The sequence below is a fragment of the Ovis canadensis genome, chromosome 13 (genome assembly GCF_042477335.2).
Source record: "Ovis canadensis isolate MfBH-ARS-UI-01 breed Bighorn chromosome 13, ARS-UI_OviCan_v2, whole genome shotgun sequence".
Lineage (NCBI taxonomy): Eukaryota > Metazoa > Chordata > Mammalia > Artiodactyla > Bovidae > Ovis > Ovis canadensis.
This window is the reverse complement of record NC_091257.1, coordinates 92,040,405-92,162,300: the sequence shown is the minus strand read 5'-3', so window position 1 is coordinate 92,162,300 and position 121,896 is coordinate 92,040,405. Positions and strand designations below refer to the sequence as shown.

The 121,896-nt window shown below is 49.3% G+C and overlaps 1 long non-coding RNA gene across 1 annotated transcript; it reads left to right on the top strand.

The window, feature by feature from the left end:
• The first annotated feature begins 423 nt into the window (after positions 1–423).
• Positions 424–56,017, top strand: LOC138416838 (uncharacterized). Its single transcript, XR_011247867.1, has 3 exons — positions 424–481; positions 1,233–1,280; positions 53,752–56,017. It is a non-coding gene; the product is annotated as an uncharacterized lncRNA (long non-coding RNA).
• The last annotated feature ends 65,879 nt before the right edge of the window (positions 56,018–121,896 follow it).

Sequence of the window (121,896 nt, the reverse complement as noted above, 5' to 3'; positions counted from 1 at the left end):
GGTGACACCTGTCGCTTTCTTCTGGGCGCCTCAGTTCCCTGTAGACACCCTGTCTTTGATCGATGGTTCTGGGACTTGGCATTTATACCAGTCACCTCTCCAGTTAACCCTGACCCTGACAAGGGGCTTTCTGTCTGCTCAGGACTCAGGGGATTCACCCATTTGATAGACTTTTTTTGTAGTACTTGCTGATTTTCTTACCCACCCCATTCCCCAGGCCAGAATGGAGCTCCACCAGGCAGTGTTTTTGTCTGTCTTGTTTATTGCTGTATCCACAAGGGCTAGAATGTGACTGGTGCTCATGTTCCATGGATCTTTGTGGACTGAGTGAATGTGAAGGAGATAAACAGCAGTGACATTAACCTGCAGGGTGTGGGTGGGGCTGTCACATTTGAGCTGAGACAGGAAAGACAAGAAAAGACCACAGGAAAAGGTGTGGGGAAACAGCAGGTGCAAAGAGCCTGGGCTAGGATTGAGCTTGGTGAGTTGGCGGAACAGTAAAGAGGTTAGCATGGCTGCCCTGCCATGAGCCGGGGGAGACGGGAGGGGGATGTGTTGGAGAGGTGGCCAGACCATGCAGGGCCTTGGAGGCCATGATCTGGAGTTTAGATTTTATTCTAAGAGCAGTGGGGTGCCATTGAAGGTTTCAGAGTGGAGGGTGACATGATTTAATTTACATTTCTAAAGCTTGCTCTGGACTGTAATATGTGTTGAATGACCAGAGCTTTGGATTGAAGGGTATTGAATGGAAGCCAAGGAGGCTGTTATAATCCAGGAAGGCCACAATGGGTGATGGAATTCAGCCCAGGGAGGCAATGGCCATGAAGAAATGTGGGTGAACAGAGGACACGCTTTGGAGATAGACTCAGCATTCCAGCTTGGCTGAGCTGAAATTTGGGAACAGTGAGGTATGACTTTGCCTGGAAATTCTCTTGATTCCTGGACGTGTTTACCTTGGCACATGGTGGATGATGGGATGAGATGCAATTTTAATAGCACCTTCAAATCCCTGCTTTCTCCACGAGGCTCCAGAGGCCCTAATTCCTAGGCTTCCCTGCTGGGCTTCATGCTTCTGAGGTTGTTCTTTATTTTGAGTTTCCACAAAGCTCATGTTTATTTTTGCTAATTGATATAAATGACTTGCCTTCGCTGTTGTACTTCAGGGCTATGCACTTTCATATTAATTGGTTTGAAGGAGGAAAATTAAGTGCTTCAATTTGCCATCTTTCCAGATGACAGAATGGGAAAGAAGAAAATCACTGGGCTGAAAGAGAGGAGCCGTGAGTACCTGAAATTCATTCTGGAGGAGGGGGCAGTGGCTGCCCTGGGGAGGGGTCTGGACTCCTGAAAGGGGCAACCTGGTGGGGAGAGGAGGGCTGGTGGGGATGAGGTCGCAGTCTGCCAGCACCTTCAGGAGCCCTTCCTATATGAAGTGCTTAAAAAAGACTTTTCAAGGACTGGGCCTCCTCTAGCTGCACAGTTGCCCTGCAGGGTGTCTTTGCCCCTCCTCCTGCATCAGACGGATAGGTCTCCAGCAGATGTCAGGGACAGGAAATCCAGTGCCGAGAGATGTGAACAAAAGAGGAATATATGATTGTGCTTATAGAACTGAAAAGGCTGGAGGATAGTTCTGGCCTCAGGTAGGGCTGGATCCAGGGGCTCTTGCAGTTTCTCCCTCCTCTTCCCTCTCTGGGGGAAGAAATCACTCCCAGTGCAGCAACCCTGGTTCTCTTCCTTCTACCCCTGTGTCCATTCTGAGCAAGGGTCCTCATGCCTGGTTTTGTTTAAGCCAATAGAGGGAGACAGAATTCAGTCCAGAAGCAAAGGAAAGCTTTATTTTTTGATTAAAGAATGGAGGGGTGTGCAGTCCCACTCTAAAGCCCATGCCCCACCCCTCATAGGCCATGGGCAAGGCTGCTTTATAGGGTCTTATTAGTGGGGAAGACAGAGGTCCCTCTAGTCAAAGCCATGGTTTTTCCAGTAGTCATGTACAGATGTGAGAGTTGGTCTATAAAGAAGGCTGAGGACCGAAGTATTGATGCTTTGCATTGTGGTGTCAGAGAAGACTCTTTAGAGGCCGTTGGCCTGCATGGAGATCAAACCAATCAATCCTAAAGGAGGTCAACCCTGAATGTTCATTGGAAAGACTATTCCTGAAGCTGAAACTCTAATACTTTGGCCACCTGATGCAAAGAGCCGACTCATTGGAAAAGATGCTTTTGCTGGGAGAGATTGAAGGCAAAAGGAGAAGATGGAGGTGGAAGATAAGATGGTTAGATAGCATCACCGACTCAATGGACAAGAATTTGAGCAAACTCCAGGAGATAGTGGATGACAGAGGAGCCTGGCATGCTGCAGTCCATGGGGTGGCAAAGAGTCGGAGCATCTCTGCACACGGCCCACTGCCGCCATCTTGGATTGAGTATCGTGGGTGGTGCTCCTGCACACCATGGGGCTGGGGTGCCCACGCAGCCCTTTCCGACCAGGAACTCTGGTCTGAAGGGCGAGTTGTGAGACATCTGCGTGAGGCACCCTGTGAGCAAGCAAAACCAGACGCAGCACCAAGGAAAAGAAAAAGATTAGACTTCATTACTCAGATTTCTATTTCTAGTTTTATTTCCCAAGAATTGTTAATAGGCTTTGCCAGTAACAGTGGCACCTGCGGATTTCTAGGATTCACCTGGTTGGACCTGTCTGGTTACATGCCCGTCTCTGACTCAAACACTGGGGTCAAGGTGACGAGATTTGCTCCTGGCCAGGGCTGCCCCCTGAGGTGCTCTTGTCAGTTAGGAAGGGTGCCCCTTTCTCTTGGGAGAAGAAAGTCTTGTGCCAGGACTCGGGCTTGAGAAGCAGGGATTTCAGCCCCTTGTGTGGGTGCCACCTGCCCAGGTGTGGCCAGCGGTCTTGGATATGCGGACTGCCAAGCCTGAGTAATGGGCCCCGGTGCAGTGGGCATGGGGCTTCCCTCATTCATAGCCGGTGAGTAGAGAGTGCAGGACGGAGGTTCTCCAAAGGACAATTGGGGCTGCTGTGCCAGAAGGGAGACTTTGTTCCTTCAGTGAACGTATTTGTAGAAAGCATCCACTATGTGCCAGGGCTGGGCAGTGAGGACCATGGATGAAAATCCCTGCCCTCATGGAACGTCCAGCCTAGTCTGGGGGCAGAGACAAAACTGAAATGCATGAATTTATTAGTTACCTGCACTCATGACTGCAGAGCTGTGGAGAAAAGGATGCAGGACACAGGACGGTGTGCAGCGTCAGATGGGGCAGCTGTTCATTGTTCAAGCAGGCATGGGTCCTGTGGACCTCTTCTCCTTCCTCCCACTCAGATTCTGTCCTCCAGGAAGCCGCCTGTCTTTGCCCAGTGCCACCCGACTGGGCCTGGCGCAGCCAACTTGGCAGGACCAATGTGGCCCATGGAAAGAGGGCTGTGAGCTGGGTGCTCGGCTCCCTGTGGTCCCCTGGGCCCTGGGGCCATCCTGGGGTGGGTGAGGGGACTCAGCACCACCCTGTCCTAAGCCCACCTGGTCCTCAGACACCAAGCACACAGCCTTCCTGAAGCAGTCCCCCTTCTGCGTGTCTGCCTGTTCCCACTGCTTAGATGTCCCCAGGGCCGACTCTGGGCTCTAATATTAGGGATTCTTCTGGTTGCAAGTGGCAGAACTCAATCCAAGCAGGCTTAAGTGAAAAGAGAAAATTTATTGTCTCAGGGAATTAAAGTCAGGTGTACTGGGTTTCTGACCCAGCTGCATCCAGGGACTCCAACAACCCAATCGTGACTTGGTCTCTCTCCATGTCTGGGCTTCACTCTCAGGCAGGTTGTCTCCACTGGGGGGTGGCCAGCTTCCTTCCCACCAGCCCAGCAGACTCCCCCATAGCACAGAGTCCCTTCCCACCAGATCCAGCAAAAACCCCAACACAGGCCCCCATTGGCCCATTCTGGGTCACATGTCCATCCCACAGCCAATTATAGCATGCAAGAGGATGGGTGGGTCTGCTTGGCCACACCCAGGTCCCACCCCCGCCTCAGTGGGATCAGCCCCGCTCAGTCCACTCAACAGCTCAGCGTGAGGGAGGCCTGGTCCTGAGGGAAATCAAAGGCGGACATAGACACGGAAATCATGATGTCAGTGAGGTTCCTTAGCTCAGAGCAGAATGAGTCTGCGAGGTGGGACATGCCTCAGCCAAGGTCAAGATGCTCCAGCCATCCAGAGAAGGGTTTTCAGCCTCGGTTCTCACGTGCAGTGGTGCCTGGGGGAGTGGCGTCCTCATACTCTTCCATCCATGACCCCTGTGAACTTCCCAGGAGACACTCGGTCGTGGGTGGAAGCCTCTCTCGAACCACATCCCTTGATTATGAGGGCAAGCCTCATATGTGCACCCCCAAAGCACCCTGTGACATAGGAGCAACTCCAGGAAGCCTGCCCTCCTCCCCAGGGGCTGCTGGCTACCTGCTGGTGCTCCACCCACAGCCTGGGGAACACAAAGCAGCAGCCTCTAATGCAGACTCAGCCGTCAGGCTGCCTTCCTCCTCCCCAGCTGAGAGGACCCACAGGGACACAGCGGGAGGAGGAGGAGAAGCCTCTGGGTGAGGAGTGTGGGGAGGAGGGAGAGGGGAGAGGGAAGAAGGAAGGCCGTCAGTTTCCCTCAGAGCGCCTCCAGGGCCCTCAGATGCCTCCACAACGCCTGAGTGCAAATCCACACCTCTTCTCCAAATGAGTGTGTCTGCCTGAACAGGCACCCACAGGCATGCTGTGGATACATACGAGCGAGTGTGTATCCACGTTTGTACAAAGCTTGTCTGTAGCACAGGCATGTGTTTGCACACATGCACACTCCCCTGTATGTGCACATTCATGGAACCATGCATGTGCATGTGTAGAGCGTTTTCTCACCGTCTTACGCACACTTGTGGACACAGTGCTTGTAATAGTGGTATGCACAGTGCCCTGCTGTGGATATACACCTCACATATAGGGGAGTGAATTACTGAGTCTGAGGCCAGACTGCGTCCAGATCCCAGCACCAAACTGTGATCTGGGTCGCATGATTAAACCCTTCTGTGCCTCGGTTTCCTTACACCTAAGAACGTATCTCAGTGAAGCTGTTGTGAGGCTTCCATGAGTCTATGCATGGGAAGTGCTTAGAAGCATGTCTGGCGAACAATGGGGGCTCTTAACAGAGGCCAGTTGTAATCACAGCCCCACGCACGTGTCCACACACTTCTGCATGTGCGCCCACAATGAGCACCCACCTGCAGGCACCTGCACCTCCCGCAGCTGCACTGACACGGGTCTGGGAAGCACATCCATGGAGATGCATGTTCACATGTACAGAAACATAGCAAGTCTGGGCTGCATGCTTGCCTGTTACTCCTGAAAACCAGCACCCACACACAGACCCTGTGCACCACGCTATGTTCATATGCATTCATATACCCATGCACACTGTGTAGACATGCATCTCCGTGCATGCATGCATACCATAATCTGTGTCCCCCGTGCAAAAGATACGTACTCGTGCGTGCTTATCACTCGCCACGCACACATGTATCCCTCTTCCCTGCTGCAGGGCAAGGCCCTCCACCCCCTCCCTCTTGGGCTCAACACAATGCCCTGCAGGCCAGTGTCTCACCAGGAGCCCCAGGCTGAGGGAGGTCGTCATCGCTGAGAACGTCAGCTGTGTGTACCCCACGACCTGCTAGTCCAACCTCAGTCACCGTCCGTCCTGGGGAAGTCTTACCCACGTGGGCCTGGAGATGCGTCTGAGGATGCTCATTGCAGTAGTGCTCGTAATAGCAAAAAAATTACAATTGACCTAAATGTCCCGCAACAGAAGAACAGCCAATAAACTTTATGATTTTCTCCAATCTAAATAACACAGAGACCTGACAGAACTTGTAGATCTTTATTACTGTCATCTTCAAGACGTACTGTTGAGTGAAAACGAGTTGAAGAGTGAAAACACAGTTTCATACCACTCACATGACGTAAGGGGCTTCCCTGGTGGCTCAGAGGTTAAAGCATCTGCCTGCAATGCAGGAGACCCGGGTTCGATCCCTGGGTCAGAAGATCCCCTGGAGAAGGAAATGGCAACCCGCTCCAGTATTCTTGCCTGGAGAATCCCATGGCCAGAGGAGCCTGGTGGGCTACAGTCCACTAGGGTCGCAAAGAGTCGGACATGACTGAGCAACTTCACTTTCACTTCCTTTTCACATGAGATAAGATAAAAATATTATGTCCTTTGTGTGGGCCCATATGTATATGGGGAAAATATATGGAAAAAGGATCCAGAAAAATGCATTAACACATCACAGAGGTTACTCTGAAGGAGGGGATGAAGGCTGGACTACAGAGACATTTGTTCTAAAGAGTCAGCAAAATAACTGACAAGAAGGAATAAGTAAATTTAGAAAGATCACAGGGTAGAAGATCAATAAAAAAATCAATTTAAATTCTATATACCAGTAATGAACAATTGGGAAATGAAATTTTTAAATGCCATTTGCAATACCATCAGAAAAGGTTAAAAGACCTCGGGATATATTTAACCAAATATACACAAGACCTGTGTTCTAAAAATTACACACACACACAAAACACTGAAAGAAATGCAAAGATATACCTAGTTCCTGGATTTAGAAGACTTACTATTATTGTTAAGATGGTAATTCTCTTCAAATTGATGTATAGATTTAATGGCATCCCAACTGAAATTCCAGGAGACATTTTGTGAAATTGATGAGCTGATTATAAGATTTAAATGAAAACACAAAGGATCTGAAATCGTTAAAAATAAATAAATATAACTAAGTTTGGAAACTTACACTATCTGATTTCAAGACCTATTATAAAGCTACAGTAATCAAGATAGGGTGATATTGGCATAAGGAAAAACACAGAGGCCAGTGGAGCAGAAGAGGAAGTCCACAAATACACGACTCAAATATATTCAAATAATACTCAACAGACATGCCCAAGTAATTCAATGGGGAAAAGAAAGTCTTTTTGACAAATGGTTCAGAAATAAATGAATATTTAGAGAAAAATGAACTTCAACCCCTTACTCATACCCTACAAAAATGAACTTCAAATGGATTCAAATGGACTGTAGACTTCAGCGTAACAGCTGAAACTCTTGAAGAAAACATAGGTGGAAATCTTTGATATATTGATTAAATCAAATATTCCTTAGGCAGGACATACCTAGTAATAACAATTACAAAGAAAGGTAAATTGGATTTCATAAAAACTCCACCCCCCGAAATATACCGGGGAAAGGACTTGCAGTGCAGAGTTTGGCAAAGGCCAAGCTTCTCTTCTTGCCTTGCTTGGCCCAACCACATTCTCTGGCAACCACAGCCCTCCCTGGGCTCTGCGTCAGCTACTTCCTTTGTCTTCAGGCCTACTGAGGTCATTGCTTTCCTCTGATGCTAATCCTCAGGGCCCTCACTGTCCCTTCTTGGTTTTCTTTTTTTAAAAATATAAGTTTTAGGTCTTTGTTGCTGCGCTCGCGCTTTCTCTAGCTGCAGAGAGCAGGGGCTACTCTCTGGCTGCGCTGTGTGGACTTCACCCTGCAGCGACTTCTCTCGTAGAGCATGAGCTCCAGGGTGCATGGGCTTCATCAGTCGAAGCAGGTGGGCTCAGTAGTTGCGGCTTGCCGACTTTAGAGGGCGGCCTTCAGTGGTTGTGGTGCATAGGCTCAGTTGCCCCGCGGCACTTGGGATCTTCCCGGACCAGGGATCAAACCCGCGTCCCTCACATTGGCAGGCAGATTCTTAAACACTGGACCACCAGGGAAAGCCCCTTTTTTGGTTTCCTTAACCTGTAGTCATCTTGTGAACACTTCTTCCATCACACCCTCCTCAGTTTCCCTCTTGAGATTTGCCATCTGTTTCCTTTGGACCCAGGCTGGGATAGGAACTGCTGCAGCTGCTGGTATGAGATCTGTCTGGAGACACAAGCACAGGTGAGCCAGCAGAGGAAATTCAGCTTCATACATGGTGGACATGGAGCAAGGGTCAAGGGAAAGGTTACCTCTGGAAGTATTGCCCTGTCCAGCTCCAATCCATCCAGGGTTAATCACTTGGCATAATAATACTGAGAAACCTCAGATAATTGGAATGGACAGACATGGGAGAGTCTCGATTATATGGGCTTCTGTAGGTCAACCCTCTGTGCTCTGCATTATGTTGATAGAACAAGAATGTCCTAAGTTTGTTTTCTGCCTTCTATCTCAAGGGGAGGTCATCTAGTCCTTGGACTATCACAGATGGACATCTCCCTATCAGGGGCTAACTACTCCATGTCTAGGTTGGCAGCTTGCTGTGTAGGACAGTTCTTTGTCTGATCTGTGGCTCACAGGCTGCAGCTTGATAACTTACCACTTATTCAGCCTTTGAGAGACTTGAAATGAGCTTTTCCAGAGTGAATCGAAAAATTCAGTCCTTATGACAGTTTTTGAGAAAACAGGATTTTACTTACTGAGTATCATCTTTTCTTTCTTCCTATTTGTGGTTTTAACATCCATGATGAATTCAGAGCCAAACTCATACATTTTTGGAAATGCTAGGTTAACTGCACATGCGTCTTGACTACAGGGCTTTTCAGAGCCTCTATCCAATGCACTAATGTTCTAAAGAGGAAGCCAGAGGGTGCAGCTTTTCCTGGACCTATTGACCATGGAACCTTTCCTGAGCAGAGCTTTATAAGGTGCTAACACCACAGGGAACATCCTTGGGGATAAGCTGATAGAACCCTGCTCAGTTATTGCATGGATAAAGAACTGAGGCTTGGAATGATATGACTTGCAATGTCTCACTGTGAGGTAGCGTCACACATACTAGGGTTTGCAATCCAGCCTCATATTATTAAAAAGCAATGGGAGAGTGGACTGCAAGTAGCAAATAGTAACTATCAGTTCCCTCCCTTGTCTTCTGCTTGAAGCCTCAGTTTTATTACCTGTCAAATGGGAGCACTAATGCTTTTCCTACAATATCTGTCATGACACTTTTGGTTGCAAGTGATGGAAAAGCCAACAAGATGGCTTAAGCCCAAAGAGGATTTATTGGATCACATAAAATTCAGCTTAATCCGAACATTGACAATGTCGTCTGGACTCTATCTCCATAGTGGCTTTATGCTAAGGCAGGCCTTCTCTTGGAAGCATCAGGGATGACGCCCAGCAGCTTTGGGTTGATATCCTCCTAGCTTACTCACCCCAGCAGATGAAGATGCCTCTTTCCCAACATCACCGAAAAGTCCCAGGCTCACTGCCTCTGGAGCAACTCTGGGACTCACATCCAGAGCCAGCCGCCACAGTCTGGAGAATGGGGTGCTCTGATTGGTCAGATCTTGATCACCTGATAACATTGACCCCGCTCTCAGGAGCTGCTCATTGACAAGTGGCTTGCTTAGCAGTTGGTTCCTGTCTGTTTTTTGTCATACGGTCTTGGCAGAATCCTTCCAGGGTCCTGATTATTAAATTTTGTTGTTATTTAGTCATTAAGTCGTGTCTGACTCTTTGCGACCCCATGGACGGTAGCCCGTCAGTCTCCTCTGCCCATGGGATTTCCCAGGCAAGAATACTGGAGTGAGTTGCCATTTCCTTCTCCAGGGGATCTTCCATACCCAGGAATCAAACTCGTGTCTCCTGCTTGGCAGGCTGATTCTTTACCACTGAGCCAGGTGGGAAGCCCTGTTGAATGTCAGGGCTCAGCATCTGTTTTTTAGCCATTGCATTTCCTTGAAGAAGTGGCATCATGGCAGAGTGGTGAAAATAGATTGTGAAACTCACTGAACTATGGTTCAAATTCTAACTGTGCCATTTATCCACTAGAGTAAATTACTTAATGCCTATGTGCCTCAGTTCCCTTGCCTGTAAAATGAAGCTAGTAATGGTCTGCACCTCTTGGGCTGTGAGGGGTAAATAACGTGATTCACATAGGTGGATGGCTTAGAACCACACCTCACCTACAGTGGGGGACAGGACTCCGCAAAAGTGAACTAAACGTTAGTTACTTGTTGGAGGAGGCAGCAGTCATAGCAACCACCAGACCCACCTCATCACATCCACTCTACCCCTCTGTCTCCCAGGGACCACCCCGCAGCCAGGGTGGGGATTTCAGTCCATGTTATCTCTCCACTAAAAGCCTGGTCAAGCGCAGTGCCTGGCACATAGTAGATGCTCAATAAGTACTTGTTGAATGTAGAATCCAGGGCACCTTGGGCAGAATCAACCTTTCGCTTGCTCTTCATGAATCATAGTGAAGCAGTTTGTGCTGAGGACGCTTCCTCTGTGAGTCTCTAGAGACAACGTGAGAAGCAAAAAGAGCAAAACCTGGCTGCCATCCACTGGTTAGACCTGTCTCCCCAAGCGCAGGAAGAGCTACCACCTGGTGAATAATTCACGTGCTGCGGTCAGCAGCTCTAAGTGCCATGTGGGCAAAGAGCAAGCGGCCTGCAGAACCATTTCTAATTTCTACCAGACATAAAACCAGGGTCTTGGGTGCTTATGTTTCCAGCCTACTCATTTAAGAGGCAATTAACTGTTGGGTGTCTTTGTCTGTAAGTGCCTTTGCACACTTGTTAGATGCTCTCACCCCTGTCCACACAGGTGGGTGGAAGGTTTATGTCAGCTCACTATTAAAATACAGTTTTAGCGATCCTTTTAAATGACAGCAGCGTCTACACACAAGTCACACTGGATGTTAAGTCTCCCCTTGGGGACGGTAATCTGCTTAAAATTAAAACAGTGGTTAATGGAGAGGCTTTATAAGTCAGCATCTCTTCCACAAAAACATTTGAGCTAAACTCTTTCTGCAGCCCTGCCCTGCTGCAGACAGGTTAGAAGGGAGGTAAAGCATCTGGAAGCCGTCACCACGAAGGGCAGAGGAAGCCAGTTTTACATATTATAAGTGAAGCCAGACCAGTCAACCCAAATTCATTTTCTCCACTATTAGCCTGGGGACATGTGCAGAAAAACAGACCCAATTTTGTTCCATGAGCAAACCTTCCTATTTCACTGGGCCAGGGGTGAGGTCACCCTGACACCTTTCTCTGTGACTTTAATGGGCTGGGGTGGGGCCTCCCCAGACCAATGGGACTTGAATTCCAGGGATCAAACGCCAGCCTGCCAGAAGCTCAGCATTTCCCATCCAGCCCACAGTTGTTCTGGACCATCTCAATGGACTACTACCTGTACTATTATTTAACATTCCTCTTTAAATGGAAACATTAAAAAAAAATTAAACCTCAGCCCATGCAGTTATGGATGTGAAATCATGGAGCTCATGTTCACATTTTCTATTTCTTCTAATAGACTTTGAAATAAATCCATCCCTTGAAAAGAAATAACGTTTATGGACTTGGCGTGTAAAATTACCTTATGTGCTGCAGTGTCCCTGCAGGTCACCTACTTGTGGAAATGCTGAATTAACTCAGGATTCGAAAGGACTGAGTCCAGACAGCCATCGTGTATCGGGATTTGGCATCTGCTGCATGTTTTGACCTGTTTCCCTTGGGTAGTTGATGTGCACATGGGGAAAACCCGAGTGACAACTGAGCAGTTCTTGTCTTGCTCTCCCGAGGGATTCCTGCTTGCTTTCGTCACAGACCACCCCTGCCCTTGCAGGCTAGGTTCGTGGGCACCCCAGGGAAGGGGGTACAGGGTACTGCACGTCAGCAAGCAGTTCTTAGATGTCACTGGCATGCTGCAAAGTCAGGAGGTCGGAGACGGATGGCTGGTGTTGGTAGGACCAGAGACGGATAATTCGTTCCTCAAGGTGAAGGCCATGCTCACCTGAGTTTCCCCTGGGCCTGCGAGAGCCGTGCACCCAGGGAGACTCAACGCAGCTTTTCCTGGAGTGAATTAAGCCAGTAACACCTGGACAGTGTCCAGCAAAGGCCGCAGCATCCACACTTCCCTCTCTTAAGTTCCGGGTGACAAAACCCTAAGGTCTCCAAGTATCACCGAAACATAAGGATTTTTGTAATCAGTTCAAAGACTTGGCGACACTTAGGCCACATATGGACCAATAAGCTCATGGACTGGTTCCTCTGAGCTTTCAGTACATGACCACTCAGGGAGGCGTGACCGCTCCATGGAGGGAGAGGCAGAGACATTCGTGGAGTACAGTCCCCAGACCACCACCTTGCAAACGGGAAACAGGACAAGTTCCTCTTCTTGCTGTGTCCTGGCAGCAGTCCCCTCAAGCAGACCCTCATTAAGATGGACGGCTGTTCTTCACCCTGGGACTGGAAGGGAGCCTGGGATTATCTCAGCCAAGAAATCTCCAGCCCAGAGAAATGTCAGAGCTGCCACATGGATGCGCAGAAAAGAAATGGCACTTTTTTCAGGGGCCCCTTTTTGCAGTGGTGTAACCAAATCTGAGATCATGTGCTGGGCTTTGGGGGTGGGCAGTGCTGATCTGGCGCTGTTCAGGTGCTCAGCCTCTTCTGGGGCTGGTTCAGCCACTGGGAGGAAGTGCCAGTTCCTTCATATTAATAGTGGGAAAGACTTTCAGGCCCTGATCTAACAATGGAGAGTCATCAGGTGGGAACTGACCGATGCCACAGAATGTGTGGGACCTCAAGACCACTGCCCCTACTCTCTGGAACTCATCTCCAGAGACTCCTGCTCAAGGATGCAGAGAAACGATTATATAGGTGTTGTCAGCAACGTTATTTATAACAATGGAAAATAACCTTTCAAATTGGAACAACTCAATATCCTCTACCAGGAGACTGGATAAATACTGCAGTGATTAAACTTTTATTAATTTTTTAGCCATGCCCCATGGCATGTGGTATCTTAGTTCCCCGACTGGGGGTAGAACCCATCCCCTCTGCCTTGAAAGTGTGGAATCTTAACGACTGGACCAGCAGGGAAGTCCCTGAAAACTTTGTTGTTGTTGTTGTTGAAGGCAGTGGTTAAGAACATGGGCTCTGGGGTCAAATCGTGGCTTTACTACTCACTGGCTGTGTGACCTCGAACACGTTTCTTTGCCTTACTGTGCCGCAGTTTCTCCACTTTTATAAGGAGAGAAAAAATATTAATGTATTTTGAGGCTCTCATAGCTTTCTTTGTTTAGCTCTCCCCACTGTCCCCATTACACTTTCTTAAGCCAGGATATTCTGTTGGTTTTCACGAAGAGTCACGGACGCAAAATTACAATCAGAGCCACATACTAGCTTATTGGAATCACGGATCCTACAGCAAATGTTTATTGCTTCCAAGAGAGAAGAGCTGGTGCTCAGCCATCAACCTAGGGATTCAGGTTGAAAGATGGGTGTTACCCTTGTTCTTCTCTCTGCCTCAAGCCACACCTCCTGTCCCGCAAGTACAGATGGAGCCTGTACAGTGCCGCTTCTCACCAACTGCCCTGCACACCCTAGTCCAGGCTTCATTAGCTCCTGCCTGACAAGGACACCAGCTTCTCCCTTGTCTCCCTGCTTCTACCCTTGTCCCTGCAGTTCCCTCTTCACATGCAGCCAGGGAACCTGGTGGAAACCGTGAGAGCTCACGTCCCTTCCCCTTTGAAGTCTCTATCCCTGTTTTCATTCATTTAGAATAAAATCTAAGTGCATCAAAATCTAAATAAGTAAAAACTAAGTCTCTAAATAGAATAAAATCCCCACCGTGGCCTTGCTCAGTCTTTCTAGATTGCCCCTCTGTGGCAGCCTCTCCCACCTTTGCTGTCTGACATCCCTCCCTCCTTTTGTGCCAGATTTAGCCGTTTTTTTCTCTTTGAAATGATTGCATGCATTCATTTTCTAATGTGATGACTCTCCCTGACTCTTTGACAGTAGGACTGGGCGGTGGGTGCTGGGAAGAGCCGAGTCCTGCCCAGATGACCACTGTCACTTCTTTCCCTTGAAATCCTTTGCTCCGTCCAACAGCAAAGGTGAGCCAGTTAAAACCCTGCCTGACCTCAGGGCCTTTGCACTTGCTGTTCCCTGCGCCTGGACTGCTCTTCACACAGTTATCTGAGCGGCTCTCTCCTTTACCTCCTTCAGGCCTCTCCTCGGATGTCACCTTCTCAGTAAGGCCCTCCTTGGCTGCTCTGTTTAAAATTGTCACCTCTTCCCATCCCTGCCCATGCCCTGTCCTCCCTGCTGGCCCTTACCAGTCTCTGATGTGATATATGTTTTATGTGTTTGCTGATCTGACCCCATGAGAATGTGTGTCTCAGAAGCACTGTATGGGCTTTGTTCATGGCTATATCCAGGTAATAAAATAGTGCCTGGCACACAGTAGGTGCTCATGTATATTTATGGATGAGAGAGAGAAAAAAAAAAACCCTCTTCCCCTCTGTTTTATATTATAGTGCGTTAACAGAGAATTTGAGGTATGGGAAGGCCAACAGATCAGAAAAGCGCTGCCATTAAAGAAGTAATTTTAAAATTTTATTTATTTATTTTTGGCTGTGCAGGGTCTTCGCCGCTGCTGCATGCGGGCTTTCCCTCGTTGTGGCAAGCGGGGGCGACTCCCTACTTGCAGGGTGCGGGCTTCTCCCTGCAGTGGCTTCTCTTGTTCCAGGGCGCGGGGTTAGTAGCTGTGCTCACGAGCTTAGCTGCTCCATGACGTGAGGAACCTTCCTGGATCAGGGATTGAACTTGTTTCCCCTGTGTTTGGCAGGCAGATTCCTAATCACTGCACCACCAGAGAAGCCTGAAGAGATAGTTTTTTTTTTTTTTTTAAACAGTTTCCAAGGAAGCTTGCCACCCACTGGGGGCCGTAGTGGGAAGTGCCTGGTGGGGCAGAGGCACACGAAGGGGGCACTGTGGACAGGAGCCTGTGGTTTCCGTGGGAAGGAGTAGAAGAAGCAGGGCAAGCAGGCTTTGGATTGGCAAGCGGATTTGGGGGCAGAGGAGCTGTCTCTGGTTGTTTGATGCTGTCCCTGGGGTGACGAGGGCAGGTGGATAGTGGCCTAGAGTGTGAAGGCCTGAAAAAGACGGTTGGGATGTAGGCTCTGCACTGGTTGGCACGTAGCTGAAAAGTACACTCACAGGCAAGTTGTTATTATCTCAAGGAATTGGCCATCCCTGGGAGGGGCAGTCCCTCCAGGGTTAGCAAGGCCCCAGAATATAGAAAATAAAAGACAGGGTTAGTTCACCCTTCTCCTGCTGACAGCACTCCCAGCCATGCTTTGAGGGCACGGCTTCTCCCTATTCCCTGTGAAGGGTGCAGTATGTGACCCAAGCAGAGCCAGTCAGCACATTCCATTCCACTAAGCCCAGCAATTGACTCGGAGACAGACATGTGACCCAGATCTGACCAAAGAGAGAGAAGTACTCAGGCTGAGAAAAAGATGTAGGGATGGGTCACTTGGGGGTGCTGGAGGCTCAGCTAAATGTGATACTCCTATTTCCTTTTGTCAGTGATTGGTTAATGGCTGGGTGCGTGCTTAGAGCCAGGTAAAATACTGGGTGTCCTCCTATACTGATATTTGAATTTCAGATAAGCAATGAATAGTTTTTTAGTATAAGTATGTCACAATTTAAATTCAGGACAGACTATGTTTATTTGCTAAATCTGGCAACCTTATTAGAACCCTCTCTGGGAATTAAAAAAAAAAAACCATAATGAGATGTCTAAGGGGGAATGGGTGGGGCAGCTGGCGGCTGGGTTCTGTAAGAGACTTTAATCCCCGCTTAAGAGAAAGATAGCAAAGAGTCTACTGTTCATTTCTCCTCTGTGTTAGGATGTGATGTCTGGAACTGTGCAGCCATCTTGAAACCATTAGGCATCAAGTTTGAGAACAGATGAGGATGCTTGAGCTCCTTAATTACAACATTGTACTTCCAAACCCAACCCCAGGAATGCTTCTCTCTGTACTTATTTTTATGTGAGATAATTAAATGTCTGTCTTGCTTAAGCAAGCAGTTCTTAATCTTTGCTACATATTAGAAGCACTTGGGGAGAATTTAAATACATGGATGCCCATGCTGTACTCAATAGTAGTCATAATTTCTGAGGTTAGGACTCAGGCATTGGTGGGTTTTTAAAGCTCCCCAGGTGATTGTAGTGTGCAACCGCTTGCTACTCAGAGTGTGGTCCCTGGACTCGAAGCTTGGGCTTCTCCTGGGAGGCTCTTACAGCCATGAACCCAGACCTAATCAATTAGAAGCTGCTGTTTAACAGGGAACCCAGGAGATTTGTCTGCACATTAAAATTTGGAAAGCACTGGCTTAAACCACTGTTAATTATTTACTGCCTTGCAGCTGAACAAATCCTGATTCCTGTTCAAATAGTCAGGACTCCAAGGCACTAAGAATCCCCACCCGACAAGGGTTCCCTGTGCCCTGAAACAGCCAGATGCACAGCATTCAGAGGTTTGGTGTCCTCTGGACAGTCTCCACCTCTAACGCAGGCTACACACAGCTTTTTGGCTGATGTGATTTTCACCAGAGCATGAACCTCTCCTGAACTTCTGTGCAACATTTTAGCCAAAAAGCTCCCTTCCTGCGGCCACCAAAGTGGGTCAGGTCACCCGCGAGGCACGTACTGGGATCCAATGAGGAAGGCTGTTGGCCACCCTAACACATCTGGCTTCCGCCTGGCCAAACACGACTTGGGTACTTTTTCTTGGTCCCCAGGGGTATGGCCCCGCCAATCAACTCACACGCATGGGAGCTGCTTATAAGGCGATTCTAGGGCTGGGATAGAATGCAGCTGAGTCACAAGCAGGGTCACGGTAGGCAAAGCTATGACCAGGGTTTTCATTAGATGAAGCTGTGGGTCAGAAGGCAGGGCCACTGAGAGATGTCCACTTGTGTTTCAAAGTCAGCAAGAGAGCATGAAACATCCAAAACAGAGTGGTCTCTGGGTGGAAAGAAGGCCCTGCTTCCCTGAGAAATGAGGCCTAAGAACAGGTAATGTCTGTCCTTGGACAGGATGGGCTGGGAATATTCCCCATTCAGTCCATCCTTGTAATGCACTTACCTTTTCAGTGGAGAGAGGAGTTATCCTCAGATCAAGGCGAGTGACCTCTGTATATCAGTGGAAGTCCTCGTTATTTATTTGCCTTTATAAACACATGTTAGAACCGGACATACATACACATATCAATACATGTTAGAACTGGACATATAAATTCATGTTACAACAGTTAGAACAGGACATGGAACAACGGATTGGTTCCAAATTGGGAAAGGAGTACATCAAGGCTGTATATTGTCACCCTGCTTATTTAACTTACATGCACAGTATATCATGTGAAATGCTGGACTGGATGAAGCACAAGCTGGAATCAAGATTGCTGGGAGAAATATCAATAACCTCAGATATGCAGATGACACCACCCTTATGGCAGAAAGTGAAGAACTAAAGAGCCTCTTGATGAAAGTGAAAGAGAAGAGTAAAAAAGTTGGCTTAAAACTTAACGTTCAAAAAACTAAAATCATGACATCCGGTCCCATCACTTCATGGCAAATAGGGGAAACAATGGAAACAGTGACAGACTTTATTTTCTTGGGCTCCAAAATCACTGCAGATGGTGACCGCAGCCATGAAATTAAAAGACAGTTGCTCCTTGGAAGAAAAGCTATGACCAACCTAGACAGCATATTAATAAGTAGAGACATTACTTTGCCAACAAAGGTCCGTCTAGTCAAAGCTGTGGTTTTTCCAGTGGTCATGTACGATGTGAGAGTTGGTTCTATAAAGAAAGCTGAGCACTGAAGAATAGATGCTTTTGAACTATGGTGTTGGAGAAGACTCTTGAGAATTCCTTGGGCTGCAAGGAGATCAAACCAGTCAATCTTAAAGGAAATCAGTCCTGAATATTCATTGAAAGGACTGATGTTGAAGCTGAAACTCCAAAACTTTGGCCACCTGATGTGAAGAACTGACTCATTTGAAGACGCTGATACTGGGAAAGACTGAAGGCAGGAGGAGAAGGGGACAACAGAGAAAGAGGTGGTTGGAAGGCATCACCGATTCGATGGACATGAGTTTGAGCAAGCTCCGGGAGTTGGTGATGGACAGGGAAGCCTGGCGTGCTGCAGTCCATGGGGGTGCAAAGAGTCAGACACGACTGAGCAACTGAACTGAACCGAACCGATAAATACATGAATTGGACCTGCAACATCACTGAATGTGAACCACATTCTGTGCAGACACACAAAGGCTTATTTGGATAAACACACACAAATACACTCATCCTCTAAGCTAGACTTTTTCTAGTTAATTCTTCACTCAACCGGTAAGTTTGGACGCTTAACAAGTCTTGGCCTTTTTAATTTATTTTTTGTTGATGTAACACTGGATTATAACATGATATGAGTTTCATGTGTACAGTATTATATTTCTACTTCTGTATATCCTACAATGTGAAAAAGTGAAAGTGAGAGTCACTCAGTTGTGTCTGACTCTTTGCAACCCCATGAATTCTCCAGGCCAGAATACTGGAGTGGATCTCCAGGGGATCTCCCCAACCCAGGGATTGAACCCAGGTCTCCCACATTGCAGGTGGATTCTTTACCAGCTGAGCCACAAATGTGCCGACCATCAAAACTTTAGGTTCCATCCATCACCATACAGTTGATCTCCTTTACCCATTTCATCCCCCTCCCATCTCTTCCTCTCTGGTAATCACTATTCTCTGTGTCCATGTGTTTGTTTTTATTTGGTTATTCATTCATTTATTTTTTTATTTTTTAAATATCCCACATATGAGTGAAGTCACACAGTATTTGTCTTTATCCTGACTTACTTCAACTACCATGATGCCCTCAAAGTCCATCCATGTTGTAGCAAATGGCAAGAGTTTATCTTTTTTTTAATGTCTGAGTAGTACTCCATTGTATATATTTTGTATTCTTCTTTATCCATTCATCTATTATGGGCACTTAGGTTGCTTCCATATCTTGGCTATTGTAAATAATGCCGTGATGAACATAGAGGTGGCTATGCCTTTCCAAATTGCTATTGTTGTATTCTTTGGATAAACACCCAGAAGTGGCATAGCTGGACATGAGTCTGAGCAAACTCCGGGAGATGGTGATAGACAGGGAAGCCTGGTGTGCTGCAGTCCTTGAGGTCACAAAGGGTCAGAAACAGCTTAGCAACTGAACAACAACAGCAAATGGTAGTGCTATCCCTAATTTTTTGAGGAACCTCCATGTTGTTTTCCATAGTGGCTGTACCGATTTACATTCCCACCAGCAGTGTATGACAATTTCATTTTCTCCACCCTCACCAACATGTGTTATTTCCTGCCTTTTTGATAGCAGCTCTTCTACCAGGCATGAGGTGATGTCTCATTGTGGTTTTGATCTGCGTTTCCCTGGTGATGAGTGATGCTGTGCATGTTTCCATGTGCCTGTTGGCCATCTGTATGTCTTCTTTGGAAATGTGTCTATTCAGCCTTTCTGCCTGTTTTTAAATTGGGTTTGTTTTTTGTTGCTGTTGCTTGTATGAGTTCTTTATATATCTTGGATATGAACCCCTTATTGGATATACTATTTGTAAGCATCTTCTCCCATTCAGTAAGTCGTCTTTCACTTTTCTGATGGTTTCCTTTCCTGTGCAGAAGTTTGTAGCTTGATTTAGTCCCATTTGTTTATTTTTGCTCTTGTTTTCCTTGCCTGAGGAGACATGTCTGGAAAGATATTGTTAAGACTTATGTCCAAGAGCATACTACCTATGTTTTCTTCTAGGAGTTGAATGGTTTCACGTCTTATCTTCAAGTCTAAACCATTTTGAACTGACTTTTGTGTGTGGTAGTGGTCATTTTGCCTTTTTGAACGTAGCTGCCTGGTTTTCGAAACATCGTATGTTGGAGAGACTGTCCGTTCTCCATTGTTCTTCACTCCCTTCTTGTAAATTAACTGTTCATATGTGTGTGAGTCTATTTCTGGGCTCTTAAGTCTATTCCATTGCTCTATGTAGCTGTTTTTCTACTAATACCATGCTGTTTTTTTAAATTGAGTTATTTATTGGCTGTGGTGGGTCTGTGTTGCTGTACACAGGATTTCTCTAACTGCAGTGCATGGACTCATTGCGGTGGCTTCTCTTGTGGGCAGTATGGGCTCCAGATGCTTGGGCATCAGTACCTGCAACATGTGGGCTCAGTACTTGTGGCACATGGGCTTAGTTGCTCTCTGGCATTTCAGATCTTCCCTGACCAGGGGTCAAACTGTTGTCTCTGGCATCAAAAGGTGGTTTAACCACTGACTCACCAGGGAAGCCCTTGCCATGTTGCTTTGATTGCTGTGACTAGTATAGTTAGACTAACGGTGATGGACAGGGAAACCTGGTGTGCTGCAGTCCATGGGGTCGCGAAGAGGTGGACATGACTGAGCGACTGAACTGAACTCAACTGAATACCGTTTGAAAGCAGGAGTATGATACTGCCAGCTTTGCTCTTTTTTTCTCAGGATTGCTTTGGCTATTTGGGGTCTTATGGTGCCATACAAATTTTAGATTTTTTTCCTATTTCTATGAAAAATGACCTTGGGATTTTGGTAAGAATTGCACGGAATCTGTAGATTGCTTTAGGTGATATGCACATTTTCACAATATTCTCTCTTCCAATCCACGGGCTTGTGATATCTTTCCTCTGATTTGTGTCTTCTTTAGTTTCTTTCAAAAATGTCTTACAGTTTTCAGTGTACAGATCTTTCACCTCCTTGGTTAAATCTATTCCTAGGTATTTTATTCTTTTTGTTGTGATTGTAAATAGGATTGTTTTCTTAATTTATCTTTCTGATAGTTAATTACTAGTGTATAGAACAGCAACAGATCTCTGCATGTTTTAATCTTCATTCTGCAACTTCACTGTCCTCATTTATTATTTATTATTTACAATAGTGTCTTTTTCCTTTGGTGGAGTCTTTGGTGTTTTCTATATACAGAATCATGTCGTCTGTAAAGGGTGACAGTTTCACTTTTTCCTTTCTAATGTGGATGTCTTTATTTCTTTTCAGTGCCCAGTTGCTCTTACTAGGACTTCTAATACGATACCGTGTTGGATTAGTGTCATGTAAATGAACAGCTTTGTCTTGTTCCTGATTTGAAAGGGGTAGTTTTCAGTTTTTCACCGTTAAGTACGATGTTAGCTGCGGGTTTGTCAGATATGTCCTTTATTACATCGGAATACATTCCTTTTGTACCTACTTTATTGAGAGGTTTTATCATAAATGGGTGTTGAATCTTGCCAAATGCTTTCCTGCATTTATTGAGATGACTATATGGTTTTTATCTTTCATTTAAAAAAATGTGTTGATTCACGTTGATTGATTAGTGGATGTTAAACCATCACTAAATCTCTGGAATAAATCCCTTTTGATTGTGGCATATGATTCTTTTACTGTATTGTTGTATTTGGTTTGCTAATATTTTGTTAAGGGTTTTTGCGTCTATGCTAATCCGAGATATTGGCCTATAACTTTCTTTTTTGCATGTTCTTTTTGTTTGGTTTCAGAAGCAGGGTGATGTTGGCCTCATAAAATGAATTAAAAAGTATTCCTTCCTCTTCAGTTATTTGCAGCAACATGAGAAGGTAGGGATTAAATCTTTTTGGAATGTTTGGTAGAATTCACCTGTGAAGCATCTAGTTCTGTACTTTTGTTTTTGGGGAGTTTTTATTTGTTTGCTTTTACTGTTTCAATCTCTATATTAGTGATCCAGTCTAGTCAGATTTTCTATTATTTCATGATTCAGTCATAGAAGGTTATATGATTCTAAGAACTTGTCCATTTATTCTAGGTTGTTCAACTTGTTAGTATATAGCTGTTCATGGTATTCTCTTAAAATACATTGTGTTTCTGTGGTATCTGTTTTTGTTCCTTATCTTTCACGTATGATTTTATTTATCAGAGCCTTCTCTCTTGTTTCTTAGCAAGTTTAGCTAAGGGTTTGTAAATTTTATCTTCTCAGAGAATGAGCTCTTGTTTTCATTGATCCTTCTTATTGTCTTTTTAGTCTCTGTTCCATTTATTTCCTCTCTAATCTTTATTATTTCCTTCCTCCTAGTGACTTTGGGATTTCTTTCTTTTTCTAGCTCCTTCAGGTGTAAGGTTAGATTGTTCAGGACTTTCCTTGTTTCTCTAGGTTCTCCTGTATTGCTAGAAACTTCCCTCTTAGGACCACTTTTGCTGTGTCCTGTAGACTTTGTATGTTGTATTTTCATTTTTCGTTGACTAATCTTCAATTTCTCCTTTGATTTCTTAGTTCACCCAATAGCTTGTTCAATAGCGTGATGTTTAGTCTTCACAGATCTGTGACTTTTCCAGCTTTCCTCTTGGAGTTGATTTCGAGTTTCACACCATTGCATTTAGAAAAGATTCTTGATATGACGTCAACCTTCTTAATCTACTGAGATTTGTTTTGTGTTCCAACATATGATCTATCATTGAGAAAGTTCTGTGTGCACTTAGGAAGAATGTGTATTTTTCTGCATTTGGATGGAATGTTCTATACAAGTGTATCAAATCCATCTGGTCTAATATTTCAGTTAAGGACATTCTTTTCCTTGTTAACTTTTTGTCTGAATGACCTATCCACTGATGTAAGTGAGGTAGGTTTTAAGGTCCTCTTGTATATCTGTCAGTTTCTCCCTTTAGATCCGATAATAACTATTTTATATAAGTCGATGCACCTCTATTATGTATTATATATTAATAACCAAATTGCCAGGAGAAATGTCAATAACCTCAAATATGCAGATGACACCACCCTTAAGGCAGAAAGTGAAGAGGAACTAAAAAGCCTCTTGATGAAAGTGAAAGAGGAGAGTGAAAAAGTTGGCTTAAAGCTCAACATTCAGAAATCGAAGATCATGGTATCTGGTCCCATCACTTCATGGCGAATAGATGGGGAAACAGTGGAAACAGTGTCAGACTTTATTTTTTGGGGCTCCAAAATCACTGTAGATGGTGATTGCAGCCATGAGATTAAAAGACGCTTACTCCTTGGAAGAAAAGTTATGACCACCCTAGATAGCATATTCAAAAGCAGAGACATTACTTTGCCAACAAAGGTCTGTCTAGTCAAGGCTATGGTTTTTCCAGTGGTCATGTATGGATGTGAGAGTTGGACTGTGAAGAAAGCTGAGTGATGAAGAATTGATGCTTTTGAACTGTGGTGTTGGAGAAGACTCTTGAGAGTCCCTTGGACTGCAAGGAGATCCAACCAGTCCATTCTGAAGGAGATCAGCCCTGGGTGTTCTTTGGAAGGACTGATGCTAAAGCTGAAACTCCAGTACTTTGGCCACCTCATGCGAGAGTTGACTCATTGGAAAAGACTCTGATGCTAGGAGGGATTGGGGGCAGGAGGAGAGGGGGATGACAGAGGATGAGATGGCTGGATGGCATCACTGACTCGATGGATGTGAGTCCGAGTGAACTCCGGGGGTTGGTGATGGACAGGGAGGCCTGGTGTGCTGCAATTCATGGGGTTGCAAAGAGTTGGACACAACTGAGCAACTGAACTGAACTGATGTCTTCTTGATGAATTGTTCCCTTTGTAAACTCTCTATTTTTGTCTCTTGTTACCTTTTTTGGCTTGAAGTCTATTGTGTCTGAGGTGAGTATAACTACACACACTTCCTTCTGGATGCTATTTGCTTTAAGTAGCATTTTCCATCCCTTCACTTTGAACCTTTATTTGTTTTTAGAACTGATACGAGTCTCTTGGAGGCAGCATTTAGTTGAATCTTGTGTTTTCTTATTCATCCAGCCATTCTTTGTCTTTTGATTGGTGAATTCAATCCGTTTTCATTTAGGATGATTAATGATTTGTCTGGGAAAGTATTTCTCCTTCATATCTGAATGATAACTTTGCTGGATAGAGTATTCTTGGGTGACAGTTTTTACCTTGCCATATTTTGAGAATGTCATTCCACTTCCTCCTGGCCTGTAGAGTTTCTGGTGAAAATCTGCTAATAACAACAAATATAAAGGTTTTTGTTGTTGTAGTTTTGGTAGGTTACCATTCCTTTTTCCCTGGCTACCTTTGAAATTATTATTATTATTTTGGCTGCGCTCGGTCCTTGTTGCTTTGCATGGGGCTTTCTCTAGTTGCGGCAAGTGGGGGCTACTCTTGTTGCGGTGCTTGGGCTTCTTATTGCTGTGGCGTCTTTTGTTGTAGAGCACAGACTCTAGGCATGCAGGCTTCAGCAGTTGCAGCAGGCGGGATCAGTAGTTGTGGCGCATGGGCTTGGGTGCCCTGTGGCCATATGGGATCTTCCAGGATCAGGGATTGAACCCATGTCCCCTGCATTGGCAGGCAGGTTCTTATCCACTGTGCCACCAGGACAGTCTTAAAATTCTTTGTCATTGGGTTATCATTTTAATATCATGTGTGTTTAAGATCTTTTTGCATTGAGGCAATTAGGTGTTCTCTTAGCTTCAAGGACGTATGTATCCAGTTCTTTTACCAGGTTTTGGAGGTTCTTAGCTATTATTTTTTTAAACAAGCCCTCTGCTTCTTTCTCCCCTTCTTCCTCTTCTGGGATACACACTACCCTAATGTCATCCTTCCTAAAGGAGTCAGATAGCTCTCAAATACTTTCCTTTTTTGTTTCTGCATGCTCCCTGTCTTCCGGCCTCAGGCTCCTTCCCCGGGCTGAGCCCTGCCCACAATTTTCTGCTCTGTCTCTTTCTCTCTGTCCAGGAAACCTGACAATGGAGGCAGGGCAGATAGACTCACAGCAGTAGTGGGGGCCGCGGGCTGGGCTGAGCTGGTGTCACTTGATGACTTTTCCCACTGTTGTCATTCAAAGACCAGACATGGTGATGTCTGTGTTTAGCTTCTTTTCTTTTATCAGGGTGGAGGGGGGGATTTCTTTTTTGAGTGATGCCGCATGTTCCTGTGTGTATGCTCGTGTACATGTGTGTGTTTGCATGTGAGTACCTGTGTGTAGGCATGTACTTGTGTGTATGTATATTCTCACGTGTAAGCACATGTGTGTGTCTGCTGCAGGCAGATGCAGTGGATCAGGCCTCAGGTCAGGACCTAACTCACCAGCTCAGACACTCGCAGGATCAGAGGATCTGCACAGTGTCCTCTGGTCATGTTCTTCCCCGCAGCTCACTTCCCAGTTCTCTCGGCCCAAGGCCTTGGCCTGTTTCCCAGGTTCTCTGCAGGCAGGTGGGGACTCTTGGCCCCATTCGGGAGCGCAGGTTCCTCCTGGGAAACATGAGGGGCTGCAGGGGCTCAGATGCCCCCCAGACTGGGAAGTCACTCAGCCATGACTGGGCAGGGACCTGGGTGGGGGCTCAGGATAATTCTCAGACCCTCCCAGCTCCTGATTCTATAGCCCCTGCTGTCTTCAGCCCCGTTCTCTAGGATGGCCTTTCTCCTCTGTGTCCCTGCTCACCCTGATGGCTTCTCTCTGCGATCGTCCTGATCCTGGCTGGATAATTGGGCTTTTCAGGCTCCACATACTACTCCCCACCTCCTTGTTGGTTTAACCTCAAGGGGACCTTTCCTTCGTCATTTCTCCCTCTGTGTCCTTCTTGGAGGCATTTTTGTGGCGAAAACCTGACTTACACCCAGTGCTGTGTGTGTGTCTTTCCATCAAGAGGCTGAAATACAATCTGAGCCATTTTTGTCCGAGCACTTTCTGGCTAAGTGTGGGTCTGAGCTTGGATCATAGGGGATTTTATGAGGGTTGTAAAAGTCGAGCTTTTAATGTGTCTCAAACAAATCGATGTATGAAGGAGAAATGTTGAAAGTAGGAAAAATATGGCCTGGGATGCATTTGGGGGCTCTGGAGCACGAGGGCATAGAACTCGAGCACGGGGCTTTAATGGTTCACAGAATTGGGCCTGAACATGTTTCCAGGAGAACAGAAGAGGCTGCAGGGTCTCCCGCTGGGGGTTGTGATGAGTTTTTCAGCTCCTGAATAGGGGCAGTCCTGCCTGGGTTTTGTAACAAAATTCTAGTATCATCCGTAGAATATGCCCAAACTCTCAGTTAAACCCAAGCTGTCTTTTTGGTAGAAATGCAATTACATTGGAGAAAAACTGTTTATATGTCTCGAGATATTACGATTATGAAAAACAGCAACATAAACTTCCATTAAGTCAGATGAAAGTTAATCGTGTTTCATGCTGCCTCCCTGGGTCAGTGCTCTGGCACAGACGTGACTAACTACAGCCAAACAGGGCTCATCTTTGCAGCACGGTACACATTTTCTCCCTTAATTACAAATAATTGTATAGTGTAATTTATACTACTGCCTGATGCCTAAAAATGCATCAGGTTAGTTTGGGAGGTGGAAAATCATAAACAGGAATAATTGCAGCCTCCTGAGGGCTGGAGACCAATGAGATTTAATCAAACTTCTTATCAGTGAAAGACAGAGGGGCAGCCTCCAGTTAGGACACTGTTTAAGAATACAGATACCCATGACGATTTGTCAGCTGCTTGACTGTCCACCAAGGGTTCGCGTTTGGAAGTGGATGTGCGTGGCAGAACACGTGAATTTTCCTATGTGATGAAGGAGACACCAAACAGTTTTGGTCCCCGTATAGCATTTAGTAAAATAATTTTAGTTGCTTATCTTTGGCTGTGCTGGGTCTCTGTCGCAGAGTGGGCCTTTCTGTCGTCGTGGTGAGTAGGGGCTGCTCTGTAGTTGTGGTGCATGGGATTCTTGCTGCGGTGGCTTCTCTTGTTGCGGGCCATGGGCTCTAGGTCACGAGGACGTCAGTAATTATGGCTTCCGAGCTCTAGAGCGCAGGCTCAATCGTTGTGGTGCATGGGCTTAGTTACTCCAGGGCGTGTGGGATCCTCTTGGACCGGGGATCAAACCTGGGTCTCCTGCCCTGGCTGGCGGATGCTTAACCACCTGACCCCCAGGGAAGCCCTAGCTGAGTGTTAACATGAGTACTGCGATATTAACATGAGCACAGCTGCAGGTCTCTGTGGATAAGGCAGAGCTGGTGGGTCGATAGTTTTCTGAAGGGGAAAAGCAGGGTCCATTTGACCATAAGGGCAATTCAATTTAGTCTCTCTTGATAGCACACTTCTTTTTCCAATCACCTTTCAGAAAATGCACTTGTGAGATGATTAATGGTGGTGGTGTTTAATGAAAGCAGAGCAGCTCCAGCACTGAGGTTCTAACCCACCTGAACCCTGATCCCATTGGCTGGCAATGCCTTAGCTGACCTCCCTGGGCCTCACTTTCCTTATCTTGAAAACAGGGATGATACTGAGGACACTGCAGGTTGGCGTGTGAACTAGGTGAGATTAACAAGGATAAAAAGCACGCACAATGCCTGGGTCATGGACAGTGCACCACGAGTGTTCACTGAATCAGAATCGGAAATGGATTGTTATAGGCCCTGAGAGACTACCTGATAGTCTGCAAAACTGGACTGAAAATCCAGGGCTGTTGGTCCACATGAATCTAATTTCTCACTATCTGCCTTTTAAAAGTTTCCCCTGTGGATAAGGAATCAGTATGGCCTGAGCACAGCTGCATTCACTCAGGCTCGTAAGGAATCACAAGCCAGGCCACAGGGGCTCTGGCTATCGTCTGTTTAGACAGTAAGTGGGTTGAGGGCTTGTTTGTTTTCTCTGGACAGGGACCACACCCCCAGGGTCCACAAACTTTGTCTTGAACCAAAGGCCATAGGCTGTCTGCCTCAGCCTGGATGTAGGCAACCCTCAAACAGCCATTGCTCCTGGGGTTACCCACTGGCTGAGTCCTAATCACACAGTGCATTTCAGAGCAGGAAGCCAGGCCTCCTTCCCTGGAGGAGATTTTTAGAGGGAAGACATGTGAGCTGCTTTGCAGGGAGCCTCATCACTGAGCCTGGTGGGGAGGGGCTGGGCCCTGTGCTTTGGAGCTGCTGAGGAAAATGCTTTGATAGCAACATCTCTCTAGCTGTGATAACCAGATATGACCCAGAGATTGTCAATGTTTTTTAGAGGATAGAGTCGTCCTTGGCTGAACCCTACTGGATTAAAGTCTAGTAGGTGAAATGGAGGCTTCCCAAGTGGCATTAGTGGTTAAGAACCCACCTGCCAGTGCAGGAGATGTAAGAGACTCGGGTTCGATCCCTGGGTCAGGAAGATTTCCAGGAGGAGGGCATGGCAACCCACTCCACTATTCTTGCTTGGACACTCCCATGGACAGAGGAGCCTGCCGAGCTACAGTCCATAGGGTCACAAAGAGTCGGACACAACTGAAGCAACTTAGCACACACAGTGGTAAAATGAATGTAATAAGTGAGCACTACAAAGAGTTTGTGGCAGCAACTACTGGTCACTTTCCCAATATCCAGTTTCCCCTTTTCCTTCTAATAAAAATCTGCTTTTTGAGGGGTGCGTGTTGAACTTTCAAAAACTCTTTGAGACTCCAACTGCAATGGAATAGATGTTGCAACTCCTCAAAGGGAGATCCTCTCTAAACACAGGGATGATCGGGCTCATAAGGGAAGGAAACTGGATCCGGGGAGTGTCAGCTGCCTCTTTGTGGGCTCTGACCAGACAGGTGTTGTAACCCTATAGAAAGGAACTTTCTTGTGAGGTGGCCAGTCTCTACCCACTATGTCCTGTTCTCAGAACCACGGACTCACAGAAGGAATCCAGAGGGTGGAGGTTAGTCTCTCAGGACCTTGGAAGTAAGCTCAGAGCATTACTCTGAGGATCATTTCCTTCTCCTGGACAACAGTGGCTCCTGTTTAAATAAACAGATCATCACTGCTGTAAGCCAATCAGTGTCATCCCGGGAGGAGCATGTGAGTGGTTCTGCCCAAGGAGGTGGAAAAGAAAGTCTCCTGGGGCTTTGCAGAAATATTTTTCTTTCTATTACATCAAGAGGCCATCAAAATGAGGAGACCCCAGCCTGCGGTCCCCTTCTTTGCTTTAGGGGCTGTCATCTGAGGTCATGATACTTGGGGTTATGACAGTCCTATTTTTTAAAACATTTCTTATTATATTTTTAAAATATTTATTTATTTGGCTACATGGGTTTTTCAGTTGTGGAGTTTGAACTCTTAGTTGTGGCATGTAGGATCTAGTTCTCTGACCAGAGACTGAACCTGAGTCCCCTGCACTGGGAGTTTGTAATCTTAGCCGTTGGACCACCAGAGAAGTCCCTATTTTCTGTTTTTTTTTTTTTTTAAAGTATTATTATCACTACCCTAGTGGGTTTGAAGTGACATCTCATTGTGGTTTTTGATTTCCATTTCCCTCATGAGGAAGCCTACTACATTCCTTATTTTTATTTTTTATTTTTTTGGCTGTGCTGGGTCTTCGTCATGGTGCATGGACTTTCTCTAATTGCAGTGCCAGGGCTTCTTGCTGGGGTGCACGGGCTCTCTAGTTGGGGTGTGTGGGCTTAGTTGCTCTGCTGCGTGTGGGATACTAGTTCCCTAGCCAGGAATTGAACCTCATCCCCTTCATTGGATGGTGGATTCTTTACCACTGGACCACAAGGGCAGTCCCATGACAGCCCTATTTTTGTTCTGGGCAGAGACTTTACTATCCTGAAGAATAAGAAAGAGGGAAATAGCCTGAGCTGCTGAATCAGCCCCAGAAACTCTTGTTAAGGGAACAGTAAAATGTCCTCAGAGCAGTATTATTTCTGGCCAGAAGAATCCCCAGGAGAGCCAAGTTCACGCTCTCAATGGTAAGGGATAAGTTCAATGGTATTAGTGTTCCGAGGCAGCTGTAGTTAATTACCACAACTTTAGTGGCTTAAAGCAACACACATTTACTCTCCTATAGTTCTGGAGGGCAGAAACTGGAAATGAGTCTTGTGGGGCTAAAATCCAGGTGTCTCTGGGCGGGTTCCTCCAGAAGTCTCCACGGAGAATCTGTTTCTTGCCTCTTGCAGCTTCTAGAGGCTGTCTGCACCCCTTGGCTGCATCAGTCTAACCTCTGCACCCCTTCTCACTTGGCCTTCTCCCTCTTATAAGGAGCCAGGGATTTCGCTGGGCCCACCCAGATAATCCAGGATCATCTCCCCAGCTAAGATCCTCAGCTTGATCACATCTGCAAAGTCCTTTTTCACCCTGTAAGGAAATGTTGACAAATTCTAGGGATTAGGATGTGAACATCTTTGGAGGGTCATCATTCAGCCTACCAATACAAAGATTCTGTGTCCCTAACCTACCCGTTCAAGGCTTCCCAGGTGGTTTAGTGGTAAAGAATCTGCCTGCCAGTATAGGAGACTCAGGTTTGATCCCTGATTTGGGAAGATTCCCTGGAGGAGGAAATGGCAACCTACTTCAGTATTCTTGCCTGGAGAATCCCATGGATAGAGGAGCCTGGAGGGCATAGGGTCACAAAGGAGTCAGACCCACCTGAGTGACTAAATAACAACCCTATTACTCGTAGTGTGAACCTTGCCAGACCTCTTTCCTGTTCTGTGCCTCAGTTTCCCCGTCCATAATTAAAGGTCCTTTCACTTCATTTACCATCTCTAGGCAGGTGGCCTCAATGGCTCATGCCTCTCTGGGTTCCAGACCTAGTTAGGTACAGTTTGTTTGGCTTTCTGACATTTCCACCAGGATGTTCCAAATGTATCTCAGGCTCAGCGTGAGCTGCCACCCATGATCTCCTGCCCCCTGTCCCATTCATGCTCCCCTCTTATGTCTGTCTTCTCAGAGAAGGGCACCTTCACCCATCTGTTTGTTTAAGTCAGAAATACCCTATTCCTCATTTCTATCATGTAATCGAATGCCTGTTGATTTCACTTCCTCTGTATGATGTGTTTAGAAAACACAAGTCACCAATTCTCCAACTGGGTGGCCAACAATTCAATTCAACTGTGGTAGTAACTATCCAGAGTTGGCACAGACCCTCTGGGTCAGGCGCTCAGTCCCTGAGAGAGAGGAGAGAGAGAGGGAGAGACTGTGTGTGTGATGCCATCACCTCCATCAGCAGATGGCAGCTGGTGATGTGTCCGAGGTCTTGGAGCAAGTAGAGGGGCTGGTGGGTTGACCCGCTGTCTAGTCCCAGTCCCAGAGTCAGGCTCCTCCCCATGGTGATGCCTGCGTTTCCTCACACTCATAAAAAGCCAGGGGCCAATTATGCGCATTACCCATTTTATAGATGGAAACACCAAGGCACACAGAGGTTAGTGATTTCTCAGCTTGAAAGTGGCTGAGCCAGGACCCAGCCCAGATTTCTGGCACAGGCCCACACTGTAACCACCTGTAATCACCCCCTTGGTAATGAGCCCTTTGAAGAAAGGTGAATCACTTACCTTGGCCTTGCCTCAGTTTTCCTCACTTGCCAAGTTGGACTCTAATAACCCTGCCCCACTGACTCACCAGGAGTGATGAAGGAAGGGATCAAGGCCAAGGCTCTGAGAAACTTGCAGTAGGAAGGCTCCTTGGCCTGGGAGGAAGCTGAACTTTCAAATCTCTGGGAAAGCCCTGGGCAAACCTAGATGATACATACATTTGGATTATACTCTGATGAGGTAGGACAGGACAGAAGGGGTTTGGATAGAGGCCTTGATGACAGCTCCCTCTGGCTGTGGTGGGGGATTAACTATACGGGGAGCAGGAGTGGAAGCCAGGGCCAGTGAAGAGGCACCTGTAATAGTTCAGTGAGGAGATGCAGGATGTTTGGTGTTGGTGGTGGATGTGGCTGGACCACTGGAAGGCAGAGTTGTCATTTACTGTGCTGAGGAAGACCATGGGAGGGGCAGGCTCTGGGGAGATGGAGATTTCTGAAACCTGCATTTCGAGGTCCTGAGACCGGGGGCCGTCCCCATCCTTGGTTCCCACAGCCTTTTTCCATCTGCATAGTGGGTCCCAGAAAGCTCACTCATCACAGCTCTTCCTGATTTCCCAGCTCCAGGGTTTCCTGGGGAGCCTAGCTTGTGCTGAATCCTGAATGTTGAGGCTTATTCCTGATGAGAATGAACAGCCCTCACAGTTAATGAGGGGATGGATTGCTGAAACTCCCATCAGTGGTCCCGAGTCTTCTGGGCCCATTACAGAGCTTTATCTCCGGAGTCAGCTGTCCAGGTGCATTTGTCAGAGGTGCTACCTCTCTGAAGGGGAGTGTGAGCTTTACAGAGGGGTATTTGCTAGAGGGAAATCCCTGCATCTTCATATGCCATCACCTGTTGTCAGTCTGTATAAAGAGTCGCAAGCTGACTCATGGACTGTAGCCCATCAGGCTCCTCTGTTCACGGGATTCTCCAGGCAAGAAGACTGGAGTGGGTTGTCATTTTCTTTTCCAGGGGATATTCCTGACCCAGGGATCGAACCTGAATCTCCTGCATTGTAGGCAGATTCTTTACCACTGAGTCACTGGGGAGGCCCCAGTTTATCACAATAAACACATCTTAATATCCATTACTATTGGCTTCAACATACTGCAGTACCTTCTGAAAGAGCAGTTTATGTGACACTGATATGTTTCTTTAAAAAGAAAACTCATTTATCTAGCTTTTTAAATGAAAACAGAAATACCCGTCTTCTCATTTGTGCAATAAAATCTATAAAGCACCCACTAAGTGCAGGGCCCTTATTAAATAGGAGAGAAATGAATCAGGTTTTGTTCTCAGGACATCCCTGACTGGTGGAGGAGGTGAACACGGATGTGAAGATCACACAGGGTGAGAGGGTTGGTATGGGACAAGGTTCTGAGGTTTACAGATGGGAGGCATTGCTGGAGAGGAGGGTCAGAGAAGGCTTTTGGAAGGGACACTGTGTCCATTAGCTTGCTTTTGGCTGTGAGTCAGAGCAGCGCCTAATGAATCTGACTCACGTGGAGAGGGAATTCTTTATTTCCCAGGACAGAGACCAGCCATCAGAGGGACTTAAGGGGGGTTGATTCAGCAGCTGTATGATTCTCCAGGGGTACAGGGTGATCTCGCTTCCCCCTCAACCTGCAGGGAACCCCAGATGGGCTCTTGAGGGGGGCTTCCCTCAGCTCAGCGTTCGTGGCAGCCCTGGGAATGTATGGAAGAGGGGAGACATGGTAGTCACCCTGCAGCACTAACCCCCCCAGGTCTCTCTCAGCACGCCCCTCCAGTCGGTCACAGTTCTTGGGTCTCTCTCAGCCCCCCTCCCCCGGGGTCTCTCACAGCCCCCTGGGGTGTCTCACAGCACCCCCTGGTCTCTCACAATCCCCCCAGTCTCTTACAGTCCTCCTGGGTCTCTCACAGCCCCCCGGGTCTCTCGCAGCCCCCTGGGGTGTCTCACAGCACCCCCTGGTCTCTCACAATCCCCCCAGTCTCTTACAGTCCTCCTGAGTCTCTCACAGCCCCTGGGGTGTCTCACAGCCCCTGGGGTCTCCCACAGCCCCCCTGGTCTCCCACAGCCCCCTGGGGTGTCTCACAGTCCCCGGGTCTCTCGCAGCCCCTCCCTTGCTCTGGGCTGAAGAGCGTCTCCTGTTGGGAATCCCCTCCTGGGAGTCTCCTTCCGCACATCCTTCTTCTCTCCCATGGGGGTGGTGGTCACTGGCTCCCATGGTGTTTCCCGCACTCTCTTTAGACTATGTGGGGTCCAATACTGCAAGCTTTGGGACTTCAGCCAAAATTCCAAGTCCTCCAGGGAAGTTGCCAGTCCCCTGGAGGAGAGATCCTGGGAAGAGGAGTTGGGAGCACCTACATAGCCAGCGCTCGGCTTGGTCAGGGGTCAGCGCTGGGGCCCCAGGGGAGTTGGCCCTCCCCAGCCCCACTCTTCCCCTGGGCTCCTGAAGGGGCCTTGTGACTGCTTCCAGGTGAGAATTAAACGAGCTAATGCACCGGAGCACTCGGGAGCCCAGGTGCCAGGTGATAAGTGCCCTGAGAGGTCAGCCCATTGTCGTCAGCGGGTCACTAATCAGGGTCACAGGTGAGTTTGGTCAAGAGGCCTCCCTGGAAACAGGTGTTTGGGTTTAGGAGGAGAGATTTCTGTAGGGACGCTTGGAGATTTAGCCCGTAATTGGCAGCTTTGCTTCCAATAGCTCTCGAGAGACAAGCCATATAAGGCTGCTTATCTTTAAGCTGAGAGCAGAAAGGGCTGTGGGGCCTGGCTCCCTGGGATGGCCCCACCCCGAGGTGCTGTCAGGCGGCCAGACACAGACAGATCTTCCTAAGCTCTGGGCTCAGGGCCCACTGCTCTTTCTCATCCTGCTTCTAAAAAAAATAAAGTATCCTAAAGCTTCCATTACTGCAGATTCCCTGAGACTCTGCTGTGGGCTAATCTTCAGGCAAAGGCATTGACTTTTCAGGGTTTTTCCTCCTCTGAGCAACCCTCTTTTATGTTGAGACCAGGAAGAAACATATGCTCCCTCTCCATGTCGGAAAATGCATCCCTCACACATTCTTAAATCTCTGCTTCCTCCCTATTCTGGCTAAATGTCGAGATTTGTGTTCTCTTTCGCCTTCAGGGCTGGCAGATGCTTAAGTACCTGCAGGCTATAAAGCAGGTTGTAAACACAAGGTGATGTTGTTATTAGGACCATCCATTATAATAACGGCACACTGCCCCCTCCCGCCAGCTTGGGCCGCTGTGAGTCATCATCTGTTCATAAATGTTACTGAGCACCTACTAGATGCCGGGGACATGGTGCTGGCCAGTGTCTCTGTCCTCCTGGAACATGCATTTGAATGGGGGAGATAGAGAGTGAATGTGTACATGAAATAAGTGTGGGGTGGAGTCAGACTACGATGCGTCCCATGAAAGGAGGGCTGACATGGCACGTGGGAGGGGTGGCCAGCCTTGGACTGAGGATATGGGAGGCCTTTTGAGGAGGGGCCACTTGAACTGCTTTGTCTTAAGGAGGAGGCAGCTGACAGCAGGCATTTAGGGAAGGTCATTCCTGGAGTTGGGACCTGACCTGGGACAAGCCTGAGGGATGTAGGGGTGCAGGAGGGATGTAGGGGTGCAGTAGTGATGGGCCGGGCAGCTGGCCTGCGGGGAGTGTGGACAGAGACAGGGTCTGAGAGGAGGCAGGGCCTGGCCTGTCAGCCCCATGCCCTGTGTGAGGGGCACTGAAGGGTTTTAGGCAAAGAGGTGCTATGATCTGATTCAGGCATTGAAAGGGTTCTTTTCACTGTGCCCCGGTGGAGGAGGGGTGGCTCCTGAGCAGGAAGGGGAGGCAGGAAGGCTAGGTTGAGGGAGGGGCATTGAGGGTCAGCTGATGCTGGGAGGGGGATGAGAAGTCTCGTGCTCTGCAAATGGTTGAGTGCTGCCATCTGTGGGACGATGGGCAAGCACTGGCTGTGTGCTCAGTGATGACTGAGGCTGCTCATGGTGATGGCAATGAGAGGGATGACCTCAGCGCATCCTTCTCAGCCTGCATTTCTGCAGGATAAAGGTCTGAACCAGGGGATCCCAGCAAAAAAACCACATGGAGCTGATAAGGTGAGGAATGAAGGTCACCAGAGTATCCTCAAATGCATTTGTGTTGGTGATGGTGATGATGAGGTCATCTGACATTTGAAGCCCTGTGTCCTATGGGTGGACCCTGCTGAGCACTTCACTGCACCTTTCTGCCCTCATCTGTCCCATGGTCCTGCGCCACAGGAGCTGTCATTATCCTTGCTTTTCAGACGAGGAAACTGAGGCACAGAGAGGTTACATAAACCCCGAGGTCACACAGCTAGTGAGTGGTGGGCTGGGATTTGGACCCAGAGAAACTGCCTACAGAGGCCGTGCTCTCAGCATGCTGACTGTTGGGATGCGCTGTCTTCCTGCACAGAAAAGACTCAGGAACTGTTTCACTCTGTGACTCTCTTAGGTCGCATTTCTTGGCATTCCAACACCTGACCTCCAAAAGGGCAAAATGGAAACACTTCCCCCAGGTGTTTCCTCCTTTCCAGACTCCATTCTCCCCTTCTGTGACCTCCCAGTCTCTGCTCCTGGCTCAGAACAGGCAAACCCTGACCCCCAGAGCCTGCGGGGCGGGGCTGCAGAATTGTCAGGGGGTCTGGGCCACCACCTCCAGGTGAGAATGAGCAGGATCTGTTGCTTAATGACCCAGATGGTCTTTACGACCTGGATGGTCTGTGCTCCAGTTCATGCTACATGTTGGGATCCACCTGCAGTGGGGACACGAAGGGGCTTTGGGCGGTGATTGCTGGATTGAGAGGTTTCTTGGCTCTCACGCGAGACCAGAGAGGACGGCAATAATGGCCCCTCCCCGGGGTCAGGGAGCAGCTGAACCTGAGCCCTGCTCTGTGTCTGGGGGACACCTGCTCCCGCTGGGCTGAAGCAGCTTCCTGAGGCTGGTCCCCGACCCCCTCACAGAAATGCCTGCTGGAGGGGGGAGGAGCTCGGCAGAGGTTCAGTCCCAGAGCAGTAAAGACGGAAACAATCTCCAGGGTCCAGGCCGTTAGATACTCAGGTGAAGTCTGTCTGAGCTGTGTGGAACCCTGCCGTCTGCACACTCAGGCTGCTGGTGCCGTGTCTACACGGTGTGTCTACACAGCCCGGCAAACCATTCTGACCACACGGAGCCCAGCAGCTGCTCCCTGAGTCTAAGCTGGCTGGAGAGCTGTGTCCTCCTTGGAATTCTGAGGAGTTTATGACTATGCCCCCCCCCAACCCCCCTCCATTCACAAAGTCGCACATCCTGAGTCAGACCCTCTTAAGCCCGCATCCTGTCTGAGACCCCTCTGGCTCTGGGGTTTGTGGCACATGGGGTGGGCCAGTGCGGGAGTTTTCTTGGTCTGGGGCCACCCTTGGGTGCTGGGAGGGGCTCCTCTGAGGGGAACTCGGGGCCCCGGAGCCCTGGGTCCTTCTCTTGGGCTGCAGCCAACATCAGGTTTCCCTGGGGATCAGGAAGGTCCCTCATGGTAGAGACCACGCCTGTTTCTCCAGTTCCCACCCCTTTCTTGGCACCTGGTGGGCTCTGGTGTCCCAGGAAGTGGGTTTTTCCTTTGCTCAAATCACTGGGTCATGATGTTTGTTCATTTGCTTCTGGGGAGGAGGGTATTGGACCCCCCCCCACCCCATCATCCCATTCCCCCAGGAGGGAAGGGGCTCTGCTCGCCGTTGCATCCCTAGGGCAGGGTCTGGCTCAGCGTGTGTCTGCTGGAATATTAACTTAGTAAGTGAATTGAGGGATCCTGTCTGTTCCTTTCAACCCAGCGCCTGGCAGAAAACCTGGCACACAGTGCGTGCATGCATGCTCAGTGGCTTCAGTTGTGTCTGATTCTTTGTGACCCCATGGACTTTAGCTCACCAGGCTCCTCTGTCCATTGGGTTTTCTAGGCAAGAACACTGGAGTGGGTTGCCATGCCCTCCCTCCAGGGCATCTTCCCAACCCAGAGATCAAACGCACATTTCCTGTGTCTCCTGCCTTGGTAGACGGATTCTTTACTACCAGAACCACCTGGGAAGCCTGTGGCATAAACATTTTCAGTTGAGTGAGTGAATGAATGAATGAAACTTCGCAATCTTCTCTCCCCCTGCCCCGTGCACCTCTATTGTCTTCAAGTCACTCCTCCCTGTCTCACTCCAGCGCCCCTGTTTCCTGGCCTTCTCGCTGGATTTGGGTCCCACACCTCCCAGGGCCCTGCTCTGACCACCTCCCTCCTGCCTGGATGACTGGTGACTCTCAGCTTTGGTGGCCAAGCGCCGATGCTCCAGCTCTGCAGCCGCCTCCATGTGTGAGGCTGATTGGGAGCCCTGTCCGCCCATGTCGTCGCCCCCCGCTGAGCCGGTGGTGGGTCGCAGAACTTCTTTTGATTGGCCCGCTGCCGTGGGTCACACTCCTGGGAAGAAGTCCCCCGCAGACTGACCTGGTTCCCACAGTCTAGGATCAGTCACCTACTTGCGTCAGAGCTAAAAATGGTGTTATTTCCCCAAACTCAGCTGCACCTGTGGAGATAGAAACAAGACAGTCTATTTTTAGCAAGTGACAGACTGCACACATGGAGCTATAATTAGCACCTCGTGCAAAGGGTGGAGTTTCCAACCCGATGGGGAGAGTTACGGCCCCGGGGGGTCCCCCCAGCTCAGCACCCGTCTCTGGTGTGTGATGTGGGACAGAGCCCGCTGCACAGAGGGAAGGCCCGGGTCCCCGGGAGTCCCAGGAAGAGGGCAAAGTCATTTGTGGGTGGTGCTTCTCAGGAGGGCTCCCCACCGTTCTCCTTCTGGCCTGCCGTTTTGCCAACCCCAGCGTCAGGATGTGTTGCTTAGCAATCAAATTTCCTCCTACCTTCTCCCGCCTGATCTCAGCTCCATATCAAGAATATGTCTGAGTAGTTATTTCATTGAGGTCTTTCCCCCAGTTTGGTGGCTCTATTCTCCAAGCCCGACTGGCTTTTCAGTATAATTTTCCCCCAACTGTGGAAGTTCCGCTACTCTGAGCACCGCTCATCCCACTGCTGCATGCTCAGTCACTCAGTCGTGTCTGACTTTCTGTGGCCCCATGGACTTTAGCTTGCCAGGCTCTTCTGCCCATGGAATTTCTCAGGCAAGAATACTGGAGTGGGTTGCCATTTCCTACTCCAGGGCATCTTCCTGACCCAGGGATTGAACCCGCGTCTCTTGCATCAGCCGCACAACTGGTAGGAGATGTGTTTTCTCCCCATCAGCACTTGCGATCATTACCATGGGCACCTCCTGAGTGTCTGCTCTATGCCAGGCTTTGGGCTTGTGTCTTTTCCTTATGATCTCATTATTCTGCACCAGAACTCCATAAGGTGGGGCCTGTTTCCCATTTGACAGATGAGGAAGCTGAAGATGGTTCAGGAGAAGGGACTTGATGGTAAGTGAGGCAATTGGAGTTTGCCTGGTGCCATCTCATCCTGCAGCCCAAGCTCCTAACTGGTGCTCACTGGTCAACCAATTGAAATCATCACCGAGATACCATCTCCACTTTGCCACACCCACACATCACCAGGAAAAGCCCTTACTCCAGGGGTGCGTGCATGTGTTCTAGGAAGGGTCAGAGAGTAACTCTGAGGCTGGGTGAGGCGCCTGCTTTCTATTGTGGCTTCTTCACTCTTCTTAGCCGGAGACAACATGTAAATGAACCAGCATGGCAGTGTTCCAGTAATGTTTCATTTACACAAACAGGTAGTTTGGTGAATATTCACTGAATGTTTTTCTTTAAATAAGCCCATGTTTGTTTTCACTAAAAGACTCTGGTTTGAAAGGGAAACCATATCCCAGTGTAAATGGAAAACCAGCATGCTTTGCTGCAGGAGGATGGTAACCATAGAAATAAAAATACACCTAAATGGAGGGGCCGCATTCTGCACTAAGCCCAGGGCCTGTTGTGTTTTTTTTGTTGTTGTTGCTGTTGCAAAGGATGAAAAAAGAGGCTTAGAGACGTGCTGAAGGCATCTTAGCACCAAATCAAGATGTTGTCTTTGAAGCCACTGGGAGAGGTGAGGAAGAGTGGGTACAGGAGGCAGTGTTTGTTTCGTGAAATGACCCCTTGCGTTGCCATTTGTGAAGCTCTAAAGCTGGAGAGGGGAGCTGGGAGGGGTGGGAAGCAGTGAGTCGGGGGACCCTATGCCGGCAGCTGGGGGCTGCGGGACTCACAGGACGGTGGACGTGGCCTCAGCGCTGGCTCCTTCGGAGCTCTGTGGGGCCGCCGTGGCCCCAGCCAGAGCCGGCACCCTCGGGTATACAGCTATCAGCTTCTGATCTAAGCGCAAGGCGAAGGTGGCTTCTAAGTTTTGTTCTGCCAGAGGAATTCCCCCTACAACAGCAAGAAATGAGTAACCTTGATTTCCCTTCATCATGGCTCCTTTTCCTTCTCGTTTTTATACTTCATCTTGCTCTTGCTTACTTTCTCCTATATTTGTATATTTACACACATATATTTTGCCTCTTTTTTTTTAAAAAAAAAATCACATAATTTGGTTATCTTTTACTTCCGGCAACTACCTCCTCATCTTCTTCCATGAACAGCCAAACAAATAATTAATTTAGATTTCTCTGCAATGTCAGGGCCGTTTATGAAATGACTGTCTTGTGGAAGCCCTTAGTTTAATGACCTCCTGCTCTTTGCGCCCTCGATAAACGCCTCGTGTGTTTTCCCTGCGTGTGGCGATCTTAATTGTGTTGGTAGTTTCAGATGTTCTTCCTTACACCACCCTGAACTCAAAACCTCATCTCCACCCCATCCCCCAACCCCCTCTTGTCTCTGCTGGGAGCGTTCCCTCTGGGGTCTCCTGGTTTGGTCTGTGCTTCTTTGCTGTCTGATATCCCCCTGTTTTCTTCCCCAGGCACCTTAGATTTGATGAAATTCTTGAGTGCTTCAGGTAATAACTAGTGAAGAGGAAGAAAACAGCGAGGTGTATTTCATGGTGGACAGTGGAGGTGAGGTGGGGGCCGTCTTTGGCTGCTAATGCTGGGACTCTGATGCTCGTCCTAAAGTTTGGTCATTGGGATGATAGAAAGTTTTGAAAGCATGTCCTGGATTCTGGCAGCCTTGAAATGCACTTCCATCCCACGTCCCTGGGAAAGTGTTATTGAGATATTCCCAGTGAAATGATGAAAATTGAGTGGCTTTATGTCAGTAACACGAGTGTGGCCATGGCTGAGGAAGCAGGGGCTGACTGGCTTCCTTTCCTTGTGGGGACTGAGAGTAAGTCATAAGTGAGTTAGCAGGTTGTGGGGTCAAGGACCACCTGCCCCTGTGGGTAGTGGGTGAGGGTGCTGCAGACCCCTCTCCTCCTCGGGGAAGACCTCCAGGGGGTGGTGCACCTGCACAGTCCCCAGGGGTCCGGGCGTTAGCTGGGCTGTGGGAGCAGGAACATCGCAGAGCGAGAATCACTCCAAGAAGGAGGCAGGACTTTCCTCACTGCCCTTTTCCAACGAGCTGCAGCAGATTCCTCTTTAGTGGATGGAAGATGGACGATTTCATTATTTGTGGCACTCGGCAATCAATCTGGGAGTTTGGGCCCTTCCCCTTCCACTCACTGTTATCCATCATGTTTAATCATTGGTCTCCCTCCAGGAGCTGGGCACTGGGCAGGGCAGCTGTCCCTGACTTGACAGTTTTTACTCTTCAGGGGCTGAGGGGAGGGGCCGGGCACAAGAGGAAACAGGGCTGGGAGAGAGGGTGAGCTGGGTCAACTGAAGCTTCAACAGAGGCCAGGGAATGGCTGATGAAGAAGATTACAGGAGGGACCCTCTTGAGGCCACAAAGACTGGCCCTATTGCCAAGAAAATCCCTCATGGGAGGGAGGAGGTGGAACACAGAAAAGAAAAGAAATAGCCAGAGTTCTCTGCCAAGGGAGTGTCACAGATTTTAATTGAAGATGAAATGTGTTCTTGTTTGTGTACAACTAATTTTCCTCCCAAATGAAGGGTTTTGTCTAACACGCGAGTGTTTCAATAGCAACCATGTAATTAAGGTAGCATGTGCCTCTTTAGTTTCTGAAGCAGGCTGTTTGTGTTAACGTGTTGGGGAAGCAAGCCTGGCTTGAGCTGCTTCCTGGGTCCAAGAGGGAAAATGCAAAAAGTCAAAGAAAACACCTCCAAATAGGGACTTGGCTCCAGACGCAATGACGTCATCTGGAAAAAGCGAGCGGGTTCCCTGAATCCAGGGGCCCTGGAGTCCTGCTCTGGTTAGAAGAGCTGTTAGAAGGGGGCTTGTATCCAGAGATTGTGCATATGGGATCAAAACTCACATGTCTATAGAAGGCTCCTCCCAGAGAGGAGGTGTCCATGAGGGTAGCTGTTTCAGTGTGTTTTTCTAACACAATTGTATTTTGTTTGCATAGTAAATCAGAGCTCTTATTTTTTCTTGAAACACTTGGCTTTCTCGATTCGTCTTTTGTTCTGTTGTTTTTAGCAAAGAGATGGGTAGAGGTTTGTTTACAAAAAAGCCCAGCTGTCAGAGATAATAACTAATAATGACTATCAGGGCCAGCAGAGAGTGCTGAGCACTGTGTCAAGTTCAGCTGCCTACTCAGCCCATTGAGGGCAGCCCTGACCTGCTCAGGTCTTAAGTTGCCTGATAGAAGGTGCATCTAGCCTGCTTTGCCTTTGAGTTTTCAGAGGAAACGAAATCTAGATTTTAATGTGAAATCGTGCCTATTTTTCCCCAGCTTTATTGAGGTACAATTGACAACTGAAATTGTAAGATATTTGAAGTGTACAGTGTGGTTATCTGATATACATATTTTGTGGCATCGTCTCGTTTTTAATGTTAAGAACCAGTTGCACAGATCAGTGAACTGAGGACTGCTCAAACAGGTCTCCCGGCAGGATGTAGCCTCAGGTTGGTTACTTGCTGGCTGGGGTAGACTGATCACCTGCACGCTTTAGTAGCAAAATTTGCATCTAGCTTTGGTGAATGATTCATTTCATGTCTTGGACTCAATTTTTCCACCCACAAAACCAGCTGCCATGGGTTATGTTTAATATTTTATTTATTTGATTGTACTGCTGCTGCTAAGTCACTTCAGTCGTGTCCGACTCTGTGCGACCCCATAGACGGCAGTCCACCAGGCTCCCCCGTCCCTGGGATTCTCCAGGCAAGAATACTGGAGTGGGTTGCCATTGCCTTCTCCAGTGTGTGAAAGTGAAGTCGCTTAGTCGTTGATTGTACTGGGTCTTATTTAATCATTGTAACATGTGAGATCTTCGATCTTAGTTAAGGCATGTGGGATCTAGTATCCTGATCAGAGACTGAACCCTGGCCCCTTGCCATAGGAGCAGAGAGTCTTAGTCAATCTGACTCCTTTATTCTGTAGGTTTGGTTTGTGTGGGAAATATCTCAACAGCCCTAATCAGAATGTCTGTAAGATCTTTACCCAATGTCTGTGGGCTCTGAATTAACTAGGAGTTAGCTTTGGCTACTCTGATAGAGACTTTGGCTTATACAAGTGTGCCTGCTCAGTGGCTCAGTAGTGTCCAACTCTTTGTGACCCCAGGTACTATAGGCTGCCAGGCTCCTCTATTCATGGAACTTTCCAAGCAAGAATACTGGAGCAGGTTGCCATTTCCTACTCTAGAGGGTCTTCCCCACCTAGGGATTGAACCCATGTTTCTTGTGTCTCCTGCACTGGCAGGCAGGTTCTTTACCACCTAGGAAGTCTGTACAAGATAGAAGTTTATTTCTCATTCATGAACAGCTGAGCTGGTATAGCAGTTTTGGCCCGTGAAGCTGTCAGGGGCCTGGGCTCCTTCTATCTTTTTGCTCTGTTACACCAAGGCCACTGGTTTGACCCATTTGGTCCAAATGCCCCACACTTGTCTGCATTTCAACACTGAGAAGAGAGGAAAGGAAAAGAACAGGGTACACACTTCCCTTCGTGGGCACAGGCTGGCAGGGGTACCCCTCACCTGTATTCATGTTCCACTGGCACTCGTTCAGCTGCTCAGTCACGCCCCACTTTTTACGACCCCATGGACTGCAGCGTGTCAGGCTCCGCTGCCCTCCACTGTCTCCCGGAGCTTGCTCAAACTCATGTCCACTGAGCCGGTGATGCCATCCACCCATCTAATCCTCTGTCGCCCCCTTCTCCTTCTGCCCTCAGTCTTTCCTATCATCAGGGCCTTTTCCAATGAGCTGGCTTTTCGAATCAGATGGACAGAGTATTGGAGCTTCAGCTTTAGCAACAGTCCTTCCAGTGAAGGTTCAGGGTTGATTTCCTTCAGGATTGACTGGTTGGATCTCCTTGCAGTCCAGGGAACTTTTAGGAATCTTCTGCAGCACCACAATTCAAAAGCATCAATTCTTTGGCACTTAGCCTTCTTTATGGTCCAACTCTCACATCCGTACATGACTACTGGAAAAACCATAGCTTTGACTGTACAGACGTTTGTTGACAAAATGATGTCTTTGCTTTTTAATATGCTGTCTAGGTTTGTCACAGCTTTCCTTCCAAGGAGCAAGCTTCTTTTAATTTCATGACTGCAGTCACTGTCTACAGTGATTTTGGAGAAAATAAATCTGTCACTGTTTCCACTTTTCCCCTTTCTATTTGCCATGAAGTGATAGGACCAGATGCCGTGATCTTAGTTTTTTGAATGTTGACTTTCAAGTCGTTTTTTTCACTTCCCTCTTCCACCCTCATCAAGAGTCTCTTTAGTTCCTCTTCCCTGTCTTCCATTAGAGTGGTATCATCTGCATACTTGAGGTTGTCGATATTTCTCCTGGCAGTCTTGATTCCAGCTTGTGATTCATTCAGCCCAGCATTTTGCATGATGTACTCTGCATGTAAGTTAAATAAGCTGTATTTACCTGGCCACAAATCACTGCAAGGGAGGCAGACTTTGCTGGTGGCTCAATGGTTAAGACTCCATGCTTCCAATGCAAGGGGCATAGGTTCCATTCCTGGTCAGGGAATGAAGAGCCCACATGCTGCGTGGTGTGGTCAAAAAAGGAAAAAGGAAAACAACAAGCCAAAAAGCAAATCGCTGCAAGACAGGCTTGAAGCTGTAGTCCTAAGTCTGTGCTGCCAAGTGTGTCTGTTACTAAAGGAAGAAGGGGTGTACAGATAACGGGGATAGTTATGGTAAGCAGATAAGGTGGCCAACTCAGTGTAAAACAAACAAGATCCTACTATCTCAACTGACATTCTCAAATAGCTTTCAGTTTTATTTCTGATCAATGGAGATTATTTGTTTTTTTAACCTCTTTGACAAATTTTCAAGCAAAAGGGGTTTTTTGTTTTCAACTTAGCGCTTCAATATTATGTCCCAAACCTCAGTAACTTCTGTTTTTCCTTCATAATTTTGGACACATTTGTGTATCAACTGAATTATTATTTGCTTTATATTTTATTCTAAGTTGACTCAATATTTTTTCAAAATAAATTTATTTTAAAAAGAAATTTTGGTGAATGATAATGACGATACAACATCAAAATTGGAGGGATGCAAGTAAAGGAATGCAGAGAGGAAAATTTTTAGTTTAAAATGCAGATGTTATAAAAGAAGATTTAAAAAAATCCATGACTTAAGATTCCATCGTAAGAAAAAAAGGTGAAAGCAAGCACTAGATAAGTAAAATTAAAGATAAGGAACTAAAGCCAATAAAATAGAAAACAGAAGTTAACAGATGAAATTAACAAAGCTGAAAGGTCAAGAAAGATGTAGCACATACACCCAATGGAATATTGCTCAGCCCCCAGCCTTTAAAAAGAAATGAGCTTGCGCCATTTGCAGAGACATGGATGGACCTAGAGACCATCCTACAGAGTGAGTAAGTCAGAAAAAGAAAAAAGCATTGTATATTAATGCATATATGTGAAATCTGGAAAAATGGTACAGATGAACCTATTTGCAAAGCTGAAATAGATACACAGACTTAGAGAACAAACATATGGACGCCAAGGGGGGAAAGTGGGACGTGGGATGAACTGGGAGGTTGGGATCGACGTGGACGCAATACTGTGTATAAAACAGGTCACTAACAAGAACCTCCGGCATAGCACAGGAAGCCCTACTCGGTGCTCTGCGGTGGCCTAAATGGGAAGGAAATCCAAAAGAGAGGGGATGTCTGTATATGTATAGCGGGTTCACTTTGCTGTACAGTAGAAAATAACACAACGTTTTAAAGCAACTATACGCCAATAAAAATTTTAAAAGAAGATTGCAGAATTGATAAACCCATAACTAACATTTTTATGCATCTTGGTTTTATCACTCAATTCCTGGTAGAAATACTTAAAATCACCTTTAATAGCTCTAAATTAAAGCAGTTCTTTACAACAGCTGTGCAACATTCCACCAGGTGGATATACTTGCAAAGCACTAAGCCACTCCATTATTAAAGAGAATTAATGTTTTTTTTTTTTCTGGATCCAGAGCACTTAAAACTATACTGTTGTGACATCCTTATGTCTATTGGTACAAGATGTAGTTTAGTTTTACTTTTATGGGATGTGTTGCCAACAAGTTGTGAGCTCAGAAGAGGTATATTTTCCCATAGATTGTCTCTTTATAGCTGTTGCTTCTTTTTCTTGTCAGTTTATAAGAGTTCTTTCATATATTGAACTATATTAAGTGAATTCTTCATCTATTATTGATTTGCAAATACTTTTACAGACATATATAGAGACTTTGTGTAATCATTTTATGTACAAAAGTTCCAAATTTTAGTATTTTCAATATGTCACCTCCCCACCTTTCTGTGCTTTCAGGGTTATCTATCTTGCTTTGTCAAGTCTTGCCAGCCTCTCCAAGTTGTAATTGCAGAATCTCAGATTTTCTTGTAACATTTTTATGCTCCTGAAGCTGGGGCCTGTTTCTGTTTTCTGCTGCATCTCAGGAACCACAGCTGTGTCTGGCACATAGTTGGTCCTCCCGACATATGTGCAGAATGAATGAGTCAAAGTTCTGAGGACTGCCTCTTAGGCTGCAGAGCAGGAGGTTGAGGATCCTTGGAAGTCCCCAGCTCTAGGCAGAACGATCTGACTTCGCCATCTTGCAGACCTTCCTCCCGTCGCTTTCTTGGCTGGCTCTGAAGCTGCTGCCGTTTGTGGCTGGGTCTGCTTTCTCAACGGCAGCGCCGCTGCAGAGCGACTCTGACCCATGGATAAAAGCTCCTGTTCCAGCAAGTGCTTGGCTGTGGCCCTTTGATGTTGTCACAGCCACAGATGCTGATGGCAGCCCTGATGGTAATAGTCCAATTACCCTGGCTGTCTCGCCTGATGGAATGACCAAGAGCCCACAAATTGCTCCTAAGCATGCCTCTCTAGTGACAGATTATTCTGAAACCAGCCCACCTAGTTTGATCTGGAGAAGAAAACAGCACATCTATGTACTTTCCTTTTTTCCTCTTGGTGGAGAAATTGCAATCGTCTAGAAGTCATCTGATGGTCACCCAGATGCCGGAGACCCTGAGGACCCAGACTCCTGAGCATCGTCTCCATCCTTGAAGGTCAGGGTTCATCTCTCCATCCCCAGCACCAGCACAGGGCCCGGCATGAGGCGGAGCTCAGAGCAGGGAGTGTGTGTTGGCAGGCCAGGTGAGGTCAGACAGGAGCCTGTAGGACGTCCCACAGGATGGGTGAGTGTGACTGTTTCCCAAGGGATTAAGGCCAGGATTTCTGCAAACGGAGGCTCTGCTCAGCCCATCGCAGGCTATTCATCTGTCATTGGGATGTTAATTCTTAGTTAAAGTTGGTGTTTACCATATTTCTCTGTTGTATAGGATCTTTTCTCCCCCTTTATTATTGCTAAGTAACATGTAGGGTGATACTTTGGGATCTTGTGTTCCCCAAAGTGGTTTCCCTCAAAGGTTTTAGAGTTCACGGATGGTCTGCACCTGAATCAATTATTACATTTTCCAATTCTATCATTCCTTAGACACATCAGCTGGCATTATTCAGAAAAAAATGGCCCCTGGCCCTCAGTCATATTTTTTAAAAATAATTAACTAATTAATTTTGGTTGTGCTGAGTCTTCATCGCTGCTTGGGCCTTCTCTAATTGTGGTGTGTGGGGGCTACTCTTCACTGTAAATCGTGGACTTCTCATTGTAATGGCTTCTCTTGTTGCAGAGCATGGGCTCCAGGCACACAGGCTTCAGCAGTTGTAGCACTGGTTTAATTACCTCGAGGCCCATGGGATCTTCCCAGACCAGGAATCGAACCCAAGTTCCTTGCATTGGCAGGTGGATTCTTAACCTCCGGACCACCAAGGAAGTCCCAGTCATCTTTTAAATATCACTATGAACTCATAGATTTATAGAAAAAATATTCAGTGTGTTCCTATCCATTTCCATGCTTTTTTATGCTCAAATGATTCAGTGTTGTCAAGGAGAAGCCCTTTGTCATAGTGTCTGTTTCCTTTGACCCCTTCGCATCATCTCTGAGCACTTCCGGGATCTATGGTACAAAGCAACTGTCTGGAATCTTCAAAAATGTCAACATTAGATGAGAACAAATGCACATTGTTCCATATTAAAGAAAATGAAAGAATCGTGACAACCAAATACAGTGCGTGATCCTGAAATGAAAAAAAAAAAGGCACTAAATTTGGACTGTCTAGAGTATAGTACTGTGTCAACATTAACTGTCTCGAGTGTGAAAATGGTATTGATATTATGTAGGAAAATGTCTTTCTCCTTAGATACTGCAGCGTTTAGCAATGAAATATTGTGGTCTCTGCACCAGTGTCTCAAATGGTTTAGACAGAAAAGGCAAGCTACACACACATGCACACGTACACACAAGCATACACTATAAATAATGCCCACAGAAAGGGAAGACCCATGTGTTGCCCGGTAGCGCCAGCTGGTGAATCTCGATGAAGGGTATGTGGCTGCTAACTGTATGACTGCAACCTTTTTTTTAACAGGTTTGATATTAAAAAAAATAGGGGAAAAATAAAGCAAAAAAAAAAATTCAGAAGGGATTGTGGTCAGGATTGTGGGTAGCCATCATATCCTAGGCTGGAGCTGATGCTATGACATGAGGAACTAGCCAGTTTTTTTTTAACCTCCAAATATTACATCTAGACAGATTTGAAGAACAATTCTCTCTCTTATCGAGCAGAGAGAGCTAATGAGGGTGCTTCGCTGGTGGCTCAGTGGTATTCACTGGGATCAAACCAGTGTTCCCTGCATCGGCCACTTGTCTGGGAAGATTCCATGTGCCATGAGGCATCTAAGCCCGTGCGTCACAACGTTTGAGCCTGTGCTCTATCGGGCCCGCGTGCCGCGACTACTGAAGCCCGTGTGCCCTAAAGCCCGTGCTCCACAGCAAGGGAAGCCACTGCAATGAGAAGCCCGAGCACGGCAACTAGGGTGGCCCCCGCTCACCGTAACTAGGCAAAGCCTGAGCGCAGCAACAGAGACTAGGGCAGCCGAAAGATAAAGTAAGTAAATGAAATAATGTTTTTTAAAAAAGAGCTAACGAGGAAAAGAGGTAGGGTGGGATGGAGTGAGTGAAGCTTTAACTAAAGGCATGAATTTGTTAATTGGATGTCTGAACCAGGCACTGTTGTTGGTTATTTCCTCTTATATTATTTATATAGCTCCAACCCTTAAAAGACAAGAAAATCAAGACATAGAGAAGTCACAAACTTGTTCCTGGTTAAAACCCCATCATCTCAGATAAAGGTGCCAGTAGAGAAATCTAATTAATCCAGTTGATCATAAAGAGAGAGGATCAAAAGCTTCCTGCATAGAGATTTTTAAAGTTCGACTGGAGTTTATCTGTTTTGCTATCTTTGTAGCAGGAAGGGTTGTGTCCTTTGGGCTGAAACATCTCTGGCAACACCTGGACCTCTCACTGAGGCTGATCCTGGACTCCGAGGGCAGGGCTGGGAAAGAAGTAACGTCCTCTCTGCAGGATAAACCGTTTGGGTGCTGCCCTGGTGCACCTTCTTCAGCAGGTAGCTCCTCCCCTTCACTTTACGGCAGGAAAAAAGGGCCGTGGGGACACAGCCTGCTGGGCTGAGCCCATGGGTGGAGAGTGGGTCTGGTTTAGATGGCCTCCAGACCCCTGTCCAGTGCTGCATGGGATTCAAAGCTCCATGAGCAGAAACTAAGGGGCTGCTTCCTCCATTTGAAAAGCTCCTAAGACTGTTACGAGGCACGCAGGTTTTTGCTTTCTACTGTAATACGATGTAGTGGCTGGCGTGTGAGAATTAGGATGTTTTATTTGGGGTGAACGAGTGGAGATACTGGAGTGGGAATGAGAACCCTCTCCAGTATTCTTGCCTGGAAAACTCCATTGACAGAGGAGCCTCACGGGCTACATGCAGTCCACGGGGGTCACAGAGTCAGACACTGCAACTGCGCATGCGCAGGGATGGGGCTGTATTTCACCCTCCCCCCGCCCCGCCCCAGGCCACCTGCAGCGCAGAAGGAAAGGGCACACCCGCCAGTGTAACCAGCATCCCAGGAGGATGCTCTCTGCTTCCGCCCCAGGAGAGGCAGAAGCAAGCTGGCCAATTACAGCCGCTCTACCAAGGACTCCACGTTCAGGCAGTTCTCTGCTTCCCACATGGACAAAGCAGCTGAGAGAGGGACCAGATCAACATCTCAGGAAGGAAAAAAGTATCTTTGATGAGCAAATTAAAATCAAAGATCTTTTGATTATTGAAGGTGATTCTCACTCCAAGGTCAAATACCAGCAGCACCTTCCCAAACCGAAGTTTCTGTCATTCCTTCAGGAAAACATTCATTCAGCACCTGTGACATGTCCAGTGGGACACGAAGAAATCAGTGGGAAGCAGAACAAGGAGAGTCTCAATCAGATAGTCAAACAGATGAGGCAGATCTGACCCCTCTGTGCACACCTCCTGGGGTCTGGCATCTCTGGGGATCCAGGCGACAACAGGCTGGGGAGGAGAGAGACACTGTTTGAAAGCCGACAGGGCAGGCAGAGCCAGTTTGCTGGCGGTCAGACCCCACAAGGTGGTGGATCTGACTGTATTTTCTGTGTTCCTTTCTGAGGTTGTGTCATCCTGAGGGGCTCTCATCCTCCCCTCCCCACCCCCACGGCAGTCCTGGCCTGGGAGACTAACTGACCACTGGCCCCAGTGGGGATCAGAAGAGGTCTGGCCTCTGGGGTGTGGTGCTAGGGGGCTGGAGACAGGTGAGTGAGGAGTAGATGGAGGGAGAGGGCTTGGTAAGTGGCCCTGCTGACCGAGGTGTGGTTCCACGGTGCTCCTGTAGACTGGCACTGAGGGCATGTTGCCACGGACAGCTTGGGGGGCAAGTGACCAGAGGCGCCCCATCCCGTCTGCTTTTCAGCTACAGAGAAGATTCAGCATAGGGTGGGATCTGTCGCTCGAATTGAAGGTCTTACTCTTCACGCTCATTGTCTTTTTGTCTGTGCTTGGCCCTCAAAGAATAGGCCTGTTTATTCCAAACTAACATCCCCTTTCCTCGTGTAAGAGTTGAATTCAACTGGAGGTCTGAGATTGGTCAACAGCTCGGTGTCTGATGGCTCCCGAGGCAAATCCACCAGGCTCCTCTGTCTACGGTGTTTTCCAGGCGAGGACAGTGCAGTGGGTTGGCATTTCCACCTCCATTATCCCCACCTGTTCAACCCAGATGAAACATGCTGATTCCCACGTGCCAGGCACTGTATTGTATTAATAATGCAGAAGAATGTGGAAACTGCATGCATCATATCAGTCTTGGGCCAGCTCCTAGCACTCAGCACATCCCTGCAAAGACTAAACACGTTCCCCAGAACAAGGCCAAGGAAGGGTTGGCTAGCGGACAGGTATTGAGGAGCAGAGACGGAGCAGAATTTAGTTTTGCTTTTTCTAGCAAAAGCTTTTAGTTCGGAGGTGGTTAAGAGTGGGAACTCTGACGGTGCCAGTTACTGGCTGGGCAGCCTTCCTGTGCCTCCATGTTCTTATCTGTAAAATGGGGATAAGTAGTACCAGTATCCACGGAGGACTGAGAAATTTAATACGTGTAGGGTACTGAGAACAGCACTTGGCTAAAAGTAACTCCCAGGAACATGTTTGTTAAATCGCAAAATATGTGCTGTGAAGCTTTGGTTCTCAGTTCAATTGGATTTGCCTCAGATGGCCTTTTACCTGTTTGCATCATCCTCAGATAATAAAGACCTCATGTCACATGTGTGGTCTTTACTGGGAAGGAAAATCACCATGGTGTTATGACAGAGGCTTTGGAGGCCTGATCTAGACCCTGGGTCAGGATTGGGGGATGATGCGAGACATGGAAGAATCCCCCAAGGAGGTGATGATATTTCATCTGAGACAGGACAGGGGAGCTGCAGGTGACTAGGTGAGTACTTGGGTGGGGGAGGGGAACATTTCAGGAGTTGGGAGTGGACAGCATGTGCAAAGGCCCTGAGGTGCTGGGAGCCTGGTATGTCCAAGGCCAGGACCAAGAGCACACAGAGGTGGGAGGTGAGGGGCAGGGACCTGGGGAGTCAGGGCTCCAACCTAAGGGCTGCGGAAGCCTCTGGAAGGTTTGAAGCAGGGGTATGACGACTGGGGTCAGATTTGCCCTTCGGATGTTTCCAGTTATAACAGGAAGTTCTCCTTGTCTAGGGCTGTTCTTTTCCATCTGATTCCCCATCACAGCCTGGTTCATAGCTCAGAACCTGGGTGGGATGGCAGAGCTCAATTTTAGGGCCTTGGTCACATCTCAGGAGAAAGTTGGAGAGAAGGCCAGGAAATAGGCAGCAGGAACCCCTGGCGTGGCCAGCAGGGGTCTGAGAGTCAGTCTGCAATAGGACTTGTCTGGACCCACCAGCCTGATGCTGGGTTTGAGGAGAAGCCTCAGGACCATCTGCAGTCACAGGGGCCATGGAGGGACCAGTGAAGGGTCCGGATGGAAGCCCCTGGCTTTGGGAGTGTCGGCTGGTGAGCACCAGCTGGGAAGGTCAGATCCCGCCAGGGCTGCAGGTTTACACGGGGACCCGGGAGACACAGGGGATCTTTGTGCAAATACCTTCGGTGCCCACGGTTCACATCCCTGCAGTCCATGGGGTCGCAAAGAGTCAGACACAGCTTAGCAACTGAACAGCAACAAAAGTGTGAAGTTATTACAATTCCTTGAGGGGATAAACCCCTGCCTGCCTGTTTCATCTGTGCTTATTGTGGGCTGAATTACCTATTTCATTAATTAACACAAGTAGTATTTGCAGTTAAAAAAAAAAAAAGAGAATTAGCTAAAAAGAGGGGAAGCAGTGGAATTCCATCACGGGGACGTTTATGGATAATTAAGGGGCCGATGCAGGGCTGCTCACCAGTGAGGCCCTCCCCCTCAGCCTGTTGCCTTGCCCATCACGGCGCAGGCACGACTTCGTTTTTGAGCATGAAGAGTCTCTTAATTAAATCTTATTTGTCAAGAAGGCGAGATGTATTTGTGTTCTTCTGGCTCTCATTGTTATAAACTTTGCAGTGTTTTCTCTGAAAAATGCTCCTATTCGGCTTGACAGAGCCGGGCTGTCTGCTTGTCTCTCTTCTATTGTGAGAGGAAATGCTACAAGTCCTTTGTCAGGTAATCAATTATCCTCCTTAAAGGATCCCCGAAGTCATCATCTGAAAATTACAGCTTCTGAAAAATAGTAAAATGCCCACTTTAACATATTGTCACTTGTCGGAGTGGTTTTGCCTCCCCCTCAGAGTCATTAAGCCTGTCAATTGCCCGTGTTAATGACCTCTGGCTCTAAACGTGGTCCCTTCTGCCCATCACTTCTGGGCCTTCGATGTTGACACTGTATCTCGCTCAGCTTCTCAGATGCTCTGTAATGATGCCCCGATTAGTAATGCATTCTTCCCTTTCTCCATCTCACTCTAATTGCTCTAGTTTATGTCCCTTGATAATGCTCCCTCCATGCATGTCATCTGTACCTCTGTGGAGTAGGAGGGTCTCAAGTTCAAGGTTCCTGGTCGGTAAATAGCAATCAAAACAATTTTGAGTTCACGGACATCCTTTGCAAGCAACATTAAGTACCCCATCAAGAAAACAGGACCTTGGTATTGTTGGTGAGTAGCAGATAATTTATGAGCTTGTCAGCATAATCCACAGTTCCTGATCTGTATCAATATGAAGTAAGAAACCATTTAAGAGGAGACAAGAAAACATGGCACACCCCTCCCCCTCCTCCTCCCGTTTGACACTGACTCATTCATGTATGAAATTGAGTCTTTGTGATGGTGCAGCATTAAAGATCCTGTGTAGTCAAATTAATGTCATGGAGCCAGAGAGTGGAAGGGCTTCCCTGGCAGCTCAGATGGTAAGAATCTGCCTGCAAGGCAGGAGACCCAGGTTCAGTCCCTGGGTTGGGAAGATGCCCTGGAGAAGGGAATGGCAACCCACACCAGTATCCTTGCCTAGGGAATTCCAAGGGCTGAGGGGACTGGCAAGCTATAGTCCATGGGGTCACAAAGAGTCGGACACGACTGAGTGACTAACACTAGAACTAGAGAGTGGAACCAGGTTATTAAATGACCTCTGCTTTGCTTTCCTTCCAACAGGAAGAAGAAAACAACAGAAGGCTTAGCTGCAAGTATGAATTCATGTCCAAGGATTCATGAAAGCAGCATAGACTGAGAAAGGGAAAGATGGGTAGATGTCCCAGAAAATTCAGGTTAAAAAGACTTTTATTGGAAGCATCATAGTCATCCAGGCACACCTTGTAGAGTTTATCCCTCCTTTCTTCTGGAAGAACCTCAGGGGTCATGCCAACATTTAGTGGAAATATCAAAGCATCACTAGAGTTCCTTAAGCCAAGGACAAGTGTTCAGGTTCCAGCCCTGCCAACGCCTGTGGTTTCACTTCCCTGCCAGCCTGTGGACTTATTCAAACACCTCACTTTGGTGCATCTCAGTTCTTCCCTCGAAGTATTGATGCTTTTGAACTGTGGTACTGAAGAAGACTCTTGAGAGTCCCTTGGACAGCAAGGTGATCAAACCAGTCAATCCTAAAGGAAATCAACCCTGAATATTCACTGGAAGGATGGATGCTAAAGCTACAACTTTGGCCACCTGGTATGAAAAGCTGACTCATTGGAAAAGATCCTAATGCTGGGAAAGATTGAGGGCAGGAGGAGAAGGGGACGACAGAGGATGAGATGGTTGGACAGCATCATCAACTCAGTAGACATGAATTTGAGGAAACTCCGGAAGATAGTGAAGGTTAGAAAAGCCTGGCGTGCTGCAGTCCATGGGGTAGCAAAGAGTCAGACACGACTGAGCAACTAACAGAATACAATATATCTGTCTGTTCTGCAGTGAGCTTGGGGCATCATGCTAAAGAAGTGGGGGACTCTCTGCTGACCCTGCTTCCCACACTGGGCGGCAGATCCATCATTGAAGGGAGATTGGGGCAGCGTGTCTCCTTGCCCTGGACCAGACTGGAGCCAGGCACCAGGGGCTGAGGTTGCATCCCAGGCTTTCCTTCCGGCCAGCTGTGTATGTGTGAACAGACCAGACCTTGGAGTCAGTTTCAGATTCCATAGAATAAAGTCTGTAAAATGGAAAGAAGTGAATTGCACTGACTCTAAGGTGCACCTCGTCCGCACCTGTTGAATCTGGTGGTGTCACATAACTGACTGAGTCTCACTGTTGCATCGTGATCTACTTGTCAACGTTTTACTTCTGAGTGACCCGTAAAACAATGACGCATCATCTGGTCAATGTTGTCTTCGATGTGTGAAATGCAGCGTCATCTGACACTGACCAGCTCTCATGAAGGTCAAATGTGACAATGTGGGGAGGAGAGGCCTTTGCAAATTGTAAAATGCCGCTCAGCTCTGCCTAAGGAGCTTCCTTGGCAGACATGCCTCCTCTCCAAGCCTCAAGTTCCTTGTTCTTTCGTTGAGGATGGTGGACCTGGGATGGTGAGATTTTCTCTGCAGGGTGATGTCTCAACAAACCCAAGGCCAGGCCTGCCCACTTGGAGCAGAATTCTCCTGGATGAATGGAGATGAAAGCCCCAGATGAGATGTCTCTGAGGGACCTTCTAGATCTGATATTCTAGGATGGGTGAGGGTCTCCCTGAGGACTTGAGGAGAGGGCAGAGGTAGAGGCTGGCACTGCACACTCCAGGGTACCACTCACGCCCACCACGGTAGGAACGGGGCCCCCGGAGGTGTGCAGGGAACAAGCCCCCTGTCACACGGCCTCAATGCTGCTCTTCAGGGAGTGGGGGGAGAGGCCCTGAGCACGTGCTGCTTGGCGCACAGCCCGAGGGGCCTCAGGGAGAGAGGCCCCTGCAGAGCAAATGGAAATTTGACAAGGACACTGTCCCCCAGAGAAGGTCAGGAGGGTCATGTGTGTGTATGTGTGTGTATGTGTGTGTATGTGTGTGTATGTGTGTGTATGTGTGTGTATGTGTGTGTATGTGTGTGTATGTGTGTGTATGTGTGTGTATGTGTGTGTATGTGTGTGTGTTGGCCGTGTCTCCACAAGGCAAAAGCAGCAAGTAATTTGTTCCTGAGCTAATCTCATTGGGGCAGTTTAAGGGAGGCTCTGCCCAGCTGGGCTCCTGGAGGCAGGTGTCTCCAGGAGACGCGCCGTTCTGACACCCCCAACCCCGCCCGAGGACTGACTGCAGGGCTGGAGCCACGGTGGGGACTGCAAGTGTGCTGATGACTTGATTGTAAGCATTTGTGCCTATGAGCCTCAGCTTCTGGTTTGTGGCTCGCAGAAACTGTAGCTTTTTTATTTTCTAAATGAAAAATCATTTTTATTGTGAAAGTGATAAATATTCATTGTAAAAAGAATTAACCCCACGAGTACAGCCTTGTAGCATTTCTGTTGGAGTCAACAGTCCTGAGAGCTGCGTTTTCCATAAGGATCTACTGTGTGTCCCCTGGGTACCCCACCCAGTGCTCCCAGAGGGGAGCTGAGGCTCCCCAGGCTCACTGTGGTCTGGCCCCAAGTGACGCCTGGGGACAGGGATCATTTCCGGCTGCCTGTGATCCACTCCCCTCTCTGAAGCTGCCCGAGGTCCTTTAGGAAATCACCCCTCCCCCACGTAGGAGGGGTGCTGGCTAAGCCCCGGTGACATCAGTGACAACGTCCCTCCTGAAAGCTGAGGGGCGAGGCCCACCCTCTCCACCTGTCTTTCCTGAAAGATGGGCACTTAGCCTGACCCCTCAACACTCTTTCCTGGGACTTTGTCTTGAGCAACTGAAGGAAAGAAGAAGAATTAAAGGGAGATCCCTTCTCCCAGGCAGTGTCGCTGTGAGATGCTCTTTCTTGGCCCCACAGAGTCCTGTGGTCCCTGCCTGGTCCTCCCTGTCTCTTCTAGTCTGTGGGGCTCAAGATCCTGCAGGGAGAGCCAACTGTCTCCTCATCACCCATGTGGGTCTCTACAGTTTGCAACCAAGAACCCTAATTATCCTGGTGGTCCATCTGGCCATTCAGGTGAGAACACCCTTGCCACCCACCCCCCTGCTGCCCAGAGAAAATATAACCCTCTGGTGCCAGCTCTTACCAGGGCCCCACCTTTGAAACTGCAATCCTGAGTGGGTTGGGAAATCTCAATGCCTTTTTAATAAGTGGGTTCTTTGGGGCATGCTTGAAGGGACAGAGGAGCTGGTACTTTTACTGTGAGGGTCTTTCTCCTTTGGTGATAATTGAAATTCATAATATTCATCAGAGGTCATTGATTTTACTTTTGTGGAAAGAGCAGCATCCAGACCAACCTCCAGAAGGATTTCTTTCACAATCCAATCAAATTATATGCAATTTGAACAAGAGTTTTTATAAGCAGTGTGCCCAGCCAACTTTTAATAAGGATAAGAATTAAAAAATAATTTTCTTCTTTCTGCCACCTCCGCTCCACCCCAAGGAATTGTAGAGCTTGAGAAATTGAGTTCTGGGATGATTTCCATAATTAAAATCTCACACTTGTATAGCAATGGTATGAATGAGCCTGGCTACTCCAAACCAGACTGACCCATGATTTCCCTGGTCTTTGAGTCAGGATTCTTGCTGTTAAATGAAAGAAGCTCGATTCAAATCAGCTTAAACAAACAAACAAATGAAAAACAAAGAATTAAGGGCTCATGTAACTGAAGAGTTCAAAGACAGACTGATTTCAGGTATGGCTGTATCCATGTGCTCACAAAATGTCATCTGAACCCAGTTTCTCTGCATCTCTTAAGTCTAATGTTCTTCAGATGAAGTTAGGCAGAAGTCTGGCCTTACCGTCTCTCGGCTGAGTCATACTGGTGGAAAGGGAACTTCCCCCACCCCCCTTTTTTTTTTCATACGAGAGCAACCTTTTGATTGCGTTTCATTTGAACAATTATTCTCATGCGCTCCTCCTTGAACCAGTTGCAGTGGCTAGCTTTCGAACTGTGGTGCTAGAGAAGACTCTTGAGAGTTCCTTGGACTGCAAAGAGATCAAACGAGTCAATCCTAAAGGAAATCAACTCTGAATATTCATTGGAAGGACTGTTGCCAAACTGAAGCTCCAATACTTTGGCCACCAGATGCAAAGAGCTGACTCGATGGAAAAGACTGATGCTGGGAAAGGTTGAAGGCAAAAGGAGAAGAGGGCAACAGAGGATGAGATGGTTAGATAGCATCACTGATTCAAAGGACATGAATTTGAGCGAACTCTGGGAGATAGTGGAGGACAGAGGAGCCTGACATGCTATAGTCTGTGGGGTCACAAAGAGTCGGATATGACTTAGCGACTGAACAAGTGAGAAGTAGATACTGATGGACCAGGCCTGGAGTGTGTCTACTCAGACGCCAGAGACTACAAGTTGGGAGAGGTAACTTTTCCAAAGGAGAATCAGGAACCAGAAGGAGGAGTGACAGATGCTGGGGAACAAGCCTATGAAGTCCGAAACTCATCCATGCCCGTCTCTCTCATTGCTCATAGTGGTTGTACGTGTGGCGACCCTCTGGTGTGGAGGGCTCAGTCCTCATCCTCTCCTACTCCTGGCTCCAAGCCTGCCTCCCCTGAGAAAGAATACTTTCAGAGAATGGAGGTTGAAGGGGCAAGGGTGCCCCCTGCCAGACTCCCTGAGGTGTCCCTTCTCTGAGTGCCCCACCGCAGGGCAGCTCTTCACCCTCCACGGCCCTGGCACACTCTTCCTGACCCTTTCTGGGAACACGCTGTGGGTCTTTGAGACTCATATGAGGGTGGCACTGTGTGGCTGGAATGAAGATCAACTCAGGGGCCAGGCCACCTTGCAGAAGTGTGGTTATCGAGCCAGCTTTCGTGGAGCCCAGAGGAGAAATAGAGGCTTCTGGAGTCAGACTTCATGGGTTTGCATCTCAGCTCTGCCAGTTAAATTCTGTGGTCTTGGCTACGTCACTTAGGTTCCGCTTCTGTTTCTTCACACTTAAAATAGGTCAGATAATATGTATGGACCTTTAAGTGTGGTTTCGAGGATTAAATGAGCTAATGTGTGCCCCCAGAGCACACAGTCAGTGCTCAGTGAGTGTTACCTGCTGCCACACCAGCTGATGGCACACTTCCCCTGAGAGAGCTACGGTTTACATCCATTTCCAAGATTGGGAACATGCGACACGAAGCACCTGCACCTCTCACAGACACCTCCCTTGGTGCCTGGCTCTAAATCACCAACGTCAGGAATAAAGGAGAAAAAGTAGATTATCAAAGATGACTTGCATTTAACACCCTCGGAGGCTCCTGACAGTACCACCTGATTTAATGGCTACCAGATGCACAGTGAAAGTGTGTTTGGTGGCTTCCCAGCAGAATAGGGCTTCCCTGGTAGCTCAGCTGGTAAAGAATCCGCCTGCAACGCAGGAGATCCCGGTTCGATTCCTGGGTGGGGAAGATCCCCTGGAGAAGGGATAGGCTACCCACTCCAGTATTCTTGGGCTTCCCTGGTGGCTCAGACAGTAAAGAATTTGCCTGCAATGCGGGAGACCTGGGTTGGGAAGATCCCCTGGAGAGAGAAATGGAAGCCCACTCCAGTATTCTGGCCTGGAGAATTCCACGGACTGTACAGTCCGCAGGGTCTCAAAGAGTCGGACAAGACTGAGCAACTTTCACTCACAATGGAGCATAAAAGAAGGGAACTGATGTGCCAGGTGTGGGGTGAGCATTCTACCTGTGCTATTTCTTTTTCCATTTTGTCGACCTGTGAGGTAGGTATCATACCGGTTTTATGGATGAGGGAAACAAAGTCCAGATGAGTTAAATAATTTGCCCAAAGTCACACAGTAAGAATCAGTTGGGATGTGAATCCAAGGCAGTCTGGTTTTAAAACCCATACAGTTTTTTTTTTTTTTTAACTCTTTAAAAACTTTTAAACTCTTAGCACCACGTATATGCTGGTGCTAAGAATGTTGTCAAATTCCTTGGAAGATAGGGGCTTCCCTGGTGGCTCAGTGGTAAAGAATCTGCCTGACAGTGCAGGAGTTGGAAAGTTATGACCAACCTAGATGGCAAATTGAAAAGCAGAGACATTACTTTGCCAACAAAGGTCCATCTAGTCAAGGCTATGGTTTTTCCAGTGGTCATGTATGGATGTGAGAGTTGGACTGTGAAGAAAGCTGAGCACCGAAGAATTGATGCTTTTGAACTGTAGTGTTGGAGAAGACTCTTGAGAGTCCCTTGGACTGCAAGGAGATCAGCCCTGGGATTTCTTTGGAAGGACTGATGCTAAAGCTGAAACTCCAGTACTTTGGCCACCTTATGTGAAGAGTTGACTCATTGGAAAAGACTCTGATGCTGGGAGGGATTGAAGGCAGGAGGAGAAGGGGACGACAGAGGATGAGATGGCTGGATGGCATCACTGACTCAAAGGACATGAGTCTGAGTGAACTCCGGGAGTTGATGATGGACAGGGAGGCCTGGCGTGCTGCGATCCATGGGGTCGCAAAGAGTCGGACACGACTGACCGAGTGAACTGAACTGAACTGGAACACAGTTGATTAACAATTTTAGTTTCAGGTGTACAGTAAAGCTATTTGGTTATACATATACATGTATCTATTCTTTATCAAATTCCTTTTCCATTTAAAAACCCATGTAATTTTAACTCCACATCATTCTTTAGAGGAACGAAACAGACCCCAAGGGTGCCGTCTGTCTCTTGGATGGCTCACGGGTCACTGGATAGCCAAGGAGTGTCCACATTTTTTATTAAGACATTCATTTCAAAAGAACATTTGAAGGACTTCATTACTTTTAATCACTATTTCACAATTAATTAGGAACTGTTTTTGATGAATGAGGGATAGGAATTGACTCTCAGTGGCTCAAGGAAGGTTAGGGCTGGCATCACAACTGAAACTTGCAGAGGTGGATGGGTCCCGCCCTGGCCGAGTCTGCAGAAGAGCTGCTGCTGGATATGGGAGATGTGACCCCGCAGGGAAGCTGGTCAGCAGGGGCGTGGGTGTCACCTGAGAGCATAGCACCTTGGCTCTGGCGCTCAGATCCTGTGCTTAGAGGCGGTCACCCCTGCTGGTGGACGTCCTGTGTCCAGCGACTGTCCTCACAGGAACAGACTGGTGCATATTGAGAGGTGTGCAAATCTGATTGCAAATCTGATTTGATGTGCTTCATTGTTCTCCCAATCTGTAGAGCGTTCACTGCAGGGACCAGCTAGTCCTGGGTCCCAACTTCTCAGGGTTGGATAGGAACCCACCTTCGAGTCAACAAAGAAACCAAGTCCCAGCCCGACCGAGAGTCATGTGTGCCCAGCAGCCCTGCACTGGGAGGAGACTGCGTCAGTGACCCAGGGTGCAGACGGGAGCTTCTCTGACCTGAATCCAAACCCACTCCCTGGTGGGAGGCCGAGGAGTTCAGCTGTGGGGCTCAGTCACGCAGCGAGGGGCCGCTGGTTACCACGTGGTCAGTATTCACCCCTCAGAACCCGAGACTCGCCCTTCATCCTCCCGAGGCAGGGGTGCCCTGGACGCCAGTTCATCGACTGCGGGTGGTGCCAGGGTCTCCCGAGCACCGTGTCCCGCTGGTGCCCCATCTCTCGACACCCCTGGGCGCCAGGCCCTGCCAACCGCTTCACTCTGGAGGCCGGTCCCAGAGCCTATTTCACGGCTCATTCAAGAGGAAAACGAGGAGGATGCTTCCATTTCACCTGTTAAACGATTTAATTCCCAAGGGACTTGGTCACCACGGCAGCAGCGTGGCCTGGTTCCTGGGTCATTTTTAATTTGTATTCTGATGAAACTACCCAGACCCCATTGGCCCCAACAGAAGTCGAACGGCCGGGCCCAAGGGGACCTCTGGTCAGGGGTCGGGGGCTGGAAGGGGAGGGGAGCAGAGTGTATCTGATCATTTCATGTGTGAGGTGACACCCACAGTGAGTGATGGGCCCCAGTCCCCCCTGAAGCTGGGGCCCCGTGGAAACACATCTGATAAACGTCCAGTTGAATGCTCAGTGTGTTTGCTTAGTTGATCGGTCATGTCCGACTCTTTGTGACCCAATGGACTGTAGCCTGCCAGGCTCCTCTGTCCATGGGAATTCTCCAGGCAAGAATACTGATGTGGGTTGCCATGCCTGTCTCCAGGGGCAGTTCCCAACCCAGGGATTGAACCCAGGTCTCCCATATTGCAGGTGGATTCTTTGCCACCTGAGCCACCAGGGAAGCCCAAGAATACTGGAGTGGGTAGCCTATCTTTCTGACCCAGGAATTGAATCGGGGTCTCCTGCATTGCAGGCAGATTCTTTACCAGCTGAGCTATCGAGGAAGCCCAGAGGGACCCTTATTCCCAGAGCAGTATTAGCCCCAGACGTCTTCAAGCTCCTGACCTTTCTCATACCCGTGTTTACATGCAGATCATCACCCCCCCTTCCCACATCGTCCTGCTCCTCGTGGGGGTGGTGAGGATGCCTGGCCACCCTCAGGTCAAACAGGTGACACAGGGTGTGAGCGGGAGGGGGGGCTTGTCTGTTGGTGGGAGATTCCAGGGAGGGAAACGGAAGCTAGGGCCTGGATCAGCGTGCTGAGCCCTGAGCGGTGCTCCGCCTGGTCTGTCCCTTGGTCCTGAGGGTCTCCTCGGTGGTTCCCCCTGAAGCTCTTGATGCTTCCAGGGATTTAAGGTCCTGCGTTCCTTGGAGATGCTCTCACAGCTGCGATGGGCCAGGAAGGCGTCTCAGGAGCCTGAAGACTCAGAACCTGTCCTGGTAAAAGGTGGTAGTTGTGTCACTTGGGTTCTGAGGTTGCAGGTCGGATTCTGAGGTCAGGATAAGAGGGACTGACCCGAAGGAAACGGGAGCAGAGCACCAGGCCTCAGAAGGGTGGGGCCTCCTTGGGGTCTGGGCAGACAGAGTGAATTAAATCCTCCAAGGAGGATCGACAGGCCCTTATCCATAGGAGAGAGCAGGGCCAGAGCTCCAATGTCTGCTCCAGGAGCCGGGTCCCTAGCCTGATTTCTCCCCAGCCCTGTCAGGGACCTGTTGAGTAAAGCAGATTCAAGCTGGTGGAGCCTTGGGGGTCATTTCATCCTGTTTTTCATCCCACAGGCGGCAGCAGTGCTGAGGCTGGGGCACGATGTGACTTGGGCAGGGAGCAGGCACAGAAGGGGCACTAGAGTCCTGGTTTGTCCACTAGGATGGACGATCCCCTGAATATGACACTGTGGTCCTCCCAGGATGGAGGAGGGGGTTCAGATACTGAACCAATGTAAAAAAATCATGTTGTGTGCTAAAGGGGGAAAAAGAAAGAGCCAGTAATTGCTCTCCTCCATCTTTACTGGGTGCTTCAAAGAACAGAGATTCAGGAGGAAATGTAACATTTTTATTGAAGTCTAGAAAAGCCTGAGGGGGTGTGGGGAAGCTAATTGGGCCCCTTTTCTGTCTTCATAACTGTTTCACGTTGGGCCACATCTGACTCACCCAGAGGACAGCAAACGGTACTGGTAAGTGCTTTAAGGAATGAACATTTCCAGTATGACTTTATAAGTTCCCAAAGTGTAAGCACACTTGGTTTCCTCTAACCATTCATTTTATAAATGTTTATTGAGCACCTACGGTGTGCTGGGCCCTGCATGGGGTGGGGGGTGGGGTTCAGCAGTGAACAGGGCAAGCAAGGTCCCCTTCCAAATGAAGCGGATGTTCTAACAGGGGTTGATCGAGAATAAGCCAGCACACACACGGGAAAACCAGAGAACCCCAGAGACTGATGATCGAGAGGAAAAGAAAGCACTGGGCGTGATTGGCAGGGGCTGGCGTGCTAGATGGGGCAGGGGTGGGGAGGGGCCTCTCTGAGGAGGTGGATGTGAGCCGAGCCCCGGATTGGGGGGGGGGGGAGGGCTGCAGGGGGGGAGGGGGAGCTGCGGGGGGGGGGAGGGGGGAGGGGGGAGCTGCGGGCGGGGGGACTGGGAGGACTCAGGCAGAGCAGGCCCTGGAGTATGACACCAGCAGCACGTGGCTCTGGGGGAGCAGCCGCCACTCAGAGGTCCCTGCCTCCTCCCCCGGAGTCTCTGTCCCTGTGAGTGGGGGGCGTCGCTACGACAGCCAGTCTGCTGCCCACTCAGGCCCCGGGCACCAGGCTGTGACTCAGTAATTGTATTTCTCAGTCTCTCCCTTCAGCAAACGGAGGGATGTGGATCCTAGAAGTTCACCCCTTTAATCAACAAGTTCCTCCAAGTCCCAGGGCTTTGTCGTTCAGGTATGCTTCTGTTCATTCGCGCGTTCACTCGCTGGCTCGCTCGCTCATTTATTCCTCGGGTGTCTGTGGAGGGTCTGCCGTGTGTCTGACCAGCTCTAAGCACTGGGAACAAAGCTCGTGAACGAAACAGAGAAGTCTCTCCTGGAGGAGCATCCATCCTACTACAGAGACGAAGGCTGACGTCAATCGGTAAAAGGGCTGGTGTGTCAGGGGCTGTTTGGTGCTTTGGTGAGAAATACAGCGGGGAGGTGGACACTGAGGGTGGGGTGGGGTGAGGGAGGCCCTCTGAGAAAGCGGCAGAGAGGGAGCAGCCCCGAGACTCTCTGGGGAGGAGTTTCATGCGAAGACCCCGGGGCGGGCGTGGAGCTGGGTTTCAGCGTCACCAGAGAGGAGAGAGGACGGGCTCCGGGTCCGGGGAACCAGAGCCGTGAGGAGGGGCCGGGTCGGAAGGGCCCGCGTCAAGGGAAGGACGTGGCTCCTCCTCTGTCGGTGGAGCGGCCGAGGGTTTGGAGCAGAGGGTGGCAGCGCCTGGCTCCGCGTTTCTCCTCCGGAGCCTCCGCAGCACGCGCGTCTTGGACACGACGGGCCTCCGCGGTCCCGGGGCCCAGGCCGCGCTGCTGGCCGCCCGCTCCAGGCCCGGGGGCTGCTGGCCCGGGGCGCCCTCTGCTCGGCCTCGCGTTCGCGGCATTTCTCACGCCCGTCCGCTCCCCAGGCTGGCGGGTGTAAGGGCCTCATTACACCGGGCGCGGAGAACGACGCTCCGCCAGCGGCTCAGGAAGCATCTTTTGAAAGGTTAATGGTCACTGGCGAGGGAACAAAGGGCCGCTGCGCGTCTCCGCCTCTGTGATGATGCGGAGTTTTCAGTTGAGTGAAAACGGGAGGCGTGTCTCCTCACAGGTACCTGCTCTGAGCACCGGGCAGCCACGGCGCCCGCGGGGTGTCTCGAGGCTGGAACCCGCAGGCCGCGTGAGCCACACGTGCTTTGCAGAGGCGGCTCCCAGGCGAGGGGGCTCAGATCACCCCGCTCCTCCGCCCGCTCCCCCAGGGGAGCTCTGCGTGTGGAGAGGCGGTTCTTGAGGCTTCCGCCAGCTGGCCCGGAAGCCCCGGGAGAGCAGGGTAAGGGCTGGTCTCCGGCTCATCGGGCGGTGCAAATGTCTGGCCACCGCAGGTGAGCAGGTGTGGGGCTGCTGCTAGGTGATGGGTTCTGCTCCGTGGCAAGGAAGGAAATTGATCCAAGTGTTCTCTTCATGCCTCCCTAAACTCACACACCATTTCCTGCTCAATTATTTCAGCCATTCAGCATTGAGTTATTGCAAGCCCAGACGCAGGTTCAATCCCTGGGTCAGGAAGATCCCCTGGAGAAGGGAATGGCAACCCACTCTCGTCTTCTTTGCCTGGAAATTCCCACGGACAGAGGAGCTTGGCGGGCTACAGTCCATGGGGTCCCAAAGAGACAGGACTCAGCCGCTGAGCACACACTCTCTGTATTAGTTACCCATTGCTGAGTAACAAACCTTGGCAAATTTAACGGCTTAAACAGCACTCATTCATTATTCCATAGTTTCTGTGGGCTGGTCATCTCGGCACTGCTTTGCTGGGGGGTCTTATAGCTACAATCAAGGTGTCTGCAGAATTGGGGTCTCATCTGAATGCTTGACAGGGGACTGACCCATGATCAGGCTCATTTACGTGGTGGTTGACAGGATTTGGTTCTTTTGGGGTCGTTTTGCTGGGGACCCCCCTCAATTCCTTGCCAGTGGAGTTCTTCCCAACACAGTAACTTTCCTGCTCAAATTTAGCCAAAGGGGAAGTCTTCTGGCAAGACAGAGGCTGCTGTCTTCTGTAACCATCCAGTTGAGACTGGAAGGAAAACCTGCCCTTCTAGCTGGAATCAGGTGAAATCTGGCTGTAAATTAGCCTATCAGAAACCAAAAGGCCGTGTCACAAGCACAGTTAGGGAGGCTGTCGCTGTCAGCCAAGTGGGAATGATGGAGAGAGACAGACAATGTCCGTCCAGAGGGACGAGAGGAGGGACCGTCGTGGGGGATGGAAGGGGGACAGGCCTGCCCCCCAGCAGACATGTCATCCTGCAGAGATGGGGATGCCCAGGATGAGGAGAGGCCCCCGGAGGGTAGTGTGTGGTTTGAGGCTGGAATGTCTGGCTCATGGGGGTGACTGGTGGCTCCCTGGGAGCTGCAGGGGAGTCTTAGCCAGATGATGGGGTCCTCAGAGGCTCAGACCTTTTGAGGGGGTGATGGCCCCCTGCCCTGTCCCTCTGAAGGTGGCCATAAGGGAGGGAAGCCAAAGAGCTCAGCATCGGTCAGACTGGGCTGCGAATCCCACTTCCTGCCAGGCCAGTGACCACGAGCCTCAGTTTCTTCAGCTGTCAAGTGGGGCTAATATTAACTTATATCAACTGCCTGATGGTGGGAGGCCCTAGGTATGCATCTTTAAGGGACAAGAACTTCATTACCCTCATTTACAGCCGTGAAGAGAGGTTAAGTCATTTACCTGGGGTCACACAGATGCTACCTGTGCCTGGACCCAGACTAGTGAGGATGTAGCGCACCCCTGGCACCAGGCTGGTGAGCGGGCAGGGGCTCGGGAATGTCAGGAGCAGCCTGTGATCGTCATACCTGCCACCCACGTGTGCCGGGAGAGAAGCCACTGCCTCTGCCTCCGAGGGCCGTCGCGGGCAGGAAGCGAGGGCACGCACGTGGGGCCCGGGGCACCTGTCGTGGCAAAGTCAGCTGATGGCACCCGTGTGGTGGGGTCAGAGCGGCTCTTGCTGAGGATGTCGCAGTGGGTAACCACCTGCTCCTCCAGGCTCCCGTGAGCCTGGTCCTGAGTGTAGTTCAGGGGATGGGTCCCGGGTTCTTGGGAAGAGATGGCCGGGCCCAGCTCAGGCCTCCCTCAGGAGCCCATCCCCCATCGCTGTCTGGGGGGCTGCTCCTGGTGGGCTCAGGAGGCTTTAGGGCTGAGCGGCTGCAGGCCGAGGTTCTGCCTTCTGGTCTGTGCCCCCAACCCCAGGCCTGCCTTGTCAGCTGCTGGGCAAACCCTGGAGCAGTGATCGCTCAGGGTCCAGTGGGCGCAGCCCTCCTGCCCCAGCCCCCGACTGCAGAAGGAGAAAGAGGGTGAACATCCCCCGCCCTCCCACACACTGTAGGACAAATGGCTTCTGGTCCAACACACCCACAACCGGATGTGTCTGGTGCTGAACTGATTGAACTGCAGGTTGTGATGCATTAGTGGGTCTTGAAATCAGTTTAGAGGGTGGAGCCCTGCGCTTGAAGTCCACAGTGGAGTGGAGCAGACAAGATGCGGAGATAGCAGGGGGCGTGGTCTGCAGTGAGGGGAGGCTGAGGGGAAACTTCTCTGTTGTCACATGGACAGGGGTGTGTGTGTGGGGGGGAGCACTGTGGGAATGTTTCTCACTGCGGTTGTTATTAAAATGTGCTTGACCAATGCTCACGGCCTTAGGGTCACATGGCGGGTAAGTCATCTTGGGGCCCAGGGGGTCAGGGCTCTGTTGAATCTGGGAGGAGACTGTAAAGCCTGGGAGATGCAGGTGGTGAAGAATGCACCATGGAGACGGCACTGGGGCTGGTGCAGTGGTGAGTCCTGCCCAGCCCCCCACCACCTAGTGTCCCCACTTTCTTTTTTTGTTTTAATTTTTATTTATTTTTAGCTGCACTAGGTCTTTGTGGCTCTGGGGGACAGGCTTCACAGGCTGCAGACAAGCCCTCTGCTAGTTCCCAGAGAAACGGGCAGAATGCACGTCGCCTCCATCCTTCCCAGTCTCTCTGCCCCGCACCCCTGACTGGTATTGTTTGCGATCACCCCCCAGATAAAACTCTTGGACTCGAAGCCTTGTCTCAGGGTCGGCTGCTGGCGAAACCAAAACTGACCCATAAGGTGGAGGCCTTGCTTCTGGTCTGTTTGCATTCTAAGGGTATGGCATATGTATATGTATGAATGTGAATATTTTCCCTGAATTGAGGTGGATTTACAAGACAAAAAAAGTGGGTACAAACCAGTGTCAAGGGATTTATAAGGCAGGCGGCAAGGATGCGGTTCTCATCTCATCATCCATAATGGGGCGGGGGGAGGGCGCCTGCAGGACAAAATGAAGAGGGCAGTGGGAGGGGAGGAAGGTGGACGGAGGGGAGGGGGGAGACAGGGAGGATGACAGGGGAGGGGCAGCTTCCTCAGCAGTGGGTCAGCAGCTGCCCTGGCTCAGAAACACGAGCCGTCCATGCAGGGACCCCTCTGGGCTCTCGGTCTCTGTTAGAACAGGACAGGCGGCCAGCAGATCCTCGGGGCCATTCAGTTTTCATTCCATTTGTGTGGGGCCTGGGCACACGTGCGTGCAGACTTACACACATGCCCGCACACTCGTACATACATCATGCCTTCTCTCACCCCCACACACTGGCCACTCAGACACAGCAAGTCAGGTCATTAAGATGCGAGGCCCTGCCTCCGCCTCCTCGCAGAGCCCGTGTGACCCCGCTGATCAGAGGAGACCGCGGGTCCAGAGGGTGAGCCCTGGCATCGGCCACGGCTCTCCATGGCAACCCAGCTACCTGTTTGCAAGTTTAAAAGCTCCAGGCTTACAGGCGCTCTCACGTTAATTCATGCAGATCAGCTGTTCACTAGTCAGAGCTCCCACTGTTAAGTGAGGCAGCAGGGCGCAGAATTGGCATCTGTGTGTGTGTGTGTGTAGGGGTGTGTGTATGTATAGGTGTGTGTGTGTGTGAGGGGACGTGAATCTGGTGCACAGTTAGGATGAGGGTTTGAGGGCAAAATAGCATTACAAATACAGCCAGTAGTAATTGGATTATGGTGGTTGATTGCTTTCAAAGTACTTACCGTGGTGTATTAATATTACATCTGGTGACTTCTGGAGTGTCTCATTGATAGAATGTGGGCTGTCAGAAGAAAGAACACCGTTTCAAATCTGATCAGATCTCCCCTGTGGTCCTGAAATCACTGGTGGGGGGATTCACATCCAGGTATGAGATGTGGGAGAAAATCCCACCAAGTCCAAAGAGGTCGGCAGTGCAGGTGGGGATCAGGGTGGTGGAGAACCTGGGACCCACGTGGCGGGACTCGAGGTCCATGTCCTCGCCCTCTGGGTGTGGGACAGGGTGGGAGGTGGGGCTGGGGAGAAAGTGGTGGCGATGGAGAAAGCTGGAGAGAAATGGCCACGTGTGGGTCCTCTGTCTACAGCAGGTCTCAACCCGATGTCCCGCAGGTGACACAGGAGTGACGAGGGCTTGACCCCAGTCAGCCAGCAGCCAGCACTTCCGAAGGGATCCCACTTGCCAGACACGTTCCAAACAGGTTGCGGATATTGACTCAGCCAATCCCCCTGCCCTGCAGGGTGGGTGCTGTTACAGCTTCCCTGTGGAGGGGGATACCCAGGGAGGGAGGAGACTGCAGGACACACAGCCAGCAAGGGGCATGTGGACAGAGCAGCTCAGGGGTCTGGGGGGCAGGTCCCGGGTGTCCATGTGGGGGCGAGAGGGAGGGGTGGGGACTGGGGCAAGCTGCGGAGCACGAACCTGCCTGGGGCCTGGACTTGGGGCCGCTACGTGCTGCCAGGGGAGGGTCTGGGCCCGGGTGGCCCCTCTCCTGAGACCTTAAGAGAATCAGATTCCCAGGGGAAATCTCAAGGCTTTCCCATGTTGACAGTAGATTGACTTTTTCCCAAAAACACAGGAGGGATGAACTAGACACCTTCCTGGCTGGTTTTGGTCCACAGTGTAAACTCTGACTCACAGAAAATCATTCTGGAAAGTCATAAGCATCAGGGCCTGTTGGTGCTGGGCTGGGTGGTGTGACATGAGGGCTTTTCCCCCAATACTGAGTGGTGGTCAGAAGGCACTGCCCAGCAAGCTGATGCTACTCGGAGGGGCATCTGCTCCATCCCCCTGGGGGCCAAGGGGGGCTCTCTGCAGGGGAGGGGTGGGGCCCAGGGTTACAGGCCCTGTCCTGAGGCAGCCTGCAGTCCTGGGATGGACATGACCTCTGCTTTCCTGGGGTTGCCCTGGCGGCTGGAATGCCAGGTGAGGCTGGGCCTGTTTCCACGCAGCCTCCGTGCTGGGGAGACGTCATCCTGTGTGCCCTGCCCCTCCCCCAGCCTCTCCGGGAGTCCCAGGACCCTTAGGCCTGTGGGTATTTGCTTCTGTAGCTCCGCCTCCAGGCAGACCACCACCCTTCCCCTCAGGCCAGGGCAGGGTCAGGTTCAGGACATTGCCCTTCTGCCCCCTCCCCAGAGGCTGGATGCAGGCCCCACGGAACCACCTCCCCCTCCTGAAAGGGTCACCTTAAGAACGCTGGGGGCAGGCGCCAGGTTTTGGCATCTGAGGAGCTCCCTAAGCTCCCTGGGACCAAAGCGATCCTCTTTTGTCAGCTCTGATGGGGACAACTGACCCCTGTGCTTTAATCAGGAGGAAGCTGTGGCCTCCTACAGGGTTGCATACACGTCCAGTAAGTCGGCCCCTGAACTCTGTTGCTCCCTGCAGCCTTCGAGGCACCACCCCCCACCCCGAGGCCAAAGGGGAGCCCCCAACCCCAGCCCTGTCTCCAGAGTCCAGAACAGCGGCCAAGAGAGAATGCCAATCAGCCCAGATTCCTGGCGGCTGCTCAATCCAGCAAATTATTTCTTGCAAATTACTCCTTCAGACCGAAATCTGGGCAGGACTCTGCAAGTTCAGGGGCGTCTATTATCTGCTGCTTGCAGGCGCCCGGGCGCATCCGAGGGCAGAGTGCTCGTCTGCAGGGGGTGATGCTCTGGAAACTGTGGCCGCTGCTGGGATCTGCCGGTGCCTCCTCTTCTGCTTCTCATCTCCTCACGGAAGATGGTTCTGGGTGGGAGGAGGCCTCAGTGTCTTCTCCTGTCTCCCGGAGCTCGGGTGTCAGGTGTGATGGAGCGATTCAAGCACCGTTTCCGCAGGCGGTGTTCAGACCCTCCCCATCCGGAGGGGTGAGGGGCACCCGTCTGAGGCCGCGCATGAGTGCAAAGGGGGCTCAAGCGTGCGGGACACGACAGGGGGCAGTCAGACAACAGGGCCAGGTCGTGGGCATCAAGGGCTCAAAGGCTGGAGGGAGATGTCAGTGCTCAGACAAGTCCCAAAAGATGGAGAGGTGGGGGAGGCAGATTCCCTGTGATAGGGGTTGAGACATGGGGTCCCAGGACGGCCCACGGCCCTGCAGATGTCAGAGACAAGCAAGCCCGAGGTGGCCACCCAGAAACAGACCCCCTGCCTTCTGCTTCCCCAGACGTGCGGTCCACACTGACCTCCTGGGAGGGGAGCTGTTGTAGCCCTGCGTTCCGGGAAATGAACTCACTCAGAAGGACAGTGCAGATAGTGGAGTGCAGTTTATTACACCGGTGGGCCCGAGGCAGAGTCTCCTCTTAGCCAAGGATCCTGACCGGTTTTTGTGAAAGCCTTATATACCCTACGTGTACATGCCCAAACCCACCTCCCCAAATTCCCTGAAACTAGTCTGAACAAAGGAAAAGAAAGACACAGTCAAAGTTAACCCGTGATTCATATGCCCTAAGCCTAGGTAATTAACAGTGGACAATTATCAATAGGCCTGTGGTCATACCCCAATAAGCATAATGGAATTTATGATTCTATTCGGTTACACAGACAATTAGGGTATTCTTTAGGCGACGGAGAATCTAGGTACGAGCCCTGGAACTCTTCCATGGGGGGGGGGGGGGTCTGGTTTTCCAGTTGGTATGTCGTTTCCATAGATACTAGGCATATAGCTCAAAGGCCACAGTCCGGCCCAAGATGGAGTCCTGCTTTCAAGACTGAGCCTGTTCTGTCTCCTTCAGAGCCAGCACGCAGGAACCTGTGGGTCTCTGTCACTTACTTGGTCTCCCTTTGGTCGCTGCAGAGAATGCTCACAGCCCCTGCGTGCTCACGTCCTCTCCCCACGCCTGTATCCCCGACTCTCGGTTCTCAGTGTCTGTTCAGCAGTGACGGCCTAGACTTGCTCGCAGGGCTGGTGTCCTTCTCCCACAGAAAGTCCACCTCGCACTGCCTGGGGCTGGGGGTGGGGTGCTGATGAATTTTTATCCCGTTTCCCCTGTGTTCCCATCATCTCTTTTCTTGGAGCCTCTGCCCTGCACCGAGGGACTCTGGAAGCCCCTGGGGACGTCCCACCCCCTATCCACATGTCGCTTCAAAGGCCAGCACGCCCCGCTTAGCTCTGTCTCTGCTGACACCCCACCTTCACCCCTTCTCCCTTCCCCGCACCCTATCCTCTAGAAGGATAGTCTAGCCCCAGGGGAAGCCACGCGGCAGACCACACAGTGCACCAGCCCTGTTCCCACTCTGTGCAGACCCCCATCCTGTCTCCTCCTGCTCCTTCTGCAGTAAACACCTGTTGGCTCTTTCTTCCTGGGGCTGCATATGTGCAGAGGGGGCCAGAAAACACACTCACACAGAGCCTCCGGAGGAGCTGGGGCCTCAGGTATAGTAATATAATCAGCAACCCCTGGGCCCTTCGAGGGGTGGGGGGAGGGGGTGGGGAGGGAATGTGCAGGTTAAACCCAGAGCACAGAGGAGGGGCACGGAGCAGGGGTAATTAATTTTTCTTGAAGGTTTATCACGCTGTCATTAATTTCCTTGTCGCATGTAAAAATGTAGGCACAGGCTCAATTAAAAGCGAGGCTCTGGTGCCAACCATGCTTGTCTTTTAATCACACTCTTTGCATATTGATTTTGGCATCTCGGTTTAATCACAGGCTATTTCACTGCTGTTGTGGAATCCTTGTGCCATTTGCGGGGCTTTTCTACATCTCCCGGAGTTTGTGGATGGGACCCAAGACAGCACTCAGCTGGCTGCCTCCCTGCTCGGCTGGGTTTCTGTGCAGCAGGGATGTGAAGGTCCTAGCTCGAGAGGTTGATTTTCCGGGTTTGCGGAGGACCTTGCCCTGGGATTGGAAATGAGGACTCCAGCAGGACAAAAGCACATTATTATTATTATTCCCCCCCCCACCCCAGCCCCCGCCCGCCCATCACAGTGAAGGAGACATTAACAAAGCAAGAAGCTTGGCTGTTGGCAATTTCCGGAGTCTATGGGGTTGGGAGGCTCTTATCACAGCAGCAGAGGGCTGAGCCCCAAGCCAGTGCTGTGCAATCAGAACACAGAACTATGCGTCCATCCCAGTTGCGGGCGTTGGATGGGGCTCTGCGGCATAGGGGCTTCTCTCTGGGCCCCTGGAATTAATATACTTAGTCTGGTCCCTCCACCTCTGAGGGCCTGTCTGCAAACCTCACCAGCATTGAGGATTTCAGACTGCCCTCACCTTGGGTGATGGCAACAGGATGAACAACGGCAACTCACATCCCTATGATGCTACCTACGTGCGTGCTTAGTCGATCAGTCGTGTCCGACTCTTTGGGACCCCATGGACTGTACTCCGCCAGGCTCCTCTGTCCATGGGATTCTCCGGGCAAGAATACTGGAGTGGATTGCCATTTCCTTCTCCAAGGGATCTTCTCAACCCAGGGATCGAATCTGTGTCTCCTATATTGCAGGCGGATTCTTTACCCCCTGAGTCAAGGGGGAAGCTCGCATATATAGACGGATGTGTGCACTTAGGAAATTTGTGCCTTACAACCACTCTGCGATTATCTTCATTCTACAGGTGAGGAAACAGGCTTAGACAGGGAAAGAAGCTTGCTCAGGGTCACACAACTGGAAATGGTGGGTTGGGGTTTGAACCCAGGTCTGGCCCCAGAGCCCTGACTTGTAACTACTACTACAGCCCTGAGGTCCTTCCTGTCTTTAGGGTCTCTGGTTCACTGTCCCCTTCCCAGATCCCCCTTGAAGACAATTATGTTATTCCCCCACCCACGTTCCCAGTGGAGACAAGCCCGGCCCTTGCTGTCCCCAGTATGAGGGCAAACCCAGGTTTTCTAGAGGATCATTTGGTTTCAAGGCAGAATACAGACGTTTGGGAGTCTGGGCACTAATTTTCCTGGTCATTCTGAAAAGGTGCAATTTTCTCATTAAAGATTCCCCAGAGGTCTGATCTGAATGTGGTCTGGTTTAAAAGGTCCTCCTCTGACCTCCAAGGACGTCTGCTCGTTGGCTGTCCAGCAACTCGAACCCAACCGTGTGCCACCCTGGGCTCTGCTGCGTGAGGACTTACTCATTTGCTCCTCATGCTGGTTCTGTTCTGTTTCTAAACTGGGAAACAGGTGCAGAGTGGTGATCAAGTTCATCAGTACGTGATGGGGCTGAGGTCTGAACCCAGACTGCCTGGTACTGGGGTCTAGGCTTTGAACTACCATTCTGTGTGCCCCCCACCCCCCTGCCCCAAAGAGCCCCAGGCTGCAAGTGCAGGGATTTTGTGCGGGGGCAGGTCGGGGCTGGGTCCCCACGGGTCCTGCTGGTCCCGCTGGGGTGGCAGGTGGGCCGTGACTGTCTCTGCCCGGGCCCTGTCCCTGACTGCTCCCACAATCCCCTCCTTCTCCTCTTCTAGGACTCAGGTCTGGTGTCCCCTCCTCATTCCCTGAGGTCCACCCCCGCCCGCCGTGCCATCACTTTGGGCTGGTTAAAGTCCTTCCCAGTATGCGTCTTATTCTCTGAATTGTCTGCAGTGTTGCCTTGATTTCTTGCTAACTGTCTGTCTCCAGTTTCGAGGGCAAGGTTGCAGCTACCTCCGCAGGGCCTGGAACTGTGCCCGGCACTGAGCCTGAGCTCCACAGTGCCTGTGGGGTGATTGCCTTGTGCAGGGAGAGACCCCCAAGGTCACCCATCCAACCTGCTCACTAGACCGAGGCTGGCTGCACTGCCACACGGGCACATGTCCTGGGTGGGACACAGGTCACAGGACAGGGGGTGTCATGGAGCCTTGGCCCATCCTGCAAGGGAGAAGCTGTCTGCCCCCGAGATTCAGCTCAGCCCTGAGAACCCACTGCACGTGGACACCCCAAACTGCAACCTCAGCCCTGCATCCCTTGGAGGGACACTGAGAGGGCAGGTGGCCTGTGGACAGGATCCCTCCACACGCACCAGGGGGGCGGAGCAGAAACGGGGATGGGCATGGCTCACCACCCCCAGCCGGGACGGTGTTCAACCCACCCCATTTCATGTGGCTTTTCTCTTCTGGAAAAAATCCTGACATTTCTTTATTTTTTTGTTGGCTCTTTAAGTCTGAGGAGTGATGATGGGCCATGGGCTGTGCTGGAATAAAAACCTGGAAGATTTTGCAAGCTCGTCACATTCTGGGCTCATACCAGGTGGCGTCCTTAGGAGCCAGCAGTCGGTGGTGGTGAAGAAAAACGTCAGTCACAGTAGGAAGCTTTTCACCTAGGAGGGGGCTGTGGGGGAGTTTGTGCCATAAAGTCTTGGCGGGGAGTCTCTTTCTTAAAACCTAGTTCAGTCCTCTCTACCTCAGTCCTCTCTACATGGCTTTAATTGAAGAGGCGCTTGGAGACGGTGTGGTGGGGTGCATGTGTGGCAGGCAGTGGGGACCCTGGCGGATGTGGGCGAAGCTTCATCCTGGGTGGCAGCTAGTGGGGTGGGGCCTTCCCAGGTCAGAGTCTGGGGCTGCAGGCCTGGGGCTCTGGCTCTCACCTGGGTGACCTCTGGGGAGTGTCTCAGCCTTGCTTAGGCTCCTTTTCCCATCTCTGGGACCAGTAGAGCCATCCTGTCCTGTGTTTTCTCAGGCTTGTTGGGGCATCCTCCAAACTGATGGACCACAGCTCTACGTACGGTGGCTCTACGCCCGCAAATCATTCCAAACTCTTATCTGAGTCTCCATTTCACAACATGTTTTAGTACCTGTTTTAAGATCAGTTATTGCAAAAGTAGCCCCTTATATTGTAATTTCTTGCTCTGTGTTCCTAAGGCTTTTTCATCTATGATCCACAGTATAAAATGTATTTAAAACACTTATTTATTTACTTATTCTCTGGGTCATAGTAGTGGCATGCGGGATCTTTAGTTGTGGCATGTGGGATCTTTAGTTGTGGCATGCAGGATCTAGTTCCCTGACCAGGGATCAAACCCAGACCCCCTGCACTGGGAGTGCAGAGTCTTAGCCGCTGGACTACCAGGGAAGTCCCTTATTTTGTATCGCAAGCCAATATATGCTCAAGTTTACATATCTGAGCCGAAATAGGAACAGATTTACTATCTGATAATATTCTACCCCATTTTATTCCATTCCATTTTTTCCCAACTTCAAATTACTGTCCAAGATGCACTCAATAGAGGGAAGGACCCACAGTAGCTTGCTACCTGCCTATTTCAAAACACCACCTTGTTGTGGGGCGCTGTCTCATAGCTGTTGCTGCCTTAGGTGATTTCTCTGCTGACCAGACCATAAGCTCCCTGACTCTGGGCAGGGACCTTGATTCTTTGCCTTGCCCACACTGGGCACTGTGACTGGCAGCTGCTTGCTGGCTCAAAACCGTGAATGCTTCTCTTCTTGGCTCCCATTTTGTTAACAAGTGTCAAATTTGGGGATGCTGACTGCTCAGTAAATAGCATCCCCTTCCCTTTGCAGAAATGGTGAGGATTTAATGGGATTCTCTGACAGGCTTCAGTGCTAAGAACTGAATGGCTTGGCACTGTGTACCGAGCCTCCCTCAGGCAGTAATGCCGCCACCACTGTGTCCCCCAGCCCATCCTCACCTCCACTCCCCACACTGAGTTCCGAAGGCATTTTGAGTGTCAGCTTTGCCTGTAAACCCAAGTGAATGGAAATGAGCGAGGGCGTTTGGATTGTCACAATAGTGGGGGAAAGGGGTGATCTCTTGACATCTATTGGGCATAAGCCAGGGACGCTAAACGTCCTGTAGTATCTCTGACAGTTCCACACAATGAAAACTACCCTGCACAAAATGCCAATGGCACCCATGGTTGAGATGCTCTGAGTGAGACTTGAAAAGTTTGGAAATTGAGAAAGTCATAGGAGAATTTATTTCCTCTCCCCAACTCCCCACCCCTATTTTCTTTCTTTCTAAATGTCAAAATCTTTATGGTTTACTACACCTGGAAAAGCTGGCCCTGGGACAACGAGGGGGCATGTTTCCGAGACCTACCTGGCCTCCACAAGCCTGCCAGCCGAGTTAGAAGCAGCAAGTCCTGGAGTCCTGACAGATCGAGGCTCCCAGGCCCCGGTGGATGGAATGCCTGTGCTGGAGGCTCTAATTGCGGTGGGGAGAAGGAACCACGCCTCTCTTGAGTAAATCTGCAGGTACAGCCTGAGATGCTTTCTAAAGGCTTCCCAACCATAAGGAGCCATCTTCCCTCCCTGTACAAGCCGGGTCTGGGAGCAGTGTCCCAGGAAAAGGGGAGTGAAACGCCTTGACTCTACTTCCTGCTTCGAGCTGGGCTTTGAAGGCAGGTGGGCTGGGTCCTCCCAGGTGTCTTCAGCACAGTCAGCCCTCACTCACCCACGAGTGACAGCCTGGTCAATCCCCTGATTCCTTGCTTTCTCTCTAATCAGTTCATCAGCTAGCCTGAAGACCACCAGTCCTGGTGTGCCTTGGATTGAGCGAGTTCTCAGGTTTTAAGACTTTTGGTTCTAAAGCCAGAAAGTCCCAGGCAAACCAGGATGGCTTGGTCACTTTTTCTGCACAGAAGTCATTGGGTGGCTGGAGTGGATGACTCAGGTGGACATAAATAGCCAGAGTAAAGGAGCTTGTTCTAGACATGATAGGGAGATACTGAAGGGATTTGAGCGGGGATTTAAAAAAAGCAATGGTCTAAAACCCTCAAAGGAGGTCAAACTGAATTTTACTTCTGAGGCTAACAAGGGTATTGAGGGCACTCAGTTGGCACTGACCTTGGCATTGGTGTGACGTAGGGGTTTCCTACTGGGGGCATTTTTGCTCATCCTTCCCCGGTGCCTGCAGACCGTTTTGGTTGTAATGGCTGGTGTAGAGGGCTACTGCCTCTATGGGTAGAGTCCAGGGAGGCCGGTGAACCTCCCACAATGCACAAGACGGCCCCACAACAGAGATTACCTGGCTCAAGATGGCAGTAGTGCTCAGACTGAGGAGTTCTGGCGTCATACAGGAGGCTGACCCCCTCAGGGGGCTCATCATTTCACTAGGGCTGAGATGCACACTTGGGGAATGTTTTCCCTCAAGGTCACCCTAATTTTCTCTCTTGTCTTTCCACCACTACTGAAGCCCAGCCTCTTTAGCCAGTAGCTGCTTGTGGTATTATCCTTTGTTTAACAGATGCTAAGAGCAGACACATCAAAGTTTATCAGCCAAGCTCCAGATCAGGTTGAAGATTTAGACAGAACATTAGACGAAGTGGAGCCAGTGATCCTCATTAAACAAAAATATACAGTCTTTCTCTTGGCTAAGGAATGAGGGCCCCAAACTGCCAGTTTAATATTTAAAAACAGGTAAATAAAACTTAATCTCTCCATAGAAACTAGGGATCCTGAGGGAAGTAAGGATTTACTGGCTTTAGTCTTCAGCAGTAATTTCCACACTGCCTTTTGTTTGTATAATATGTCATACTTTAACACACATTACTTTGTACATTTTCCTCCATTAATGAGTACTGATGTGTTACACATCATTACAGTTCTTTTTTCAACCCAACAACAATAGCAAAAATGCCTGTAGTCCTGCTGATTTTCTCATAAATGCATTCTTTCCCTGTCTCCAATTGCGTCCTCTTATCTCTCACAGTGTGCTCAATGCTCTGTGTGAGTTTCCTTCCTGCCTGTTCCACTCACAAAGGGACCATGGTTGTTTTTGTCTGCCCAGCGTCTATTCCTTCCTCTCCTGGAAGTCCAGCCTGATTTTCTTTTTGGTGACCAGTTTCTCCTCCGTCCTCTGTTTACTCCACACGAAAGAATTCAATGCACTAGCTTCTAGTTCTAAGACTGGAACTCGTCATAGATCTGGGCCTAGTCAGGATCTGGGCCTGGCCAATCAGTGTTTTTAACTCCCTCCTCTCCTTGGCCGAAGTCGGTCACTGATGGGTACGTGACCCAAGCCAGGCTAATAAGAGCTACCTGGAAAAAGGAACCAGCACCCATTACTGTCAGGATATAAAACTGGGCCCCAAGTTAAGAAGGGCTTGCCTGTGTGTCTGGGCAACACAGAGAGAAACAGCAAGAAATGGAACTGTGGACTTCCTCGGTGATTCAGTGGTTGAGAATCTGCCGGTCGATGTAGAGGACACAGGTTCAGTCCCTGGTCTGGGAAGATTCCACATGCCGCAGAGCAACTAAGCCCACGCGCCAGAGCTACTGGAGCTGGCGCACCCTGGAACCCACACCCCGCAGCAGCAGAAGCCACCCACCACAACTGGAGAGTAGCCCCTGCCTGCTGCAACTAGAGGAAGCTCACGGGCAGCAGCAAAGACCCAGCACAGCCAAAAAAAAACTGGAAAAGAGACGGAGCCCTGACATGACTTGAGCTACTTGATCCAGCCATGCCTTCAGCTGCTTCTGCCCAAAGGGGAACTGCACCTTCGAGTGGGCAGTAGGTATCAAGACTAAGTCTTTGAATTCTCTATGAAGAGAGGGAACATTTTAGGGACATCAGATGGGTTATGGATAAAGGACAAATGAGACATTCAAGTTGCAGGCACCATAGGCAGTCAGGAGAAGAAAAGATCCAAACGAGTGCTCATGGGTAGGGAAGCCTTCCCAGAGAAGGTGGGATGTGAGCTGATCTTGAAGGATTCCTAGGAGTAGTGGGGAGTGGGAAGTGTGACAGGAGGGGAAAACCCTGAGCATGATCTGAATAATGGTTGTCCCGTCGGGACCGAGTCACTGATGGAAAAACGCAACCAAGACAGCAGACAAGAGAAATAATCAAAGCCTGATCCCAAAGCAAACACAATGCCCAGCTGTGGATGTGACTGGTGATGGGAGTAAAGTCTGAGGACGTAAAGAGCAATATTGCACAGGAACCTGGAATGCTCGGCAAGGCAAACTGGACGTGGTCAAATAGGAGATGGCAAAAATGACCATTGACATTTCAGGAATCAGTGAACTAAAATGGACTGGAATGGGTGAATTTAACTCAGATGACCATTATATCTACTACTGTGGGCAAGAATCCCTTAGAAGAAATAGAGTAGCCATTATGGTCAACAAAAGAGTCCAAAGTGCAACACTTGGATGCAATCTCAAAAATGACAGAATGATCTTTGTTCGTTTCCTGAACCATTCAGTATCACAGTAATCCAAGTCTATGCCCTGACCAGTAATTTTGAAGAAGCTGAAGTTGAAGGGTTCTATGAAGACCTATAAGACCTTATAGAACTAACACCCAAAAAAGATGTCCTTTTCATTATAGGGGACTGGAATGCAAAAGTAGGAAGTCAAGAAATACCTGGAGTAACAGGCAAATTTGGCCTTGGAATACGGAATGAAGCAGGGCAAAGGCTAATAGAGTTTTGCCAAGAGTACACACTGGTCATAGCAAACACCCTATTCTAACAACACAAGAGAAGGCTCTACACATGGACATCATCAGAGGGTCAATACTGAAATCAGATTGATTATATTCTTTGCAGCCAAAGATGGAGAAGCTCTATACAGTCAGCAAAAACAAGACTGGGAGCTGACTGTGGCTCAGATCATGAGCTCCTTATTGCCAAATTCAGACTTAAATTGAAGAAAGTAGGGAAAACCACTAGACCACCCAGGTATGACCTAAATCAAATCCCTTATGATTATACAGTGGAAGTAACAAATAGATTCAAGGGATTAGATCTGATAGACAGAATGCCTGAAGAACTATGGACAGAGGTTCATGACATTGTATAGGAGGCAGTGATCAAGACCATCTCCAAGAAAAAGAAATGCAAAAAGGCAAAACAGTTGTCTGATGAGTCCTTACAAATAGTTGAGAAAAGAAGAGAAGCTAAAGGCAAAGAAGAAAAGGAAAGATATAAGCATCTGAATGCAGAGTTCCAAAGAATAGCAAAGAGAGATAAGAAAGCCTTCCTCAGCGATCAATGCAAACAAAAAGAGGAAAACAACAGAATGGGAAAGGCTAGAGATCTCTTCAGGAAAATTAAAGATGCCAAGGGAACATTTCATGCAAAGATTGGCTTGATAAAGGACAGAAATGGTATGGACCTAACAGAAGCAGAAGATATTAAGAAGAGGTGGCAAGAATACACAGAAGAACTATACAAAAAAGATCTTCACGACCCAGATAATCACAATGGTGTGATCACTCACCTAGAGCCAGACATCCTGGAATGTGAAGTCAAGTGGGCCTTAGAAAGCATCACTACGAACAAAGCTAGTGGAGGTGATGGAATGCAAGTTGAGCTATTTCAAATCCTGAAAGATGATGCTGTGAAAGTGCTGCACTCAATATGCCAGAAAATCTGAAAAACTCAGCAGTGGCCACAGGACTGGCAAAGGTCAGTTTTCATTCCAATCTCAAAGAAAGGCAATGCCAAAGAATGTTCAAACTACCGCACAATTGCACTCATCTCACATGCTAGCAAAGTAATGCTCAAAATTCTCCAAGCCAGGCTTTAGCAATACATGAACCGTGAACTTCCAGATATTCAAGCTGGTTTTAGAAAAGGCAGAGGAACCAGATATCAAATTGCCAACATCCACTGGATCATCGAAAAAGCAAGAGAGTTCCAGAAAAACACCTACTTTTTCTTTATTCATTATGCCAAAGCCTTTGACTGTGTGGATCACAATAAACTGTGGAAAATTCTAAAAGAGATGGGAATACCAGACCACCTGACGTGCCTCCTGAGAAATCTCTATGCAGGTCAAGAAGCAACAGTTAGAACTGGACATGGAACAACAGATTGGTTCAACATAGGAAAAGAAGTACATCAAGGCTATATATTGTCACCCTGCCTATTTAATTTATATACAGAGTATATCATGAGAAATGCCAGGCTGGATGAAGCACAGGCTGAAATCAAGATTGCTTCGAGAAATATCAATAACCTCAGATATGCAGATGACACCACCCTTATGGCAGAAGGTGAAGAAGAACTAAAGAGCCTCTTGATGAAAGTGAAAGAAGAGAGTGAAAAAGTTGGCTTAAAACTCAACATTCAGAAAACTAAGATCATGGCATCTGGTCCTGTCACTTCATGACAAATAGATGGAGAAACAATGGAAACAGTGTCAGACTTTATTTTGGGGGGCTCCAAAATCACTGCAGATGGTGGCTGCAGCCTTGAAATTAAAAGACACTTGCTCCTTGGAAGAAAAGCTATGATCAACCTATATATTGAAAAGCAGAGGCATTACTTTACCAACAAAGGTCCATCTAATCAAGGCTATGGTTTTTCCAGTAGTCGTGTATGGTTGTGAGAGTTGGACTAAAAAGAAAGCTGAGAGCCAAAGAATTGATGCTTTTGAACTGTGGTGTTGGAGAAGACTCTTGAGAGTCCCTTGGACTCCAAGGAGATCCAACCAGTACATCCTAAAGGAAATCATTCCTGAATATTCATTGGAAGCTGATGTTGAAGCTGAAACTCCAATACTTCGGCCACCTGATGTGAAGAACCAATTCATTGGAAAAAACCCTGATGCTGGGAAAGGTTGAAGACAGGAGGAGAAGGGACGACAGAGGATGAGATGGTTGAATGGCATGACCGATGTGATGGACGTGAGTTTGAGTAGGCTTTGGGAGTTGGTGGTGGACAGGGAGGCCTGGCATGTTGCAGTCCATGGGGTCGCAAAGAGTCAGACACAACTGAGTGACTGAACTGAACTGAACTAATCCCCAATACAAGCCTGCCTGGGGTTTATAAATATGGTCGCAGGAGTCTTAAAAATTCCCCTCTTTGGTGATGACTTCCTGTCCATCAATCTCATCAGCTCTGACTCCGCCTCGCCCTACCTCCCCAACCCTGCCCCGGCTGTTTCAAAGGACCCTCCCCATGTCTTGCAGCTCATTCTAGATGAGAAGAGTGCTTCTCAGGTCTGCAGAAACCCAGAGAAAAAAACTCATTTTATGATCTGAAGGGAGATGAAAGGCATATCTCAACAGCACATTTCAAATGCATTCCTGCTCATCACAGAACTATCTACAGTCCCTACATTATTTAGAAAGCTGCAGAAGAGGGCATAATGAATGCAGAATATGCAAGCGATTCATTTTGATTTTTCAAAAATGCAACCCAGCCAGCGAGAGCTTTGCAAAATATCTAAAGACAAAACAATATCTCTGAGATTTGTAAAGTCATGAAATTAAAGAGATGATTAAGAAAAGCAAACCCATACTTAAAGGAACCAAGAACTTTGATTTTTAAAAGGTGGCAGGAAAAAAAAAAACCCATAAAAAGGGGTGTGAGGGTAAGGAAACTGTTCTGAAAAATGGGAATTCTGTGCCTGGAGCTGCTCGTAGCTCTGTCCCTGGAGTGTGAAATTAGTGACTGAAGGCAGATTTCACAGGCACTTCGGAGGAGCGTGTTGGTGGATTTGTGACAGGGCCGCTCTGCCAAGTCCTGCCCACTTGCAAGCTGCTGTCGTGATTCATGCAAAGCACAGATAATCCTGAGTGTCTGGAGCGCTTTGCATTTATATTGAATGCAGCCTCTCTCCTTCCTACAGAGCAAGTCTAGTGCTGAGTGCAGGCGGGTGGAGGCTGGCCAGGAGCACCTACCGGACTAACATTCTCACCGAGCTCCTATTTTCTTTTAACAGAAGAAAAAAGCATGTGGATCAGATTGAGAATTATACTGGCAAACCTATAGGAAATAGGATTATAGTTACAATGTTCAACATTAAGCAAGGGAGGGATATATTAGGAGTTTTGGATTAACAGATACATACTACTATATATAAAATAACAAGACCTACTGTATAGCATAGTATCAATGTTCTGTAATACCCTATACAGGAAAAGAATCTGAAGAATGGATAGATGGCTATGTATAACTGAATCACTTTGCTGTATACTTGAAACTAACACAACATTGTAAATCAACTATACTCCAATATAAAATTGTTTAAATGTTAAACATTAAAATCTTCCCGAGGAATCCTCCTGGTCTGGGTCTCTCTGGCACCACATCCGGGAGTGGAGCTTAACAGGAAGTTCAACAGATTAAACAATAATTGGGACACGATGAGTCTGGAGAAGAGTTGCCCTTTCTCAATCTGTCTTTCCGTGTATCATTTGCGCATTCATGTTGAGCACATGCAGACAACAATCACATAGAAAGTGTAATCACAGCTTTTCCTTCTCAGCCATGGTCAGCTGGGCCAGCTTGAAATGGTCCCAAGGAAAAGAGCTTACTATTTTGTATTGTTTTTTAATTGAAATATAATTGCCTTACAATGTTGTGTTAGTTTCTGCTGTACAGTGGAGGGAATCCGCGCTATGCATACATACAGCCCCTCCCTCGTGGCTTTCCTTCCCACCCCCACTGCCATCCATCCATCCAGGTCATCACAGAGCACCACGCGGAGATCCCTGTGCTTCATAGCAGCTTCCCACTAGCTAGCTATTTTACACATGGTAGTGTGTATACGTCAGTCCTCCCCAAAGAGAGTATTTTAAGTTACAGTTAACTCTTGAACAACACTGGTCCCCTTATATGCAAATTTTTTTCAACTGGAAATAATGCGGGTCGATCCAAGACGTGGCACTCTTGGACCACACGATCCATGTTGTGACCCACAAGCTGTGATCCCCAGGACCACAAGATCTGGACATGACTGAGCAACTTTCACTTCACTTCACACAGTCTAAGACTGGTTGTCTCCATGGAAGAGCAACTGCGGATACAGAAGACTGGCATATAGAGAGGAATAACTGTAAGTTACATGTGGATTTTCCATCGTGTGAACCCCGTGTTGTTTAAAGGGTCAGCTGTATCTGCCCATGGAGCCAGAGGAAGCTTGGGTCTTAGGTGAAAATCATCTTTATTGGTTTATCATCTTAGGAAGACCTTGTGATCATTTTTATTCATTTTTTTAAAAACACCATTGTATTTTCAAAGTTCCAGTCATTCTTGATCATTTGGCGGTCTACCTTCATAATCTCCATAGTTGTGGGTATCAGGTAACTTTCAAACGTGGTTCTGAGTGTTTTTGCTCCAAGTAGACAAGCAAAACAGATGATGATGGTGATCATAATGACCACACAATGACAACAAAAAAGCCAGCTCTCAGTTCTCCGTCACAAACAGAGAGCTCAATATGAAGTGAGATGAATTTGCCCAGATTTCATAAAGGCTCATCTGTCACACCATGTGTTGGCTTGTATCACTGGAAGGGTGGAGGCAGTGGGTTTCAGGAGCAGTTGATTCAGCAACCCGAAGGTGTCCTCAAGGACCCAGGTTCTTCCTGTCTCTGCTCACGGCCCAAGTTTCACCTCTTCCCTCTATCATCTCTTTGCTCCTATTTGCGGGGGATGCTCCGCAGAAAGAGAGAGGCAGTGGAACTTCCCTCAGCAAACCTGAGCGGTACCGATGAGAGGTGAGCCTGCTGTCTGCCAACCCAGCCCCTCCGCGAGCCAGAGACAATCAGAAAGGACAGGGGTTCCCTCTAAGCAGTTCGGCCTTATTGCCACAAACTCTTGGTTTATATAGGCAAGCAAGGGGGTTTTGTGAGGGACTTTCCATAGTTGCACCAATCACGTTAAAGGTCAGATCGTCATGAGCTTCAGTGTAACAGGAGTCTATGGTGCTCACGCGCTGTCACGTGCACGGAAATCAAGAGAGCCAATCAAAAACTTTAACATAGACCACGCCCCTATCTCTTCCGTCAGGCACGGTCTTAGTTTCCCACCGCAAAGCTAACCCATCTCTTTTAAGGTTTCCCATTTAGGGCCCCACACCTATTCTGCAGGGAAAGCAGCCACTTTTGGACTTTCTCCCATAAGAGTAGAGAGGCATTGCTCATAAAGTCCCAGAAAAAGCCTCTTAGAATGCCCTTGGCCTTGGTTGGGTCACATGTCCACATTTCGTCCAATCCTAGGCAAGAAGGTGGGATTACTGTTGGAGCAGCTCTGCAGCAGAGGTGGGGGCCACCGCTCTGAGGGTTCTAGGATGCAGATGGTAGCAGGATGTTCCTGACCAAGCCAAGGACCGTTTAGTAGTGAGGACAGGGATGGGTGATGCCAGATCAGCTGTCAGCGATACCCACCCCTGCACAGTCACGGAAGCATCTCGATCGCCTTGAGTATCAGCCTACGCATGTTGAATGTGTGTGCTGGGCTGAACTGGCTGGAATTCCAAATGAAGTTAATGCAGTGCTGAATGGGTCTTCCCTCCTCCAAAGCAGAGTTCCTCCAAAGATGTGCAGGGAATGAAAATCACGCTAGTTCTCTTGGGCATCCATGGGCGGGACGGAATCAAGCTTGTCTTTGCAAGATGAATCTTTGTTTCTCTTCCTCCCTGTCCACAGGGGTCAACACTTTTTAGATGAGGCTGTCTTGCTCCTGTCCCTGTTTTTTTAGCCTCTGTTCTCACTCCACTCCACCTGCTGGGGATCTGGGCTGATTGGGGCACCAAGGCAGCATCCTGATTTACTGGGCTTCATGCTGCAGAATCATCACTCACTGGTACTTTCCACCTGAATCATCCATTTCTTTCTACCCATGACTTTATAGCCTGTGTTCAGCCTTTTCACATTGTTTTTGCTGTATCAAGGATCATGATGTTTAAAAAGATGATCAAAAAGGAAGAAAGGAATGAAACCCCAGTTGGGACAAAGCAGGAAGATTGCATCGGCTCCCCTCTCACTTCTGTATATTGGAAAGAGAACAACAAAGCCCTCTGGGTCTCCAGATGCAAGCTGTTTTCTTATTTCATTTTATGGCCCCTGTGCATGCAGAGGCACTTCTTTGGCACTTCTTATGATTTATGGGAAACAGATTAAAATTAAGGCAGCAGTAGGATTACATTGTGCTATGAGTGACCCGGGCCCCAGATAAAAGAATCTTAAGCACAATACAAATTTATTTTTGTCTCATGTAACAGACTAGGGGTAGGAGCTGGGCTCTGCCAAGCTTTCAAGGAGGCGCATTTCTTCATTTTGTTTTCCTGCCAGGAGAGGCCTCCATTCTGTGGGTGACCTCGTGGTCCAAAATAGTGGCTCCAGCTCCAGCCATTATACCCACTGCCCAGCCAGCAGGAAAGAGGAAGAGATGGAATCAAATGGGGACAAAGGGCACACTCTAGAATTCTTCTAAGGAAGCTTCCATTTTCCCCTCTTTAGTTACAAACTAAACTTATGGCTGCAACTTTTTTTCCGAGTGACTAAGCACACACATGTGCATGTAATAATAATCACTATATATTAATAGTTAATGCTTAACTTGTGGTAACCATGGGCCTGGTCCACTTGTAAGCTCAGTGTATTTAATTCTCATGCACACGTGCTCAGTCATGTCCCACTCTTCATGACCCCATGGGCTGTAGCCCACCAGGCTCCTCTGTCCATGAGATTTCCCAGGCAAGACTATTGCAGTGGGTTGCCATTTCCTTCTCCAGGGGAGAAAGAAATTCTCATAGCAGCCCCATTGTGGTCTCTGAATAGTATCTCCCTGGAGATATCCATGTTCTAATCCCTAGAACTTGTGAATATGTTATTTCCCCTGGTGAAAGAAACATTGCAGGTGTGATTAAGGCTTCTGAGATGGGGTGGTGAGCCTGGAATACCCGGGTGGGCCCAAGGTAATCACAAGCATCCTCATAAAGGGAAGGCAGGAGGTCAAGGAAAAGAGGAGGAGCCACAATGCTTGCTTTGAGGATGGAAGACGGCGTCTTGCATCTGCGGAAGGTGGAAATGGTAAGGAGGCAGGTTGTCGCTGTAGCCTGTGGAAGGAGCGCAGTGCTGTGGACTAGACGTCTGACCTTTGGAGCCATAAAATACAAGTGCGTCTTTTTATGCCGCCAAAGTTGTGATCATCGGTAACAGCAGCCACTGGAAATGAACATCCACATCATGAAGATACTCTTATCTGTTCAGAAAGGAGGAACCTGAAGCACGGAGAGGCTGAGTCACTTGCCTGAGATCACGCAGCTTACTGGTGGGGGAAAGTGCCGATCTGAACCCTGGCAGTCCTCTGGAATCTGCCCTTTTAGCCACTGTTTACCACACGGAATACGTGTGCTGTCTGTCTGGGGTTTGCTTTGATTTTGCTTACAATTTCTTAGGTAGTAGATTTTTCCAGCCTTCAAAGGCTTTCACAGTTTGGAAAATTTAAAACATATGTGAAAGAGAATGATGTAATGAACTCCTCAACACTTGTGGCCAAACTTATTTCATCTATACTTTCTCTCCTTGTTTTTTTCCTCTCATTTATTTGGAAGTAAAGCCCAAATATGATATTACTTCATTTGCACATATTTCTTTAAAAAAGCTCTCTTCTGTAACACATTTGTCACTGCTAAAATTTAATTAATATCTTTAATATCATCAAATACACAATCAGTTTACAAATTTTTTCAATTGTCTCATTTTTTTTTCAGTTTCTTTGAATTGGGATCCAAATTTCCCTTGGTTGATGTGGCTTGACTTTGTTTTAGTTTATAAAAGTACCATTCAATAAAAGTACCAGACAAGCCACATGTGTAATTTTGAATTTCGTAGATGGTAAATTTTTTAAAAAGAAAAGAAACAGGTGAAATGAATGCTGATGTATTTTGTTTAACCCAATGTATCCAAATGTTATTTTTAACATATAATGAATGTAAAAATTATTGAGATATCTTATAAAATTTTTTTATAGTAAGTCTTTAAAATTAGGTGTGTATCTTATACTTAGAACATGTCTCAGTTCAGGCTGGCCACATTTCAGGGGTTCAGTGGTCACAGATGGCTGATGGCCGCTATATTGGACAGCACCAGTGTATCACATCCTTTTTTTCCCCCTTGATATTTATTTTTTAAAGAAAATTGAATCATTTCTTACACTGTGGAGTTTGCTAGTTGCATCTCTGGGGACGTATGTGCTTTTCATTGAAAAATCCTATTATTGCACGATGCTCTGATGCCAGGTGTCTGGAGGAAAAGTGCTCTGCTTGCCTCCTGGGGTCTCTTCCAGGGAAGCCCCTGGAGGGGCTTGTCTTTCAGAAACCAAAAGAAGTACAGTGCCATCACAGAGCAAAGTTCTCAGACTGCAATTGCAGCCACTTAATGGATCGTGAAATCAATTTAGTTGGTCATAATCAGCATTTTGGGCTTCCCTTGTAGCTCAGTGGTAAAGAATCTGCCTGCCAATGCAGGAGACCTGGGTTTGATCCCTGGGTGGGGACGATCCCCTGGAGAAGGAAATGGCAACCTACTCCAATATTCTTGCCTGTGAAATCCCACGGACAAAACTCCAGTCCATGGAGTCTCGGGGTTGGACAGGACTTAGCGACCGAACAACAACAATCAGCCTTTTAGAAATATGCAATGGAATGGAATATAGCAGAATGGGATGGGATGGGATGCAGCAGAAAATACCTCATGCCTGTGTATGGGTAAGGTGCTCTTGCTTCATGCAGTGTGTGTGTGTGTGTGTGTGTGTGTGTGTGAATGCATAAGTGTGCTTGCATCATGTGTGAGGAAATACGCATCTCTAACTGTGGGTCACTGACTTGGTCAGCTCACCTACCAAAACAAAGGACCACAGGCTGGAGGGTCTTGGACAAGAGACATTGATTTTCTCACAGGTCTGGGGCCTGGAAGTGAAAAATCAAGTTGCTGGCAGGGTTGATGTCTGGTCAGAGCTCTTCTGAGTTGCGGATAGCCATCTTCTCGCTGAGTGTGCTCACGCGGCCTTTCCTCTGTGTGTGCACGTGGAGAGAAAAGGAACAAGCTTTCTGCTGCTGCTGCTGCTAAGTCACTTTCATTGTGTCCGACTCTGCAACCCCATAGACCACAGCCCACCAGGGTTCCCCGTCCCTGGGATTCTCCAGGCAAGAACACTGGAGTGGGTTGCCATTTCGTCCTCCAATGCATTGAAAGTGAAAAGTGAAAGTGAAGTCGTTCAGTCGTGCCTGACTCTTAGCGACCCCATGGACTGCAGCCCACCAGGCTCCTCCAACCATGGGATTTTCCAGGCAAGAGTACTGGAGTGGGGTGCCATTGCCTTCTTCATGAGCTTTCTAGTGTATCTTTTTATCAGACCACCATCTTGTCAGATCAGGACTCCACCCTTACAACCTCATTGTATTGTAATTACTTTCTTAAGGACCCCTGTTTCCAAATCCAACCACACTGGAAGTTAAGACTTCAACCTAGGAATTTGCAGAGGACATACATATTGAGTCCATCAGTTCAGTTCAGTCGCTCAGTCATGTCTGACTCTTTGCGACTCCATGGACTGCAGCACGCCAGGCTTCCCTGTCCTCCACAAACACCCGGAGCTCACTCAAACTCATGTCCATCAAGTTGGTGATGCCATCCAAACATCTCATTCTCTGTGGTCCCCTTCTCCTCCTGCCTTCAATCTTTCCCAGCATCAGGGTCTTTTCCAATGAGTCAGTTCTTCACATGAGGTGGCCCAAGTATTGGAGTTTCAGCTTCAGCATCAGTCCTTTCAATGAATATTCAGGACTGATATCCTTTAGAACTGGCTGATCTGATCTCCTTGCAGTCCAAGGGACTCTCAAGAGTCCTCTCTAACACCACAGTTCAAAAGCATCAATTCTTTGGCGCTCAGTTTTCTTTATGGTCCAACTCTCACATCCATACATGACTACCGGAAAAACTATGGCTTTGACTAGATGGACCTTTGTGGCAAAGTAATGTCTCTGCTTTTTAATATGCTATCTAGGTTGGGTCCATAAGAGTTAGGAAAGTGTGAAAGAGCCTGCTGTAGAGAATTTGCCCACCCATCTTTTTCAAAGTCAGTAGGACCACCGCTTGCAAACTCCTCTGACTCAGCTGTTATGGAAATCTTGGCCATGGAGTCCTATCATATTCACTGGGACCAGGACACTCTTCTGTCTCTGCAGGGGGCAAGGAGGGGCTCGCGTGTTTTCAGGGAGCATGTGCTTTCATGGGAAACGTGACAGGATTCCTCCTCTCCTCCTACAGGTATTAAACATGATGGTATCAAACTTCACCCCACTCACCACTGATTTTAGAGATGGAAATGCTTGCATAAGGAGGTCTTGATCCTTTTGCATTTTTGTAGCCAGAATCATGTCTAGAAAAGCCAGGAGTCTGTGAAAACCACTGTAAAAATCCCACTGCAGTAAATGTAGGAGGGAGAAGAGACATGTGCGCGTGAAGTTGAAGTTTGGAATGTCAGATCAAAGTCAGTAATTACAGTGCAGATGAGGTCACTAAATATGCATGCTTATGCAAATCTAGGTGAAAAGCAGAATGCTAATTATGTCAGCATCTCCAGCTCTGAGGGAATTTGTCAGGATGAGAGGCCTGGCCTGAGAAAGCAGGAGGGACGGGTCACACTGAAAGGGGCAGGAGCCCCAGGAACGGGATATGGTCCCAGGTGGGCTTGGCCTCAGGCAGTGAGTGGTCCTGCAGCTGGCAACCGCTAGATGGGAAAGGTGGGGTGGGGCCTGAGATGGAAATAAGGCTCTGCTGGCATGGGTGGGTCCACCAAAGTGAACGGAAGTCGGGAATCTGGGGCTGGGGTGATGCTCCCCAAAATTGTGATCTGCTTGCCACTGGTGCTTGGTGAAATGAGCTAGATGGCACACGGAAATTTTTCTACATGGCAGTTACACTTATGGCTGGGTTTGTATGGCAACAGGATCCAGACTCGATTCTATCCAGGGGGTTTCTGTACATGTCAACACCATTCAAGGCATCAGCACTCATAATGAGCAAGTCAGGCGTAGTCCTGCCCTCATGCAGCTTTTATTCTAGGGCAGGGAGATAGACAGATACATACTCACACTTACTCTACTCAGATGTAGCCAAGTCTGCATCTTTATTTAAACAAACCTCACTCTTTTTTTTTTTTTTTTTTGCCTCTGGAGCCAGGAAAGTCACACACGCACCCCAAGGGGCGACACGCTTCGACATTTATGTGAAAGGGAATTACATTCTGTATAATTCCAATCTTCTCAGCCACGGTTGTTTCTTTGGTGTCATGGGGGTATTTTTAAGCATCAAAAGGAAAAAGAAGGAGAAAATCCAAAGAGACCACCCCCAAAGTCTGAAATCCTGTTAAACCTCAAACAAAACCAAACCCACCAGGGCTTGACGGAGTAAGCTCATAAACAGAAAAGACTTAGTGGTGAGATTCTGAGGGTTCCTTTGTAACCCCAAATCCTTCCATCTGGATAGCAGGGGATGGGGAGAATTTCCTATTTTCTAGGTATTTTGACTGGGCTGCTTGGAGCACAAGGGACCCTTCTTTGATCTTTGGGTTTTGTTCTTATTTTAAGGTTCCTTACATAATAAAATGTATTACATTTTGAATAGTCCTGGTCCTTTTAAAGGGGAGGGGCAGAAACTATTACCTAAGGTATGCAGCAGAGCTAGAAATAGGGTTGGAAATATTTTATTCTCTGCTATTTAAAGTGAACCTCCTACCAGATTAGGGGGTTGCCACCAGAAGGTAGAGGAGAGAAGATATCCTCCCTATAACCCTAGGATCTTAATCAATGCAGGACATTTTTCTAATACAGATTAGAGTTCCTGTCTACTGCACTTTCCAGAGCGCAGTAGACAGGAGTACACCTGCTGTGAAATTCTCAGAAATAACCCGCAGATACAAAATCCAAAAGCTGAAAACAGCCTGAACATTCTTGAGTGGATACAGGGATTAATAAACCAACCGCGAACCCTATGCAGTTGTGAAAAGGAAAGAAATGTTGCTGCAGGCTGCAGTTTACAAGAGTCTCATCAGCCTTGTGTTGGGGGCAGAGGAGCCAGTCCCCCAAATTTATGAACTTTGATGGTCCCATTTAGTTGACGTTCCCAGAAAGACAAAATGACAGTGGTGGGAAACAGACAAAGACTTATCAAGGGTTTATTAAAGGCCCAGCATGAGGAAATTTGGGGAGATGATGGAACTGTTTTGGATCCTGATGGAAGTGGTGGTTGTATGTATCTCAAAGTTATTAGAAATGTACACATAGAAAAAATTATCAATTTTCCTGGATGATATTAAAAAAAATTTTTTTTAAGTCTCCAGGGAACTTTGCTGGTGGTCCAGAGGTTAAGACTTTGCCTCCAACACATGGGGTGTGGGTTTGATTCCTGGTCGGGGAGTTAAGATCCCACATGACTTGTGGCCAAAAAACCAAATCATGAAACAGAAACAGTACTGTAACAACTTCAATAAAGACTTTAAAAATGGTTCACATTAAAAAAAAAAAAATCTGAAAAAAAGTCTCCAGGAGTCAGTCCGCATGTGTGAAGTATGTGTGCAGACCTCTGTGTGCTCCCCGGGGACACCCTTGGACTTCATCAGCTTCCGTCTCTGAAATCCTTATCCCACTCAGCCAGCCTGGGCCCTTTTCTTTCTCCAACACACCAAGCTTTCTCACTTCTGATTTTTTCTGTTCACCATTCCCTCCCCTGGAGTGCTCTCCCCTTAGGGAGGCCTGGTTTGCTTGGGACTTTCAATGCTGAAAACGTTTCTGGAAAACTGGGATGAGTCGGTCACCGTCAGCTGAATTTACACCCTCACTTCATTTAGATGTCTGCCTAAATGTCTGCTTTTCAAATTGAGCTTCCCCCAATTGCCCTCTAAAACCACACCGCCCAACTCCCCCTCAATCCCTGCAGCCCACTTGATTGCTCTCCTTTCTACTTCTCATGTCCTGTTGCTGTGTAGCATGTCTATTTTTATGTGCTTATTACACGTAGATCCAGGGGAATGCTTTATGGTATTTAGGTCTAAACAACAAAGCAACTGCAGAAAGCCACATGGCACTCACACACTGTTTGAAGCACACAAACCATGCGGTATAATATTTGCAGACACATAGATGTGGTAAGTCATAAAGCTCTGCAGGGGAATGACAAGCACCAAGTGGAGTCTTGTGGGCAGAGGGAGAAGGGGCTGGGGTATGAAAGGGGCCCGGGGGCTTTAATCAAGCTGTGTGTTTTATTTTAGAAGAAAAACATCTGACGCAAACAGTCTGATAAGATTTCACGGAGCTGGCTGATGGAATCCTAGTTGTTCATTATATTCTTCTTTGTATTTTTTGACTGACTTAAAATATGCATGATGGAAAAATACAAGACCAAAGATCATGGGGGAAAATGCTCTGTTTGGGATGCTCCCAAAGTGACCAGACTTTCTAGATGATGATTATCAGCTCTTCAAGTCCCTTACAGGTCACATCACGTCACATCTGAGATGTCTGTTGAGCAGGGCAGTGGATCCGCAAAGTGGGACTCCTAAGACACTGTGTCCCTCTGACCCACGGTTAGAGCTGAGGCCCAGAGTGGAGGCAAAGGCTGGCACGTGGAGATGGGGCCGGGCGGGTAGCAAGGACAGAGTCTGGGGAGGGGACGTCCCTCGGGTGCATCTCAGGGGAATAGACACAGAGTCAGGCTGGAAGGCGGTGGGGCCAGTTCAGGCTCGCAGCCCCCATGGGGATTCGCTCTGTCCCCAAAGGGAAAACAAGAGGCCGAATCCTTTGTTTCCAAATCACTGCTGGGAGGTGCCCGTGCCTCCTCTTACTGGGAGGGAACTGCTGACAAGGAGAAAGCACTCGCAGAATTTAATTTAATTTGGGCCCTTGGAGCCTATCAAGTTATCCTGTTCCCATCCCAGAGGGTCCTTCTCCTCCCTGCCCTTGACCTTCTGTCTTCCACCTGGTCTGTCCACATGGTGACAGCTCGCCCTCTGATGCCGCGTCCCTAAGCCACCCAATATCCTGTGTGTTATTAAAATCGGGAAAACAGAAGATCCAGGTGCAGCTGTTATCTTACTGTTGATCCTCACAGGGAAGAAACAGGCAAAGGAAAGAATAAGGGTGCTGGGTCACATCAGCCCAGACCAGTGAGATCTGGCGAGTCTCTGGTTGTGATGGTTCATCGGGAGCTTGGAGCCAAGAGGCTATGAAACAGTGACCAGTGTGATTCTCTTTCAGGAAGGGCAGCAGGGGCCTGCTTAGGCTTGGGGCAATAATTATATCAGCCAGCAGGTGTCGAGCACATGCTGTGTGCCAGGCCTGGCTCTAGGCACTCACAGGTGTCAGCTCATTAAATTCTCACAGCAGCCCTCGATGGGGAGGGTGCTCTTGGCCCCATTTCACAGATGAGGACACTGAGCAAGCAAATACCACTGAGAAGAGCGTTGACCTCCAACCTGTTCAGAGCCTCACCAATAAGATCTGTGAGCTTGCTTTGTGATGATGGTGCCTGATTGGATTTCAGTTCTTTGGTTTATATTCACATATGAGTATGGAGGAGGGGATCACAGAAGCCTGATATTTATCATTTCAATGCCTGATTGGTTGCTTTATTCTGCTCCAAATGGGGTCCCTCCCAATTACCTCACTAGGACTAAGTTCTGGTTCTGTTTAAAGAGCTACGTAACCAGCTGAAGAGCCCTTGAGCCCTTAGGATTTAGTTCCCTCATGCTCTGTGTGTGCACGTGTGTATGTGCATGCCTCACACACACCCATGTGTGCGTATGTGCCAACGTGTTTGTGCACACACTTGCGTGTGTATGTACAGCCGTTATAAGCGGGGTTTCTGGAGTCAGATTTTCTTAGACTGGAATCTGGGTTCAGTTCTTCCCAGCCCACAACCTCTCTGTGCCTCAGTTTTCTCCTCCAGATAATGGGACAATAATGATGCTTCCTCCATGAGGCTGCCAGGAGGACACACCAGAAGAGCTTAGAACAGTGACAGGCCTGAGGTGCCTTGTGTGCACCAGCTGCTGTTATCGTTAGTATCTATCCTGTCCAGATGCATTTTGCAGGAGAGTTGGCCAACATGCTAATCTCGTCCCAGCCTCAGGGTCTTCGCCCTTGCAGAACCTCAGCTTGGAACACCTTTCCTCCAGATCTTCACCCTGCAGCTTCCACGTGCCCTCGGGACAGTCCTCCCTGACAGCTCCCCACTCACCTGGCTTACTCTCTATCATCTTGTCCTAGATTCCCATTTGATTTCTTTGTGGCTTCAGTTGGGGTTCCCAGAAGCAGACCAACCCCCAGACAGGGGTTTTAGTGTAAGTTGTCCATGTGTGGGGTGGTCCCAGAAAGCACACTAGGAGAGGGGAGGAGCCGGGGCTTTCCCACTGGGGCAGCTAGGGCGGAGTCCTGATCATTATTTTCCCGATTTCCATGCACCACAGACCAAGAGAAAGCTCTCAGATGGGTGGTCTCGATGTTCACGATGGCAGAAGTACATCTGTTTTTTTCACACCAGCTTCCTGGACATTTCTTCACTCATAGGAGTCATCCCGCAACTGTTTGTAGAAGAAAAGAAGGAAGAAATGAAGAGAAGATGGGAGGGAGGAGGAAGGCAGGGAAGGTCAGGGGAGCCTAAGGAAGAGCAGCGTCAGATTTAACCCAATGGATGTAGGTCATCATCAAGGAAGAATCCATAATAACCACTATACTTTAGGGTCCAGAAAACTATCACACACACGGTTCTGATTTCATCATAGGAAGTTCACAAGGAAGATGTCTAAAGGGTCATCTGGTCCAGCTGCTTCATTTGATGAGGAAATGGGAACCCAGAGGGGGAGAGGATGCACCCAAGATCGCCAGACAGTTAATTGCAGACAATGAGGCGGAATCCGGCACTTTCAATTTCCAAAAAAAGTGCTATCTCCACCCTGAACTGACTCGGAAGGCTTTTTGTGAATCTCATTTATTGCACACTGGGCTTCTGTCAGCTGCCTTAGGGGCCACTCTCCCCAGGCCACACGCCCTCTTTGTCCTTCACAAGCTGCCTCAGATGCCTCTTCTAACACCAACCCTACCCTGTCCTGCCGCCCAGCAGAACACATCATTCCATCACGTCTGACGTAAGCACATGCATTTTCTTTTACCCAGCGGATTAGGAATGTGGCCCATAGAAACAAATGCTCCCTGGTACAAGGCTGTGTATTCTAAGATATTTATTACAATCCTGATCATTGACTACAGTTGATCACAGACTCTGTGAGCATGCTTGCTTAGTCTCAGTCATGTCCAACTCTTTGTGACCCTTTGGACTGTACTCCGCCAGGCTCCTCTGTCTGTGGAATCTTCCAAGCAAGAGTACTGGAGTGGGTTGCCGTGCCCTCCTCTGGGGGATTGAACCCGCGTCTCCTGTGTCTCCTGTACTGCAGGGGGATTCTCTACCTGCTGAGCCTTTGGGGAAGCCCCCCAGACTGGAAACCACCTAATTCAAGTGTAGCACATTCACACTATGGGCTGTTGGACAGCTGGTTCAACGTGTTGAGTTGGACTTTGAGTTGCTGATCCAGAAAAGGGCCACAATATATTAGGACTGAGAAAGCACAATGTAGAGTAATTTATGTAGTGAAATTGTATTTGGAGAACTACCCCAGATCCTTACAAAAAAAGGTCAGGGAACCCCTAGCAGTGTGTATGCATTTGGATGTGAATGTGGGCATGTGTAGGAGGCTGGGGAAGAGGGCAGGTGGGCTGCTCACTCTGGGAGTGGGGCAGGGAGGGGACGGGAGTGGTGGATGAACACGGGCGTATTCTGGGAAAGCAGGGTGAATATTGGGAAAAAATCGTGGACAATCAGAGTGTGCTTCTGAAAACTGACCCCATCCATGGGAATGCACCATGTCAGTGAGGGTGTGGCTGGGTTGATGCTTATCTTGACACGTGCAGTTATTGTGATAAAGTTTTGGTAATAAAGATAAGCATGCATATAAACTGATAAATAATTAGAAAGCGGCCCCTTGGTAGAGATCCTTAGGACCCGCATGGCAGGCATAATTGGTGTTGAGGGGTTTCCCAAGTCAGCATTTATGGGAGGGAGGTTTTTCAGGCCCCTCTCTTGGAATTGGTGAGTTCAGCCCACCTTAGATGGAACCTGTGGATATGGAGGACAGCCTGCAGAGAACTAAACATCCTGGGGTTCTCGTCTCTGCCAAGGGGCCTGGAACAAATGCCCTGCAGATACTGAGGGAAGCTTGTTCTTGAACCCTCAAACATCAACAGGCAGCTCCCTCTTGCAGGGACAGGGTTTGAGGACCTTGCTTCTCTTTGCTGGGGTCGGGGCTGGAGCCCTGAGGTAGCTGAGGTGCCTTGGGTTGCCTGACTCCTTCTGGGCGGGGTGGACAGCCAGCCAGGGAAAGGCCACATGCAAGGAGCACTTCAGATGGGACAACAGTAGGTTTCAGCCTCTGATATGTATGTGCTGACCTGTGAGGCCATGGTTACCAAACAGGAGTGTTGCTCCCCAAGAGTTGACGTGAGTGGCTCCGTGATGGGCCGTGTGCAATGGGCATTCAGCGTGTGGGAGTGGCCACATCTGGAGACCACAGTACACAGCCCAGGCCCACACCCCGCAGAGCTGTCTTGCTTCTTGCACCAGCTTTGAAGGTGCCACTGGACACTCATGTGAATAAACCCTATTTACTATGCTCTGAGCCCTCAAAGGAAAATCCATTTTACGTGAAAGCAATAATAATGCTTTTTGGGGGCATTGTTTTCACATCCCCTGAGTTTCCGGGGACACCCACCAGGGTGTAAATCAAGGGAAGCTTGTATTTGTTTTGTTCACAATATTTGCCCGTGGTGGTTCCATCCCTTTGAACCATCACATCACTCGCTGCGACGTGTCTCACGGCCTTTGAGAGGCTCGCTCAACACGCCTGATACCAGTCTTCAGTTCTAGTGTGGTCCTGCCAGAGCATTTGCATGTTGAAATATGCATTGTTTTATTGCAAATCACTGTGTATAAATTGCTTTTTTTTTTGTATTTCTCTTTATATTACAGGTAGGGCATTGCATTTTTTAAAAACATGTAGGTAAGGTTACACTATCTATGAATTTCATTTCAAGATACCGAAGTGGAAATTATATAATATTTGTTTAAAAAAAGTGACCTTGGCTCTGGTAGAATTGAGACCCACGTTTTAACAAATTAGCAAGTCTTCTCTTTCCCCAGGAAAGTTGCAGCTTCCTTTACAGACACTTTTGAGCTTTCTGTTAAATTGAGCTAGATGGTTTTTTAACCACAAAAGAGGATCTTTTCTTTCCACCTTATCTATCAAGCCTTCCTTTGCCAAGATCCCCCTTCAGGAGTCAGCTGGAGACCAATGTAATTCTGATGGTTACATCCCTGGGAATTCTCCCTGTGGGACTAGCGGGGCTGTTGGGCTCCATCCAGTTTGCTGCAGACACAGTTGAGGCTTCTGCCAAAGTTAGGCCACTGCCCAGTGGGCAAATAATTTGTTCCTCCTTAGGAGACAGATCAATAATCAACAAACAAATACATAAAAAAAAAAAAGAAACCGCCTGAAAGCTTAGTCATGCAAATCAGGGCAGAGGAGAGAGGGTAAAGAAAAGGACTCATTCTTATTCCGCAGCTTCCGCGGGGCCCTGGCCCATCGCCGGTTCTATTAAAGCGCTGGGCCCAGGACAGCCAGCGTGCTGGCCGGGTAACACTGGGTAATGAAGGTTTGTCCCGACCCGAGTAAACACCACCCGTTCCCAGGACACCGAGAAGCAGCAAATGAACCAGAGGTTAACTGGGTCATTGGCTGCAGCACAATGTGGGTCATTCTAGATGTAATTTAGTTCCCTTCAGCTGGAGGCTCCAATACGGCCACCAGTTCTCACAGCAGGGATGATGACTTAGCAGCAGCCAAAGCTGCTGGCTCTCGGATACCAGGCCCAGTGCCTGCACTGTGATCCTGGCGCCTCTGACATCACTGGGCCTCTTTGTGATGCAAAGGACATGTTGTCTAAACACACAAGGGGACCAGTGAGTCTGGCGGTGCTGTTACGGGTGTGCCCACCAATAAGACATGCATACGCACCCAGGACCGAATGAATAACTCGGTAAAGCCTCTTCTGTTGCTGTGGGCCGTCATTCTGTCACTGTCCTGGGAGAGTCTTATTATGCAAAGGTGCTTTTTAACTGCATGAATATTTGAGAAATTGCAGGGATAAAGGTAAACAAACCCAAGGGTCATAATTATGCATCATGCATATGTTCTGCCTTTGTGTCTTGTTTGGAAACTAAACAAGCCAAACAGGACAGGAGGCTCCAACAGCCTCATTTCACATGGGCCGAACTGAGAGGGGATTGAAGGGGAGGGAGCCCCCTCATCAGTGTTTCTGCCACTGGCTCAGGGAAGCCTGTGTCGCTAGGATCGAGCACTCAGAACTGAACAATGTTTGGCCTGTTCTAATGTTTCACATGAATGAACTCACTCATAACCATAACCCCCTGTGGTTGTTATCATCTACATTCTACAGATAAGGAAACTGAGGCAAAGAGAGGCTTGGTTACCCTCCTGTGGTCACATAGCAGCCAGTGGTGGAGCTGAGTGTGTTCCAGCCTGGATGGAGAGACTCTCTGTGCATGCGCGGCTCCAGCTGAAAATGGACAGGGAAGGGGCTTGACCCTTCATGGGATGTTTGTTTTAATTTCCCTTGAACTTGGCCAGGCAGGCCTGGGTGGTCCTGTGGGGAGATCATCTATCTTGCCAAAGGCTTCTGAGCAGGATGCCTTCTGCCCCTCAACGTCCTTGCTCCCTCCTTCTATAGGGTTGTTTTTGTTGTTCAGTTGCCAAGTCCTGTCTGAGTCCTTGCGACCCCATGATCTGCAGCACACCAGGCATCCCTGTCCTTCAGTCTCTCCTGGAGCTTGCTCAGACTCATGTCTATTGGTCGAGTCAGTGATGCCATCCAACCATCTCATCCTCTGTTGTCCCCTTCTCCTCCTGCCCTCAACCTTTCCCAGCATCAGGGTCTTTTTCAGTGAGTTGACTCTCTTCATCAGGCGGCCAAAGGATTGGAGCTTCAGCTGCAGCATCCGTCCTTTCTTTCTCTTGCAGGAACAGAACTTCAGATCTTATCTGGACTCAGGTCTGCCCGCTAGAGCCCCTCAGGTTGGGATGGTGAGCGTCTGAGTTCTGGCCAATGGGCTAAGACAGGAGCACCGGGTCTGATTTCTAGTCTGTGCCCCTCACCCTGAATCTTCCCCTTCCTTCTTTTCCCCTCCCCGCTGGCTGGAAGGCAGACCCAGTGCTAGGCCGTTTGAGGGGGGGCTGGCATAAAAGCACCAACCCAGGAAGGTGGAACAGCAAGATGGGCAGAGCCTGGGAGCTGCTAGCTTTCAGTACCAAGGTGGAAAGGGGTGACATGGAGTGGGTGGACTGGATCAGTTCAGGGCACAAAGCAGTCACTCCTTAAATGCGAGTGGAGGACAGAACAGTGTTTCCCTATTGCCTGATCTATCCCTCTAGACATCACGTGGCTCTTGGTGCACTGATATGGGGTGGGGATGGTGGGGGAAGGGATCGCTCCGGAGATGGGAATTACCCACCTCACATGCTTGTAGACCAGTCTCAGCATTTACACAGAATACGCACCCCTTTTAGTTCTGTTCACTTATAAAACTAACATGCAAATAAAGGACTATGAAATACTGCCCAGCAGAGTGTGGTAGTAAAGGAAAAGTGAAATTCTTCCTTTCTTGTGGGCTTTTTATTCCCTTGTAACCTCTGCTGTTTGGGGGCTGTCTGGCAGTTATTGCTACAATTCTAGATGATACATATGCCGATTTCCAGGTTTGCCATCTCTGGTAATATATATTGGCTCTTCGGCTATGAAAAATGAAAATTTTGATTCCTCTGTGGGTGCTCACCCTTCTTTCACCATCCTATGATGTATTAAGTGCATTTTTATTCTAAATTCTTCTGTTGGCCAGCTTTACAACCATGGGAAATGGAAGGCCCTCTTTCCCCGTCCACTAAGCTTAGACCTGAGGACCATCTTGCCCACAGCTCTTGGTGGGGAAATTGGTGTCTCCAAGCTGTTCTTGGTCTTTCTTCACAATCCTTTCTGCTCGCCCCACCCCACCACTGTTGATTACATGTGACATTTATTTATTTAAAAAAATGCTTATGTGGACCGTTTTTAAAGTCTTTGTTGAATTTGTTATGACCTTGCTTGTGTCTTTTCGGCTGTGAGGCACGTGAGATCTTATCTTCCTGACGAGGGATTGAACCTGCAGGTCCTGCATTGGAAGGCAAAGTCTTAACCCCTGGACCTCCTGGGAAGTCTCTACGTGTTGCTTTTAAGTCATTGAGGTTTATGAGATGCACACAGCAGAGTGTGTCTCTCTGCCTTGACCGTGGGCTCCGTGAAGGCAGCCTGGATCACCTGGGCATGGAGTCGCCGCTCACCTCCTTCCTTCCGAGCCCCGGGAGGGGAGGTCGGGCCGTGTCTGTTGGTCACTCTGCTCCCGTAGGGCCGGCCCAGCCCCGGCAGCAGCTCAGTAAATGTGGCAGGAGGGGGAGGCCCCAGGAGGGGTTTAGAGAAGTGAGGGCGGTCACGTCAAGGGGGCCGGGTGAAGTTGCCTGTGTTTGACCACTCTGACCGTTGAAGTCCATTTACTGTCTGTCAAGCCCAGAGCACAGGATTTGGCCTTCAGAGGCCCCAGGAATGTGAGTGGTCCTGCTTCTCACTCTCACTCAGGCTGAGAAGCGGACCGGGGGTCCCCTGTTTGGCTTGGACGTAAACGCATTGCCTCCAAGAGCTGTTAGGATCTGACCGTCTTTCTCCCAGCACGCGGCGAGAAGCACCCATGGACTGTTAGCAGAAGGGCCTGTGGCTGGAAACACCCTCCTGGCTTCACTCCCCTTTTGTCCTCTGTGGTCGGGATGATGGCACCAGTCCCAGGGGATGAGGGCGGGGGAGCAGGAAATGACGAACAGGCGGGGGAGGGATGTTACCATCAGGAGGGGGTCTCTTAGGCCAGCTTGTCTGATCTGAGTCAGTCCCGGACTTTGGCTGGAATATTCAGAAAGAGGCTTCTCTTTCTGTCGTCCTTGCTGGGCCAGCGGGATGGGAGTCTGGAACGCGGGGCTTCTTTGCCGTCTCGTGAGAAACACCTCGTGGCTGAGAGTGGAGCCGACCCAGCAGGAAGGGACCTGAAGGACGGAAGAGCCGTCTTCTTGATCACACCGTTTTGCCCAGGGATCCAGCCATGCCTGCAGCCCGGTAGTGACAAGCCATGCCACTCCTGCAGTGTTTTAATTTCACCTCATGCTGGTTTGCACAGCGTTCTGTCCCTTGTGATCAAGAGTCTTGGTTGACACCCCTCAGCCCCCCTTTTAGTCTCAGAGATTTCTAGAGCTTTGGGGGTCTTTTGCAGGGAAGGCCAGGCTGGCAGAAGGAAGTTCCTATGTATCCTGTACTCTTGGGAAACCTTTGACCTGCATCCAGACTGAGATGGCCTCAGAGAGTCTCATCAGCTTAGGACCTGGTGCCAGTCTCTGCGGCCCCTGAACCAAAGGCGAATGAGCTGTCCACCTGGGAGAAGGTTGGTGACCCTCAGGCTGAAGACAGAGGGTGAGAACTGGGAGTCTAGGCAGGCCACGCAGGCAGACAGGAGATGAGACCCAGAGAACACAGCCAGGAATGACCCTGAGGGTGGAGTCCTGTGCTGTCCTTCACAGTAGCTATTTACGTTCATGTGAATAAAACTAAATAAACTTAAAAATTCAGCTCCCAAGTCACACTGGTCTCATTTCAAGTGCCCTTAGTCATATGTCTAGGAGATCCAGCCAGTCCATCCTAAAGGAGATCAGTCCTGGGTGTTCATTGGAAGGACTGATGTTGAAGCTGAAACTCCAATACTTTGGCCACCTGATGCAAAGAGCTGACTCATTTGAAAAGACCCTGATGCGGGGAAAGATTGAGGGCAGGAGGAGAAGGGGACAACAGAAGATGAGATGGTTGGATGGCATTACCGACTCAATGGGCAGGAGTTTGGGTGGACTCCAGGAGTTGGTGATGGACAGGGAGGCCTGGCGTGCTGTGGTTCATGGGGTTGCAGAGTCTGACATGACTGAGTGACTGAACTGAACTAGTCATATGTGATGAACGGTTACCATATTGGACAGCATGGATATGCAATGTCTTCATCCTCCCAGAGCTCTTGGACAATGCTGGCCAGACAGACTAGATTTTGAATCCAACAAGACATCAGGTTGGAAGGAGGTGCCAGGCAAGAAGGAAGTGAGAAATAAACACTCTAGCTTTGACAAAGGTCCGCACATCCTCACGCGTGTGTTCACTCTTCAGTCCCTGGTCTGAGTCATCCCTCACTCCCTCAGCTCCTCCTGGGCACTGCGGGCTCCAGGAAAGCAAGAGAGAAGGAGGCAGATGCAGCCCGACCTCAGGGAGCGTGTGTTCTTGTCTGGGAAGCAGGAGGCAGTGAAGGAGGTAAATAAATCAATGCCCAAGACAATCTCAGAGGATAACAAAAGCCGCAAGCAAACAGAGCAGGAAATCCAACAGTCGTGGCGTGTGCAGGGGGAGGGCCAGGCCTTAGTTCATGGAAACATACCATCTTTGGGTGACCGTGAATTACAGGGCCTGGAATAAGTTGAGGCTGCAAAAAGGGGAGGCATGTGAAGCCTGAGGGACCACCTGCTGCCAGGCTGGGAGAGGCCTGGTGCCCGTGAAGCACTGTGTTGGAGAATTAGAATGTGGACCTCATCCCAAAGCCTGGTGTGGAAGGGAGCCCCCAGAAAGCAGCAAAGCAGCAGCTGCAGAAGTGTCTGGGCACCATCCATGGAGGTTGTTCTGTGGATGGAAAGGCTGTGAGGAGCCACCCTGCCCAGCCTCGCTGGGACCCGATACTTGCAGTTTATTTGAGGCAAGTCGTGGAGGCGATCCTGTCTCTCCTGTTGCCACCTCGGTGAAAGGATTGTCTCTGGGCTCTCAGCTCGTTTCGCCCCTGCAAGGAGGCAGCAGCTTCAGTTTAGCAAAGAGTCGCCTGAGATCCCTGCCCCTCAGAGCTCCATCGACAAGAGATTTCTCCCTGCAGCTGCCTGCCTCGGCCTTGGGGCTAGAAGGGGGTCATGGGCACAGCAGCTGGGGGCTGAACAAGGCTGGGGGAACATGCGACAATCAGGGTCCTGTTAGGAAGAAAGAAGGGCCCTAGGTGGACACCTAGCAGTGCCCGTCCCAGTCCAATTAACTGGAGAAAAAGGCTTGCATTTGTGTGCAGCTGTTTTCAATCAAAGGTACATGGTTCGCATCTTCGCAAACACGGATTCCTGCTCTAGAGAAATGAAGGCGCCCAAACCACGCGATCCTGTGAACGTTCCACCCGGACTGAGTTGCCCAGTTTGCCAGCATGTGGTTCAAATTCAACAGAAATTTCCCACATCTGCACTCTCCGTGAGGGTGTGTTTCTGTGCCTGGTACAGGTCACCCCAACTCCGGGTCGCCCCGGCGGGCAGAGCCTCGCTGGCCCCCCTCAGCAGACAGGCCGCTGGCCGTGGAGCCTGGGGTGGTTCTCCTGTGGCTCCGGCCTGGATGCCATCCTGGAGATAAATCATATCTCTCTAAAAAGCTGCAATGGTCCATTATTTCTGCTTGAAAACACCCCCGGATCTTCACTTGAGAGCTGGGGTGACAGGCCCCGTCTGTTATGCTCAGCTCTGCATAAAATCGCCAGCAGCCGGTGGACTTCTGTAATGAGTAAGCTGCTAGCTTCAGATGGTAAATAAAATCCCTTCCCAGTGTGTGGGGCTTGGCTGAAGGTTTACAGAGTTCTGTCTGCAGAAGCAGTGGGAATGTGTACAGTCAATGCTCAGGCCCTCAGGAAATGCCCTGTTCCTGGCGGTTAGCGTGGGGATGAGCCAAAATGACAATGGAAATTTCTGGTCTTTTTGCAATATCATGCAATTCTTCCTCAAGTAAACAGCGATCACATAATAAACTAAGTACAATTAGACAATTACGAGTATTTCAACCAAAATATGATGAACTGCCGTCTACCCATGACCAGATTGAACAATTACCAGGCCCTGCTCCACCCCTTCAGTTCACTCCCTTCTTTCCGCCAGCGTATTTAAAGCAAATCCCAGACCTCTTGTGAGTGTTTTCTAACATAGCTACAATATCCTTATCACCTCTAAAGTTCAAGTCTCATAGGCGCTGTTTTCTCATTGCTTTCCCCAAATCAGGATTCAAACTAAGGGCTGCTCGGCGTGTGGTTCAGTCTATAAAGTCTCTCAGTTCATGGGACCGCTCCCTTCAGTTGATTTTTCATGCTCCAGCCTGGCTAGTTCCAGGATCAGTGGCCGCCTGGGTGCCCTACTTTTTGGATTTGTCTGCTGAATTTGTCACATCTGAATTCCCTCCCCCTGGAAGGACAAGTGGCTGTCACTGGGCAAGCTTGCAGGGGAGGTCAGGTTTCAAATAAATTCAGCCTGGGGTATGGGACCAGTGGAGCCAGCTTCCAGCAATTGCTTTAGAAGGTGAATGTGTGTGAGCATTTTAAGAACATTTCCTGGATTACTGTGGAACTAACAAAGAAGGTGTTTGCTCCCAAATATCACCACCTCATTTGCTATCAGCTCTGTTCTGGGTGGACTCACGTGAATCAACTGCCTGCCTTTCCCAGGTGAGACAGGGATTAGGACTCTCTGTCTAGCTTGGCCTCTGTTCCCCACTGTAACCCTCAGTTTATTTCCTGTACAGCAATTTCGCCCTGCTTATCCATTTTGGTTTTTTATTAACATGTTTATTGTGTTTCGTTTATTAGAAGGTTCTCCCTCTAAGGGCTTCCCTGGGGGCTCAGCTGGTAAAGAACCCGCCTGCAGTGCGGGAGACCTGGGTTCCATCCCTGGGTTGGGAAGATCCCCTGGAGAAGGGAAAGGCTACCCACTCCAGTATTCTGGCCTGGAGAATTCCATGGACTGGATAGTCCACGAGGTCGGAAAGAGTCGGACACGACTGAGCGGCTTCCACTTTCTTCCTCTAAGGCCAAGTATCAGGTCAGGCTGTCTTCCAGGACCTAGCTATTCCCCTGGCATGATATTTGCTCAGGCTTCCCAGGTGGCTCAGAGGGTAAAGAATCCACCTGCAATGCAGGAGACACAGGAGACCAGGGTTTGATCCCTGGATTGGGAAGTTCCCCTGGAGGAGGAAATGGCAACCTACTCCAGTATTCTTGCCTGGGAAATCCCATGGACAGAGGAGCCTGGTGGGCTACAGTCCAAAGGGCTGCAAAGTGTCAGACATGACTGAGTGACTATGCAGATATTTGCCCAGAAAATAATGAACAAATGTAACAGAGGCCAGTCTTAGATGAAACCTCATGTCCTGAACCCCCGAGGGGCCTCTGGGTCCTTGGCTGTTTGTATTTCCCTTGTGGTTAACTCCCAAACGGCCCTGCAAGAAGCCTTATTTTCTATCTCAGCGGCCTTCCTCACCACCCGCCTCCGAGACGCGCTCAGGATGAAGGACCTCACCAGGGGCTGAGTAGCCAAGCCCTTTCCCCTTCAGCAGGGCGTGGAGGCCTGCGAACTCACTTCCTGCCTCACCTGTTCATCAGAAAGTTAAGGCAGCTTTATCTGCTGATGGAAGCTGTTTCCTAGGACGGCCGCAAATTACCACAAAGTTGGTACCTTAAAACACCAGGTATTTATTCTCATTGTTTTGGAGGCTGGAAAGCTGAAATCCACAGGGCCATGTTCCCTATGGAGAATCTATTCCTGTTTTTCTGCAGCCTCTGGCGGCTGCCTGGGGGAATTCCTGGGGTTGGGGCCACATTGCCCCCATCTCTGCCTCCCTCCTCCTGGCCACCTCCTCCAGGTGTTAGCACTCTTTGCCTCTGTCTTACAGGAGCATTTGTGATGGCGTTTAGGGCTCGCCCGGTTAATCTAGCAAGTCAAACTCACCTCAAAATCCTTGATTACATCTGTGAAGACTCCGCCTTCTGCAAACACGTCACCACGGTGAAGTGAACTATCATGAAAACTGTAAAACACAAGCATGAGCAACAGTGTTGTTACCTGAGAAATGAGCATAAAACGGGACGAACCTCCATCCATGTCCAGACCACACCGGGTTCCTCAGGGAGAGCCTGGCCACCAGCTCACCATCCGGAGACACTGCCTCTCACGCTCACATGCACACGGGCCACCTGGAAATCTTGTTAGAAATTCCGACTCAGTGGGACATGGATGGGACCTGAAAGTCTGCATTTTTAGCTTCCAGGCAATGAAGATGCTGTTGGTCTGCAGGCCACACTTGGATTTTGATGTTGAACCTTCGTGACAATCTTTGAGCTGAGGGAAACCAGCTCAGAGAAGGTAACTGACCTCTCAGGTGAATGAATGGTCAGCTAAGTGACATCCTTGTCTAAGTGTCCTCCCCAGGGTCACAAGGCAGGTGTGTGATGGAGCCAGGATTTGAATACCCATCTCCCTGATTCCAAATCTCCCAATCTTAACGATGCCATCCTGTAACTATATGGATGATTTTTCTAAATTTTCCCTTAAAGTCAATTTGGCATCATTGTCTTATTAATTAATTAAAAATTGATTATAAGATGATTTCTCCTCCCCCAAGATGATTTTCCCTCCCCCAAAGACTCGACTATGAAATCAGAACTTAAGCTGTTCTGATTGGATTCAGAGGTAAGGAAATGTCCAAGTGGCTTTGGAAGGAGGGTCAATGCTGAACATCTAGCATGTAAGTTTCACTGTCAACAGCTCAGGAGAAACCAAAAGGCATTTACAATGGCCTAAATTGCAGTCGTCTAACCATAAAAATTCAACACAGAGTCTGTACTGTGGGAGCCACGCAGACTTGAAAGGGCTGCTATTATCTTGAGCATTTTCAACCTGGTGTGAGACCTTGAGAGGGAGAGCTCTCACCCGCGTGAGACACGAACCTCAGCAAAGCTGCAGTCTCTTCCTGGTTCCTGGCTTCTTTGCCTCCAGGTGCTGCACACTGACCCCACCAGACAGGATCCAAATCTGGAGTCAGCCTCTCACTGTCACCAAGAGAGATGAGGCCACGTGTCCTGGTCTTAGGAGAAATGACAAGAGAGGCGATTACTGAAATAAACAGAGAACAGCAATGGAAATAAGGTTTGGAAATAAGACTGACATTCTCTTATCAATACCCTCAGGGACAGAGGGTCCTCAGATGTGTGCCTGAAGCTGTAGCAGAGAAGGATCTGGAACCAGCAGTTCCCTCTGCCGGCAACACCCTGTCCCGCCAAACGCCATGCGGCTCCCTGCCCTCCTTCCTGTTTCAGCTCAAATGTCACCTGAGGAGCCTGGCCTTCCCCGAGCACCTGGTCAACCGGGAACCCACCTGTGTGCCCCTCGCCTGTTGGTCTGCTTCACCGTCTCCACGGCATCAACCTGCCTTATGGTCCTGTCATTGTCCCTGTTCCGACCACAGAGTCAGCTCCTCAGGGACCGGGGACACCCGCTCTGCTCAGGGCTGCGTCCCCAGGGCCCAGAGTAGATGCTGGGCACACACTTGCTGTGTGTTTGGGTGAGTGAATGAATGAGATCCTGTATTCTCAGTGAGGCCATACTGCCCTCAGCGGGGCAAACTTGGTTCACGGGCTTGAAAAGATGTTACCCTCTTTATATAAAAACGCAGATGTCCCTACAGAACATAAACAACTGTCTGGTATTTCTGTGGCATTAAACTTTCATGAGTGGCAATTAAGAAAAAAAAAAGTCTGAAATGGCTCCTCAGGGGGTGATCATGAAATAGAGTTTGAGAAACACTCAATTAGAGGAAAATCAGTGGACACTGCAGCCTTTTCCTCCCACATTTTGCCAAGGCCCTGATAGGAACGCGGAAGACAAACCCAGACGTGCCCAAGTATGTGAAACAGCCTGGCACTGCCCTGGTGGGAAAAGAATAGAAGGGGGCCGCAGCGCTTTGGGGAAACAGCTTTTTTTCCTGCCGAGGGACAGATTTACAAAGGATGATATTTGCATTTTCCTGAAGCCTCTAATTTTCTCATTTATCATTTGTCAGAGCCTGAAGCCCTTCCACAGCACGTGGGATGTTTGCACACATCTAATGATCCCTTTTACCAAACAACGTCACAGTCCCTGGGAGAAGTGCGTTCACATCGCTGAGGCTGCTAATTTCATCCACTGAAGTCACGCTGTGCCGTCCTCACAGGCGGGAACTCGGGGCGTCTCCCTTCACCCTGAGCTGGGGGGCTCCCAGTGAACGTGTTTCCACCGAGCTCGGGCTCCTGTGACACCAAGGAACCATGGAAACCGGCCCACAGTCCGTCCCTGAGATGAGGGGCAGGCAGACTGGAGGAGGGAGCCGTGCCCAGGGCTTCAGGAGCAAGGCCAGAGCTCCTGGACGTCCTCTCTCCACCTGCTGGACTCACCCGACGGGGACCATAACGGGGCTTTCACCAGGGGCGGAAAGGCTGGGCGGGCTGCGCCCCTGCCCCCAGGAGAGCCCTCTGGGCACCAGGGGGGCTTCCCCAGGGCCCCTGAGAACTCGCTTCCCTTCCTCACCATCAGCTCACCCCACGCTGCTGCCAGAACACCAGCCTCTTTAGGGAAATCCAGCCCGGCCCCCAGGGCAGTGGTTCCTGGCTTCCAGCTGCCCCTGCTTCACAGGGGATGGACGCGAGCGTGGGACCGCCCAGGTCACGGGGAGCCCAATGTGACACCCAGCTCGGCGCCTGTGGATTCGAGGACGTACCTGAAGGGGTTTCAGATCTCCAGCCAGAGGGAGGGTGGAGATCTCTGTTCTTGGGAGCCTCCCTTTGCCCCCGGGAGAGTGTCAGACATAGTCACTAAAGGCCCCGCGTCCCCTGAGGCTTGGGGAGGGACTGAGATGGAGTGAAAAGGACTGGCTCACCGCCCCCCCCCCCCGCCCCCACCGCTGTTCTGAGATACCCCACCATCCCCCACCTGCGGAGCCTCTGGCCCACTTCTGGGCTCTCTCCGGTTCCATGGGGCCCGGGCTTCCTGGGGCTTCTGGTCACACAGTTTGGGATCGTTGGAGCACACCCGCCACCCCAGACACAGTGGATGCTTAGGATGACCTCTGACCCCAGGTCAGAGGTGGGCATTTGTGAAACCAAAGGCCAGTGTGCCTCTGAGTCAGGCGCTAGCGGACAATGAAGCTTTTGTGCGGATGCAGTGAATGGAGGACCAGCGGGGTGGGAGGTGTATGACAAGGCTTCCCTGCAGGGCCTGCAGCAAAGGCCTGAGAGCAGTTTGGAGAGGGGCCCTGGGAGGCTGGGCCCCATCGCAGCAAAGCGGGCGCTGCAACAGCACCTCCCTAGCGCGGTGGGTGGCCAGCGGTGCTGGTCCAGGAGTCGGGCCAGCCTGGCGTCGGGGGCATTCGTGCCACAGCCCCCACGCCCCTGAAGGTGTCAGGAGCTGAGATGGTGCCCGTGAGGCCCTCAGTGTTTCCTGGGCTGTAGGTTCACTCGTGGGGTCCTGAGAGGGCATCTGTGCCCTGACCCCTCACCCGGTGACCTGCGGCTCCCAGGCCCCTCACGTCACCTTTCCCAGGCTGACGTGGATCCCAGGGAGAGGCCATCCATGGAGCCACCGAGCAGAAGTCAGGAGCTGACGGGTGCAGCGCTTCCCGAGCTTGGGTCCCTCGGGGGCCGCATGCATGGTCTCTGGCCTTGTAATGCCCTTGCTATTACCTTATTCAACATTTACCTTTCAGTCAGATGGGTTCCAAGCTTTCCTAAATGAATCCATTCATTTTGGTGCCACTTACTTTAACCACATCCCCCATCTTAATGAAATCACCGGTTTGAAGGGCAAACTGGAATTTCCCCGTGAATCCCGTTAAAGTGATTAAGTAACTGTTAGAGTAAAAGTCTACTCCCTCACCTACTGGGTGTGTAAGCTCCCCGTTTGGTTTTGAGCCTCCCGGCGGCTTCAACGAAGCAGAAGTCTGCCTCTCATGGGAGTCATGGCCTCAGTGTGGAGGCCCAGAGCTGGGCGAGCAGCTGCACGGGGTTGACCTTGACCTTATTCTGTCCCACTGCTTCCTCACCTTTGGACGCTCTTGTCATCCACCTGACTTAAGGGGGCGCAGCTCCCATCAGGCGGGAGGGGAGGGGAGAAGGGCGGGGCACACCCATCATCTGCGGGGGCCCGGGGAAGATGCACTGCAAGGTGGGATGGGAGGTTCAGCTACAGCCCAGGAGGCCGCGTGCTCAGCTGAACACGGGAATTCTAGCATTCCAGGAAGGAGGTGGTGGACACGGGGGACAGCCAGCAGCCTCTGCCCCTTCTGTGGGCCCCTGAGATCATCTCCTCTCCACCAGGGCGTGCACCCTGCAGGTGGTGAGAACGAGCCTTTGAGGAGAGCCTTCTGACGCTGCTCTGGGGGTGGGGGTGAGCAACCCCGGGACCTCCCTCAGCCTGGGGAGTGGAGGCTGCCTGAGGTTCCTCCAGCACCGGCAGAAACCCAACATGTTTCCTGACGCCTGCCCTGCACCTCGTGCTCATGGTGCCCACGTTACTTGACCCAGAGAGCAGGTGAGGCATGCTCGGCGTCCTGGACTCTTCACAGCAAGCTGCAGACACAGGGCTGAATGAGAAGTCAGTATGATTTGGCCCCGCCTGTGTTTTATTTTTAATTTTTTGCTTATTAAAAAAATTTTATTGAGATGTAATTGACATGAAACATTGTATTAGTTTTAGTTAGATGTACAATCTGTATGTATATCTTATGAAATGATCACCAAAATAAGTTTAGTTAATATCCATCACCGCACATAGATACATCTTTTTTATTTTTTTCTTCTCATGAGGGCTTTTAAGATCTACCCTACTGGTAACTTTTAAATATACAGTGAGCTTCCCTCATCCAACTATGTTTTAGAGACGGGTCACAAGGGGTCAAAAAGCTGGGAGGGGACATGTTTGAGGAGACACAGCTGTAAATGTTAGAGCCAAAACCACCTGGGTCCCCAGACTCTCTTCAGAGGCCCCACCACATCCTCACTGGTACTGTTCCCCTGTGTGTGAGCCCCCTTTTTAAAGATACATGATCACCACACCAAATCAAAGACCATTGAATCTGTTCCCTGCCTATCTCTTTCCAGAGACCTCTATTCTATTCCTTCAGCTGTGTATGCAAGTTTCTTCCAGATTTTTGTAAGAATGAGTTAGTCATGGAGCTTTCAAGCTGTGTGGGTCTCTTTCAAATGTCTGCACCCCTGATGAGAGGTCAGCTCCTCTCCTCCACCATACCTCCCACCGCCCTCCAAGGGCAAATCACGATGATTACATCATAATCATCATGGACATCATGTGACCAGGGGGATAATATTTACGGCAGAGCCCATTTTTCTGTTGTGGTTACATTTTCTTTCTTATGCATCTTTTGTTTTCCCAGAGTTAATCATTTCCTTGCTTCTACGTGCAAAATTGCTTACAGATACTTTGTTGTCTCCAAATCCTCCATCATTTCATCCAGTCCAGTGTTTTCTAAGTTGTTTTGGCCATAACTCATAAAGAATATATTTTACAACAAGGCCTGGCACACACACAGGTACATACACGCATGCCCATACATACACAATATGTGGAGCTAACATTTTACAAAACAATATCGACTTTCATTACAAGCAATCCCCTTTGATAGTTTCCATTCAATTCTGTTGTTTCACTTTTTAAAATACTAGTTGAGACTCACAGAATAGATGTCGATCCCGCTAAGGTGGCTTGACGTGCCCTTTGGAAAGCTTGGCACAAACCCGGCTCAGACCTGCTCCTCCAGGCTCCCCACCTTCCAGCCTACCCTCGCCCGCCACCAGCTCCTCCCAGTGAGGGTGACTCTCCTGTAACTGGGTAGCTCTCATCAGGAGACTTTTCTCTGCTCCTCTTCCAGGATGATTAACTATTCGATGAACCCCATGTCTTCTTTCTCATTGGTTCTTTGCTTTCCGTGAGTTACTTCCAATTTATTTCTTTTTAACTGAAGAAGAGAAAATTTTAGCCACTCTCTAGCCTACTTGATTTTTTTTCAGCTTTTCTCCAGTAACAGAATAATTAAAGTCGGAAGGAGAAAACTACAATAGGAAGAAGCCAGAGAGCAAATAGGAGAATTGATTTATGCATGGTTTTGGTTCTGCGCGAAGCCGGCGATACCCAAATGAAAAGCCAGGCCTCCAGCCATGTATCATTTCTGGCGACATCCAGACGATGGAATGAAATGTCCACGGTGGCTGTAAATCAAAGTGTCTCACCCTGGGCAAGCTTGACATTCTGGGCGGGACTGGTCTTTGTTGTGGGGACTGTCCTGAGCATTATGGGAGGTTTAGCAGCACCCCTGACCTCTCCCCACAGGGGACCAGTAGCCTCCCTCCCTCCTTTGGTTGTGACAACCAAGCATGTTTCCAGAAATGACCAAACATGCTCTGGAGGCAAATTCACCCCAGGCTGGAATCTTTGCTCCAAGTGTCTGGACCCCACTTGTGCCCACAATTCCGGGGAGCATCACTGCCTACTGACAATGTATCAAGTGGAGCCTGAATTGGTCCGTCGCATCCTCCAGAAGCCGTAGCAGGTGTCATGAGCAGATGCCTGTCATCTACCGCCTTGGTGGGGGACGCCCCGGGGATGCGTGCAAACCAGCTGGTTAGAGCCTGTTCCAGGCCAGCTCTCCTCTGACTCACACTCCTGAGGACTATCTCTGCCTCCTCTGAGTTATTATAAAGTTATTAAAAACCAAAATCACTGATGCCCCAGAATTGACTACCTCTTCTTAATAGACTCACTAGCAAATTGTAATAAACATAATCTGGGGCTTATGAAGCTATTATTAAAATGGGCCATTTACCATCACTTGGGGACACATTGCTGTACTGTTTCAGCATGCACACCAGAGACGAGGTCCGTGGGAAATGGCGACTAGAGATGCCACTGAGATGGTTAATGGGCCAACATGTGTCTCTCACTGAGTTGAAACCAAAGTCACAGCTGTAGGTCTAAAGTAGACCTAGAAATTCCCTCCTAAGGAGGCGGGAGTGCTTTAGAGCGGTGCTGACCATCACCGGGTTCAGAGCAGGCCGGTCCCCCTGACAAGCCGATGGGGGGAGAGCAGCCGGGCAGCCACCTCTCTTCAAGCCAGGGGCGCGAGTCTGCGGGAGAACTCCAGCCGGAGGGGCCAGTCATCCGCTCTAATGACTGGGATTTCAATATCACAGGCCGGCAGGAGGGCTGATCAGGAGCAGATGAGCAGGAGTGGCGGAAATATATCAGGACGCAGGGTAGCAGGGGCACAGGGGTGCTTGTTTTCTCCTCCTGAGAACAGCCTCTCAGCCAGACCCAAACAGCATTTCCTCTGTCAGTTTAGGGCTGGGTCCCTGGGCTGGGAAGAACTGACACCGCCCGGCTGGCTCCCCTCTCCCCGCCTGTGGGGTGCGGGGTCCCCGGGGGGACATCCCTCAGTGAGGGCAGCCCCAGGCTGCAGGATAGAGGCCTCACCACAGCTGAGCGTTGATCCCCCTGTTTTGTTCTCTGAGAGGCCCCTGCAAGCAGAGATCTGAACACCTGCCCCCAGCAGAGAGAGGGAGGCCTTAGTGAAGAAAGAAAAACCCCTGGAAATCTTGTCTGTGAATCTCAGCCTTTGTTGCAGAAATGTGACCCCAACCGGAGCTAAATGTGGCTGCCCTGGGCTCAGGTGGAGCGTGGCCCCGGTCCAGGGTCTGTCTTGCATTGAACACGGTGAGCAGTGCCCAGATGGCATGGTAAGAGGCCACAGGAGAGATTCAGGGGTGCCCAACTGGGGCACCTCCTTGCATGTGGGGCAGGAGAGGCTCAGGGGGCAGAGGGCCTCCTCTGCGCCCCCCACCATGGGTGATGGGTGGCAGCGCCAGGTCGTGAGGTCCCAGCTCCAACCCCTCCCTCAACGCCCTCTCTGCCGCCAGCATCACTCGTCACAGGCCAGGCCCGCCCTCAGCATTTCAACCTCAGCGCACTTCGCCCAGACACAGGAGCCCGAGATTATACCCATTCCACAGATGAGGAAGTGAGCTCCAAGGGGCTGATGATCTGCTTAAGATCCTCGCTGCTCGGGGCAGGGATGGGACTGCAACCCAGGACTGTGTGGTCCACGGGGCCCCGCCCCCTTCTACACACTCCTCAGAGGCAGCATCCAGCCTGTGACAATTAGCGTTTCCCCACATTCAAGAAGAGGAAATGTAAATTGTCAAGGGGGCGATTCTCTAATGAGATGTTCAAGGGATTTCTACCACTTTGAGCATCAACAGGAATGCTAATAGCTAATACTAACATCTGCCCCGCTGTGCCCGGCTCTGTTTTAAGCATGTTTCTGGGATTCACTGTTTAAACTTTAAACAAACGTACGTGATATGACTTGATATGACATCACTGCTCCTGTTTCACGGGCGGGGAGACTTCATCAGGGAGCGAGGGAATCACCTGCTCCCACGCCCTAGGTCAGGAGTCTGTTTCCTGGGAAGTACGCCCAGGGTGGGGATTTTGACACCTGTGGGAGGCCCCACTGTTGGGCATCACTGTCCTGATTCTTCAGCCTCCTCCCCTGCATCCTTGCCCTTTGTCATTTGACTTGGTAGTTTTCTCCTCTAGGTGTGGAGCCTCTTGTCTCCCCGAGGTTGGATCCGGTTATGCGATTTTCTTTGGCCGGTGGGATGTGGGCGGAGGCCTGAAGGTGCCTACGCAGCTGGCCCTGACCTTTTGTGCTCCTGCCTTCTCTATGAGAAGGACCTGCCGCTGGTGGCCATCAGTCCTGGAAAGATGAGGGAGTCTAGAGTAGACCTGGGCTCACGCCTTAGCCTGAAGCCCAGCAGAGTCAGGCCCAGCCCAGATGTGAACCCCAGCAGACACGCAGATATGAGATGGAGAAAGAAATGCTTATTGCTCTTTGAAACTGAGTTGTGGGCTGGATTGTTACGCAGCTTGACTGGGACAATAGCTAACAGATACACACCCCAGTGAGCGAACACACTGCAGCCCTCAGAGCATCCGCACCACCTGCTCTCAGCACCAGGGAAACAGCCCGTCTTCCCCCACCACACACCACACATCCCACTGCCCCTGAGCATCTTCACATTAGATGCACAGCACTGACTGCTGCCTCTGGCTGACACGCTTTCCAGGGGACGGGCACCAGGACCTTCTGGTCCATGTTCATGGAGCTTTGCCACGATGGGCCCCATGTTTGTTTCTTTTTCCCTCTGGCATTCAAAGGCTCATCAAGTCCCAGGAACTCTTGAGAAAACCTTTCAAAAATCACGATGTCATTTCATCGGTTTACTCTTCCCGTCAGTTTCCATTAAGCATTTGTCAGTCCCCAGGGGCAGCCTCTTCCCCATGACCAGCCCACAGCAGGGTGGGCTGCCCACTGGCCTCATACATCACTCTGCTTTCTCCTTCACCCTGAGGTCTTTGCTGGAGGGACTCTGTGTCCCTGCCAGATGACTCTTCTCATCGTGGAGCTTATTATTAAGGAAACACCAGCAGCAACAGCAGTTGCTCATCTTCGGGGGCGGAAGTGGGGCTGGGGGCAAAATTCCTGCCTGCTAGGATTAAGAGAGAAGCGGCAGAAAATACTCACCACCAAGTGCTTCCTCCACAGGTGCCGTGGGGCCGACTGCCCTGCCTGTCTCATGAAACCCATGTGTTTCTTTAAAAGCTTTTTCTTAAAGCTGGGTTGTGTTCCTATTATTTGCAAAGATCTCTAACTCATACTCATTCCTGACTCATAGTCATCTGAACTTTCTGGAATCATGGATCAAAGAAAACGATGTGTCCAGTCAACCTGGCTCATCTACCCAGGATCCGTGACAAAGGACCTGAGGACTATAAAGTCTTGGAGAACCATTTTTTTTTTTTCCTCATAGAGGTAGAAATTGTGGTGAAGATGGTGTAGAGCCAGGGCCAGAGCAGCTTTTGGAAGGGGAAAAGACAACTTGTGAAAAGGCATTCATGGATAATTCTATAGAAGAGACAATTTTAAGCCCTCAGGCTGAAAGTTTGAGCTTTTATAGTAAATCAAAATGAGCTTCAAAATATATAAGCTGGCTTCGTAGAACAAAGAGACTTCCTAACGCGTCAGTTATAACCTTGAGACATCCAATATCCTGCCACTCTCCTGTCTGCTATGAAAAAGTGGGCGAGAGAAACGCCCCTGGTGAGGCAGACTCCTGACCAGCGATGCTGAGAGGTCCCGTGCCCCCTCCATCCTCTCTCGGTGGAAATACAAGAATGGAGGCTCGTTTCCGCTTCAGTGGACCTTCTGTGCTCGGGTGGAGCTCAGCCTCGTGGACGTGCTCCCCCAAAGATACTCTGTCGTATTGAGCGAGAAGATAAGAACACCCCTGGATGCTTCATTTTATTTAAAAATTATTTATTTACTTTACTTTTTGGCCACACCACGTGGCATGTGGAATCTTCATTCCTCAGCATGCTAAGTTGCTTCACTCGTGTCCTCTTCTGTGTGGCCCTATGGACTATAGCCTGCCAGGCTCCTCTGTCCCTGGGGATTCTCCAGGCAAGACTACTGCCGGGGCTTGCCATGCCCTCCTCCAGAGGTCTTCCCATCCTAGGGGTTGAACCTGTATCTCTTATGTCTCCTGCACTGGAAGGTGGGTTCTTTACGGTTAGTGCCTCCTGGGAAGTACAACCAGAGATTGAAATTGCTCCCCTGCAGTGGAAGTGTGGAATCTTAACCACTGGATCTCCTGGACAGTCCTGTGAGATGCACCGTTTTAAAAGATAAATTTGCACCAGATTATTTAGAATTTCCCATGGCCCAGTGGTTCCTGGACTGGAAGGTCAAGTCCAGCAGGAACCTGCACCCTGCTGGTTTGTGCTTGAGAAGCAGCCCCGGGTGACATCCTCGGGGAGGGCCCAGGTGAGGCTTCCGGGCATCCACACATGCCTTCATCCCTCTCCATAAACGGAGCCCTGAGAGCACCTGGATTATGTTCAACCTGGGTTTTCCCTCTTCGCCATTAGGAACTTAAATTATCTCAAGAGTAACTCAAGATTCCTAACTAAGAATGTTCATGGCTGTGTTATTTACACTAACCCCACAGAAAAAAGATAAAAGAAATGAGAAAACCAATCTTACAGTCCAGCAATAGAAGAATCATTGTTCATAAACACGATGGAATATTTCATAGCTATAAACACTGAGGTCCCTGAAGAGGACTTTATGGTACAGAGAAACATATGCAATATACTGTGAGGGAGAAATCAAGGCAGGATCTGAAGCCTGCATATTTAAATTCTAATTTTATAAACCGAGTAGACTTTCTATAGGTGCAGTAAATACTGGAGTTGAGTTTTTTTCTATTTTACAGAACTGTTTTATGAACTTTCGATTACCTTTAATGTCAGAAAAAAAAGGACATCGTTAAAAATAAAAAATATAATAAAGGCATAAGGCAGCCTTGAGCCATAATATGTCACTGTCTTTTCAGCTGGAACATTTCGAAATCGTGCTGCAAGATTAGTCAAATCCATTTCACCTGCCTTCACTAATCAAGGTCATTTTAAGCCCGGCATGTTCTCCAAGCGACACACAGCCTAAGCAGTAAGATGTGTGCCCGAGTTGTTTTCCAGGAGCTTGGAGCTGGCTGTGCATAGTTTAAGCTGAGCTGGTTAAGACTGGATGGGACCACTGATTTTCCAACTGGGCATGCATGAGTGTCCCTGCTTCGTGACCTTTCGATGTCAGAGGGCCAAAAACTCCACCCTTGGGTGCTGCAGAGGCCGGTAGCTTAGTTACACCTGCAAAGAATGACAATTACTACACCTTTTCCCAATCATCCTTTCCCGTGCTCCCCACGCTGACTGCCCTCCTGCTTTTCTCATTATCCCATAAATACCCACAAGCTCCTGGCCTTCAGGAAGATGGATTTGAGATTTGTTCTCACCTCCCGGCATTTGACTGCCTTTGACTAAACCATCTTTGATGCAAACCTCAGCATCTTAGCAGTTTGGCTTGCTATGCATTGGGCAAAAAGAATCTGTTTCTATGATAAATTTTTAAGCCCCGGAAACTGTCCTTTTCCCCTGGAAATCCCCCCCCCACCCCGCCTCCGCCATGGATCCTATCTTCTTTCTGTTTTGGTGATACCAGGAACATAATCAGGGCTCAGTAAAGAATTGATCGTCACAAAGACCCCAGAAGGAGCCCATTCTCTTCCCTTGGGTGGTCTGCTAACCTTTCAAGGCATTCTCTTAAGTGCATTTCATTTCTTTTTAATTTTCCTCTAACTTAAATGGATGGAGTGAGAGCCAGCAGAGAGCTGCCGCCTTGCAGAACCGGAAAAGGGAAAAATAAATGAATGAGAGCAGACACTGCAGGGCCCTGCATGGAGTCTGAACCCCATGGGTTGACGCCCCTTCTCAGGAGGGGGAGGGGCCTTTCATGCCTGTCCCCATGCAAGGAAGCCACCTCCTAGTCTCCTTATGAAAACGTGTGTGTTTTTTTGCCCAGCAGTTCTCTGAGGCTTTACGATCTAAGAATCAACAAGGAAAGCAGTGATACAGGAAACCCCATTCAGAACCAACAAGAGAAGGACTCCTCCTCTGAGTCACTGAGTAACGGGTATGCACTGAGCACCCGTCCCTGCTGGTGCTGCTCTGGGTGCTGGGACGGGGCAGGGAAACGAGCAAAGTACCCACTCTCATGGAGATGGCTGTCTACTCTGAAGGACAAGCAATAGTCATTGAATCAACTGTTGTAAGGCATGTAGGGAGGTGAAAGCTGCTAGACAGGAAACAGAGCTGATGGACACGCTCAAATAAGTGGGCAGGGATGGCCTCTTGGAGGAGGTGAGTGAGCCCTGGGAAAAGTACACCAAGCAGAAGAAAGAGCAGGTGCAAAGGGCCTGAGGCAGGAGAGACCCTGATCCTCGGGGAGGAGCAGCAAGGAGGCTGAGCAGTTGGAGGAGTGAAGGCGGGTGCTGAGGGCGGCGGAGCCTGGGCACCAAGTTACCCTACCCTGCAGGGCCCTGCAAACAGGAGGGGTCCCGAGTGAGGCAGAGAGGAGATGAGTCTTGACCCGATGGTCACCGTCTTGGGTGGACAGGCTTAGTGGAGAGCGTGGTTCTCAGGGTGTCATTCCAAGGTCAGCAGCATCAAACTCTCGGGACCCTGTTAGAATTGCCAGTTCTCATCATCACCCCAGACCCGCTCAGTCAGAACCTCTGAGCTGGGCCAGCATCTGAGTTTTAACAAGCCCCCCAGTGGGTCCAGAGTCTTGCTAGAGCCTGAGAAGCCCAAGTCGTACTGGATCCCTGCTTCCAGTCTGCAGACCGAGGCAGTAAGGGTTGGACTGTGGGAGGGACCGGGGGTCGCCCGGGAGAAGGATAGAAACCAATCCCAGGAAAACGGTCAGGCGGGGGCTGCGTACCTGCTTTCCTGGGACCTTCTTTCGGGGTTTCTCTGGTGGGAAGCGATTCTCGGGGTGGGAGGGCTTGCCATCTGTGAGGGAGGGAAGTGGACAGAGGGTCCAAGGGCCTGATTACAACTTCTTAGTAACAGAAACTCAACAAATTGAAAATCAACAGAGTTTGAGCCTCGCCAGGGGCTGAGGGGCAGGACGTGCCCCTGTCATCACCCCACCCTGGCCCAGCACTGCGTCCCCCCATCCTGGGCCCTTCAGCCCTGGCTCCCCGAGCCCTGCCATGTACTGGGCATGGGGGACATAGTGGGGAAGCATTCCTTTCCCTGTCCTCTGGGCTTGTCCACGACAGAGTATGACCCAAGGTGATGGTCATCCAGAAAGGCATCTCCCACCTTGAGGAACCCAGGAAGGGGTCCCTGAGGAGGTGGCATCCGAGCTGAGACCTGAGGGACAAGTAGTGATGAGCCGGGGACATCAGGGGCTCTGGGGCAGGAAATGAAGACCCAGTCATGGGAGCAGTGCTGACCAGGGGCGGTGGTCCCGGGTCAGGGGTTCAGATGCAGGAGGGGCCAGGCGGCTCTCTGGGCAGCCCAGGCTTGTCAGGGCCCAGGACCTGCTTCCCAGCCCTGCCCTCAATTTCCACATCCTGGTCACAGAGGGGACCTCAGCCACAGACACTGGGCCTCCCGGGGGACCCTCTCACCAGAAGGGGGTCCTGCTTGGTGGACACCTGCTGTGACCCTGCAGGAGTGACAGCCTAGACCTCCTCTCTGTGCTCCAGACACAGCTCTCAGCATCTCTGGACTCGCACTGTCTCAT